This window comes from Triturus cristatus, chromosome 2_2 (genome assembly GCF_964204655.1).
Source record: "Triturus cristatus chromosome 2_2, aTriCri1.1, whole genome shotgun sequence".
NCBI lineage: Eukaryota > Metazoa > Chordata > Amphibia > Caudata > Salamandridae > Triturus > Triturus cristatus.
The window spans coordinates 78,293,425-78,437,603 of record NC_140582.1 but is presented as its reverse complement, the minus strand read 5'-3'; the positions used below and the strand labels follow the sequence as shown (position 1 = coordinate 78,437,603).

The 144,179-nt window shown below is 44.2% G+C and overlaps 1 protein-coding gene across 1 annotated transcript; it reads right to left on the bottom strand.

The window, feature by feature from the left end:
• Positions 1-44,014: 44,014 nt before the first annotated feature.
• On the bottom strand, positions 44,015-114,591 carry DCTN6 (dynactin subunit 6). The gene is made up of 7 exons (XM_085641071.1): positions 114,437-114,591; positions 109,420-109,484; positions 103,788-103,893; positions 89,212-89,300; positions 75,222-75,269; positions 56,613-56,755; positions 44,015-44,467 (listed from the first exon to the last, which is right to left on the bottom strand). Exons 1-7 carry the CDS (start codon positions 114,469-114,471, stop codon positions 44,369-44,371), a joined length of 585 nt encoding a protein of 194 aa, XP_085497197.1. The 5' UTR covers positions 114,472-114,591; the 3' UTR covers positions 44,015-44,368.
• Between the last annotated feature and the right edge of the window lie 29,588 nt (positions 114,592-144,179).

The following is a 144,179-nucleotide window of genomic DNA, read 5'->3' as shown; positions in this document are numbered from 1 at the left end:
AAGGTGCACTTTGCCCATGGTTGCAACAGTAAAGATCCAAGATATCTAAAGTAGGGTTCACAAGTCATTTATTGAGAGCACCTCATAAACACAAACATGTTTCTCTAGGTCCTGGTTCAACTGACACAGGCTAGAACTCCCAGTCAGACCAACATGGAGTGAAATGGCACTCTACATTCTACAGATCAGTGTTCTGGTTACCACAATGGTGTAATTTCAGAAATACAGTAACAAACGTAACATGAAATGACAAAATTGCAAGAGATTACACCAGGTCTACTACCTACAACGTACGTCCAGCCTCCCTATTAACTTCAAGGATGAATTATACTTCAACCAAATATCCTTAGATTTGAAAGGGAACCCAGTGGGTTTTTAAGCTGAAACTCCAAAGACCTGTTTTGTACTGTGCAGCTCATTTCATTCAAACCTGCGAAGGTGATGACAACATTGTGCAAGACACAACCCTCTGATATGCGACTTCCACAGCATATGTGGCTTCCAAGGTCACCACCCTCTGTGCAGCTGCTCCAAAAGACATGTATGATTATTAGCCAATTATTCTAACTGCCTGCAGACAAATGACAAAGAACAGGATCTCTGCTTCCTTTTTGATGCGCTACATTGTGGTGGTGGTGTTAACAACACTATTTTGCAGTATAGTAGTACATAAATGTTTCTTTGGGTGCCATCCACAGCCCTACCGAACACCAAGGTTACCGAGACTTGATTCCACCTCTTGCCTTTTTTCTTCTACAACCTTAAGATTCCTCTCTTGATCTCATTCTTGCAGGTACCTTTTCATCCCTGCTTTCCCCCTTTATAACTTTTTCCTCTTTCTTTCTTTGTTCTCTCTTTCTCTCTTGCTTTGGGTCAAAGTTTGATGATGGAATATATGTCTGGTCCTCACACATGACTGCCAGTTCCAGCCACCAGCCCACACTAAGCATTGCAGAAGCATTAAAACTGCATCAATACATAAAATCACATGCAATGATGGAACCAGCTTCAACTCTCATTTCTGTATGAGCAGAGTGCAAATTCTACTTAGGCCACCCATCCTGACCTTGGAGGGAATGACACTGTTGTAATTGTGCCTTAAATAAATCTGTCTGCTTGTGGTTTGACATTATGGCAAAATTGGTGTACAAAAAAGTGTGGATTGCGGTATAAGAGTTATCCTAGTTGATCACTGCAGATTTTTACTTTTTCTAACTTATTCTCTCCCTGTCAAACTTTACAGATATAACCTGACAAAATGTGTAAATTATTGCACTTCTTACAATACCGGGATCGGATGCTGTATGTGCACCCAGTAGAGGTATTTCCTCACATTCCAGAATTAGAGCCTTACAATTCAGCTCTGTTTTTAGTCTTACACTTTCAATACTTCCCCATACATGCCCCTGCCTTTCTGAATATGGTTACAGGTATGCCTCTCCCATGTCACTCAATCCTTTTGAAAGGTACTTCTAAGCATTTACTACCCTTCGAAGAACAATTTTGCTCTTAAAATCCTGACGTATTCCTCCCAAATCCATTGCATCATGACATGCTTCTTCATTGTAGAGGAAGAACCTGACCGAATCCCCACCCCTTCCACTTCATTTATAACAAGAAATGTATTAAATATGTCTAAGCTGTCCGTTTTTAGGTTTAACCCTATAATAACTGATAAAACCCCAATGGAAGGGAAATAGCCCTCACCAGTGTAAACATATAAACACTGAACGAACCCCTGCACAACCACAAACTAAATGCCATTCAAAGAAAGTATAAGGAGAGTGAAAGAGTAATTTTTAGTTCTTCCCGAAGGGGCCAATACAATGTAACTTTGTTATATATGGTATCAGTAAGAAAGACTGGGCTAACATTATTATGCTTGAGTTTTGTTGTTTAGGGATGTCACTAAAATATAGTTTCTTCTTCCTTTTTTCAGTTATGTGGTATTTGGTCTAAAGATACAGGGGTTAGAAGCATGTTTTAGGTGTTTATTTTATAAACTGTAGAGAATCAGGAAATATCGAAATCATATTTGATTTTTTGGCCATGTTTGAGTCTTTCACTGAAAAATGTAGGATTCATAAGAATCTTTCCCAATATTTACCATCAAATTTACCCACAGAGAATGGGTAAAAACCCTTGATACATCAGCCCCCTTTTCTAGTGAGTCAGTATTGATAGTAGGTGAATTGCCAAACACCCGAGGCTTTAAACATTCAATGCAAGGTATAGTGACAGTTATATGTGAAAAGAGTGCAGTCACAAAGCATCGGGATACTGGTGAAAACATGACACCAGACTTTTGGAAAACATGGAATGTAGTGTCACTTGGAATGCTGCTGCAAAAATTATTACCAAGTTCAACAAAGATTGGAGTGATATTGTTTGTATTTGCAGTGATTCAGCTACGTATATAAAAAAGTTTGAAGACCTGTCAAAATTGATTCCTGAGCTGAAGTGCTTTCCTGTAAGAAATCCTTGCCACTTGTTAGATGGTATGCTGAAATCATCTTTACAATCTTCAGAGTTAATGAAGAATACTATTGACATTTTAGTCCATTCTGGTGCAGTATCTTGTTATGCGCGACTACTAAAACGCAAATATTTCTCATTTTGTGCTTTGTGTGGCATCAAAGAAAGAGTCATCCCAACTGTGTCACTTAGCTGGTGGTTCTCAGTCCTAGAGGCCATGAATGCTATATTATCCATGTGGCAACCGTTTACAGAACTTTTACTGAGCGATGATGACAAAGGCAAGAAATGTGAGGATCTTTCATCACATATTGATAGTGATTTGAAAAAAGTACACTCTACTGCATTCTTAGATTTTTACAGGAAAGCATGACTGCTGTAGTGGACATAATTAAAAAACTAGAGTCTGAAAACACCCTTGTCTACCAAGTGTTCAGCATAATTGGTGTAGATGTGAAACCTCTCCTCGAGAGTAGGCTGGGCAACACTTTTAGTGACTTTGGCAAAGCAACATGTTCCATGTAAGTGGTTGCCATTTGGTAAGCAAAGAAATGTTAAGGAGCAATTCAGGAACTTTTATTTTACAATGTATGAGAAATAGCCCTTCACCAACCATGGCATTTGAAGTCAATGAAGCCTCACTGTGGTACTCTGCACAAGTTATAGATCACTACCGTAAAGGGAAATTTTCTCCAGAGTTTCAAAGATGCTGCCTCATTTTTGACCACTTCAATAACTCTGAGGGCAAATACGCCCAGTTCAACACATATGTTGCAGAACCTGTCACAGAGAATCCCGATCTTCAGGTGCACCAGTATTGGCATGGAAAGCTATGTCAGTGGCCAGAGTTAGCAAATTGTGTACTGGCTATTTTGGCGTTGCCTGTCTCAAGTGCTAATGTTGAGAGGGCCTTTTCACAGATAAAAGTTTACATGGGAAGGAAACAGCGAGCATGCATGACCAAAGACTCACTGAAGAAGTGTTGTATGGTGAACTAAGATAAGTTTGATTTGTAAAAATGTATTTGGACTTCATATACACTGTACGTACACTGTCTATATACCATGCACTAATCAGTGCAGAAGGCAAGTAATGATAAAAGCAAAAAGTTCCATAAACACTGGAAAAACACTGTTTCTGTTGTTTTTAATGGTGTGAACATGTGTAACCACTGATAACCACTGCTTTTTTAAGGTATTGAAATTACGTGAAAACACGGGGAAAAAACACCAGAGTTTACCAAAAACAGACACTGAAAACAGGAAAGCCTAAATATATCCTTAATATATCTTCTCTTCTTCCTTCCATCGAGCCAGATTAAGTTTTAAGCCACTACTTTCGTCTTTGTAAGATTTCTGGGGCACACTTCACATCTCCTTGATAGTACTCCACTAGAAGATCTTCATTAACCTTTAACATTTTAAACAATTGTTTTTTTCAGAAATGAAACCAGTACAGGCAATGCCTTTCACAATACAAGCATAATGCTCTTATTTTCTGCAGTTCATGCCTCTACACAGGCACCCCAAACATAACCTAACTTTTCACATTGCATTGTCGTAATATTTGGAACCTTTGGGGTCTTTTGATAAAGTAATTCTAAGATTCCTCTGATGCCATTGCCTCAGTGCTGGATATGAGAAACATTTGCTCCAGGAATCCCTAAAGCGGGATGGCAGCAGCACCAAAAAGAATGTGGAATTGATAGGTGGAAATCAAGAGTGGGAGCACTATGAGGAGCAGAGTCTATTATAGTCAACTTATACATCATTCTTTACAAACTCTGCCCCCAGAGAAACTGGCAAGGAGTTAAAACGGTATATTAAAGCTGATTTTGCCAACTTAATGGGTCACAAACAGACAAATGTTTTATCTAGCTTATGAGGTAAAGGTACATGTTATGTTATGTTACGTTATGTTATGTTGATTTATATTACACACTAATCACCCGAGAGGGTATCCAAGCGCTTAGGTAAGGTGTTTAGGGGTATGGTCCCTAGGTGCCTACATGAAGAGTCAGGTATCCTGTGTCTTGCAGAACTCAAGAAGTGAGAACGAGGCACTGATGTGTTGAGAGTAGTCGTTCCAGTGTAGATTCCGGCATAAAGAGTGTTGCCGTAGTCCAGCCTGCTGGTGATGAAAGCTTGTATGATGGTCATTCTGGTGTTCTGAGGCCCCCATATGAAGATCTTTTGCAGCATGAGTAGGAGGTAGAAGCAGGAGGTGCACACTGCATTGACTTGAGCCGTCATGTTGAGCTTGTCATCTAAGATGATCTCTAGTTTTGGTGCGTGGTCTGTGGATGTTGGTCCTACCTCTGAAGGTCACCAGGTGGAATCCGATGGGGAGGTCTTGTTGCCAAAGCCCAGTACTTCGGTCTGGTTGGAGTTGAGCTTCAGACAGTTGGTTCACATCCAGTCTGCTTCCATGGTCATGCAGTTGGTGAAGTTAGTTCTGGTGATGTTGGTCTTGCCCATCAGAGAGGATGAGTTGGGTCTCATCGCCTTAGGGAATGACGGTGATGTCTTGTGATCGGATGATGTTGGCGAGCAGTGTCATGTATATGTTGAAAAGAGTGGGGCTGAGGGACGATCCCTGTGGTACACCATATATCAGTTTCTTGGTTTCAGGTGTGAAGGGTGGCGGCCTAACCCTTTGGGTTCTTCCACATGCTGTTGATATCTGTGTATATCTAGAAGGTTTCAGGACATAAAACTGGTAAGATAACTGCTAGTTAATGCATTTGCAGGAGAAATCTGTGCATAATTCTCTAGTCTAGTCACGTCACATTTGAATCATCAAAAACTAGTTTAAAGTGGGCCTGCTGTAGCCCCTAATGTGTAAGGTGTAGGTCACATATTTGTATTTGATGCAAGATAGCTCAGTGTAGTGATTCACATCCAACCGGATATGCATGAAAGGAAAGTAAGAGTCCTCAAAAGCTCATCACAGCTAAAACCACTGAATGAGTGTCTGTGTCACTGCATGTGCCTCGGTGATGAAACACTGCACCAGGGCATAGTGGGGATAATTTGCTGGGCCTGGCCCGGAATCCAGTTAGACTCCAATATAAAGACACTGGCTTCTGCTCTGTATCAACACTGCATGGCTCCCATTGCCCTTAACTCCATCTTGCAGTGCTTACTAAGGTTGCTATGAATGTTCTCAAATATTGTGCGAAGGGTTCTGATCCATCACTTCTTTCACTCAAAGGTAAAGAGGACGCTTGGAGGATCACACCGTGCTTTTTTAAATCTCTCTTCATATTTTCATCTTCTTCTGGCATGCCAACATTGCTAGATATGTTAGGCCTGAATTTGAATTTGGAAGGTGGAGCTTCTATCCATAAAGTAGATGGATGTACCACCTCCTATCAGGAAAGGGAAACAAAGGCTTTTCTGCCAAAATGGCTGTGTTCCCATCAAAATTCCAGCAGAAAATCAGTCAATGCCCATCTGTGCTTGCAGATTTTCCACTAGCAAATGTGGGCACTTTAATATGTATGCCCAAAGTGGGATTATATGTTGCCAATGTCCAGGTATCTAGTCTCGGTAATGCACTGTGAGGTGCTTCCGGGAATGTTCAGTACACCATGCTAAACTTTCTGTGAAAGTATGTCATCATTCCCTTAGATGTCTTCATTAAGGTAACTTAGCCAGACATGGGGCCAGACCCGTCACTACAACATAAATAAATAAATAAATTGTGGACCCTGAAGTCCTGAACTTTTTTAGAGTTGCTCTGATCAACAGGATTTCAGGAAAGGCCTATATAACAAGGTCTTGGACAGATCTATTGACACTGCACTATCCAGAGACAATGGGCCTGTTGCTGGGGCACATATAGTTGTTTTGTTTTGTTTCCTCATATGACAAACTGATTTATTTGTTTTAATAGTGCTACTAGACCCGATAAGGGTGACAGAGCGCTAAACAGTAGGGTTAACTTGTCAAAGACAATCATTGTACAACAGTACCATTTGTTCTCAGTTTCCACCTTCCAGCTGAGTGACTGAACAGCATGGGCAGAAACTGTCATACCGTCATCCTGATTTCCTGAAATTGGATACCACTCAAGCTGAACACGCTACTGTAACAGTCTCTCATATTCAGAGGATTGTGCGGCACCAAGAGGGATGCAGGAGAACATCATGCCGAATAGAGAAGTAATTTTCTAGATCAGAAGAGATCTGATCTTATGGATCTTCTTCAAGACGCCATAGGTCTCTCACCATTGATGGAAACGGTATAATTCTGTGTAATCCAGACTCATGTCCAGGAACTGTGCTTAGTTCTAAGGAATCATGGACGATTTCTCTAATTTCACTGAGAAGCCCAGCGTGTGTGGTGACATTTAAAGCTAATTTGGAAAGTGCTGATAGGGATTTTAGCAGCTAGCCGTTCATGAATGGAAAGATGTGTCAGTCTGGCACCGAAGATGTGCTACCACCACCACAAGGTATTTTGCAAAGTCCTTGAAGCAGATTTCACACCAAAGGGTAGAACTTTGAATTGGTGTGGGAATTCCCACCATAAAACGTAGATACCTGGAATGACTTGTCCAGAGGTCTTACATTTCCTAGGTTAATGTGTGAGTAGCTCAGCCCTTCCAGGATTTTTTTGCATTCTGGAAATTGCAGTCCTCTATATCGATTTATAAAATCAAGACTTTACGTTCCATATTGCAAACAAAAAACCTGGACTGATACGCTTCCAACATAGAGACCTTGGAAAAATGTGAGAACTGCTTGTCCTGACTGGGTAGTGGAAGTAATCCTCCAGATAACTGTTATGTGAACTCCTTTTAAGAAGTAGACTCTTGTAAATACACGTTTTGACATTTTCATGGGCATAAGTAAACGGAGTGCAGTGAGTCAGGATGCAAATGTTAGAGGAGACCAGGGTGGATTTTACATGGAGACTTGTCAAGCCAGAGTGCACACCGATTTATTGAATAAATATTCTTGGATGCGGGAAGTCAGTTATTCTGATGTTTCATCTCCCCTACACTGGATGTCAATTGTTATTAGAGAGGGAAGACACTGGAAAAGGAAAATAACACAGCTGGGCTTATTCTGCTGTTTAATGTGGGAATTGTTACAATTACAGCCTCAAGCTCTGAAAGAATTATTACTAGAATTGGCAAACTTCCCATGTAATTAAAAACATGTCATAAATTGTAATATGACCCAGCCAGTGTGCAATAGAATAAGTGTAGTAAAAGTAGAAGTACTCAAAATAAAACCTAAAATGAGGGAATTTTGTTTACTATAGAACAAATACGAGCTGGGGGATATTTGGGGACAGCTACACCACATGGAGTCTGTTCTAAAAGACAAGGGAACCCAATAGGCAATTGGTCAGGGACCTTGGGTATGTATATGGTTGCAAAAGACAGTGGTCCCTAGACAAAATTGAATTATAAGAGAAATAAATATAGGCTAAATAGGAGCTATATTCTTTGTCCAGCCGGACAGGGTTTAATCTTAAATAAGTATATAACATAAAATACACACAAAGAATTCAAGTGGGACACATCCAGCATCCTCCTAACAAAAGGAAACAGAAAAACAATAAGGGAAAGGTTCAGGCAAAGAGAACGTGTCTGCGTGACATGAATTATAGTAGACTCATGGTCCACCATGAGCATTGTCTCAGGTTGCCTGGCGCTGGGATTTCACCGACCGGATTGAAACCGAGGAAATCCGCGCTATTCATCGAAGGTATTAGCAGCTGCTGCTCCGTTACAGCCGTGACCCGACAGACTGGATCCCCATTGAGGAATCCTAATATTCTCAACAATCCCAGCGCCCTCCACCATCACCAATTTTTGGTTCTCTCGGCATCTGTAACCCCGAAGCACAATTACTGAATGTGTCTAACTCGACAACAACGGATCGTCGTTTGTTATCCATCCACCGGCTCTCAACCATATTAACAAGTCTTAAGCCAAATGTAATTAGGCATGTATAAGTAAAATGTCCTGAAGATGATCCTGATCATTTTTGCAAGGGATCGAAACGCCCTCGACAGTCTTTACACCATATGCAATTAATATATTGTAAAGCTCATTTTGCAATGGTGTTCTCACGTTACATGAGTCTGCTATAATTTATGTCACGCAGACACGTTCTCTTTGCCTGAAGCTTTCCCTTATTGTTTTCTTGTTTCCTTTTGTTAGTAGGACGCTGGATGTGTCCCACTTGAATTCTTTGTGTGTATTTTATGTTATATACTTATTTGAGATTAAACCCTGTCCGGCTGGACAAAGAATATAGCTCCTATTTAGCCTATATTTAGTTCTCTTATAATTAAATTTTTTCTAGGGACCACTGTCTTTTGCAAAAACCACAAGGAGTCAGCCTTTATTTTTTTAGTGGTAAATATAAAAGACAGGAACTTGTAGATTACTTTTCATTCTCTATCTGGTCATGTTGGCGTTATCCCTCTGGTGTGAACTGACCTTGCCATGCTTTTCATTAATTGTGATCTTGTGAGGTTTCCATCTGCCAGAAACATTTTATATGGCGTGTAGATGTGGCTTTACTACAGTAGAAGGTTGTACTAGAAAAATATTGGAAGTTAATTCTGCAGTTCTTTGAGATTAGTCGTCATAACCTTGGTACTGCCACAATTAGAATAGTACAAGAAGTGTTTGAGTATTTTTCCAGGGACCTCTGTTTTTTTCAAAGTGTCAGAACCAGAAAGAATGAAATGAAAGAAATGTTAAATATAAAAACAGATTGCAAGAAGCTTAGCCCAAGGTAATGCAGCCCCCCAAATCAAAAAATAGGGAGATTAATTTGTTAAGGGCAAAATCAAAGAGATTAAAGGTAAGAGGGAAAGTGTAAATCAACAGACAATGTATCAAACTGGTTTTTAAAAGATAATATTTTAGATAGGTAGATTCTTGGCTTGGGTGAGGTAAAACCAGTGTGATTTTTAATCAAAGATCTGGTAACAGGTACATTGATGCAGAGACGGAGCACGAAAGCAAAAGCTTTCTTAAAATTCCATCTGTATCTCTTAACCAAACGATATCCCCTTTTGTGGAAGATATCAAGGAATTTTTGAACAAGGCCAATTTGGGCAGATTTTTTCTTGCGGAATGGCTTGGCTAAATCTTTCTCACTAAAAGAAATATGTTATGCAACATATTCTTTCCGATCAGTTAAACCTGTAGGGAATGGGCTACCGAGGAATTATTTAAAAAAATGCTTTCATTAAAAGCGGTTCTGCTATTCTCCAAGGAGAAGAACCTCATTCAGGAAAGAACAACTAATGACCTTCCCTAAACTGAGCAAAGGCCCTTAGTGTTTTAAGTTGTACCTTGCCATTTCACTTTTAAATGCGGATTATAACACTTTTATGAAGATACTGACGTTTGCATTTCCCCAAAAAATCAAACATTGGTGAGTACCAATCAGGCAATCTTCATTCCTGGCAGCCTTCTTGCTTGGAATAGCCATTAGTTTTGAGAAGTGGTAAGCTATGAAGAAGTCATGAAAGAGCCTTTGGAAGTTTGATTCCCAGATCCAGAGAAAGTCTTTGACCTAGTCAATTGCGCTTCCTTGAAGGAGTTCGAAATTATGAATTTGACTCCCTACTTCACCGGGGCTCAACTGCTACATTATTTTTAGAGTATTCAGTAGTGGGAAAGATTAATATTCAGCATAGGACTTGACTAGGATGTCCGTCATCTTTTCTGTTGTTTGCGCTCTTCATTGAACCGCTTTCCAGCGACATTATGAAGGATGAAGCCATTGAATCCAGCCCTAATATTCGAACCACTCAGAAGAGTCCATTGCATGCAGATGATGTTGCCTCATTTTTGTCCCCAGATAACCAAAATGTCACCAGTTTTCCTTATGATTGGTAAAGTTTCTGCAATCTTGGGCTATAGAATCAACAAAACTCAAACAAAACATATTTGAATAAATGCTGCAAAATCCGATCTTGCCCCAGCATTACAGGATATGGTGACCCCAAACCCTGTGAGAGATTTAGGAATACTAATGAATGGTCGGGTTTCAAATATGTACAAACTGAACTGTGTCTGTCTGATGGTGAAGATTGAAAAACATTTTAGGAAATGATGACATTCACATCTATCAAAGGTCAGGCGAATAAACTAGATGAAAATGTTAACTTTAACACAGTGCTTAACCTTAGCCTGAAGAACTTTTCTTATTCTTATGGGGGATTAAGCCAACAGTCTCCAGGAAAAAATATGTGTCTAAATAGAATAAGATGGTTTGTGCTGCCAGATTTCGAACAGAATTATTTAGCAGTATTTGCGTCGAATACACAGTGTGTGACTTTTCTTTACATAGAGAACTTCTTTTGTGGCTGCTCCTGGCTAAGATGAGGTGAAAAGGCACACGCTGCAAAATTCCATGGCAAAAAATCATTTAAGAAAATCAAGTATAAAATGATTATTAGGGCCCTTTGTCAACGTTATACTTTGTGGGTGAAAGAATTAAAGGTTCCTGGAGAGCTTGGGTGTTTCCCATCTTGGAATAATCAATCGCGTTTGGAGGATTTGACTAGGGTCGTCCACGTAAGGAAGGAAAATGGGATTTGGGAACTAGAACTCGTAGGTCACGAAAGTGTTAACCCCTATTGCGCACGACATGAAAAGAATGGAATGAGACACGAGCTATATTTTTTAATTGCCTTCAACTTAGGAACCATTAAATTTAAGGGACAAAAAGGATGGAATTGGCCTGTTTAAGTAAGCTTTTCGTTCGCGTTCTGGTAAAGGTTTCACCTGCCAAGTGTATATAATCCACCTCCCATATCAAGCTAAAGTTAGATTAATGTGGGCCGAAGAATTGTAACTTGATAGGACTGCTGGAGTATCAGTTCAGATGTACAAACCTCCCTGAAGCAGGTTCAATAATGGGCCATGCAGAGACTGTATGTGGTTTAACGGCCAGAGCTTCCGATCTCGAAGCTGGGGAACCAGGTTCGAGCCTCGCGTCAGCTCAACATCCTGTGATTCTGGGCAAATCACTTAATCTCCCAGAAAATGTATGTGTCCTTAACTGGTGCTCATGTAAAGCGCTCCAGGACGTTAGGGTCGAGTTCGGCTATATAAAACTGCAAATATATATGGCTGAGTGCTTGAATAAGTCTGCAGCTGATTGTAGAAGCAGCTGTTTCCAGTGCCGAAAATCGGTGGCACTTGGCTGCATACACCGGTGGATACCCAAATCTCAGATACTTTAAGACGGTTGATGCACTGTACTGCTGTAGAGGGCAGAGAGGCAAATGCTGCTTGGCATGTTTATATTTTTGTGCCCATTAGTGGCATGATCATTATTTACGCAGCAGTGTAAGGCTGTGAGGTTGCCGAGAGTACAAGAATGGGAAGGCAAACTAGAAATAATCTACTGTCATGATAAAAGGCACTTTGCTATTTGGGAAAATGTGGAGGCTGACAGGAATTTATAAAAAAAAATATATAAAACTATTAGCATGTGCTGCGGTTACTGTTTATATTCGTCAACATTCTTCTAGCAGAATTGAGTATTGTTTTTCTTTTTGTTTTCCTTTCTGGGTGTTCGGTATCCTCCTTATTGCTTCAAAAATGTAATAAAGAAATGTGCAGTGAGTCGCCTTGAAACAAATAAAATTGTTTTTTTGAGAAATCATTTAGTGAAATCCTTTAGTGCCCTCTTGTGGCAGCATGTAAAACATACTGCAATAGCCTTGGGTACACAGAGCAAGAAATGTGATTCGAAATGCACCCAAGTGTCAGTAAAGTTGATCTGGTAGCTGTGTACTTAAAACATGCTGATCCCTTCTGACCCGTGCTAGTATTTAAGATAAGAAAGCATATGTGGGGCACACTGTTTTTCAGTGCCTTGCTAGGGAGATGGAGATAACGCATGTTTTACTCTATAGGAAAAAGGATCTGGTCCCTGCCTACACAAATAGAAGTATGCGACTCCATGATTGAAGAGTGAAAAATTTGAAACCCTGCCAGAGTGACTTGCTTTTTGGACGGGGCTGCAGTCGTTGCCCTCCTTCCCTTACCGCTGGCTTTGTTGGTGCTCCCTCGCTGGGTTCAGGCTTGCCGCTGCCGCCATTCCACCCCGCGGCCCGGAAGCGGTGAAAACCACACCTCCCAGGTGCCCCGGCGCCCCCTGACGACACCTACGCGCCCGGAGGCGCATAAAAGATCGTTGCTCCCTCCGCGTCGCGGGACGCGCGCGGGTGGGCGCCGGGCTAAGCCCGGGAAAAGGGCGGGCCGTCTGAGGCCGTCAGAGGACGAAGGAGGTCGGGTCGGGACAATCCCCTTACATCTTGTCATAACCGTCATTGTCATCTGTTCTGGGGTGAGTTCCTCAAAGTACTCTTTGCGACATCATTTAACATTCATATGAGACATGACGAAGGGGCATTCTAAATCAAGCACTAGGGCTGTGGGCATGGGGACATTGGACAATTATTTAAAACAGGCTGAAACTGCCGTAGTGAATGAAATTGCCCTGGTTGAACGCCGACTGTCTCTTGATCCCACTGGACATTCAAGTATCCCGCTACCCTCAGATGATATTTCCTTCCCTAATGCCATTCCGGGTGTATTGTATCCCCGTGTAATTCCCAATGAGTCAATTGTGGAAGACTGTCAACCTACTGCTATTACACCTTTATGCATAGATAGCATAGCCCCCTCACCTGTGGCTATTCATACTAGACAGTCCAGGATCAAAAGCGATATCATGATCAATGGGGGGAAAATTGTCACGGGTAAAAGAAAGGCTAATAAAAACCCAGTGGGAAATCGAAAACAGGCGAAGCAACCAAGGACCAACACCACTGTTTCTGGGTCGGAGCGGATTAATTCTAGCTCTCTTCACTTAGATAGTGTGGATCCAGGTGAGAGCAGGCGTGTTTGCTCCAATTTAGGCACGGACCTGAGTAGGGAGACACTTATGTCAAGCATTGTTACAACTATGGAAGCTCATCTTACGTCACTTATTCAGCCCCTAATAGTTACCCTGAAGCGTATTGAGGACCGCATTAGTATCATGGAATCTCACCTTAGTAGTAAGGTGCTTAAAACAGGTTCAAACACTGCGGTAGGGGATACACTGAGTACAATAACGGCTTCTGTGGATAACCTGTTGAATTCCATGATCACCCCACTACAACAACCAGTCCCTCCTGTAGTGTCCAACAGCTTAGGATCTAATAAACCCCCATTAGCCAAAGACAATTTAGGTAACATATATGGAAAGGAAGGGCAAATGCAGATAAAGGAGGGGGGCCCATATTTCCCTGCATCACAACAAAGAGGGGATTTTCCCTTACATTTACCGGCTGAGGCATGCCCCTACACTATAATTTTAGCTAATGTGCCCAAACTGGAGTGTGATAAAAAGGAACATTGGACCTCCCTGAAAAATAAGGCTCTTCACCACTTGTCAAATAAAACGGTTCTGGGTCATCATCTTCATAAGCATTTTATGATGATCAGAAGGGTACCATGGGTGGGAAAGACTGTTAAACACTTAGAGGGAGACTGTATCGTTGTAAGTTTTAGATCTCCGGGGCTGGTGAATGACATACTAAGACAGGCAGGGTCATTGAGAATCCATAAAGAGTTCGTGAGTATTCTCCCTTTGGGTTTCTTTTATCCCCCACCTCACATTAGACCAACGTTTTTTGACCAACCTAATAGACCCGGTCCTATTAATAACTTTGTTGTCCCAGTCTCTAATAGATTTGATGTCTTTTCCAATTTGGAAGAAAACGAGCGACTAAGGACTCGAGAACAAACTATTACCCGTGACATACAAGCTCCTGTCCCTGAAGCCGTGACACCATTAAATTATGTTTCTACCTCAGTAAGATCAAATCATGAATTACCGGGTCTTTTATCTAAACTGATCTCCTGGAATATAGCAGGTCTAAAAAGTAAACTAGATGACCCTGCTTGGAGAGAACTAATCGGCTCGGGTGATATTATTGGCTTGCAAGAGACATGGGACACAGAGGACACGTTGTATATCGATGGGTATGTGAGCTTTTTTTCATCTGCCACCCCGACTAGTTCAGGGAGGGCGAAGGGCGGGCTGGTTACTTTAATTTCAGCAACCATACCCGGGTCTTTTTTTCAATTAGAAACTGGTTCGTCAAATTGTTTGGCAATTTATATTTCGATGAACGAGGGTTCTGACCTTTTAGTAGTTAATTTTTACAATTCATATGATAGAGTTGCCACGACCGATCACCTGGCCGCGTTAAACAGCTTTTTAGCTGATCACAAGGAGACCAATAAACGTAACAGTAAGAATTGCCTCACCATAATGATGGGTGATTTTAACATTCATGGCTGTCCACTTCAATGCTTCTTCTCGGATCCTCTGGGACCAATTGAATCAGGGGTCGCACATTTTGAACACACAGTGGCGGGAGATCTTCTCGAATCCATTTTGGCAGACTATGGTTTGTTTCTCCCGTCTACGGCGGGCGAAATTATCCCCACCTTTAAAGGAACTGGGAAAAACTCAGTCATTGATTATATTTTTGTTAGTTCTGCTCTTGGGGTTAGTATTAAAAGTTACATGACGACCTGGACCCATTTTAGTGACCACAATCCCGTGATCCTTTTTTTTTTTTAAACCGTTTATTGCAATTTCAAGAATATACAAGTATGGGCCTACAACCTTCCGGCCGGCCGCTAGAATGACAGGAGCATATGACATACATACAAAAACACTGGGCGGTGCAGAGAAGCAAAATCAGGAGGTATCAGCGTCGTGGGCCACATCACTCTGACCCCACAATACGGTTTCATTTTATACACACAACACAAAAACCACACCCGCAAGGCATCCCGCAATCGAAAGTAACAGCACGTGCTCCCCGGATGGGGAACCCCAGCCAGCAACAGGAGTCTAAAGAGGGGAAAGGGAACAGATCGAGGACTGGGGGAACTCCGTGCTCGGGGCTATGGAAAGGAGTCAACTAAGGGGACGGGGCTGGTGAGGCCGCAGGCAGCAATGGTGGCGCGCAGAATCCCCCGCGGTAGGCGTTCCAGGGGCCCCATACTTTCACCCATGCCCCAGGCTTACCCCTCGCCACATACACCACCTTTTCCCGGAACATGCACCAATCCATATGTTCTTTCCAGGCCGACACCGTCGGGGGCCTCTGGGATCCCCACAATTGAGCAATGTCACGCTTAGCTATCATATATCCCAGAGTCACCCATCGCGTCTGCGGAACCGAGTAGTCAGTTGGTTCCCACACATTCAGCAGGCATCTCCTCGCTTCAGGCAGCAGCGCGACATGCGTAACCACTCGCAGAACCTCATGCACACCACGCCAGAATCGCTCCACCTTCGGGCATTCCCACAAAATATGCAAAAAAGTCGCCAAGGCACCACACCCACGCTTACACAACCCATCCTCAGCATAGCCCATACGCAGAAGCCTTGGCCCCGTAATGTAAACCCGATGGAGTATCTTAAGCTGGACGAAGCGAAGGCGAGCCGGTATGGCCACCTCCTTCGGAGAGGCCACCGCGGAAGTCCAGTCTTCGTCGTCCAACTCCAGCCCGTCGGCAATCCAAGCCTCGCGGAGGCCGGTCAGCAAGCCCGAGCGATCATTAATCAATTTTTTGTAAATGAGGGAGATCGTGCTGTCCGGAACGTGGCCATCCAGCACTCTATCCTCCAGGGGGGAAGACTCCGGGATGGAGGCGACGTCTGGGAAGACTGAGCCCAGCGCGTGACGGACCTGCAAGTACCGAAAGTATTCACTGCCCTGCAGCTGAAACTCCGTCTGCAGCGTCTCGAATGTTTTAAATCCCCCCCTCGTCCAGAGGTCCCCCACTTTACTGATGCCGATCGTGTCCCACTTCTCGAAGCCCTTCGAGGTCCACAGGGAGCCCAATCTCTCAGACGCGTACAACGGTGATGCCCGGGTCAAACGGTCCTTCCACCCCATAGCTGCGTTAGCCGCGTGCCATACTCGTACCATGACACGCGTAGGTCCCGTCAGGCGGGGTCCGGGCGCGCCAGAGTAGAGCGCTCGATTATAGTCGCCACCAGGCAGGAGCATCTTGTCCATTTCAAATGCCGGGTTTAAGGCGGGCCCGTAAAGGCCATGATTAATTGCAGCTAGCTGGGAGGCCCAGTAATACCGTTTAATATCCGGGAGGGCAATCCCCCCGTCGTACCATGGGAGCGTCAACTTCGTCAGGGCAATACGCGGCCTCCCGTCCCAGAACAGGCGGCGCTGTAGACTCTCCACCTCACGGAAGTAGCGCGCCGGGACTAAATCCATAGTATTCTGGAGAGCGTACAGGAAGCGTGGCAACGACATCATCTTAAACAATGCCGCCCGGCCGAGCGGCGAAAGCGGCAGGCGCCGCCAGCGCGCGACGTCCTCCTTCAAGCGCTAGAGGGGGGGAAGCAAATTCCGCTCGTAGCGGGCCTCCGGGTCCAGAGTAATGTAAACCCCCAGGTACCGAAACCCCTGCGAGGCAATCTGGATCGGACAGCCCCGCGGGAGGACGGGAGCCTCCCCGGAAAGCACATACACACATGATTTAGCCCAGTTGATGACAAGGCCTGAGTTGCGGCCGAATGAGCGCAAGACATCAACCAGGACAATCAGTGATTTACGCGGGGAGGCTAGGTACAAAAGGATATCGTCAGCGTATAGGGACACGTGGTCCTCATACTCGGGGGTCCAACGGAGACCACGGATGGAAGGGTGCCACCGCAGCCACTCCGCCAGGGGTTCCAAGGCCAGCGCGAACAGGAGCGGCGACAAGGGACAGCCCTGTCGCGTGCCCCGTCCCAGCTCGAATGGGACCGATACTCTTCCATTCACCACCACCTGCGCCAATGGGCCCGAATACAACAATTTGACCCAGCTGATGAACCCCGGGCCAAATCCAAACTTCGCCAGCATAGCCCAGATGTATGGCCACTCGAGCGTGTCAAACGCCATGGTGGCGTCTAAGGACGCCAATATGGCCGGCTCCCGCACAAACGGGACACGCGCGAGCACCCCGTGCAAGCGCCGCAGATTAAGGGCCGTGTTGCGATGGGGAATAAAGCCGGACTGGTCTTGGTGGACCAAATCGCCCACCACGCCGACCAGCCGGTTGGCTAGCACCTTGGCGAGGATTTTGGGCTCCGCATTCAAGAGCGAGATAGGCCGGTAGGATGTAACCCGGTCTCGAGGTCTCCCTTCCTTGTGGATCACCACGATTGTAGCCAAACGTTGGTCCGGCGGGAGGGAGCCCAGCGAGTGGGCCGCCAGGAACATCGCACGGAGGTGGGGTGCCAGTACATCCGGTCGCAGCTTATACAACTCGATAGGGATGCCGTTCGGGCCCGTGGCCTTGCCGGATGCGACCGAGCGTATAGCGAGGGCAATTTCGTCGGAGGTAGGAGCGGCATCTAACGACACCCTGTCCTCCACCGAAAGGGAAGGCAGCGCGATATCCCTAAGCAGGGCATGGGAATCCTCCTCCGAGCAGGGAGACACAGGGGAATACACCTCGCGGAAATAATCCGCGAAACAAGAGACAATGTCTTCTGGCTCGGTGACACGCACACCATCCATCCTCTCAATCAGCGGGACCACACGACTCGCTCTCTCCTTTTTGTCCAACCATGCAAGCAGTTTACCAGCCTTATCACCCACATCATACAGTCGCCCCTGTTGCTCTCTATAGAGGCCCCTGGCCGCCTCCGTGACGAGGGCCCTGTAGGCCGCCTGCTTAAGTTGTAGGACATGTAGTGCAGCATCCGTCACCCCACCCTCTAGATCACCCTCCAATTCAGCGATTTCGGCCTCCACCCGGGTCACCTCCTCCTGCTCGCGCCTCCGGGCATGGGAAATAAAGGAGAGGGCCTCCCCTCTAAGAACTGTTTTGAAGGCTTCCCACAGGGAGATAGCCGAAGGGACGGACCCCACATTCTCATCGAAATACCGCTGCAAGGATTTAATCAAATCAGCGCGAATAGTGGGGTCGCGCAGATACCAGGCATTGATTGGAGCTACCCTGCCCTCCCCCCTCGGGAAGACATCAACGTGCAACAGGAGCGGGGAGTGATCTGAAATACCCCGCGCCAAATGGCGCACCTCTCCTACCCTCCCAACATAGGCCGCGGGGACAAGGACATAATCAAGCCGTGAGAGGCTACCATGGGCGCCCGAGTGGAAAGTGTACTGCAGCTGCGTGGGATGTTTTAAGCGCCAGCAGTCCACCAATCCCAGTGTATCTAAGAAGCCGGACAGCCACGCCTGCGCCCGGGGGAGGTCCCTAGGGGGGTGACGATCCACGGTCCCAGAAACCACCGCATTGAAGTCCCCCCCAACCACCAGAAGCCCCCCCGGAAGGTCAAGGAGGAGGCGCCCTAAGTCTGCAAAAGTCGTAGACTGTAACCCCGGTGGGACATACACTGATACAAAGACAACTACTTTACCCTCCATTCTCCCCACTAAGACAGTGTAGCGTCCCCTCTCATCATGGCGCACCTCGTCTATTTCCAACGGGAGCAAGTTCTTCACCATGATGCCCACCCCCCGTGAGCCCGACGTGAAGCCCGAGTGGGCCACCAAGCGATAGCCACGTCGATTCATGGCACAAAAGGAATTACCAATAAGGTGTGTCTCCTGCAGAAAGACCACATCTGGCGAAAGTCGTTTCAAATACTGCAGGACCACACCTCGCTTAATCCTATCCCCCAGTCCGTTAACGTTCCAGGACAATAAAGTCAGGTCCCTACCCCCCATCACATACAGAAGCCATCATTCGTCCCCCGGAGAGCACCTTGAAAACACCAATACAATAAAGGGTTTGCCTTGCGGTAAAAACGAACAACACCCCACCCCAACCCACCCATCCCAACAGAACTCCCCCCTCCCTGCACCCCTGCATGAGCCCAAACAGCCCCCCCAAAGTGCAGTGTGCCTGTCGCCCCATGAATGATTAAACTAACTAGTCCCCCAGAGGAGGAGGGAGAGCCCCCAAGAGACCCCGTACCACCTCCACAGGAGGGAGACTTAAGGAACAGTCAAAAATGACGACAATGTTGTCCAGAGCGAGGCCTACTATTAATCCCTCAGTCCTGATCCGGCGAGCCCTCCCCTCCAACCGCGCCCCCCCCACCCCCCCGGCCCCGATCCCCGGGCAAGGAGTCCAACCAGTCCCCGGCCGCCTCGGGACGATCAAAAATGTGCGTGCGGCCATCCACCTCCACCCGCAACTTAGCTGGAAAAAGCATCGCATACTTGAGGTTCAAGTCCCGTAGACGACGTTTGACTCCGAGAAAGCTCAGTCTCTGCTTTTGGACCGCTGGGGTGAAATCAGGATAGAAGTTTACGTCCATATTGTCCAGTCTGACCGGTCCTTGTTGCCTAGAAGTCTGAAGGATAGCGTCTCTGTCCCGAAAGTTGAAAATCCGGGCAATGAGAGGCCTCGGAGGGGCTCCGGCCTTAGGTCTTCCTCCGGGAACCCTGTGGGCACGTTCCACCGCAAAGAATTTACTCAGCCCCCGGGGCTGGAGATGGGTGAGAATCAGGTCCTCCACAAACAGGTCCGCCGCCGCCTCCTCACGTCCCTCCGGCACCCCGACAATGCGGACATTGTTCCTCCGGGCCCGACCCTCGGAATCCTCCAGTCGACGATCCATCAGGGCGCTCGCCTGGCCAAGCCGGCGCACCTCCTTTTGGAGGGCCGCCACGTCCGCTGTAAGGCCCGAGGTGGTGTGGGCCAAGGAATCGACCCGGTCATTGGTCTTGGATAAATCAGCCCTCACCAGGCCAACATCCACGTGGACCGAGTCGATCTTTTGCGCCAGTGTGTCAAAGCGCTGGTCCACCGAGGCCTTCATCTCGGCGATAGCGCCCATGACATCTCGCAGGGTCAGATCCGCGGGCAGCGCAGGAGCATCAGTCGGGTCCTCAGGGGACCTACGCGGCACCTCGGGAGATCCCTTCTGGAGGGTGTAACGGTCCATGCTGTTGGACTGATGGGCTGCGCCACGGCGGGTCGATTTCACCTTTGCCCGGTCGCCATCTTGCTTTGTGGACATGGTTTCAGTCCCCAAATCGTGCCAAGCACCTCGGAAAAGGCCGATAAATCAGTTCACGGGCTCCGGGGGGGGGCAGTCACAAGTCCGCAGGACGGATCACAGCCGGCGGGCCAGCCGGGCACCCCAACGAGGCCACACCACCGCACACCGCCCCGCAACCCAACCTCGCCTATACAGCAAGGAGGGTGCAAAAGCGAAAGTGAAAGTGCGGGGTACGCGAGTCGCCCAGCCCTGCCCGCCGCCGTTGATCACTTTGTCTCCGGATCGCCCCGTAACTCCAATCCGGGGGGCCGGCGTGGAGAAGGCCGCAAACCTCAATCGGTGCTCCCGCCGGTGTCCGAGGTCCAATTTGGAAGCAGAAAACGGGTGACACCTCAGCTCGGGCTCACCAACACAGTCCCCTCATTTAGGACAGGATGTTTTCAGGATTTATGTAGGAGGTCACGGAGGTCCTCGGGAGCCTCGCACCTACGCGGCCATCTTGGTTGCGCGCTAGGCTCCTCCTCCAATCCCGTGATCCTTAGTCTTTGGCACCTTCTTAAAAAACCTGTTAAACCTCAGGCAACCATGGATAAATCTGATATTCGTCCCTCAGATCAGGATCGTAGAATCAGATGGAGCAAAGTAATTCCAGGCGACTTTTACAACAATCTAAAAAGTAAGGTAGGACCTGAGTTAAATACGTGCCTGGACCTCGAAGCAGGGGATGAAGAGGTTTTAGTAGCATATTCTGCTATCTGTACTCAGATTTTTGCAGATTTGAGCTGCCCAGGTAAACACAAGGATAAGGCTGAGATAGGGTGGTTTGATAAAAGCTGCTCTATTGTAAATAGAAAGCTGAAGGCCGCCTTAAAATCTAAGCCAGTGAATAGGACTATGGTTGCCGGGCTGAGGAAAGAATATAAGGAAACCCTGGATGCCAGGAAAAAGAAGATCAGGGAGGAAGCATGGGAAGAACTTTCTTGTGTGGATGTTATAAGAAATAGCGCAAAGTTTTGGTCAGTGGTAAATAAACCCTTCTTCTGTGATACATGTAACGATCAATTAGACTGCGGCATTGGGAAACAATCTTGGCACTCTCATTTTAAATCAGTCTATGAAATGGGCACCTGTGGTGAATCGAGTATTTCCTCCACTATTGTGAACCCATATACTTTATTAGTCTCTAAGACAGAGGTGGTTGAGGCCATCGGTAAAATGACAAGTAATAAGGCTCCAGGCCCCGATGGCGTCCCAGCGGACCTCTTTAAATCTGATCCTGAGACTTGGTCCATAGTATTAACCAATGTTTTTAACCGGGTATGTGTCGCTGGTATTCCGGACACTTGGTCCGAATCAGTGATCATACCCATTTTTAAGAAAGGTAACAGGGGGGACCCCAGCTGTTATCGGCCTATCTCCCTCATTGATTCAGCTGTGAAGGTTCTGGGGCGAGTGGTCCTGGGCAGACTAACTGATTGGCTTGAAGACACAGCCACTCTTTCGTGTCTTCAATATGGGTTTCGCAAGGGCCGCGGGACCATAGACCAGAGCCTGAACCTCCAACTTTTAATAGGCAAGTATACCATAGCCAAAAAAGGACGTTGTATCTGGCCTTTATGGACTTGTCCTCGGCGTTCGATCGAGTAAATCGTTCGAAACTCTGGGGGTTACTCCTTAAATGTGGCATAGATACTAATATCGTACATTTCCTTGCGGATCTGCATAGAGATCTCACTGCCACGGTCAGATATGATCGCCTTGGCAATTGCACGGATAAGATCGGAATCACTAACGGCATTAGGCAAGGATGCATTTTAGCCCCCCTGCTTTTTACACTTTATATTAACGATTTGGGTTCTACATTAACTGAGTCATGCAAGGATATTCCTAGGGCGGGCAAATATGCCATTCCAGCATTATTATATGCTGATGATGCCGCGCTCCTAGCACGCACGGCAGTAGGGCTCCAAAATCTTTTAGATTCTTTTGCAAAATTCATGATTGCACTTGATCTCGGAGTGAATTTCTCCAAATCCCATGTGATGATTGTGGGCACTAAATCAAAGAGAGTAAAGACTATGTTTTGTGAAGGCCATGTTTTATCACGGGTTACGAGATTCCCTTATTTGGGGGTCATTTTTGACGACAAGTCCACCTGGGCCCCACAATTAGCTGCCAAACGTAATGCTTTTGCTAGGGCTACACTTGCCGTCTTGGAGTTTGGACGCAAATTGGGGGTGAAGCCCATGCAAGCTATGTTGAACATTTACGTAGCCAAATGCACCTCCATTGCATTGTATGGTGCTGATTTGCGGGGAATTAAAAATATCTCCGAATTACAGGTTGTAGAAGATAGATTTTTAAAATCTTTACTATCCCTCCCCTGCTCAACATCGGGCTATATCGTCCACCAAGAATGTGGGATAGACTACCTAACGGACCGCATAGCTATTGCCCCACTCTTGAAATGGATTTCAATTTGACTAAACCCTGAACTAGAACTGAATCACGCGATCTTAAAAGATTGCTTATCTTTAGAGCATGGTAAAACTATCCCGTGGTTGAATTATATCAAGTATCTAGCCAGGTATTTGGGCCGACCTGAATTATTTGAAAATCCAAGTAATATAGTAAAGGGGGATCTAAAATGGGCTAAAGTTACCCACAAACAGAGGGCAATGCTAATAAGGGAAGAAAAGGAGTTACTTAAACCCACAGTAAGGGCTCATCAGTTGATCATTACATCTAACAGTTTAGAGCCCTACCTGGGTATTGTTAACAATATGAACCATCGTTTTTTGTTAACTAGGTTTAGAATGAACAAATTCCATCTCCTACTAACTGACTCCCCTAGCTGGACGAAGGAGAGGGATCTGGGGATCTGTTCATGTGACAGATTTTCCATTAAAGACACCACGCACTTTATCTTCTTTTGTAGTCACCTGTCTTCAATCCGCAAAAAATACATTATTCCTCTTGTAAAAAACAAAGGATTTAGACAGGTAAAACCAGCACTCATGTATCTTCAGATGTTGGGTTCTCCTTGGGAGATATTTAACATAGCTACTTTTTTAGTAATCTCAATGAGGTTGAGGAAAAAAAATCACATGGTCATAGTGTATATTACCTCTGAATTTTGACTAATTTTTATTTTTCCTTATTAATATGTCTGTAATTTTATGTCAAATGTTTTTATAATGTTTGTATTGTTTTATGTACATCGTACTTTTATGGTTTTTGCTATGAACCGAATAAAGTAACTTTGACTGACTGACTGACTGACTCCATGATTGTGGGAAGGGGCCGTGGATTTCAATGTGACCATTTCGAAGAAGCTTTTTGAATTAACTTGGTAAGTCACCTGTGATCCGGAATGGGTCTTGTCTCAAGCAAGCTTAGTCTCAACCTCACTTCCCACAGCACATTCTTCACCAGAAGGGTTGCTACACTCTCTTGAAGAGCAATAACTGATGAACTGGGCTAAGCCAAAGATAAGGGGCATTTCTGAGGGAGGGGTGTGGACTGATTGAATACATTGCGGCCGGTGACTACGGGCACTCACATGTCTGCTGTAAAGCTCTCCAGCTGGGAAGAACATCCTGAGCCTTGCCTCCAGCAGAGGGCATGGAGAGAGGTCACTGGAGCCATGGATGCTGTGCTTCAGGATGACTGGCATGAGATTGCCCACGGGTAGGTATTGCATGAAGCTTGCTCTCCCATTCTACCCACCTGCTAGGACCCATGTGGCACTGGTGGTTCACAAAAATACACCTCAAGAACACTCGCCCAGTCATCTCCTTTCTGTATCCTGGGAAACGTTTGTACATGGCTTGGACTCTTAAAGAATTGTCCACTGCGCAGCTTTTGAGAAACTTGGTGTTAATAATGCGGTGCTTTATATGTTAGCTCTAAGCTAGCGGAAACTGCTTTAGGAAAGGCTGAGGTCAAAAACACTGTGTTAACGTCTCATCGGAAAACTCTTGGCCAGTGAGACCACATGCTTTAGGAGCCGCTGGCATACCCAAAGTTTCAAACAAAAAACACTCTTGTGGCGGGATTCATGCACAGGCTCATCAAACTCTACGGCTGCCGTATTCGTGAGGTCAGTTTATGACTGAGTGTGTCTTTTGTAGTAAAATGTATCCAAATCTTGACACATCCCTTGTGCTCCTGGATCGCTAGTTGGTTTCACATGAGAATTCGCCAATATCGTCATAACAAAAGTGGTGTGGTTCCACTTCAAGAGAATCCCCGGTCAGTTTATTGATCTGGGCTAGACTACATAGACATCCTTGACCACATACACACACGTGTCTCCCCCGCCTGTTCTCTTAGCCTATCGCCTCCCACACCCCTGTTATGTTATATAGAGTGCACTCGTGAGGGTATCCGGGCGCTAGAGCAGATGTGTAGGCCGATCGGGACCTCAGCGTGGTACCGCAGGGAAGAAGGAGATCTAGTTGAAGAGCCAGGTCTTCAGTTTCTTGCAGAGGTTCAGTAGGGAAGGAGAGGTCCGGATGTGTTCGGGAAGGTTGTTCCAGGTTTTGGTGGCAATATTGGAGAGCGAGAGGCCTCCTGCCTTCCATCTGTAGGTGTGAGGGATCTGTGTGAGTGTGAGTATGGCTGAGCTCAGTTGTCTTGCTGGATGGTAGAAGTGTAGGCGGTGGTTGAGATAGGCAGGTTGAGGAGAGCTTTGTGAGGATGAGCAGCTTGAATTGGCAGTGTTTCTGGATGGGGACCCAGTGTAGATTTCGGAGTTGAAGCGTGATGTGGACGCTGCATGGGATGTTGAGGATGATGCTGGTGGCAGCGTGGTCCGGAGTCTCTGTGTGAGGTGTGTCAGGATACCAGCATAGAGTGTGTTGCCTTAGTTCAGTCTGTTGGTGATGAGGGCTTGGGGGACAGCGCGTCTAGTGTTTTGGGGAAGGCATTTGAAGACCTTGTGGAGCACACGTGAGATGTGGAAGCAGGAAGAGGTTACAGAGTTCACCTGCTGGGTCATCGTAAGATTGGTCTTTAGTAGGAAGCCGAGGTTTCTGGTGTGATCTGCAGGGTTGGGTGTGGGCCCTAGTTTAGCTGCCCATCAGGAGAGCTATTGTTCCTAAAGATCAGGACTTCCATTTTGTCGGTTTTGAGCTTTAGACAATTGTTTCATCCAGTTCGCCACGCTGGACATACATGTGGTGAAGTTGGTCATGTTGGTGTCGGTGTTGTACGTGATGGAGACAATGAGCTGTGTGTCGTCTGTGTATGAGACAATATTGACTCAGTGGGAATTTATGTCCTGAATGAGCAGTGCCATGTATATGTTGAAAAGGGTAGGGCTGAGTGATGATCCTAGTGGGACTCCGCAGATGAGGTTCTTGGGTTTGGAGGTGTACTGTGGAAGTCTAAATTGTTGAGTTCTGTCGGAGAGGAATGAGGCAATCCATCTCAGGGCAGGTCTGTGTATTTCAGTGTGATGCAGTCTTGAGATGAAGGTGCTGTGGGAGATGGTGTCGAAAGCTTCAGAGAGGTCGAGTAGGATGAGTGTTGTGGTCTCCCCCTGACCATGATGGTCCGGATGTTGTCTCTGGCTGCGATGAGGGTGGTTTTGGTGCTATGGTTGATGCAGAATTCTGACAAGTGCTGTACAGGAGATGGTGATGCTCTAGCTGGTAGGTAAGTTGTCTATTGATGGCTTTCTCCATGACTAGCTAGGAATGCTAGAAGTGAGATGGGTCAGTAATTGCCGAGTTCTTCAGGGTCTGTGGAAGGTTTTTTCAGGAGAGCTTTGGCCTCTGCGTGTTTCCAGTTGTCTGAGAAGATTGCACTTTGGATTGAGGTATTGATGGTGGTGAGTTTAGAGCTGATCAGGGTTCCTCCAAGGTCGGGCCTACGATTAGGACAGTGTTTGGTGGGGGCCCCTTAGTGGACTGATTTCATGATTTTGGCAGTGTCCTTTTTGGTGAGGGGGTTCCACTTCGCCCGGTGATGTTCCTCTTTAGTGGTGTAGGTAGCTGACCGATAATATCTTCAGTAGTGTGCTGGGGTAGAAGTTGTTGTATATCTTCAAACTTTTATAATGAAAAAAGTTGAAGAGGTTTCTGCAGAGATGAAGGTGCAGTGGGAGATGGTGTCGAAAGCTTCAGAGAGGTCGAGTAGGATGAGTGTTGTGGTCTCCCCCTGACCATGATGGTCCGGATGTTGTCTCTGGCTGCGATGAGGGTGGTTTTGGTGCTATGGTTGATGCAGAATTCTGACAAGTGCTGTACAGGAGATGGTGATGCTCTAGCTGGTAGGTAAGTTGTCTATTGATGGCTTTCTCCATGACTAGCTAGGAATGCTAGAAGTGAGATGGGTCAGTAATTGCCGAGTTCTTCAGGGTCTGTGGAAGGTTTTTTCAGGAGAGCTTTGGCCTCTGCGTGTTTCCAGTTGTCTGAGAAGATTGCACTTTGGATTGAGGTATTGATGGTGGTGAGTTTAGAGCTGATCAGGGTTCCTCCAAGGTCGGGCCTACGATTAGGACAGTGTTTGGTGGGGGCCCCTTAGTGGACTGATTTCATGATTTTGGCAGTGTCCTTTTTGGTGAGGGGGTTCCACTTCGCCCGGTGATGTTCCTCTTTAGTGGTGTAGGTAGCTGACCGATAATATCTTCAGTAGTGTGCTGGGGTAGAAGTTGTTGTATATCTTCAAACTTTTATAATGAAAAAAGTTGAAGAGGTTTCTGCAGAGTTCCTGTGATGGAGTGATGGGGGCGGCATAGGGGTTGGAGAATTTTTTGATAATAGTGAAGAGTGATTTACAGTTGTTGGAGCTAGTTTCTAATTTCTGTGCTAGAGCTTCTTTAATTTAGGCGTGGTGTCTTCTGAGCACCTCTTTATAGGTGTTTCTTGCATTGGCATTCCAGTTGGATCTCCATTTTCTTTCCAGCTGTTTGCTGTAGCATTTGAAGTCTGTTAGATCTTTAGTTTACTAGCTGGCTTGCGTGTTGGTTCTTCTCCGTTTTACCTCCTTCACAGGGCTAAGGTGTTAGCCCAGCTTGTGATTCCATCGTTGAAGGCCCTTCTGCCACTCTGTAGGTCTTCAGTGAGGTCTGGTGGGTTGGATCCGAGGGTGTTATTCCAGCCTGCCTCGGATATTTTGTTCCAGCTGTGTCTGGAGTTGCTAGCTGGCTTCGATGTGGTGGGTTGGGGGTGTGTTGATGTAGAAGCGAACGATGAAGTGGTCTGTCCATGTGAGCGGTGTGAGGTAGCTGAATTTGATCTTGTAGCAAGCAGTAAATATGGGGTAGAGGGTGTATCCTGTAGTGTGAGTAGGGCCTTCGACGAGCTGTGTGATTCCTATTTTAGCGAAGCTTTAAAGTAAGGTAGTGGAGTTGGGGGTTTGTGGGGTCACCGAGATGAAAGTTGAGGTCGCAGAGTAGAATTAAGTTTTGTCTGCAGGTTCAAAAATCTAATCTGCAGGCTGTTTTTTGCGTGGTCCATGGGGGTTGGTGTTATGATTGCCAAGAGTTTCCACAGGAGCGTCAGGAATCTGGAGAGAATACCTCAGCCTTCCCCTATGGCCTTCCGACTCTATCTGACTCTAGAGTAACGGATGGCACACCAGGGGAAAACAGGGAAACAAAACAGGGAAAGGCGGGAAAACTTCTAGTAGGGATGAGGGCTCCACGTCTGGGATAGTTGAGGCTGGATGCAGCTGTAGGAAAAGAAGGGTTAAATCGAGCCTTCACATTCGTAATGCCTCCCTGATATTTAAGTGAAACCCCTTGTCACATATACCATCATTAGGTTAGTTCTATGCGGGTAGTGGATAAATGGAATAGTGTCAATGTCAGATGTCCTGTACAACAGAAGAACACAAGATTAGAAAGGGGTTTTCATTACACTTGTATGTATACCACTTACCCCCACTATGCTACGGTAGAACTGAGAGCGTATTTGGTATAAATCCACCTTGGGTAACAGTGTTTGTTCTGTACCTATGCGTGGAATAATCAGCCAAATGAGTATGAGAATTAAGTAGCCCCCTTAATCACACAAAATCATGGCAAACATAGATATATATAAACAGGGGCAGCGCAAAGCGCTGTTACCGTAATTCTGACGTGAAGAGCCTATAATGCCAAGTGGTTCACGCAAGTATCCCAGTGGAATATCCGGACAAAGACTCTTGTAGGACTGCGGGGCACCCCGGCTATGCCAGGCAAGGAGCACACAGGTGGGGCACCGCCAACAGAGAGGATAGGACTGAGCACGAGACGATAATACAAGGGAAGAAACGAACTGGGGAAAAATAAAGAAACAATATAGATGGGGAAGAAGCACGAGGCTAGGTTTCACACGCCTCCTATCTCCCAAGTCCAGAGCGTATGGCCAGAGCTCTGCCCGGCTGGATGAAATAGCCGAAACCCAGGTGAGACACCCGGTGGAAGGAGCCTTTAAAGGAACACCGAAATCTGCTTCGGTAACAATCTCCCGATGGAGCGGGGAGATTCAAAGAATGTATCCAGCACACTAAGTGGACTAAAAAGCCCTGCGGGATCATGCACCAACGTTGGAATCGCTAGCGAGTCAAACTCTTCGTCCGGTACTGAGAACGCTCAGAGAAACCGGAAGAAGATCAAACGGAAGTCAGGCACAAGCGGAACGGACGGAAATGGGGCCAAACGCTAGAACGCTAAGCGCGTTTGTGAGCGTTTACGCTCCTTTTATGCTCGCAATGTCACGGGGGCAGGACTACGGGGCATGACAGCTGGTATGCAAGAGTTCCTTTGATGGTGGTTTTGGCACCTGATTATAGTCTAAAGTGCATGTGCTCCTTGAACGGCGTGTCTCCGTCCGTGGAGTTGGTGCAGGTGATGGTGTCGTTGTGGATGATGGCCAGGCCTTCTAATGGTTTGTTGGACCTGTCCTATCATGTGATCTTGTCACCCAATGGGATGGATGTGGTGATGGCGTGTGCACCAACTTACTACAAAGTAAGTTTGGAATAGACAGACAGTTTTATCTCCTATTTTGGTGCCTTCTAAGTCAAGCAGCATTGGCTTTCCTCCTTATGTTTATTTGAATCTGATTTTCATGTTTTAACAACAGAACAACAAATGAACTTTTTACTTTATATCTTTTAGTCTCACCTAAATGAAGTATCTGCAAGATTGTAACTGTTTTGCCTTAGGTTGTCCCTAGTTGGCTTTTTTCAGTTGTTCTCAGCATCAGAGTTATTTTTCGCTGTAGACCTAGAAATAAATATATCCTTTGCTGACAATGCTGCAGTGTAAAAGTCCCACTCGGTTTCTCTTTGCCCAAACCAGTTTTTGACATTTTAAGCCTACAAAGTTTGACTGATAAATCGGAATTGCTTACGAAATGTTGTTATCCTTTTGACTTTATATTTTAGGGCTATGCCATACCTCAAGATGTTTCTACCTGCTCATTCTTCTTCGAGTTCCAATACAAAACAGGTTTCTTTTCTGCTTTCTCTTCAATAAATAATACATATTTCATTCAGAAAAGCACAACAGAACTTCAGTAACTGCATTTATAAAGCACTTACTACCCCTGACGAGACATCAAAATGCTTTATGCTGGGCAGCACACTGCTCAGGTACCCAAGGTTAGTGGTTAGTTCAGACATTTGAAAGTGAGAAGAAAAAAAGCAGAGCTGAGAAACAGAAGATTTAATTAAAGGACAGTTTTTAATGCCGGATTTAAGGAATGTAGAGAATATTTTTTTAGCAAACACAAGGAGATGATGGACGGAGCGCTTAAACGTTTCAGAACCCTTTCAATCTCCTGAGGCGGAAGCCGGGAGACCGCCGATTATTTTAAAAATTGTCACTTTGTTTACTCTGTGTCACCACGTAAAACTGCATTTTTAAAGCGCACTCACCCGGCAAGCATCCCAGCAGCGGGCTAGAGTCACGCACAAACAGCGACCCCTTCGCTGCAACGAAGATAGCCAGGAAACCACTCTTCGCCTCCATTCACGGCGAGGAAGCGAGGACACGCCCACCTGAGGCCACACCCACCCGCCCCTTTTTTTACCTATAAGGATGTGCAATCACCGGATGCGCAGCGGACGGGCGCAGCGGGCGCGCCGTCAGCGCGCCGAAGGCGCGCCAAAGGCAAGCCCGTCCGGCCCCGGCCGGCCCTAGGCCCCGTTACCCTGCCGGGTGGCCCTCAGGACCGAGTGACGTATACAGCAGATACATTGCGCTCCCTTCGACCTAAGAACATCCTTACCTGCCACCACACGCTCACCGCAGGTAATGCTTTCTCGTTCTGTCCTCGATGCAATCCGACTCCCCCCCTGATATCTACCACACTCCCTTTGAAGTTGGGACTTCTTAACTGCCGTTCCCTCCCCAAACATGCTACCGAAGTAAACCTTTTGATTCAGAATCAGGATCTTGACCTACTGTTCTTAACGGAAACGTGGCTATCAGATAACACCGACCCTGACGTCGTCGCGGCCCTACCCACTGGATACTTCTGCCAAGCTTTAAATAGACCTAAAGGGAGAGGAGGCGGGGTAGCTATAATTCACAGGGAACAATTCACCTGTAGGATGGCTAACGCTGGTATCGACGACTGCGAGAGCGGCCAATTCTCCATCCAAATCTCCTCATCCCTTTCCCTGGCAGGGCTATTGATCTATCGCCCCCCAGGAGCCCCAGGCAATTTTATCAATTCCATATTCGAATCTGTATCACAATTAGCTTCCTCCACCTCCAACTTCCTTATACTAGGTGACCTGAATTTCCACTTCCTAGACCCCATGGATCGAGTAGCCTCGGATATTAGACACGACTTAACATCTTTAAAGATACATCTAGTGAATAACGAGCCTACCCATGAGAAGGGCCATCTATTGGACCCTATCCTCACCAATATAACAGCGGTGACCACCAACCTACCTGTGACCCTACCATGGACGGACCATTTTCTGGTCCCTTTTTCCTGGGAAATCCCCAAACCTACTCTCCTAACCCCTAAAACCCAGGTTACCGACCGACAATGGCGCAAATTGTCACCGGAGAAATGGGCTGCTTCTCTTGCAGACTCCATTCCCGAGCTCTCCTTTGACCCCAACACGGCTGACAAACAATTTTGTGATTGGATCACTTCGTCCCTTGATACGATGCTTCCGAAAACCACCACCCTTAAACAGCCCAAGAGAATTTCCCCCGCTCTATGGTATACTCCAGAGCTTAAAGCTCTGCGCCAAGAGTGCAAAAAAACCGAACGCGCTTGGAGACGTGAAAAATCAGGAACCAATAAAAACACCTACTCTACCTCTCTTCTAAGCTACAAAATCGCTATTCGCAAAACCAAAAGCGCGTTTTATCAGGAGAGAATAGAAAAAGCGGGATGCTCCAGTAAGGAAGCATACGCCATCCTTAAAGAGCTCTCAAAACCCCCAGAACAAGGACTGGGACCTCCTTCCGACCCTAAAGCAGACCAGGAGAAATGCCAAAAATTGGCTAATTTCTTCCATGACAAAATCCGACTTATTCTGGACTCAATTCCTCCCTCGAGCCCAGGGGAAGAAATTGTTTCCCAATACACGACATCGTCCACTTGTCTGTCCACATGGGGCCAGGTCACAATAGACGAAGTGAGAAATACGTTCAACTCCATGAAGAGCGGCTCCCCTAGGGACCCTGCTCCTCTTCGGATCCTTAAGGAGGTAGCCCCCACTATCATCCCCTCCCTTACTCATTTGATTAATACCTCACTCCAACAAGGAGCCGTACCCTCGAGCTGGAAGAAAGCTGTGGTAAAAGCCCTACTGAAGAAACCTTCTCTCGATCCCGAGAACCTGGCGAACTACAGGCCCATTTCCCTACTCCCAGGAGTCAGCAAGATCGCGGAAAAATTAGTCAACAGGAAACTCTCGCAGTTTCTAGAGGCCAATAACAAACTAAAAAGTTCCCAGACGGGCTTCCGACCAGGGCAGGGCACGGACATCGCCCTCCTGGCAGCGGTAGAGGAGGCCAGAGCGCTATTGGATGGGGGAGGATCAGTGGCAGTGATCCTCCTCGACCTTAGCACGGCGTTCGATACCGTCGACCATCAACTCCTTATCGAAAGATTGGCAAGAGTTGGAGTGGAAGGTACAGCCCTATCCTGGCTGTCATCTTTCCTGGCCCAACGGTCCTATCAGATTTGAGAGAAGAACGCCCGCTCCTCCGAAATGCCCCTCCAATGTGGTGTGCCTCAGGGCTCTTCCCTGAGCCCCACATTATTTAATATCTATATGTCCACATTGGAGGAGGTCATCACCCCATTCGGAGTGAGCGTCGTCAGCTATGCTGACGACACACAATTAGTGGTGTCTTTGTCCCATCCCAAACAACAGAAAGCTGATCTCTTCAACTGCCTTACGCAGGTTCATCGTTGGATGAATAGATCAGCCTTAAAACTAAACGGGACAAAAACGGAGGTCCTTATACTTGGCCCGAAAGGAACCTCACTCCCCCTGGATAGTTGGCCAGCCTGTCTAGGTCCTATCCCTGACCCAAAAACAGAGGTGAAAAGCTTGGGAGTATGGATCGACTCCGATCTCTCATTTATTCCGCAAGCAAAGAAGGTAGCAGGGACCTGCTTCGGTCTTCTAAAATCTTTGAGGAAAGTCCTGCCCCTTCTTCCCCCTAAATCCCAAAAACTGCTAATCCAAGGTCTCATAATATCGAGACTAGACTACAGTAACGTGATTTATCTGGGCGCTCCCGAAGCGACCCTTAATAAATTGCAGAGAATTCAGAACACTGCTGCCCGGATCATCACAAACACCCCGGCCAGATCATCTGATAAACCCGCTCTCAAACTCCTCCATTGGCTCCCCATAAGGGAGAGGGTCAAATTTAAGGCCCTGTGCCTGGTCCACAAAACGTTACATAACCAAGGCCCCCCTATCCTCAGCAATTTTGTCACCCCTTACATTACCACTAGATCCCTCCGCTCTAACGCAGAAAACCTCATCAATACCCCGAGATTCAGGAAAGTCCGATCAGGAGGAAGACGCTTCTCGGTACAAGCTGCCCGTCTTTGGAATTCACTCCCCCATGACTTACGTCTTGAACCACAATATCTGCGCTTCAGGAAGCTGCTAAAAACACATCTCTTTCCCTAGCTTCCATGCCCCCCCCCCTGTTTTGATTTCCCACCCTTCCTCTCTTTTGCTCTTAGCTCCCGGGCCTCAGATTTGTTGAATTAGGGTTTTTAGCGCTGGGATACCTCCGGGTGACTATGCGCTTTATAAAAATAAATAATAATAATAATAATAATAATAATAATAACACTCTCCCCGAGTCACAGATCTGAGTTGAATCCATCATCGTTCTTTAGCTCACTTCACCACCCCAGTTGAGGCCCAGCTATATGCAAATCAGTCTTGACCCTGTTCCTCATGGGAACAGTCCACCCGAACTGCCAAGCCAGGTCTACCCTGGACCGGAAACAAGCATCCTGGGACCGGCTTTGGAGTAACACCCCCTCAACAGCCAGGCTAGCCTGAATCCAGTGGCAAAGTGAGCAAGGGACCCACGTCTGGGCATACCCATCCCATTTAAGGTGAAAAGTGCTACACAAGCAAATAATGGTCGGAATGCTGAATAAATCATGTGACTGGGAATGAGTGGTTGAATAGTTATTATTTTTTAGACAGCATGCAGTTTGATGATGCAGAATATAGAAAGAAACACCATTATTTACTTGTGAAGATTGTGCTATATTAGGATTTTTTGGTAAGGCTTGGAATCAGGGAAAGCATATCTCTATTGCCAGGCTACTGCTAGACACCAATTCAGCCAGTTCATTTGATCAGCACAAGGGTTGAAAGTGAAAAATAATGGCTGGATGTATATGTCGAGTAAATGCATGAGAAATAATTTACACATTGAAAAAGCTATTCTGTTGTTCATCCTCAGGTTTGACTCGGTGTTTTAATTATACAGCAGAGTAAGATGCATTTGAATGCATTGTCACCACATGGAAGAGGACAGCCTCCCAAACAGTGGATGTGTTCTACCTGCATTCCAGTAGCTGGAGAGCAGGAGATGCAAACACTGGTCTGAGTGTGGGGATGATGAAAGGGCTCCCTTTGCAAATTCAAGGAACACTTTTGTTAGCAAATAGCTGCTGATTAGACTTCCTGAAGCACTGCCCTTTTTGTAGATGCTATGGGTGAGTAGGGGTGGAGCTGGAGGTTGAAGGGGACCCTTCAGCTGAGGCCAAACCGTAGGTTACCTTGATCACACTTCATTGCAGAGCCCTCATACCTCTTTCTGCATCTGGTGTGGGTGCTCCAGGCTGGAGACAACCCTGCTGTGAGGGACATGACTACACAAAGGCTGTGTCTGGGGAGCAGCCTGGAAATACATTTGAAATGTAAATGTATTGCAATTTACCTTTCCTTACCAACAAATATATGCCTGCCTGTGCGCAACTGTGGGGGCTGTGCTGGGAAAGCACCTTGACAGGCGGTATCTTGGAGCAGCTCGCTCTGGCATGTAGCTGTCTTGCTCTTCTCGTCTAATGCAAATGAAGCCAAACATTGGTTAACTTCCAGGGCTTTAATCGAAAGGTTGATGTGAGGCATTTGCCTCAGATCTCCGGCATAATGGGGTAACTGAGCAAACACACCTCAGCAGGGGCCGGCCCTGATTACTTGCTTCCCAGAATTCCTTACCTTGAAGAGGAACCAGCCACTAACACTTAATGTGTCCTTTTCTTTCGAATGAATCTGGTTTACGGTGAGCAGGAGGCTGGAGAGGGTGGTCACCTTCGATGCCTTTAGGTTTTCTATGGTGCTTTGTAAGGCGTGCCACTTCAGGGCACTACACTATTATTGGGTTGTGCAAAGGGTTAGTGTCTGTACTAATGTGATGGAAAGGATACCGAAGCAGTAGTGGCGTGAGGTAAGCATGTGTTCCTGAACTTCAAGTGCAACTGGAAACCTGGAGGTTCGGGCCCTGGCCATTCGATAACACACAACATGTGGTTAATTACTGGACAAGGCAGCAGTAACCCTGGGTCTCTCTCCCTGCGATAATAGACCCCTAAAGGCTCCCTCCTCTGCAGTGTGCCACCCTCTGCCCCATGGGTGGTTTTAATGGGCATTTCACAATGGTGCTATCCGGTCATAACACGGCCATGTAATTAGCTCAGCACCTATGCTAAGGAAAGGCTAGGCCCAAAAATGAGTATCAGTATTGGGAGTGGTAGTTAGGCTAACATTATGCTTATTCAGAGCCGTTTTCTGGATGTCTATGCCATTTTTAAGAGGAATGTTCCAAAACTTAATTAAGTATCTACTTCTTTAAATATAGTTTTTGCATACGGAGGGGGGGGGGGGGGGGGGGTGAATCCTCAGGCATACACTGTACTTCAATTCTCTTTTTACCCCCTCATCAGAGCAGAACCATTGAACACTTTTCTTGTGTTTTGCCCATTTAAACAATATATATATTCCAGAGGTGTCCTTTGCCTCACAATACTCTGGAACTCAACCCCTTCTGCCTAATCCATAGATTTTAGGGCTGACAGGGCAGGCTCAAACAAAGATTCTCCACTCAGAAGGGGATCAAGCAGTATCGTTATTCTGGTCTGTACCTCGTCTGGAGCAGCCGGTATACCTCTCAGCAAGTTGCCTATTGTGATTTCCACCATTCTTTGCTCTCTTGTCCCATTCGGCTGTCCCTTTGGCACTGAGGCCCCTATCTGCTCTGATCTTGGAGCCTTGCGTTTCGATTTCATAGGGCTCCTCAAAGAAAAATGATCGATCGTGCAGGTACAGGAGTCTGTGCATTCAGCACAAGCATTTTCAGTGCCTAGTAGTTTCACCCCAGGACAAATTCAACATAAGCGGCAGTTTTATGTCGGAGGCCCTAGCTCTCCTCTGCACTTACCTGGAATGGTCCACCGACCAGTCTAAGGCCATCTCTGACGTGGCTTAGCACCTCGAGCTGGACTGAAGCCATACCTAGATCTCATGGGATGAATGCCAAAGTGGGCTGCCTCAGCTGCCTATTGTTCAATACCCTCCATAGATTCTAATCGGAAATGAAAAAGATTCTCAACCGGTAGTGAAAGGACAAAACACAAAGAGACATAACTAGGCTGTACAAGTTAGTACCTTGTAAATCCAGAGTGGCAATGAAACTCTCCTCAATAAGAAAGGAAGCATTGTCAGCAAGTTCATGTTCAACTTTTCCTTTCTAATGTGTTTACATTTTTTAGATCTAGAATAGGGCTAATGATTGGTCTAACGAAGGTCTTGTTTCGGTCTTACTTTTCTACCTGAAAGTATTTGGTATAGAATCCCTGTCAATGATTAGGTCTCGCCTGACCCAGCGCATGCGCTGGTCTGGCGAGACTTATTGAGAGGGCTCCAAAAAGTGCTGCCAGGCCAGCCTAGACCTACAGTGCATGTGCGCGGGCGCCACGTTTTACCACAATTACTTTCACTTTCGCGGCCGCAAGGCCGCTTTGATGTTGATCGCAATCGCGATCACTTTCACTTTTGCGGCCGCAATGCCGCTTGGCATAGCCAATAGGTCTCGCTTATGGGACCTTATAAGTATTTAGTTACGCAACTGTTGCATGGCTAAACACTTATAAGGTCCCAAAGGCGAGACCTATTGGCTATGCCAATGCTTGTTTTTATTGCAACACTGTACAACAGCTACAAGGAATCTCTATTTATTTCCTCCTATGTAGAAAGAATATCCTGAACCCCATACCACACTGGAGATCACTGGAGAAAGGGTCACAAGAGTGAGCCATGTTCAGCGTTGAGTAACTTTGCAGAAGAGGAAGTGGATACCCAAGTTCTATCTACCCCTTCTGCTAAGTCAACCTTTATTGAAATAGTTTGGGGACAAATCATCAGCCTTTGGTTTTGTCAGTGTAGATCTTCCTACTCCTGAGCCATGAAAATGTTGGTGGCAATTTCTACTCCAGCCCTAATGATCGTAAAGTCTCTATTTAATATTTGCATCCTCTTGATCTAAATTAGCGGTTTAGAGCTGTGCCTTTGTTCTGAGTCAAAAAAAAACTCACACAGGAATGCCAGCATTAAATTACTAATGATAACTCAGGTGAGCTGCAGATGTTTCAACCCAATAAGCTGATTAAATATCGCCTGTCACTCAATAAGCAATACCTTGTCTTCCATCAGCTTCTCCTCCAGTGTAAATTCAACAATCTTACCTGTAGAGATGAAGCAATGAAAAATACATGATGCATGCACTTTTCTTAGGGTGACAGCCTCTGCAGTTCAGATATTTTATTCCAAAACAGAAAGCATGCACCTTTTCCGCTATGGGGAGAGCAGTTGCACCCTAGATTGCACAGGAATTTCAACCACCAAAGCCAGAGTGTCAGCAGATGAACAGCTCTGTATTAACAGTTCTTTCACTATGTTAAACACCTGTTGTATTGGGTTAGTACAAGCTGATACCCAAAAATAAGATTTACTTGATTTAGTAAAACCTGAATTCTGAGGACAAAACCCTTCATTGCTGAAAAAAATGCACTCTGTTGGCTTCAATTGTAGCATAAGTAATGAAATTCCCTTAAGGCTGTAGTCATAGAGTCAACAAATGTTAAGTCACCAACTGGAGGTGACTCCTTCGTAAAAAAAAAAAAGGGTACATTGCGTGGAGCTCCCTTACCATCTTACTAATCATTTGCCGGATCGGCTGAGGTGTCAATTGGATTTGAGTCAAAAATGTTTTATGGGGAAAAAAGCACAGTCTTGACCCCCTTATAATCTTAGTCAATATATTCTTTCTGCATCAGCCTGGCAGGAATGGCACATTCATGTCCTTGAGGTAATAGCTACAGAGGTGCTGAATCTTTTGGCATCAAACCACTTGGTGCCTTAAACTTCAGCATTAAAAGCTCAAGTCCTTCAGCCATAACTGATGGGCTAAATCCCCTTGGTGCACTAGGGGCCAGCACTGAAGTCACTCTTAGCGCATATGGACCCACTGCATCAACAAAGACTGCATAAACGGACGAGAGGAAAGTAAAACATTATTCTTGCAAGGAGGAGTGAAAGTTGGACCTGACACAGCAAAGACTGTGATTAAGTCCATCCAGGATAATCCTTTGTGGGGAAGGCCTTGTTTCGGGCCTGTTTTGGGCACAGGAGGGATTTTTCCCCTTTAGGGCAGCAAAGACTTTCATCTGCCACTCTGGTTCCAATTACACAAATCCAGGTCCATTGTGTAGCACCTAAACCAGGTGTATTAACGAGATGGGCCTATTAGGCGCACAATTAACCGTCACCTCAAGATCTGTAGTTAATCTCCAACCAAATGGCAGATCTTTCCATCACATGGAACCAATGGACTTAAATGACGCCCATACCTGCAACAGTGATATCTTCTTAAAAGAGTGGCGATAAACTGAATACATATTGACAGCCCTCAGAGTACAATTAGGTTTGTAACAGCTGGCAGGGAAATTTGAAGGACTCGCTAAACAAAAGCCCTCATAGGAATACAAGTCTCCTATATTAAGTTGGACTTCATAGAAAGCCAATGTAGGCAGATGTAAAATTGGAGTAAAATGATGGAATTCACTTACGCCTGCAACAACTCATGTGGCACTAGTTTGCTTTTCTTGCACCTACCCACTTTGTCAGCAGTAGCCCTCCATAACTAAGGAGCAGATATAATCTGATCGAGATGGAATTATGATTCTGGCTAACTCCCAACAAAAAGGCATGGCCTTGAGCAGAATATAATAACTACAATTAGTCATTAAAATGTTTAATTGCTCTACTACATTTAGATGGGATTTACATATAAACCTCACTTCAGACATTAGGGAGACAGGACAATCTCAGATGAACTGTTGGTAATGGACTATGCTAAACATCAGCAGTAAGTGCCTGGAGCTCAGTCGCTTGAGCTCAGTGTATTGACTATTAAAAGCGCTAATTGTCACTCGACCCACGCTTCTCTGTTATCAAGTCTGTAGTCATCAAGGTTGAGAGTCTTGAAATCCTTGCCCAAAATGCCCGAGTCATTGGATTAGGTGTTTCCTAATCCAAAATCCTAATCTCTGTATGTGGAGTATATTCGTTACAACTTCATCAATTCCATCTGTATCCTTGATTTAGTTTGTAACTTTTCATCAATCTTTAGTAAAAGGGTACTCGCCCGAGTCGCCTCTTTGTGTTAGAAAGCACTTTAAATATACCAAAAACTCAAACTTGCATCACCACATCAATACCTAAGCATAACCTAAGTATCATGATGCAACAAAGAGCTAGAACAAATGCATGTCTCTTTACGCATTGTCACCGTAACTGGTATAAAATGGGGTCTGCCTAAATGCAAAGCAAGCATGATAAACCAGGAAACGAAGAAGAATCACCCAGACATCAGCCCACGCCTCAAATTTATAAAGAAATTAATGCTTCTGCCTTGTTATTTCACTACTGCCATGCATGCTCATGCACACACAGAATATTCTCCCATCCTTTAGGGGCATTGAAGCCTCGCACTATAGTATTGATCAGTCCAGTATTACATATCTGAATAGCCAGAAAGTGAAGTGCAGCTTCTTGCTCTGTCTGCTCCTTCCTCTTCTTAATTAGTATATAGTTTGACTCAGCCTTCACCTTCCCTTGCCAGACTTTAGCCAAATCTGATATGCGCTATACAAACGTAGCTCCAATGCGTCCATTTTTCCGCTGCAAAATCTCCAATTGCTTTCTGCTTATGTAGCTGCTTAGCACTGAAACATGCTCCGATTCAAACGTGAAAAGTCCATGATGGAAATGTCTATTGGCATGCTCCTGGCGAGATTGTCATTTAAACAAAAGATGCATAACTGAATGGGGGTATGTTTCAATACTTAGGAAAAGAAGTCCTCTTGTTTAGCTGAAATGATGCTTGGATGAAAGACCAATGTAGGTCAAAACTTGACAATCCAGTCAATCATATTGGTGTAACACTTGTTCGAGTTTCATTGTTCATAATGTCTTGTTAGCATCCAGCATACTCAAAGTTCTGGGTTGTACAAACTGAACTTGAACTTTGCAGCTTTAAATACCTTTTAACAAGCAAGCTGTGAATAGAACAATTTCTTTTTTCTCAATCTTTCTGCCATCCCCAAGATGTAGTTCTTTGACAAATTCTGAATCTGGATTATCCTAAGGGCCGCTAAGTGCTACAACACCAATATTACTTACCTAGTTAATGAAAAGTCTCATTTGAAATGTTCAGTATCACTCATTGCTATCTGGATAAGTGACAGCATACACCCGACATGTGTTCAGCTAACTAGCCAACTAGAGCACTATGCTCGTCTGACATTATGTATTGCCTATATTCAGCTTTTTCTCATACACCCGACATGTGTTCAGCTAACTAGCCAACTAGAGCACTATGCTCGTCTGACATTATGTATTGCTTATATTCAGCTTTTTCCCTGTCAGCCCTTGAACAGGACTGTATAAAAAAATACTTTCTTGTGGAGCACTCAAAAGATCGTAATGGCCTTCAGGAAAGTACATAGATGTGGCTTTCCATTAATATTTTCCAAACAGATCGCTGTCCTTCTGATGAAAATCGGAGTTGTTGACAATGCTGGCGAAAGGATTTTTACTAAAAACCAAAATTGGTAATGTACAGTTTAATAAAGTTAAGTGCATAAAAAGTAATTGATGAACGAAACCACAAGAACTCAGCATCAAATCCAGGGTAATGAATCCAGAATGGGAGCATAGTGAAGAAGTAAGCCCTCTTCCAGGGGTATCTTCATGAAAGTAATTTGCACTGATCTGCCCCACCCAAAGCAATATCCCATAGTACAAAGCAATACATATATGTAATATAAATATGTACACATGCACAAAACGTTTCAGTAGAAAAGTATGCTTAAGTCGTAAAAGAACCTGTGGGCTATTAATGGATTGCAAATGGGCAAATTTAATTCCTAAAAAAAACGATCAAATTAAACAGTCAATACAGCAGCAAAAAAGCCCATATTTCACAAACCCTTTTTAAAGGAGAAAAGAAATGAAGAAAAATGTTAGCAGATAGACAGTCATACACATGAAAGTGAATTCTGGCACTCTGCCGTTTTTACAGAACAAAAGGAAAAACTCCTGTAGTGTTTCTTGTCTTAGGTGGTGGGAGGGATGCTTATGACTTTGATGGGAATTACCCTGGAAGTTTACAGGTATTATTCCTTCTCTTCCAGAAAATTCTCATCAACAGTCAAATACTGAAAAGAATACCAAGCCATTCCACAAGAAAAGGCAGCTAAGAAAGAAAACAGCATCAGCCATCATTCAAATATATCCCTCAAAGAGGCCTGACCTAGTTGGACATTCCCACTCTGAAGTCCAAATCCAAACATTTTCTGGTAAATGCGTATGGTTTTCCGGGTAGCAGATTTACATATTTCTGAAATAGGGAGTTTTCTTAAAAAGGAAGAAGTAGAAGCCTTTCCCCTGGCTAAATGTGTCTTAGGTTTACCAGGAGGAGGTTTATATACTAACTGGTAAGAAAGTGAAATGCAAGAAACTATCCATCTTGAAATGGACTGCTTTGAAGTATTCAAGCTAGTTCTTACAGGCCCATGGTTTAAAAATAAGTGATCCAAATGCCGTAAAGATTTTGTTCTGTGAAGATAGAACTTTCATACTCTTTTCATGACTAACGTGTCAGGAACCCACTCTGCTGGAGTAAAAGGGTTCGGAAGGAAGGGTGCTAAAGAAAATCAAAATCTGATATCACTTTAGGGAGAAACCTCTTTTGAGTTCTCATCACCACTCTATTTTTATGGAAAAACAAATAAGATTCCTGGGTTCACTAAGTTTGCTTTACATTAATTGTACCAAGACAACAGTCTTCAAAGTTACTTTTTGTAGAGTAGCCTTTTGTATAGCCTCAAACGATGCAACCATTAACTTGAAGAGAACAATATTCAATTCCCATGGAGGGGATGGGGATCTAGGAGGAGGGAATACCTTTTTAATGTCATCCAAGAAATCTTTTACCGCAAGCATCTTTAAGATGTTGGTTTGAGAAGATTTCCTGTATACAGCTATTCCGGCAAGGTGTACCTTTTTGATGGAAATCGTCCCCCGGATCTTGCTTGTTGAAGAAGGTGAGGCATCATTACTTTGTGGCATTTGAAGGGATTGCAGCTGTTTTGATTACAGCAGAAGCAGAATCTCTTCTTCTGAAAGCATTTGATGTTCTGGTTAAAGGATGCTTCGCCTCACGTAAACCTGCTATTCTGTTTTATGGGAAGTTTAGGTACCCATATTCTAGGAATTCAGAGCCGTGACTGCTCAGGTCAATGATTGACAAGTGGGGAACAAGTTCTGTCCCGAACTTACACATGAGCTCTGTTCTGCACAGCAGATCATTGTTTGGTATCTTAGAAAGATGTAGGAGAACCATGGACCACCACTGGCTTGGCAGTTCTCTAAGGCTTTATTCCTGGCATTGCAGTGGTACAGTTTTATCAGTACATTATCAGCGGATTGGGGAGGGAAGCATAATGAAATTTCTCTGACCGGTCTATTAAAATTACATTTCCCTTTGTCCATGGTTTGCAGTATCTTGAGGCAAAGTCTGGGCATTTCTTGTTTTTCAGTCTCCTTAAACAAGTCTATTTGTGGATAATCCCAATGCTTAAAGATGCAATGAAGCAGAAAAAAGAACTAACCTGTCACCTGCTGGTCATGATGGAACATAGGAGGAAGTGTGAGGCCCTCCAAGCGGCTGTGCCAGCTTTGACTTTCGAGTTTATGAAAGCCTATCTGCTAACAGTGCACTTTATTTATGTTCCCTTATAAAAGTTTGTTAAAGAAGCTTCTAGTAAATGTATTCTAATGTAGTTACTGCACTGTAATGTAGTTATTTTTTAGTTATTGATGAGGATAAATGAGGAGAAAGAAAAATAATTACATTTTCTAAAACATTAGGGATCGCACAAATACTAAAGTAACAGAAAATTGCAGTACAGGAAAGCAGCACTGAAGTAGAATGCTTACGTACTTATATGAAAGTTTGCAGTATTTTGTGTTTTTCGTAACCCTTACAGAAACAGAACAAGCAGGTATAGGAGGAAGAATCAAGGCAATAGATAGATCTGAGTGAGAAAAAAGTTAATGTGTTTTAGGCAGAGGTACATGGAAAAGAGAAAGAAGTGAATGAGTGTGGTAACATGGGATAGAAAGAGTCAAGACAGCAACAAAAAAATAAGGGAAAATACGAGCGAGTACAATGAAAAGCTCGTCTGAAAGGCAGACAAAGAGATGAAGTGTGTAAACATCACACTGAACAATTCTTCAGGCTATGCATCTCCGGTCAAATAGCTGCCGAATTTCCACCACAAAGTACCTTTAGGCACAAGAAATTAGAGCTCAACACAAATTAAACGTATTCTATTTTGGATTTCTGGAATCTGATTAAATCAAACCAAGCGAAAAGGGAAACATCACCATAGAAATATCAAAATACATTTCTGCACAGAACCATAATTTATTGTTTTGCAATTTGGGTCGCTGGTTTTTGTTGACAAGCACAATAGAGCAATTATTTGAGCAAAGATGTATTTACACCATTACGCAAAATGTAATTGTGGTAGTAGCAATACGTAAAATATGTTTTCAAATATAAATAAGTTAAGAAATCAACAAATAATAACACTGTTCCCACAAATTATACTACTAATGTACGGCCAGATATGAGACTCAATGCAGGCACAGTATGTGCCATAAAGCAACCAAAGTAAGAAACAAAAATGTAAGTGGCAGCCAAAGCTACTTTATGGACATTTATTTCTTATTTTTTAGAATGCACGGATGGAAGTCTCAATTCTTAATTGGTGTAGAGGTACCCTTCGTAGTCTTTTTTAAATGGTGGTAATTGGGCAGGATTTTCATTAGGAAGTCCAGTTGTAGGGTTTGCGGCTGGGAAAAAAAAGAAAACAAAAATCATTAAAAAAGTAGATCTGAGAAAGGTCAGTAAAGCACAGATTAGATTGCACAAATCTAAACCACCACATTTTACAGTGGCAGAAAATTTGCCATTGTACAACTACATTCAAGGCGCTAGCACCTTAACTTTTTTTCTTAACCTGGAAGCACGCTGACCCTATCAAAAACATGGGTATTCAGGCCGTTTCTACGTCCGCTTCATACACTTAAAGGAGCCTCTTTTTGCTACTAATTGTTTGTGTTCAAATTGGGTGTTGAAACAGCATTGGGAATGGTTGTGAATACCCAAAAAGTTACTTTATTATGGCTGTTCAACAAGTTTATGATGTCTAGCTCTTTGTCCCTACTGTAGAATCATCCATGTTCCCCACCACTACCACTAAACTTGTGGTAGGAGCATATCGGCCACATCAGAAGATGCTCTGCAGAAGGAAGTTAAATTTGTAGTCCTAGAAATCCAGATTCTTTTGAGTTGGGACTTAAAAATCTAAGCCTGTAAATTCTGTCAATAGGCTGAGAGACCAAATGTAATTTGGAATCCTGGCACTGTGATCTCTAGCATACCTTAGGGACAGGTCTTTTTCATTTTTAAAATCTCTATTGAAATGTAGTACAGAAAAAAGATACACCGGTACGTACTGTAGCATGAATATAGCCATTAAAATATGACATGGAAATAGGCAATAATTAGTATACACTGTAACCAGAATGGTGAGGAATAGAGGTAACAGATGTAGTTTTGTTGTAGCTAATTGAGTACATTAAACTGTACAGAGATATATTTCGAAAATGTCAGTGTATCACACTATAGATAATATTATTCTATTGTAGCAGATATAATTGTACCGTAAGCCTAACAGAGTACAAACATTTTAATAGTGAAACCAAAGGTAAAGGAGGGTAGAAAAAGGGAAAGAGGAGGAGCAAGATCTCAGGTGGACAAATGGTTGACAACCCTCGAGCTCTAACCGCAAGGGTATTTACAGGTGGGGCGAGGAAGAAAAAACAAGTTACTTACCTATACACTGTGGTTCTCCAGTATTGATGTCTTTTGTATACTCGCATGCTTGAATCTTCCCGCTGTCATTGTGGGAGTCCCACGGTAACAGTAATAATAGTAGTGTTAAAGCATTAGTAGTGACCTCATTGAAAGTCAATAGAATTTTGTAACCCATTCACATTTTTTTAAAACATCAGAACTTCAGCCAATCAGTGCTGATTCCCTTAAGCACTCATCCCCTGCAGAGCCAGAGCCACCATACCTCAGATTCCGAGCATGAGTGTAAACTAACTAAAATAGAGGTAGCAAAAGGTGAGCATGACCGGGGAGGAGGGAGGGTTGCATGTGAATCTATAAAAGATATTAATACTGGAGAACCACAGTGTACAGGTAAGTAACTTGTTTTTTTCTCCAATATTGTATCTTTTATAGATTCACATGCTTGAATAAGACTAGCAAGCAGTATCCAACACTAATGAGAGGGAGAAGGCGAACCACCCCACCATGACATACCACTGAATACCAGTAATTAGTAGAATTTCTGCGAAATTGCATAAAAAAATCATAAGAGACTTATGTTCAGCATAATCACATTTCTATGTCAGGATTGGAGGCGAGGGTTATGCTTTATTTCGAATAGCAGCTCATTTAAAAGATAACAAAAAACTAAATTTCCCATGAACCCTTGGGAAAAGGTAGTTTAGAAAAACACATGGTAACAGCCAATCAGGGCATAACAACAATGTCCAATCAGGAGGCTCATGGCTCCAACATAGTCCTCTCTCACTTGCCCTTCGCCATCTTTCTTCGCTGCTATGCAGCGGAGATAACTACCCTTCAGTTGTTTTCGCTGTGTGGTGCTTAATTTATGCTTATATTCTGCTGTATTGAGCTTGTTTTTGATTAAGATTGCCAATTGGTTTAATTGTGGGTTTTACTTGTGATTTGGAGGGTGCGCGTGTCACTGCATCTTTCTCGTGTTGCTGCCACTCTGCGTTATGCCCTTTGTCTACTGAGCGCTCGGTGCGTTGGTGCAGCATTATTTTTTTCCTTTTCTGTTGTGTTTTTCCATCACTGGAGCGTTTCTCGCTCCTACGCGGCTGGTGCTGGTGATTTTAGTCGTAGCGTCGACCTCCCACCGTCAGGGGGCATGGGAGGCGACGCGGAGTGCGCTAGATGTTTCAATTCCTCAGATTCTCTGGAATTCTGTCATTGCGCGCATTTCCCCTTGAGCGGCTGGTCTGAGGCTAGACGCCCTGCTGGGTCAGGATGCGATCGTGCAGCTTTCAAAAAGAGCAGCTGATCGACTGAATTAATAAATTAATAATCTGCTGCCCAGTGGAATTGGGAGCAGAGTCTGTATCATTACACTACTCACGCCCTGAAGTGGGTCTCTACTTTAAGGCCTAAAGGCCGATGGGGAGACTGCCTGGACTGGCTCCCTTGTGACAGGGTTAATATTCCTATTTAAAAAGAATTACTTACACCAGCGTGAGTGTCCCAGGGGCTAGAAACCCCAGCTAAATTGCGAAACGCTCGCACCTAAGGAAAGGCTGATACCCAGCCCTTATAAATATAGAGCCTACCTTAGGGCCTGGTGTACTGTTACCCAGACACCTCTAATTGGTTCGTGACCCAATAGTTCACCTGATAAGCCATGGAGTATCAAGAGGACTACCAGGACATGGAGGACCCTCTTGCTGACCTCCCTTGGGGTGATGAGTTTTATGAGGCAGTTGACACCTCAATTTATCGCGCAGTGGCAGAGGCCATGACTCCGTTACAGTAGAGACTCTCCCGCCAGATCACCCAAGCCTTTGAGCGGCTCAATCCCCAACCCACCGCACCCTCACCCCCCCCTCGGCCCCAGAGGGACCACAACAAGGGGAACAAGCCCCAACACCACCCAAACGGTCCCGCAACTCGGGTGGATTTAGATGCATTGGCCAGGCTTAACAAGCCTTTCTAGACAGTCAATCTATCCTGCCTACAGAGAAATCCCCTAGTCCACCGCCAGTTGAACCCAACACTGATCTAAACGCGGCAGGAGACGCTTTTGTTTTGGCCAAATTAAATTGTAAACATTACTTGGTGCTAGTGTACAAATTGCATTTCTGCTGCACTCATGGCAAAAGAATTAGAAAAATAAACACTAAGAGTAGATTAAATGGTGCAGGTAAATTTGAATGGAAGTGAGGATTCATTCAGAGGATAAGCTGGTCATTGCAGTATCTGCAGTACAGTTCTTTAATTGTAAGGGCTTGAAGATGTCCTACTCACCACACTGACATACTGCCAGAGAGAATGCGGTCTTACATGAAATAAACTACAAAGAAGTTCTGTGAATGGGCTCAAAAAGAGGTCTCATTAATACCTCTAGAAACATATTTATTTCCTTGGAAGGTTAAAGTTTAGCAACCATGAGAACAGTTCTAAACAAACCCTGTCATGATCTCCTACATAATTCTTTGTATTAAATAGAATCTTGTAATTGGTTGTCCCTGGTATCAGGAAGTAGCTGCTATATGGTCCCTAATCGAGGAATATTTCAGTTTTGTATCTGCCAATTGTAGCACACTGGGTAACATTGTGTGGCCTCGTTGAGAGAGGACCAAAACATTTTGTGTGTGCCCATGTACAGAATAAGTTCCACTACAGTATTTATTCCAATCTGGCTCATTAAAACGGTCTACAGTTCTCCAGTAAACGTAGAGGCCCATTTTCTAAGTAGACACCAGTTGTGCTGCAAACTGGTGTAAAGTCTGTTCTAATTTTACAATACGTAAATGTGCACCTGAGGTGGGCCAAGTGTGAAAGAATGATATTGACATGTCTGCAGACATCCTCCGGGATCCATTAATAAGTATTGCCAGGCTTGCACCGGTGCCTTTAGGATGATAGTGCATTATTCTGGCTTCATCTTCTGGACGAGGTAACATGTAACAGCAAACTAAAAATGCTTCTCCCTGGGTCCCAGTTGCCACCACCTACCTACAAACTGTAGGTATTTTATGTCAAAAGCATGAGGTGATTGGGTGGGGATGTGAGGGGGAGGCTGCTTGGAGAGGAGACAGTAAGAAAATACAAGTTTGCTCAAGAAGGGTTGAAAACTAAAGGAAAAAGCCATTTATCTGGTGTGGAGCAGTGGAAGGAAACAAGTCATCTAATCAACAGCATGGTGAAGAAGCTATACTCCATGGAACGGAAAAAACACAAGCGTAAGGAAAGTCATAAAATAACATTCAAGCAAATTAGACCGAGAAGAAAATCAACCAAAGGTAAATAATGGGCTGAGCCAAAGCCCACTTTAAATTTTTATTATTATTCACAATTGGCCTTTGTCAACGGGTAGCTAGGCAAGACTTAACAAGAAAAAGGTTGGGGGGGGGGGGGAACAGGATATTGCTGCTAAATAGCGTAGGCAAAATGTATTGAAGTTCTTGAGTGGTCATCTCGAAGAGGTGTTCAACAGGAAGGGGCATTGTGATAACCAAGCAGGCTTTCAGAGCACTATGGGTACCATGGCGCAATGCTGCCAACTAGCCCTCAAAACTTAAAAATAACTGCAATAAATATAATGGGATTTATGTAAGGTGTGCCTTAATTTAGAGGGTTCCTTTGACAAGGGGGAGATTTCTGCACATGATGATCCCAGGACACCATGAACTCATTATTCTCTCTGCATGCCTATAATATGGCCAGTTTGAGTTTCGGGTGGGTGCACACTACATTTTCTCATAAATAAAGGTTTTAGAAGATGGGGCTAAATCGTGAATCCAAACCTAGTTAATAATTTTATTAATTATTTTCAATTTTATACAACGGGGAAATTGCAATGTTTAAAATGAAATTGATATATCTGATATATGTTGTTTTATGGACTTTAGTTGTCTAATGAACACATTTGCATACCGTGTAGCGTTCTGCTTGAATTTTGGCATTTGCTCTTGGATGTTAGTGGGACTGGAGGAAAGCATACACAAATAAGTTGTATAAAGGATCGAAAACAATATCCACTGGCTGACAAGGTGCCACACCACGCTTGCGAAATACTGTCTCATGGAATTCTGAGACTGGGCAAACAGGTCAAAAACTGAATTCTCCATTTGAAAAACAGTTAACTGCAATTACTTGTACTTCAGTTTCCATTTGTGGTTTCCTCACCGCATACAGCTGCACCGGACTACCAGTGTTCGGCAAATTGACCGCCCAACACTTTAAACCCTAGCTCCTGGGCTTTTGAGGATAAAAGGTTTGCGCTCGTGAGACTTTGGCGATGTAAAAAAAAAAAAAGAAAAACCAAAAAAAAAAAAAAACACACCATCTCTCGTCAGTCTCTAGTTTTGTTGAGGAGGACATATACACATTCTTCGTCGTACCACTGATCGTCTATTTCCATTATTTTTACAATTCTTCTTCAGTCAGAATCATCCTCAGAAAAAAAAGGGAACTAAGAGAATGTATTAAGACATCGTTCTGGGGGAGCGCTGTATAATCTAACTGCACAAATGTTGTTTCTCCCGAAAGTTACTGTCATGGTTAAGTTGCCTACTTGTTCCACTGAGGAGTAAACATTGCCTTCAACATCGCTAATCTTGCTCTTAAGAAAGACTGGGACTTGCACTGGTATTTGTTCTTGATTCAAACACTCTGGCTGTAAAGCAGAGTATTGCTGCCCTTGCAGTAGGTTGAGTGGGCGTGGCATTCACTAGCCAATTGCTCAGGTAAGAAAAACCTAGTGGCCTTTTCATCATCAATACGCTGTAGCTGTAGCCATGCAATCTGCAAGCATACTCAGTAGACTTGAGGCTAAATTGGAGAACTTTGAACTAGTAATGATATGCTACCTATTGATATCCAATTGGACAATGCTTGGGTTTCTGACTCACTAGGATCCTGAAGTATGCACATTTTAGATCCATAGATGATATGACATCCTTCTCTGACAGATATGAGATTATATCTCAAAGGGCTACCATTTTGAAGGACTGTTTTCAAAGATTATTGTTGACATTCTGCAGGCCTAAGATTGGCCTTGAACCTCTTGATTTTTTCAGGCAGCGGAACTCCGTCTGAGCACTTGGTACCTTTCTCTGGTCCTTTAAGAAACATTTCCATCCCCAGTCTTTCAAATGCAAAGTATTCTCCTCTTTTATTGAAATTGTGCAAAACATTGTAGGATCTGGCATTATTTGACAACGTTGAGAACTCATCCGTACAACGTAAAAGCCTTCCATCTTCAAGTTCAAGTGCAATCCACCCACCCCCTTTGCGCCTTAAACTGGAGTGAACTAATTGGGAGCCCGAACAGATATTGTTCTAAAGTATCCTGTGGTCTGTTTTGGAGATCTGCTTTATATGGAAGTTGACCGGGACTGCATCAGTCTTCTTGTCAATCTCAAGGTTCTTTAACCGAATAGCTGTCATTTTGATTGCTGCTGCCAGTATGGACTGCTGGTTTGAGTAGATTGAAGTCTGATCCTTGAGGAACAAAAGAAATACCACCTTCAAAATTGTGAGGGGATTAGTAGTTGCACAGTTTGACTCTGTTTTTTATATTTGCATGTTATCATCCACATTTCCCAAATACAATGTGGGCATCACAAGGCTTGTCAAGGTCCACAAAAGTCTGCACCTCAGGATGGAAATTGGTGTTACTGAAACACACTTAGTAGCATGCAAAGGCCACTTTTGCTAATCAAATGAAACAAGAATTGGAAAGGTTTCCTGCAGTACTGATTCCTTGACTGAATTGTCTAGGCCTTCTGGGATAAGATCTCTGAAGGGAACTATGTCTTTCATATTTGTTGCATGATCCAACAATCGCTAATATGTTGGGTACCTTAATACTTTTCCCTAGTTCATCCAAATGTGTACTTCTCCATCAGGGCAAATGGAAAACGGAGATGCCGGACATGTGGAATTCCTTAGTCCTGCAGTATTACAAGTAAGTCTGACTTAAGATGACCTATTAAACTTCCCAATGCTAAGTCATACAATTTATCTTTTTTTTGGGAGTCTAGGGGCAAGTGCAGTGAAAGATGTTGAGTAGTTCACCAGAAGACAAGCCCCGTACCACAGATGATGTAACAAACTACTTTCACATCTGTTTCCGGAAAATCAAAGAAAACATTTTTTTGACAGGGAGAAATTGATATTTGTAACAGCTCTTTCAATATGGGGATCTAGCAGAGATACAACTGGATGATCCCGTGTTAGGAGTAACAATCTTCACAGTCATAATCACTGGAAGTTGTCCCTCCTCCACGTTCTCTTCATCGGGTTGTAGATAAATGCATGCAAAGATAGTGTAAGAGCATTAGACAGTTTAGATGGCGCTCTAGGTATAGGAGCAGATCGAGGTTAAGGAAATCTAGTATCAGGTGAAGGCAGAGGAAGACTTCTACTTCTGCAAAGTGTTCTGTAGACAGTCCAAAACAATCTGACAGAACTTGCACAGTAAGCAAGCAGGGTGGACAAACCTTAGAAATGTATTTATGGTACTTGTGAATGGTAATAATGGGGCTCATCATCATAATAAAAATGTATGTGGTAATAAGTCTCTTAATAACGATGCATGTGTTGCCCTCAATTCTCATCATAATTATCTTTTTCAGAAGAGGAGTATGAGTTTATATAAGGGTGAGACCGATCAAGTATATGAACAAGAAATACTTCTGTTTTCAATAGCGAAACCTGCAATGTAAGACCTAATATTTTACAAACTCAAGGTGGCTTTAATGTGAGCATCAACAACCTTTTTGTTAAATATGAAGGTCCCGCGGAAGTGCCTTGGGTGCCGAAGGGGATGGGGATTAAATGCCTTAACGCTTGGCCATAGACAATGGAGCGGGGGGGGGGGGGGGGGGGGGCGTACCGTGAATTGCCCAAAGTCTTGAACTGTAACCACCGAAATGCATGATTACATGATCTTTTCTTGCAGGTATTGAAACACACACCTCCGTTATGTTATTTGTAAAATCTTAAATAAAGTTTTGAATATGAAGGTCGCTGGCATGACTCTCCTACGAAGGGTACAATTTTTTACCATGATGATGCTGTCTTAGACACCACTTTTGTCGAAGCTGACTTCGTTAATGAAGGCTTTGGTAGTTTAAGCGGCGCAAAGCCAAGAGGTCTCTGCTCTAAAAGGCTAAGCAATTGGGTTTTCTTGCCTGGTACATGTGGGATTTTAGGTATCAGGATGTGTTCTGGTAGTAGTAGGGTGTTCATAATGGGGCATCATAGTGAGCTCTGGAGTTCAGGCTAAAGGCAGTGAAAGTCAGCGAGCCATAACAGTTTCCGGTTACATGCTCATCCAATTCTTGTGCTCTCTCCAGTGCACACACAATGATTGTCACATATGTACCATTTGAAATTACGAACTCTAATTATTTACAAAAAACATTGCTATTTATTCTGATCAAACTGCTAACCAGAACTCACAAATCCAATAGCTCTGGCTTGTTTTAGGCATATGTTTGCTGTTGTGTGAAATGTCTGGATGAAATAGCAAAAATATCACAAAGAGGCACCATGCAGTGTACAGCACGCCCTTCATTACCTAGGCCACACCTCTTTTAAAGAAATCACCCAAATCACCACCTTTTCTATTCCATTTAAAATACTGTGGCCCCCAAAAGGTTTTTGCCTACAGGCAGTGTGATGTTGTAAAACTGGTGCTAAATCAAAAACTTCTGGAATAGCAAACACGATCGACTGTTTTGCTCTACTGTGGCAATCACTCTGCAGCATTCCTGAGAGGGTATGAGTACAACTGGTGTTATGTCTCAGGGGGTAGGAGGAGTGGTGGGGAAGAGAGCTGTGCACTTCAGTCAAAGAAAGTAGAGATCCGGTCATCCACTGTGCTATCCCTGGCTGCGACTGTAAGTGATATGCGGCTCTTGGTGGCCCTATGTCCCCTCAGAAGAGGAGCTACAGTATTTGTTCCCCAGTGAAGTTGATCCAAAGGTCATGCAGCTTATTTACTCCCTGGTGAAGCAGATCCAAATAAAATCAGCTTCTCTAGGAGTCAAGATTTTAAAGGAGCGCTGCAACACATATACTCAACTACAAAATGAAGAAAGCATCTTTTATCTTTTTAGTTACCAATCTGAGATGAATTGGTAAATAAGAAATAGCACCAAAATTACTAATATTATTTTGCACTAAAGCACTTAAAAAAACAAGCATTGGCATAGCCAATAGGTCTCGCCTTTGGGACCTTATAAGTATTTAATTATGCAGCAGAATATCCTTGGTACAACAACATCAACTGTTGCATGGCTAAACATTTATAAGGTCCCAAAGGCGAGACCTATTGGCTATGCCAATGCTTTTGTTTTGTTAGGCACGGGGAGATGAAGTGATTTGGCCAGAATCACAGGATGTTCAGTGCCGTTGCCGAGACTCGAACTCAGTTACCCAGATTCGAGGCCGACCGTCCTAGCCGTTAGGCCAACTCCTCTCCCTTTCAGCTATGAGGTGAGGCTGCTTAGACCCTGCTAAACTGTGACTTAGACTCAGGCCCCTAATGATGATGGGTAGGTTACCAAGCTTTATACTAATTAGGACGGGAATCCTAAATTACCCCGGAGCAAAAGATTGTACAGTAGATAGTGAAATGTTAATTGGGGGGGGGGGACAAAAGGAAAGAGTGAGGGAGAGGCAGAGACGGTGAACAGGGATTGTGGCAGAGTGCAGGCTACAGGGCTTAGGACAGGACAAGGGCAGGATAAGGGCAGTGTAGTGGTAGAGGGAAGGGGCAGGGGCAGGGAGCATGGCCAATGTGTAGTAACAGAGAGTGGGGCAGGGAGCAAGGACCGAGAGCAGTGGCAGAAAGGCTGACATGTTGGGCAGAGCAAGGGATAGGGGGAGAGTGCAGCGATAGAGGATAGTAGCTATGGTGGGGAGTAGGGGCAGGGACCCTAGCCATGGGAATGCAGTAGGTGGTGGGACAGAGACAGGGTGCTGTGGCATAGAGCCGGATAGGCAGAGGGCACCGAAGCACGGGGAGGAAGGAGGGAAGGACAGACAGTAGAGAGGGCCGATAGCATGGGTATGCAGCAGGGATTTGGACCAGAGACAAGAAGCAGGGTGCTGTGGCGGAGGGTGCTGTGGCAGAATGGTGTTTCATCTTTTCCAACACCTACATGATTGCCCATTCATGGACCAATAAGATGCTTTACTAAATTGACCCGGGTTCCCCTCTCAGTGTATGGGTCGTCCTTGTGCTGCTTATATACTACGAGTCTAGGGGCAGCAGCTGTGCACTAATGTGGGACTTCACATCCCTCGGTAAAGGATTGTTCTGATGACGTCCGGAGGTCACCTGACTTTGGGAACCAATCAAGGTTGGCTTGCCAGCCTCCTTTTCCTGTATACGGTTCATGTGATTACGTTTTAGCCTGGATCTGCCTTCGAGATAAAAAGCCTCAAGCAGCTGGTCAGCCATGCAGGGAGCTACCCTGTAAAGTGCCCGAGTCCTGTCCAGCTGAGACTGTGAACGGAGCCAACGTCTGTACTGCAGTGGCACCCGTGCTTCTCACTTTTATTGACGCCCCCGAGTCTTGGGTTACTGTGCCTCAGAGTGCCAGCCGCTCATGTCTGGGCTGGTGATGCAGGAACGCTCCTGCGTTCCTGCAGCTTGGCATCTGGCACTTTTCAAAAATGCGAGCATAGGGGTCTCTAGAGAAAGCACAGAGGTGGAGGTGAACTCCATTCCACCCTCACAGGCACCCAGAGTGTTATTACCGACCCTTCCTTGGTGTGTTCTGGTCTCAGAGTTGACATGTGTAGTATTTATCATGCAGCTTGTGGGCTGCAGCCCTTCCAAGGGGTATGTATGCCTTTATAGCTGCAGCTGCAGAGCTGTGCCAAGCTGCATGAAAGGCAGCGGAGGGAGAGAGAGCGCCACACCTGGGCCTTCACAGCTCATGAGACGAAGAGTGTTGTTTGCACGGGCCAGCCCTAGCTGTCACGCCGGGAGCCAAGTTACGAGCCCGGCACGTTCTCATCTGCTCACGCGCTTGACACATCTGCCGAAGAGATGGAGCAGACTCGGGCTGTGAAAGAACAGACCAGCATGATTGGCCGCCTCACTTTGGCACTAGCAACAAGGGACAGAGGCTGGACCTGGTGGCAATCTTTCTTTAAAACAAGTGGGAGAGGAGGGGGAAGTGCTGGGAACAGGCGCCCTTGGAATGCCTGTGCGCCGCGTGTGCCAATAGACTTTACTTATCTGCTTCTTAAATAAACAAGCAGATAAGAAAAGTCTATTGGCACAAGATGGCATCCGTCTGTCCACAGTCCGTGCGGACACGCGCATGCTGTCTGCTATGGACAAATGGCAAGAGCAGCCACGTTTGTCCATGCAGATGCGTGCACGAAAGCCCTCGGCAGAATCGATTCCAAAAGGTACTCGCTATAGCAAGAGCAGTGGATGCGCAGCTTTCGCTAGGCGAGACCTAAAAAAAAAATATATTAAACTGGGGAGGGGGGGAGTGAGTGGTTTGGGGAGAAGGTGCGCAACACAGCAACACGGAGAAAGGGTAGGCTTTTGGAGAAGGACACGTGCAGGAGAAAGTGTGGCTTGGACGGAGAAGGATACTTTAAGAACGTAGTTGCAAGGAGCGGGCTGTGTGTGCAAAAAGCACGATGGTAATGGCAATTGGGGGAAAGCAAATGACAACGGATACCGGGAGAAGAGGGGGGAGAAAAGGGCAATGGATGGTGGCTGGGCAGGACAGCAGCACACCCGAAGACATGCCCTCTCATGGAGTCCTTTACGAAAAGAAAGGTCCCGCACTCATTAGAAGGAGCCAATCAGAGAAGTGGTAAACAGGCTGCGCTCCTTGGAAGGAACAAAGATAAGATGGCCAGGCTTAAACAAATAAATCCAAGGAATAGAAAGCAAGCAATTTGAGTGACAAAACACAAAGTCAATGGTAAGAAATGGACAGAATGCATTCCTAGGTAAGCTTTTGACATATCCCCAGTAAGTACTTCTTTGAAACCAGACCAGCTGGATTGTTTGGTAGACTTCGAACTAAGAAGAAGAACAATATAAAATAAAGGTATAAGTAACAACAGAAAAAAATAAATTTAAGGTATATCCACCTGTGGTCGCTCAGTCTGCACTCTTCGGAGACAGTTAGCCCCATAGATAACCGTGTTGTCTGGGATTACTTCACATGTGTTCACATTACAACATGCTCCAATAATGCAGCCACTTGTCAAAATAACATTTCGACCAACGAACGCTGTAAAAAACATACAACTGTTATCTGCTGAGAAAAAAATTACAATCCTCGTAATTCCCTCCAAAAATAAATAAATGTAAAAACAGCATATGCAGTTAAGGGAATGAACAGAAAGCCTAAATATATACTTGCAAAACTAACAATCGGGAGAGGAGTAGCAAGTGATACTCATTCTTTTTTCTTAAATGAGAGTCGGGAGGCAGTGTTCAAAGAAAGCCTACTCACAGCGCAACGACTTTAGCAATGTGTTCTCACTGTGCACAAGTCCTAAACAAGCATTTGCATAGCCAATAGGTCTCGCCTTTCGGACCTTATGAGTGTTTACCCATGCAACAGTTGATGTTGTTGCAGCAAGGATATTGTGCTGCATAACTAAATACTTATAAGGTCCCAAAGGCGAGACCTATTGGCTATGCCAATGCTTGTTTAAAGGGGCTCTCGAAACGGGTCTCTATCGGGCTCTGTTTTGAGCCCTGGCACAGGAGGTACTGGAATGACATTGATGTGCGCGTGCTCACACTGCGCACTTCTCACTAGTGGAGAAGTTACGGCATGACGTCATGCCAGGTGAGTGTTGTAGGGGAAGGGAAATCCTTTAAATAGAGTGATTTCCCTTCACCTTTTAAAACCCAGAAGTAGCAACATTGTCGTGGGGTCACCAGGGCTTTAAGTGGAAGCTTTTTAAATATTATGTACAAGCCATAGTTGCTGTTTATTTATCACATGCAGCTAACAGCCATTGACAAAGCCTATAGTACTGACTTGTTGTAGGTATGATGTTAGTTTTAGTATCATATATCTGGATGCAATGATAGAAACAGCAAAATACAAGTCGGGCGATACACTATCCTAAGCACAGATTTTTAGCTTAAGTGTTTTAAAGCCACGCCCTTAATTACATTGGCCACGCCCCTTTGAGAGACCACCCCGTTTTTTCATCCCACTTAAAGCCCTGCACAAACGTCAATGTCAAGTGCATATCTGAAACTAAATCCTAGAAGAAAGAAATACAACCTTATTGCCAAAATCAGCTCCCACATCTAGGTGACAGGATTGACTCAAACAGCCTGCAACTAGATGGAATTACCCCACAACTCAGACAGAACACAAAGGTCTCTGCTTCATCATTGACCTAGACTTATCCGTGAAACGCACTTTGCAACAAACAAAAATACAAACACACACATCGGCCCACTATCCTAAGTAAAGTAAACCCAGAGTAAATGGAAGCAAACCAGATCTACCAGGCAGGTCCTGATTCTCTCGTGTTAGTGTAGTGTCAACGACCTGCTTGCAGGCGTCCCTAACCCACTCTTTCCATGAATGAAAATCATCTCCCAATCGGCTGCTCATTGTGAGAAATCACCGAAATTCGGACACACGTCACCAACTCCATAAGGCTCCTGATCCCAGCCCACTTCATCTTCAAGATCTGCCTACAATCCATTAATGGTTTTTGTCATCCCTCTGAGCTGAAAAACTGAGCATCAGCAAAAAACAAGACACAGCAAGAGGAATGTCTCAAGATTTCGGGACAAACCTTTTCCATGTATGTGCTCTTCACCAGCCACACTTGTCGTCACATAGGACATAAAAACTAAAATCTTCAAGAAGCATTCAAACTACTAGTTAAGGGGTGCAATATGCCTCGAGGCGCTTCAGTTTCTGCATCCTTTTCACTCCTGATAAAAATGTACACAATCGTATTTCTTTTTTTTACCTATATCTGCACGCGATGCATCTGCTTGTAAAGACTTCTGTTGCAGCTCTGCTCGATTTGTGCCACATAAATAACCATACACAAGCAGCGGCTTATTTTTCTGTTCCCCAAAATATGTGTATTGAATCTTTTAAACGTGTATAATTTTTTGTGTTTTATCAAAATATGAAGTTTCTAATGGCTGATTAGTTCAAAAATAAAGAATGCCTACGTGCCATACACAAAACGTGCATTATTAGCCCTCTGGCATTCTATGTTGGTCAATGGGCATCCTGTCTTTCCCGAGTTCCAATCTGTGTTAGACCAACAGTGGGGTGGAGTTTTTAAGGGGTAACAACCCCAACTCCAGTGTATGGGGGTGGTGACGTCTCCTCTCGCGCCCCACCTGTTAGTATCCCTCTAGCCGGGCGGCTAGGTCTCTTTTATTGATGGCCACCCACCGCCAGGGCTATGCTTGTTGTGTAAGTGTTCACTATGAGTTCAGTCCCTTACAGGACGTCCGCCTTCTCCAGCCGTGTCTTGCTGATGCCCGGGCACCCCTCAAGCTGCCCCCCTGGTTCAGCCTAGCCTTGAACCGCTTCAGCTCGTGCTCCAGCAGCTTGTCCAGGATGGACTGCAGGACCTCCCGGGGAGATTGCGCAGTCATTGCTGAACTCGACAGCGGGCAGCTGCGGGTCAACTCAATATGTCAGGTCTGGGGGAGAGACGAACCCTCTACCTTTCAGACTCGCTCTCTTTGGACTGTGCACGCTACTCGTTGGTGAACTTGGTAAAATAAGCACCAGGGGAATTTCCCCCACAATTGTCAGCGACGTGGTTGGAGCCAGCCCTATTTCTGGAAAGGCCGTCTTTGCGCCACGCCCCGCAGTCTCAAGGCGAACTTTCGCTCACAACACGAAGATGTGCTTGCTCTGAGCACGTCCTTGCATGAAAGCGAAACTAGATTTTGCACAAGAGAGAAACTTTCTTCTCTGATGACTCATTTTTTCTGAGTGTTACTTCACCGCCAAGTTTCTTGGTACAGCTTCCCGTAAAAGTCTTGTATATATTATTTGACGAAAAGGGCAGCGAGGGAACGCATACAGTAAACACCCCTAGGCTCGCAGAAGTGCAGAACACAAAAACAAGCAATTCCATGTACATGGACCACTCAAAGGGGTCCATGTACAGCGTTTACCTCGCGGGAGCAAGCAGCGGCAGGCTAGATAATTGCAAACAGATGGCGCCCCTGCTTGCTCCTGCAAGGTAAACGCCGTACATGCACGAGTTCTCATTGGAAACCGTGTAGAACATGCACGAGTTTCCAAAGAACTCTGGAGTGATTCCAAAAGGTCACTCCAAAGTAGGGCTTGTTCACTGCGTCGGCGAGACCTAAAAAAAAGAAGTGGGGGGACTAACCAAGTTAGGAAGTATGCAAATGACATCACGCCCCGTGACATCACACGTAGCATCACAGGAAGTAGCATCACAACCCATAATCTCACAGGAAGTGACATTACAAGAAGTGAAATCAGAGCTTAAGACTTTGCACATATGTTTAGCAGGTTTATTATGAGTATATCAGAGAACATTACAATATTTAACTAATGATATTTTGCATCTGGTTGTGCCAAAAAAGTAACGCAACCCCTACACAAAATCTTGGCCTCAACTTACACATTTGTTTTTTTTAAACTCTGCCACAAAGAAATTGGCAACAATGAGTAACTTGACAGTAAATCTGTTCTGCTTAATTGGTTGTCAATTCTGAATTTTAAAATATCTTATGGGGTTAAGGCACCTGCTGCAGAAATCTTTGTTTACCCAGTAAATCTCAGGGAATAATAATAATGGTACGATAACTCTGGAGGTTAACATTTTAACTCGAGAGGTCTGTGTTCTGTCTAGTCCCAGTTTTAATCAAAGTAGCATAGAGGCTTAATATGTCTCCTGCAAAGCACATTATGTAGCACACAGATGACAGATTTTTTCTGTAGATGGGTAAGTGGGTTACTGCTTTTAACTTTCAGTTCATAAATTGTAATCCTTCTAACATACCACAATGAGCTATGAAGGACATGCGACTCCCACCCCTTGTAACCCTCACTGTCTTATGTAACACATCCTGTACATTGATTTACACATATACGACTTATTGTCAATGCATAATGTGTGCTTGTGATGTAAAGCGCTCTGACAACCTGCACTGGTATGAGCATTGATATTTAAAAAAATAAACAAAATAGTGGTTAAATTGTTATTTGTGTAGATACTGGGACAGACCAACACATCTGGCATTCTTACAGTGCATGCATATAGCTTATATACAGGGACTGAAAAAGTCAAACCATGCCTCTAAAATACCTGTGAAGTGATAACAAGTTGTGTGCCCCTTTGTTTCCCCTCTATTGCATTTGCATATTGGTGTGAAGCTCCAAATAGCTCCCTGCCAGAATGCTCTCACAAAAGGAGGCCTGACGGCCCCTTAAATTCAGCCTTTGTTTTGGGCCCAGCTTGAATTTAAAATAACAAAGCCACCTCGCCTACACGTTGCTGCTCAGAACGAAAGCAGACAATGTGCAGGCGCTGCTGATCGTGTCCCAGTGTCTGAAAAGTACACCGAAATGAGTTAAGCACTTCTCTGTAGGGCCCAATGTCTTGTCAGGGTAGACAGCGTCTACCCAGTGAAGAGAGTGGATAGACGCCGTCTATCCGCATGTACCCGCGACTTATGCCCTGTTTTCTCACCACTCAGCCAATTACCCTATCAGCCTGCTCAAAACCGAGAAATACCAACTGCTGTGTGTAAATCTTTTCCCTTCGATACAGTGTCCACAGATTCTTTCCCTACGAAGATGCCTTTGGGTGATTTTAAGAGTTTGTGTCTAACTGTTTAATGAATGCAGCGTCTCAATATAGACTTAGCATCAGTCAGAAATCATAAATGTAAAAATAGATGGAGAAATGAACATTAAATGTTGATACATGCATGAAAACTATTCTATGCAAGGGAGCTTTTTCAGTAGACATGAGAACTGGACTACCATCCACGGTTAAAAGATCAGGCGTCTGGAAACAACATGCCTTGAACACATTGTTCTAAGACATATCACCTCAGCAACACTGTACCAACCAAATGTTTACTGCTTCAAAAATATAATTTAGAATGTCTATCCTTCATCAGCACTCAGAAGGGAGTGCTAACAAGGTTATATATATGGCAAACCAACTTTTCTCCAATAAGGGGTAGAGGAACGAGGTGCCCCCCTATTAATATGAGCAATTAGAATCATGCAAAACAATCAACAATTAATCAACCAACATCTCTACAAAAGGAACAAGCATTGGCAAAGCCAATAGGTCTAACCTATGCAAGAACTATTTGCCAACGTGTTTAGCCATATTGGACACCAATGTGGCTACTGTTCAGCATGGCTAAAGGTTAGTGGCACACAGGAAAGTGGAGTGGAGTGTCGTAGAGTGTTGTAGAATGGAGTGGCATAGAATGGAGTGTCGTGAAGCGAGTGTTGCGAAGTGGAGTGTCAGAGTGAAGTTATGTAGAATAGAGAGTGTGTTGTGGAGTGTTGTAGAGTAAAGAGGCATATAGTGTAGTAGACTGGAGTAGAGTGGAGTGGTGTAGAGTGGAGTGTCGTTGAGTAGAGTGGCATAGAGTGAAGTAGCTGAGTGGAGTGTCGTGAAGTAGAGTGACGTAGAGTAGAGTGGCGTGGAGGGTGTACAAAGGAGTCTCGTAGAGTGGGGAGGCCTAGAGGGTAGTGGCTTAGAGTCTCATGGCGTGGCATAAAGTGGAGTAGTGTAGAGTGGAGTAGGGTCATAGAATAGAGTGGATTGGTGAAGGGTGGCTTGAGGTAGCGTAAAGTGGCGTGTTGTGGAGTGCAGTATCGGGTTGAAGAGTAACGTGTTGTATAGTAGAGTGGGGTAGTGTGTTGTAGCGTGTTAGAGAGTGTTGTGGTGTCGCATAGGCCAAAGTGGTGTGGAGTGTCGCAGAGTGGAGTTGTGTCAAGTGGGATAAAGGGGAGTACAGTGCTGTGGAGTGGAGTAAAGTAGCAAAGAGGAGCAGAGTGGAGTACTATGGAGTGGAGTGTTGTGGCATGGAGTCGTAGAGTGGAGTAGATAGGCGTAGAGTAGAGCAGGGAAGAGTGGAGCACCGTAGCGTGCAGTAGAGTTGTGAAGTGGCGTAACGTACAGTGGTGTAGAGTGACATGTCGTATAGTGGCGTGCCGTTGAGTAGAGGGGTGTGGAGTAAAGCGTAGTAGAGTGGAGTGGTGTAAAGAGTTGTAGAGTGGAGTGGTGTAGAGGGGAGTGGCATACAGTGGAGAATAGACTGGAGTTGAGCGCTGTTGAGTTGCGTCGAGTGGCGCATGTATGACGTGGTAGCATGAAGCCATTACAACAAACACATTTTCAATTGAAATGACAATTACATTTTCAATGACATACAGTTTTAGCACAAATGCTACTGTGTGGAAATCGACATCCCATTGTGTATTGATTTGTTTTGATCCTAGTAAAATATTTGTTTCCACCTCACTTCAGAATTACTTTTAAAATGTGCTTCATTTGTGCTTTCCCAAATCTGATATATATATATTGAAATATTTCTACAGTTCATTTACAGGCATTTACATTTTGTAGCGTGCTAGAAATAAATAACATCCTAGCGCCTTCTGACATTCAATACCCAACAAGATTGTTATATAAATCCTCTCACTTTGTAGTGGAGAAAGCAAAGTAAACAGCAGGCTCCCTTGAACTCAGAGCATTTCAAATTGGTCTTTGCATGCACAGCAAATGTGACAAGATAAAACCAAATTTAAAGGCCTGTTTATTGCTCACTCACTTCTGAACTCCAGCAATGTTATTTGACTCCCCTACTTCCAGTGCCTATGACATGGGCACGAAATCGAGGAAGACGATTGTATGCTGTTAATAAAGAGCACTGACCAAAAATAAGTTAACTGACAGACAAATAGGGGAAATGAAACCTTTGCAAACGCATACCGCGGTTTACTGCTGTGAACGAGCATTCAGGAAACAACTGAAAACACACGTACTCTCCTGGAGTGCCTTTGAGGCTTCGTGCTAGGAGCTGCAAAGCCGGGGAATAATCTCCCTTGGCACATTAAATTACAGCCCCAGGGCCGGACTGGGCACCAAAACCGGCCCTGGCAAAGTGCTCGGCCGGCCCCCCAGGGCTTGGGGGTGCCCCAGTCTCTTGGCCTTAAGGAAGGACCTCAAAATGTGGCTTTTAGTTTCCACTTTTAATGCCCTTTTGGCCATTCGAGCGCTTACAAAATCAACTAACATAACATATGATGGATTTTAGTCCTGCGGCTCTTTTCATAGTGATATGTTGAACACACCTAAGGGCAATATGACATGAGGCAGTTCATGCATTAAAGTCTTCATATTAAAATCTGCAGTTGTCAAGATCAGCGAAGACACTGAAGGAGATTTTTGAACAGACTTTAATGTCCCTGTCACTGCCTTTGTGAGATCTGGAGGAGGACATAGGTAGGGGTCAGCACACCACCTGGCAAATGGGTCACAAGGGACACTGCACAGGCAATTAAGTATGGAAAATGCAAGGAGCATTCCCATACGTTCCTTCCCACAGTATACAGCGGTGCTAGGTGGAGATGGCTATTCGGATAGCCAAAATGCAATGGGTATACAACAGTCTTTTCAAATCTCACTGCTGGCTCAGCCAATGTCAGGTACAATGATTCAGTCAAGTCCTAGAGTCTAAAGTGAGCCACGCAAGGGTCCTAAAGTACACCAGGAGTGTCAACATATACAGACATTCATCTGCATTGGGGAATAGAGACAATATTCTCTAGGAGTAGCCCCTGTCGATAAGCCAAAACTCCTCATGGATCACATCATACAATGTAGGTTAACATTGGGTCCCCTTTTTAAGAGCCATATACACTCTCATGTGGTACAGTGTTGGAAATCAGTCATCAGTTGCAACAACAACACGTTGATCACCTCAGGCCACAGTAATCCCTGCAAGTGTAGCCCTATGCATTACTCCTATAAAAAGGTACATACAACCGCTATTCATCAACAATAGAGTTTCTGCTACCTTTCTACAAATACCAGTTACTGTAGATAACGTCCAAGCATGTGGGTCTCGTCACATAAGTCAAGATCAGGGAAAGGTATTTCTTTAGAAGATTAGTGAAGTAAACAATATGTAGAAAGTATGCGGTTTGTATGAGTTTATTGCTCAAAACCACCTGTGAAGCGGAGCGCTCTGCTGTCCGATAACCGTTCAATCTTCCTAGAACTCCGTCACCTCACATCTGATGGTCATTAGGGAAACCAGAATGCTGAACGAACTCTGACGCACAATAAAGAGGCGCACACCGAAACACATTATAACCCTTAGGCATGCAGAGGCAGAAGAACCGAAACAGTCACTTTAGAAAAGGGTGCCTAACCCCCATTAAAGCCCACCGTGAATATTGAGATCTCAGTGTGGACTTCATTCAAGTTGAGCGGGAATGAGACTTTTCAGTGGCCTTGCAGCAAAAACTGCTGGGTATGAAGGATTCTGTACCTCGACCTGACACCTCTCTTCAAAACCCCACCTTAAAGGTACACCAGGAAGATCTCCTGGCTTCAAAGTTGGCCCTCCAGTCAAACCGCAAATTCAAATTGTAGCACTTAACATCCACTTCGTCAGCAGGACTAGTGCGGTTCCACTACACAACAACTTCGGCTCGCCAGCAGCTGGTAGACCTCACTCTTTACTGTGAAGTGTTCTATTTTGGTCTATGTAGGTTTGTTTCTCAGAAATCCCTTGTATGATTCTGCCTTTCTGCAGTTGTAACTCGAGTTATTTGCGAGCTGTAAATATTTTTCAGGCTATAGCTGAGACAATTAACCAATGAGCTCAAATCAGAAAGTGGCCCTCACTGAAGGGAGCTTGCTCCCCCTCCTGTGCATCCCATTCTAAAGAACCACTAAATACCACGTCACAAGATACTTAATTACATAAACAGATGAAGAAACTTCACTTTCTAGTAGAAAGCCTAATATTCCAATCACACATTCAAATACTTTCTGGTTCAATTTATGCTCATTTCCAGTGGTATCACGTGCCAACTAAACATATCTCACAATAACCAATTAAATGAAAGCAAGAAAATCGCAGAGTAGCATCCAAAATACAACAAAAAACAGCATTGCCTAAAGCCATTCACTTTATAAAGCCTCGCTTCAACAACTTACTATCCAGAGCAACATAATACCAATCAGTCTTTCTGACGACAGAAAAATAGACTAACTTTTGACAAAAAACCTTGATTTATTCCTCTTGCTACTTCAGCCATGGTCAGCTGTACAGTGCACATCTCTGTCCTGGCTGTGTTCGAGTTTTGATTCATCTTGTTTACTGCACACTTCGACTATTAGCTGATCCAAGTTCACATCATAACCACCTCAACCAAGAAAGAGCCATTTCTTGGTATTGTCACACAATACTACAACATGCATCAATCTAATGGGCACAAATGGTGTCAACCACACCAGACTTTACCAGATCCTGCCAGTCTATGGGCGACTTTGATGCCTTTTTTAAGTCGATTCACAGACTCCATTAGACAACTCACTATCTAAAAAATGTAAGTGATCATCTCAAGACAGACTTGTGTAACAATATAGATCAGTGAATTATGATTTCTAGCTAATGGTGCCACTGGAAAGAGACCAATACAGTTAAGACTGATGACAATGGGTTTGGGGAATGGGGAAAATAGAACACTTTGTTTTCAACAAGTTAGGTATGCAAGATCTCAGATACTGAGTTTTGGGGGTGCACAGAAGAAGCTTGGCAGATGATGATAGGGCTAAGCAGAGAAGGAACAGAAGGTTGTGCCAACAATTCCAAAACATGTAAGGGTTTAAAGATGGATCCAAAGTGTTCAACTGTATCTAAGGTGTTTTATTATTATAGGAGGGGTGCAGCTGAATGAAAGGTGTTATGTACAGAAGTGATGCAATTAGAGACATGAGAGCACCCTTGATGTAATGAAAAACACGGAAAAAGGTTGAAAAGGATCAAATGGAGTGTGATAAGTTAGATAGAGAGTATACCTTAAGAATAACATGCATATCAGGTACGTAAATGGAAGGGGTAAGGTCGGCTTTGGGTTCTCCAGGAAGGTAGTATTAAATTGGACATTAAATATTTTATGTTAAGACCGGAGGCTCCTATTATGCTATTTTAACTTGCTTTTCTTTCTATAGCAGCAGTCCAGAAAGATAAACTACAAATCCCAAGAGGTTTAGCAACAGGCTAGCCAATGGGAATTTAAAACCTAATGGCCACAACAACCAATTGTATAATAGCACTATGTATAATGTCCTGCTTGACTGCGAACAGCCCTCTTTTCTTGCTGCTCGCAAGCACGATAAGTATATTTAGTTATTATTATGGTCTTTATTGTAATATTATGGTGGTATTAAGAATGTTATGCTCCTTGGATTGTTGTTCGGTTGAATCCGTTTCCCTACCTTTGAGCCCCTTGCGCTCGCTGTTTCTCGTTCATTCTCACTCCATTGTGCGTTCAGTGTTGCGTTCTTTCCCCTCATCAACATCATACGGTGTTGCGTACTTTCCCCTCATCGACATTCATGTCTGCCATTTTAGGACGCTGTTTTTATTCCTGTGACTGGGTTACTACCTCTATTAGCACACCTGGTTCCAAGCGGTCGTTTTATAGATCGCATTTCTTGTGCTGCCCTTTTGCTGTGGTTCCTGCTTCAGCCAGCCAACGCAACTTCACTGGAGGGGCGCAGCTATTTTTCCGCCTCCCCTTGGCTCACCGGCAAGCTCTGGAATAAGTACTTGCACCAACTGGAAGAGGGGGGGGGGGGATTAATCAGGCCCAAGTTCTGCGGCCCTCTTCAAGTTTAACCCTATTTTTAAAAGTTTAGGTTAATACCTTATTTTAAAATAAAGATGGCTAGCTCCCCTTTAACAAATCATGACAATAGGGAAGCTTTTAAAACAATTATTTGAATTTTATGTATTTTTCAGTTGAGCAAGCCCTTGAGGCTTCTATGAGAAAAATGTTAAAAGATATAAAAAATTCTATGATGAGCATGATGTCAAAGATTTTACTGGCCCATTCTACAGGGGAAAGCAGAAATCTTTACCTTTACCTGTTAAAAAGAAACAAGAAATGATCCCGAATATTGATTTTGCATGTCCTAGCAGTGAGGTTTCCTCACACCAGACCGAGAGCGTTGCTGCTCCCAGCCCTCCTTTTAAGGAGGGGAATATCAAGTTATAGGCTATGTGCAAGTCTAAGAAGAAGAATATTCAAGAAGCTCCCCAACAAATAATTATTTCTAATATTTGGACACCCATGATGCTGCTATGGGGATGCAGCTGAAATTACTGATATGTCTGGGGTCAATGAGCCTTCTTCGTCCCCTCCTCCTTCGAAAAAAAAACTAAAATGGATTCTTTTTTTTCCAGCCAAAACAGTCCTGGACACTGTGGGATCTCCTATGTTTGATCCTATGTTTGATCCAACACTGATTCAACATCCGGGCTCTACAAAGTGGTTTCATCTAGCCTTAGACAAACAAACCAGAAGTGATTTGAGATCCGAATGTCCAGGGCCATCTCTTTCATCTAACATTACTTCCACTCCATCGACTGACCCGTCTTTGCTCACCTTCTTTTCTAAATTTGGCAAAGACCCACGCAAAGGCATTGAGAAGGCATGATCTACTTATCAAGATAAATGACTGGCTGTAGTGGGTCATCTAGGTCTCATTTTTTATATAGCAGAGGCCGCTAGATTGGGTAATCTGGATATTGATCCCCAAGATCTCTCTATATGGACTCAGAGAGCCTTTTGCTTGCTTCGCAACGCTATCTCCGTAATAACTTACAGACAGAGAAAAGGTCTCCTTTTAAAGTTGGACCCCAAATTGGCTGATCTGGCTGCTCTCGATCCAGGCATTAAAGCTGATGGTCTACTGTTTGAAGATTTCTTTACCAAGGACTTAGTAGATATGTGACCACATTTTCTTCAATTGACAAAGCCCAGCAATCCTTAAAAAATGAGTTCACTCAATGGGTTTTTGCATAGGCCAGTAAAGGTAAGAGTCGTTTTACCATCCATCCCTATTGTAACCAGGGATCCAGAGGTTCTGTTAATTCAAGCTACTCCTATCACAACTACAAGTTGCAGTTCTTCCCTCAAAGAGGTAGAGGTTACTGAGGTCGCGGACAAACAAATTTCAGAAATAATCAACAATGTGAGACTTCCTTCTGGCCATCCTCCTGTTGTTGGCCGTCTTCAGTTTTTTCTTCCTAAATGGCAAACTATAACTGTGGATCCTTGGGTTCTCAACACAATTCAAGGTTATATTATAGAGTTTTACGCTCCTCCTTTCCAATGTGTCTTTCCTCCTCCTCCAAGTTTTTCATCAGACAAGATCTATATCATCTCTCTAGAAATCCAATCTCTATTACAAAAAAAAGCCATTCAGATCTTTCTTCCAGATCCCTCTGGGTTTCTCAGTTTCCGGTTTTGGTTCGGAGGAAAAACAAAAAGATGGGTCCGATTATCAACCTCAGATTTCAATCAGTTTGTGATGCACCGACATTTCAAAATGGAGACTATAATTCATCTCAGAGACTCTTTACGGCAGCACGATTGGATGGTAAGGCTAGACTTGAGATGTTTACCTGACAATTCCTATTCATCGTTCTCATAGAAAATGTCTTTAATCCCAGTGGCAGGGCCTAACATACCAATTTTCCTCTCTTCCCTTCGGTCTTTCTTCAGCACCTTGGTGCTTTACAAAAGTAATGAAATCTGTGGTAGCTTGTCTGAGATCTCTGGGCATCTGACGGATAATTTACCTAAACAATATTTTGCTCATGAGTCAAGACATTCAGACCCTTTGCGTCCATCTTCATCTTCATCTCACCTGTTCTCTTCTTTCAGAGCTGGATTTCCTTTTAAGCACAGAAAAATCAGTTCTCATTCCTACTCATCAAATCGAATTTCTAGTCTTGTTGGTAAATTCGTCAAGCGCTATTTTGCATCTCCCTCAGTCAAACGTAAAAGCATCAAATCAACGATTCTTCCTACTCTTGGCAGCTCCCAAATATACCTCAGATCTTTGGCAAGACTAGTTTGTCTTCTTCCATCCAGGTGATTTTTCAGGGTCATCTCCATTACGGGCCCTTCAACGCCTAAAGATTCGCCATCCACGCAAGGGTCTGGTTCATTCCAGAGTCTTGTTTACAATTTCAATGGTGGATAGACCATTTGGAAGCCTGGGACAGCAGGACTATCTTCGCGTCAGTTCCCGATCCTGTATTAGGATCAGATGCAAGAAGAATGGGATGGGGTGCCCGCTGTGGTACAATCTAGACTAAATGATTGTTGTCCTTCAAGGAGTCCAAATTGCATATCAACTGTTTAGAGATGCTGGCAGGCTTCTTTGCAATCAAAAGCCTGGCAAAAGACAGAATACAAATGTTCCATTCTTCTTCCCATGGACAACGTGTCAGCGGTCCGGTATATAAAACATTTGGACTGCACTGAATCCAAACCTTTAGCAGAACTCACAAAAGGCTTTTAGGAATTCTGTCTTCTCAACAAGATCTCTGTCCGAGCAGAACACCTTCTGAGAAACCTCAATTCTATCGCAGACAGGCACCCTCGTCATCTATGAGACTTAAGTGAATGGAAACATCATCCTTCTATTTTCCAGGCTATGGCCCAAAAGTGGAGTCCTTTCAACATCGATCTTTTCGCTTCATGCCTTAATACCCATCTGCAGCGTTTCTTCAGCTGGTGGCCAGATACTCTACCTTTAGCTACAGATGCTTTCTTGCAGTACTGGTCTCAGTTAGTCAATTACGTTTTTCCTTCTTTTCTGAGTGCTGGCTCAGGTCAGACGCCAACAAGCTTCTCTGATACTGGTGATCACATTCTGGCAATCGCAGGTGTGGTTTACTCCTTTTCTGGAACTACCGACTTTCCAGTCGTTCTTACGTCCATCCGCTATCTTCAACTGAATGTACTAGGCCATCCTCACAATCTGGTTCTCAACAACTCTCCCTCTTTCCGCTTGGAGAATAGCGGGTCATCCCAATCTTCCCATTTTATTTCGCAGGAGGCTTCAGAATTCATTAGCAAAGCCTGAGCTCCAGGAACAACTAAAGCTTACAGGTCTGCATGGGTTTATGGGCAAGCTGTTTTTTGGGAAAACATCACGATCCCTTTGCAGCCGATATAGTCTATATTGTTAATTATCTGGCAGCTGAAGCTACTGGAGAAAAGTCTTACAGGACCCTAAACTTGTACAGATCGGCTACTTCATTAACCATCCGTACATCAACGGCAAACGATTCTAAGAACACCCGCCCATCTGTAATCTTTTAAAGGTAGTAACATTTTCTAAACCTCCTTGTCCAAAATATAAGAAACTGTGGGATGTGAATGTGGTTTTGAATTTGTTTCTTTAATGGCCCACAATACAGCTCTTCTTTTAAATATGCTTTCTGCAAAGCTTACTATGTTACTGTGTTTGATTTCTATTAAACGTCTATCAGATGTCAAAGCTTTAGACATGCCTTCTAGCCAATACCCCCCGACGAGGTTAAGTTTACAATCAATAAACGGACAAAAACTACCTTAAATTCAGTGTTTTACCCTTATTTTCCAGATCAACCTAAACTTTGTTAGCCAATGTGTACGAGCAAAAGACTTTTGATCTCAGAACATCCTCCCGCTCTCAACTTCTCATTTTCTTTTGTAAGCCCCATAATCCTGTCTCCTATGCCACACTGGCTCGCTGGGTCAGATGGGTTATGTCCTTTGCACGTACCAATTTTTCTGCTTTTGGGGCTCATTCCGCCAGGGGTGCCATGGCCTATAAAGCCCTTTGGGTAGGTTCCAGACTAGAGGATATTCTGAGATCAGCTGACTGGTCTAATGATAAAGTATTTAGAAAGTTAATTGTAAACCTGTTCTCACTGCAGCTTCTGTTGTAATTGACATGCTTTAAACACGCAGAATAGGAGCCTCCAGTCTGGATATGAAATATATATTTTCCTAGTAATTTATAAAGGAAAGTCTTACATTTATTAAAGACAAGAAGGCATGTATTATCCCCCTCAACACTTGGAAAATCTATGTATCGTTCCCTCCCTGACAGCGGCTCCAGCATTGCCACCTACTTCCTCTTAAGGATGTAATGGGTCAAGCAGAATCTTCAGCTGCTCCTTACTCTTCGGTGTAAGTATATTCCTCTGCATGACTTTTGTGTGCCATCATCACCGACACAAAAATCTCTTGGAGGTGCATGTCATCCTCTGCATCAAATGTACTTTTTAGACTTCCTATTAGTTACAAACTGTCTTCTGTCTCTGTCACTGGAGTGGTTATTGTCCATTGTCGGCTGGTAGTATGTCAGAGAGACTTTTTCCGGAGTATTTTAAAATTGCTTTCAGTGAACTTGGTTAAAGGGTCCAGAGAATGAGGGGAGTGAGTAGCCTCTAGGTGCTCTAAAGGTCAAAATGAAGGGTACCTTTAGTAAGGTTACAGTTCGATTTCATTTTAGTCTCTTCCTGCACTGAGCAAGCACCAGGGAAAACAAATTATCTGGGGAACAAAAATAAAATCCAGCCTTCCAACCTAACCTTTATCAGACCGCTGTCTCGTTGTCAATAGACCAGGGAGAAGAAAAAGTACTTTACGCGCCAAATAAAGCAACTAGCAGAGAGGATAGGTGCCATTGCTATGCCCAAATAACAGTTGGTTAGAGAATGTCCTTCTAGGTGACATCAGCAGTAAAATTGAGGGTAAGGAATAATGTTTCTTTAGTACTTATTCTTCGTGGCACTTCGAGGGAATTAAGCCAAATAACTCCCAAAAAGTATGGTGGATTAGAAAATTCTCTTTATATTTTTGCAAATTACACTTAAACTGCAAACAGCGAGATCTCACATAACTCATTCACTTCCATAATTAATAACCCATGAAAATTAAAGTAGAACTAAAAATACTGAAAGGTCACCCAACGTTGTTAATATAAAACACACACACAGACTACAGAAAGCCCACATGTCGATAATAAAACACACAGGATCAATTGCTCAAAGTGTGATTAGCAGAAGTAAACCAAAGTCACTTGGAAAATATTAGTTAAAGGGTAACCCATATACCCCGTCAATTTGCAGATTGCGCAAACTTGAAGAAAATCAAACATTGTTATTTCTTTATCATGCTTAAGAAAGAGGTGGGTACATAGAGCATTCTGCTGAATACAGGACTTCCTTATGATTGTGTCACTAGGGACGGGTTTCGTAGCATGGGAACAGGCAAAAGAAATCTCAAATTCAGTTAACAAAAAGAAAATGTATGTTTTCCACGAGTAACCGTGGAAAATAGTTACTGGAAAGAGAAAATACACAGTCCTGTCAACTCACAAAGGTAACTTGTAACTTCTGTTCTTATGAAGACCTTTTTTGAACCATTGTTTAGGGATGGAAAGGTCTACATTAACTTTGCTCTGGACGGTCTCATCATTTGATGAATATCAAGAAAGAAAATGTAGATTACTATTCTGCACTAATGTCAGCACCAGGATACACTCCAGAGTGATAGTGCTATCCACAAATCTGTAGAACAGAACATTCTAATTTTATGACAGTTGAAACACATTTTCAGTTGTGGTGTCTTCTCTTACTTGTTCAACTCACATAAGAATTGCACCAATACCAATTCACACAGCATATTTTGAATTTGAAGGTAGAGTATAAGAAAGAATATACACACCACACGGCCTCTCTGCAAGGTAACTAGGCATCCCAGAATTTTTGGGGCAGTCCCTGTTTTTTACTATCAGTTCTGGTTAATTTCAGCAAATCGAGCACATGTCCTGGTTTTCAGAGTCGACAGAACACAGAGGGATGCAATTTTTCATGTGTTCTGTGTGTGTTATAACGGAGCAAGTGTTAGCAGCCTCTATCAGAAAGCAATATAGTGAACACAGATGATAGTGCGTGTAGAAGTTAGTTCCCTTTGGTGTTTCATGATCTGTGTTTTCTATGTTGGTGAGGCCTGTCAATTAAGAAATTCTGGTCGATGCAGAATTATAGTCTTACTTTTAGATTTGTAGAATGTCCTGAATTTTGTTTTTCAAAGTCTGGTCACCAAAAATCAAGGAACATGCCCATATTGTGGCTACGGAAGAGTCCACTGATGTGTATACACACACAGTTACGCTACAGTAGTGCCAAGCCAACATTCAGAATGTCATAATTAAAAAGAAAAAGTAAGTGCCACTTTAAATGTGGCTGTCCCCTATAGGCGAGTCACTTGAAGATGCTCGACTAGACACCTCAAGCTATTGTGGCTGGTCAGTGTGCTATAGTTTAAATACTTTGAGACCAACAGAACTGGTAGACTGGCTAATACTGTAAAACGTTAATGAATAATGTAAATGCAGAACAGCCAACAGGAGCTTTGAACAGATGAGCATTTCCACATAATCAGAATATTGCACATCTAAATCTACCTTTCGCCAATCGAAAACTACTAACTCTTTGTGAGCAATAAAGGCATCAGTTTATACACTTAAAAATAATCAAAAAGGGAAGGCCCAAAATTATAACATGGAAACTTTAACTCTGAATGATCAAAGCATTCCTATTGTCAATATGCACCAAATATTGACAACTACTATTGAATTAAACAGTATAAGTACTTTTAAGGGTATATGAATTGACATATTTGTCTTTAATCCGTTCCTTCTATGAATGGGAATCGTGTCTGGTCAGATTCCAGGTGCAGATGAATTTCACATTCCTACAAACTCTGAGATTATAGGATTAAGCCTGCTGTTTATTTCTCCTAGCCAGGCATCCTGTTTTAAGTTAAACAGTTGTTGCAGCTGTGATCCTTGCAAGATGAAAAACATTGTCTTGTGCCAGCGAGTCAAATGTGCAATGCATAAAACATTCTTCCACAGCAACATGCAAATGCTGCTAAAGCATATAGATGAAAACTGCAAATGGCATGTTGACCAACAGGATCATTTTAAGTGGCCTTCATTTTAGCATAAGAAAATAAGTTACTTACCAGTAACTACAGTTATTCAGTATTGGTATCTTTCATTGATTCAAGCATGTGAATCTATGAAAGATCCAATACTGGATAATTAGAGAATCGGATAAGTAGCTGATGCAAACCCTGTCTCAACATTATGGGGAGGTGAAGCAAAATCTATCAGAAAAATTAACAAAAGTAGCACAGTTTTGATCTAGGTGTCGGATACCGTGGTAAACCCTAAAATGAATTCATATGCTTATACTAATTAAGGACTCTGAAGCAGATAGTATAAATTACAAATATTGAGCACCATTGTGCATTGAAACAAAACTAAGAAGTTACAGAAAGAAATATGCAAGGCAACAAACTGGTGACATGGAGCGACAGAAGCAAAAACAGAAGTATAAGATTTTTCCCCAAGCATCTTACTAACAAGCCATGTTTGGCTAACTGGAAATATTATCTGCTTAAATTAGTCCCAGAATTTTTGGTTTACTTCCAATTTAAAAAAAGATTTTATCTGGTACAAGCATTAAACTTTATCAAACATCTAGCCAATTAGTCCTCAATGACTTAACCGCAATGCCCAGCTGAGAAAAAACATTCCAAAAAGAAGTTACATAACTTAAAAGCCCATGTTCATGTTTACCTTTTGACTCGATTACATTGTTATCTCCGATTTTCATCGCTTGTGACACTGTAGGGAATTAGTTAAGTACATCATATTCCAACCGTTAAAGCACTGAACCCATTTAAACACAGAACCCCAGGCAAGACCAAACCTCCACAAGTCAATATTGTCACAACAACTTATAGATTCAAGACCAAATTCACAAGAGTATGATACATGAATATGACACGAGAAATAAAACAATCTGTACCATTTTGTGATTTGTTTTGTGGTACAACTGAAAACACTGCAAAAGTAAGAAAGTTTGGAAGATTGGCAATACTATGTGGAACCAAATGGGACTAGCGGTGGCAGGCTAGAGGTAATTGGTTAAGCGAGAATGGAAGCACAGTGCGGTCCCCGATTACACTGGTAAATCATACACTGGGCAATGTCAACAAGTCTGCACCAGCTTCAATATTCTCTTGTTTTTGTAGATAAAAAAAGTGATTTCTCTTTGCTGCTGTGTGCAACTGATAAAAAAAAGTGTGAGCGGTGTGTATTGTAACAAAACTCAAGAATCATTAGTCTTTCACTGACCACTCTTGTTTGACTTTGCTACAATCATCATGCAGAGCCCTATACATTCATTGTGTTATGACAGATAAACTTCTAACATAGAAAGCAAATGGTTTAATGATTTAATGCAACCTTATCAGAACAATTTTCCCTGGCTCATAAACCAGTGGTAGTGGAGACAGTACATGTGCAGTCCTTGGACAGTCTCTCTGCAAGATCCCACCAACCCAAAGTACGTTTATTTACCATGTTTCCTTAGTTTGGCATAATCAGGTTTCTTATTCTATAGCTATGGCACTATAATGGACAAAACTTTTATGTTAATCACAATACGGACCAGGAGATGCCTAGCTATCCAACTCTAAAATAACGATGATGATCGGCTGAAAAACATGCAAAATGATGCTCTTTTGTGGACACTGTGTAAAAGGTAGATGTGTTTAATAGTGTCATAAGTTTTTCAACTGCACACAAAGCTACATTGTCCTAATTCTATTTTCTATTTTTATGTGTGGACTATATACAATTCCTATGACCTACAATCATTGACCTCATTATTTTGTGATTCAACAAAGAAACTGGCTAAAGTATCTGGGTTACAGTAGAAGCTTACATGTGCACATTTCTTTCCAACTGCTGTTACTCTTAAACATGTTCCTTGTGAGTCTTCAGTTCCCTTGACTTTCTGTATAGTTGCCCGTTTGGCCGGTAAGATGACTCGATGGGTTATTTCAGCTACAGAAACATGTGTATAACCTAATGGTCTTAGGCACAGACCTAAACATGCTCAAGACATCCTTTCAATAAAATGAAGTGTAAACCTCCAAGTTGAGCTATAGTAACAGTGGTTATTGGCATCAGAAGTTTTAGTTTAATAAATGGTTGCGAGTATTACAGTATAAATTGGTACAAGATATGTCTCAATCATCCATCCTAAATCTCAATCTTAATCAAATTTAGTTTAACTTTTGCTTGCTCAATTATGTTAACAGCATTCTTCTTTTGGGGAGCTGGAGGGGACAGGTGGACATATGTTAACACTAAAAGAGATGTGAGCATCTCAAATTATTATTAACACTTGTATATCACGTAGGAGTACCTGCCCTGTCTAGTCTATGTTCAAACCGGTCCAAATATGGTGTGGTATATGGTAAATACAGTGTTTTTGTGCACCCATGCCTTGTCTACTGGCCTGCCTTTCAGGGAAGAACTAGGACTTAACAATAGGACTTAACAACTTTCTTGAAATGCTGGTGATTCATTCCTTTACGTATAGACTATGAAAACATTAACAAGTGATGCAGCTGCATGACAATAGTATTCCAACACCATTGAGGTGGAGTGCAGGATTTTGCACAACTCATAATAAGCCCATTTATAAATTTCTTTAAAAGGGCTTGGTGTGGAAAGTTTAATATTTAAAGAGAAACAGCTTAAGTTTGGCTCGGAAGCACTCATGAGGCGAAAGGAATTACACAACGTGGGCATACACTGGCCACACTGCGTCACGTGTAGCGGCCATAAATTAACTTCTGAGCAATCTAAAACAGAGAAAGTAAGCCTGATGCAATATTTGTACAGCATCAAACTATTCGGAAAATATGTCAGTAACTGAGACACTTTTAAATCGTCTTGGTCTTTCTAGATATGGTTTGGTAAAATACTTACATACTCTAAGCCAAACATATTATGCATAAATCTTCATGCCTATTCAGTGCATAGATTATTGAAAGAGACAATCCATTCAGCATGCAGAGGTCAACATCTTAGTATAGTTAGAACATGTCCAATTTCTTTCCGAGCAGTCACTTCACACAAAATTCCTTTTATGTAGTGATTCTTGGGACAAGTACTCTTGTTGGGAATTCGGTCCAATAGCACAAGCAGATCAAAATGCATATCTGCAGACGCAGTGAGGAGATCTGCTATTTATGATGCTTGGGCGTTGCAGAGAACGAAAATGCTATAGCATTCAGAGCTGAAGCCAACGCCCAAGGGTGGAGCAGTACCACTGCAGCATCACTCACAATGGGCTGACTCTTTGTGAAAGTCATGCTTGTGGCGGAAACCCTTCAAAGGCCAAGGTTCATCCATTCCACCAGCTGGGGCTTGGGTTCAGTCTTCCATGCTTTCTGGCTGATTAAAGGAGTAGTGACAGAAGTACCACAGTGTGGTAGTATTCCCCTGCATGTTATTCTCGGCTCCACTGCTTAACTCGTGGTTAAGGCCAGCTGCAGAGGATCCGCTGGCATCCCTTTACCCCCCCACTTCCACTTCCAACCTATTGCAATGCTTGTAATCATTAGTTTACTGTATCAGAAGTAAAGAGGCTGGAAAAAAGTATGTTAAGACACAAATAGATGTTTTTGGGTTGGAGGAGGACAAAAAAGAAAATCACTGTCAGGCGGGATGGGAATGGAGGAGCAGAGGATACCATTGGTATTTGGCAAAAGGCCAGGGTGAATCTGTTTGGGATGGAAGAGAAATCTCGCAAAATTCACATATTTTTCGTGATTTTCGACCACAGGAGGTAGTTCAAACAGAAAACGTCTAGCAAAGTCAGTGCAGAGAGGGATTTTCTCTTTAACCTAGTCCAATGCCAGTATTGCCTGTGGGCTCCGAATGTAAGATATGCCCTCGTGATCAATTTCACATAAAATATCCACAAATCACATGCTGCAAAATTGTGTGTATTTTTGAGACAAAACATTGTAATTTCGCCAATTAAAATTTTCATGTGCCTTTCTCTGATGCTTCAGAGGCTTGTTTTAAGCAACTGCACACACATTTGCGATTGTCTATAGTAAGACGTATAGACACCTGCAGAGGCCATCTTTACACCAAAGCTACGAGCAGTACTTGATACCGTTCCCCCTATAGAAAGAAACAAACTTTAAGCTTATAGTCAGACAAACTTTTGCACATAGCTTCATACCACTACAACATGGTTATAAGAAGGGTCAAAAACGCCTCTGGATGAAAAAAAAGTGTAAAAACGAGAGGGTGGGCTTAGGTTCCTCTCTGACACAGCAGCAAAAAGAACAGTGAAATTGCTTCTGTGGCTCAGCTCGGAGACAAAGTAAGCTCCGCTCACCTTTTAAACAATACGATACTTAAAGAAGCAGTCTCAGTTTTCAGTGTGGGCTCGGGGGTGTTTCCGAGATCCAGCTTTGGAAGAGAATAGGACTCTGAAATTATTGAATCTACAGAGGATTAATTGTGGAAGAAAGCATTTTTAAAATCATTCAAACTTAAATTTGTGGTGTAACCTCTTGAAATTACGATCTATGTATAACCCTATTCTAATGTTAATTGCACAAAGGTATGATGCAGTCAAGACAAGAAAATATTGTTAACCTTGTGTTCCAGTGCCCTAAGTGTGTACGCTATATAACATGTTAGTGAAAACCATTTCTTCAAGCACATGGAATTTGGTTGGTTACTGAGGCATGAATATATTGCTTAGCAGGAAAATGTAATATAGTTTGTGCACTGTCCATCAAATTTGTACAACTGGCAGAAAAATATTTTGATGAAAGGAAGTCGAGCTGCAGTCAGTATGAATTCAAGCAGAACAATACAGTGTATAGGATTTATTAAATCGGTTACCTTTAGGCTAGAATTAGAGGTAAGTATATTTTCCTTCTCTACATGGGATTATCTATGATGTTCGTAAACAGTGGACAAGAGTAGGAACCAGAAAACAACGCCTGCCTTGGAGGTGGGCATCAAAAAAAAGAGAATGGAAAAACAACCAAACCTGTGAAAAAATATTTCTAAAGGAAACTTGAACCACACCAGGGTATTTGTTCTTAAGAGTCAGAAGCACTGTAATAGCACGTAGCAACGGTATGGTCTTACCTCCAAGTTAATGCCCTACAAATGCTCAGGATAGGAACATTGCTTATAAGACAAGCTGTGGCACTTTGCCCCTGGTAGAAGGAGGCTTTGTTTGCCTGGCACAGGTCGGTTCACTTTTTCGTAGTACATTAGGATATCTACTTAGCTATGGTACGCTTTGTAGAAGTCATCCCCATATTAATAGTCTCAAAGTTGTTTGGATTGTCATAAATCTTATGTCAGTTCAAAATTATTTCTCTGTGCCTTCACATTTTTATGCATAAGGTCCTCATTGCCGTGGATGGAATCTAGAGATAAAGTTGGAACTAAAATCAGAAGATCGACGAAGAAATCAGAGCTATATTTAGGAAGGGAAAAGCGCAAGTTCTTACGAATACCTGGCTTTGATGATAAATCCTATAAAGCCCTTCAGTGCAGACAGCATGGTACTTAGGAACCCTTCTTGCTGAGGAAATAACCACCGGGAAAACCACTTTCCGGCATCTGTATAGACAAGAAGATTTATACAAGGTTTCAAAAGCCACTTTCCAGCATGGAAATGGAAGACCTAATTTACACAAGGTTTCAAGGATGGATCAATAATTTTGAAAGGATAATTTTGAGGAAAGAGGCTTTGGTAGGGTAACCAGGTGGATGGTGGTGGGAGTCCCAAGGCAGTTTAGAAAACGTTTCATTACAGAAACAGCAAATAAAGAGGTCTGAAAACACCACTTCCTTTAACAGAAGAAAACTGAAGGCCAGATTTTGGCAAATGAAGTTTAAGCCATACACTCCCTCCTTGGAAAGGTCTCAGGTCCACCTCTTATTTTAGTCACCAAACAAAGAACGTCTTCCACTTGAAGGCATATGAAGATCTAGCGCAAGGATGTTTAGGCTCATGATTTCCAAACCTTAAACTGGAAGATTTAGGTGGGCATTTATGTAGGTATTTTAGACCTACACCAAGCACTGCAATGAAAGCCACATATCCTGCTGAAAAACTCCTACCTGCATGGCAGCCTCCAGTGTGGCTGCAGAGAAACCTGAAGCAGGTCTAAATAACACCAAAGGTCTTGCTTAGTTGAGATTGAACTGAATCATTTTAATTTCAGATGGTCCCAGCTTGTCAATCACTCTTGGAGGAAAAAGGAAACATGTTGAAAAACATCATGAACAGCATATCAAGAGAGACTAAATTGGTTCTCAAGAAACCTGGATGCAAAGTGTCAAAATCCTTGGTTGGTTAAAAAGTTGATGTGTGAATTTTCTACAGGCTTTGAAGAGGTCACTCAGAATGTGGACGGTCAGCGCCTAATCATGTCCTTTAAGGAGATGCCTGCCATATTAATTTGCCTCTGAAAGCATCAGAGATGCTTCCCCATTAGGGTTATGCTCTGTTGCTTCCAGGTGTCGACTGAGCTGAACAGACTGGAGGAATGCCTTTATTGAACCTGATCGTTCATTAAAATCTTTATTCTTTCATTATGCATCAATGCACTCTCTCCGCTTCAATAATATTCTGCTGCTGAAAATTCTAAAAATCAATTAGAACATGCAGGAGATCCGAGATGCCTGGTGCCCAGGACCTGTATTGACTGCCTTTGCACCTTTAAGCTATTAGCTTCCACTTCTTATTTAAAACACTGAAAACATTTTAATTTTGTTAACTTTATACAATCTGTTTCAATCCTTCATGTCCTTCCTTTAATTTTGTTCTCCAGCACCAAGAAGCTCTGACCATCAGTCACTTTAGAAAAAAACAAAATCAAATTAATGACAAGTTGATCTGGCAGCCCAAAACCAGTAGATGGTTGATCTGTTTTTATTAGTCTTGTTGAGGTTTGTACAGAGTGGGCATTTATTAGCGGTCAGTGAGGAAAAGCTTTGACAGCAGACATTTTAGACAGAGCAGGAAAACTCTGTATCAGTAGTGGAAGCTCCCAATTCAGAACACAGGAATCTTTTGTGCATCATGCATACAGGAATAAAAAAGTGTCTTGTAGATTTATGGAGTTCCATACGGGATGTAGATGTTAAATGGTCTGATGAAGGTTAGTATCCTAAAATTTACTAACAAATTTTAGATCTAGAATGGAATGATATTCCAATATTGGGACCCGTATTTTTCCGTACGACATCCTCATTTCATTCATGCTCTGAGATAAACTTCACCACATTCTTTTGAAGAGATTATTCTCCTTTACCAGCAGGATTCAGAAGAGAGCTCAATGTAGAGGGTGGGGCGGAACCATATTTGTGATCCAATCTTTTCAATTTTGAGCACTAAATTGCCTGTGGTTATCCTCAGCTACTAGATGAGATGGTTAGAGACTACCGGAGTACTCTTTGTTGTTTTGGAGAGGGATCATTTTTGTAGCTAAAAGAGGCAAATGCTAGCCTGAGCCAAGAGGCGAGTCTAACCAAATGACCAGAGAGAACGCAGCTTAATGTTTTGTGGCACCGATGGATCATAAGTGAGTATCCCTCCATTGTCTCCTTAAACATATCTGTTCTCCCTCAAAAGAAACACCACTCAATTTTTCCAGGGACTCCTACAGGTATCTGTTGTATGTTTCCAACATTGTTGGGGAGTTGACAGTCCTTGAAGTTGCTCTACTTTTTGCAGATTCAGGAGCTTTCTATTTTTTATCCTAACCTTATTTACATCGATTTGTCTGAGAATAGAGTCAGGAAAATATGCATGGTGAGCTTCTTCCAGCCCGAACTAAAGCCACCACTGGTCTTGCCTTTCTGGAGGACAATGAACTTCTGGTCTCCAGAATGAGAGTCCTTTCTAAATCTTCAACAAGCCTCTTCTCCTCAAGTGAAGGCATGTATGGCATTCCTTTCTTTGCTTGTTCCAGTAAAGATATTTTGTAATGGCCCCAATATGCCTCTTTCACCTATACTCTGACCTGCGTTGTCTTGTACGAGAACAAGGTGGAGTGGAGCTATGCCACGTAGGAATAGATATCATTAGGAACCTTCACTACTTCTGTGATGGATGGACCCCACTCCCCCCGCCCCCGACTACTGAATATGTGGGACGCCATCTGGCATTGCTTCATCTGAAGGTCTCAAGAGATGTAGGGATATGTTTGATCCTTTTTCAAGAACAGACAAGCGACGTCAGGGAATTACCACTCAAAAATAAGGATGTCAAGGGCAAGTCCCTATAGAACAAGACCGACCTCAATTATTTCAAATACTTAATTACTGAATTGGTTAACCACCTGCACCCTTGACATTGAATGTCTTGATGACCACAACCCTGGTGAAAGGACGGAAGATTTGGGGACCCATGAGGTTAAAGTCTGAGTCAGACCTGGGCACATCCAGAGCATGAGGGCGACCACTGCCTCTTCTTGCTCGAAATGATGGACCCCGGGGCACTTTTACCTGTTTTCACAATAAGGAGCACTCACACCCTATGCCTCAGACGTCAGTACTGCATCTCCAGACAAATCTTTCACTTCTGATGGAGTAAGAATGCTAGGCCCTTCTTTCCAGGACTTCTTTACGCCACAAAAAGGGTACTTCAAAGTAAGCTGCACTAGTAACAGGAAATATAGACTGAGGGGGATCACGAAGGAAAGAGGTAAAAAGACACTTACCTCATATTTGTATCTCTACCAAACTGAGGTCTAAATCCAATGAGTGATAACACACAACAATACAAAAAATTGAGTTTCAGTCAAACATAGCCTTTGAAGAAAGCTGCTATGTTCAGGGTTCCTGCTCAGTGAAGTGAAAAAATACTAAGCCCATCCCTTATTCTGCATGAGATGATGCAGCATTAGAAATTCCTAAAGAGAAAGTGTCAGTTTTACGCTATCTTTACAACCTATTTTAAAATCTACATTTCATAAATTTTAAAAATAGATGGGTAAAAACAGCTGCTTTTTTTAGGATCATTACCATCATGACTGATTTGGCTGCTTCAATAGATTTTTTAAAACAAGAAAGGATTGAAAACGCTGCTCTTTTTGTAGACACGTTTCCTTTATTTATTTAATCAACAATATTTTAACAAGTGTCTCTGGGATTCTGTATGTGTGCAGAAAAGGTCCACTGTTTATGGGTATCACAGAGAATCACATGTTGGACAATTATGAAAGAGGTGACACCTAGCAGACTGATTTGGCTTCTTGGCTGCATTTATAGTAAATATTTTGTAACCAGTTTTGCAACCTTTTGGCATAAAGAGTTGGCAGCTTGGCAAAGGGCGTCAAGATGGAAGCTGCTTACACTATTGGTGCTAACCATATTAGATTTCTCCTCCTACTCACCTATCCTCACCAGAAAAAAAGGAGAACAACCTCTCCCCTCTCCTCACATATTTGGTGACTGGGGGCATCTAACAACTTTGGAGACCACTGGCACCTTTGCAGCTCCAAAAGAGGCATATGCACCTCTTTTCTGACTCTTGAGTAAGCACATGGCCAAATACAACTGCCAGCCACGGCTGCATCAGTAGGGCTGAGATGCTACAAATCGATTTGTCATGTACCTTCATACTCTGTATCTAGTCCACTCCTGCGAGCAAGGCAAACTCTATGTCCTGAAGCCCAGCATCACTCTCATCTTTTGGTCAAGCATGTTCTGGGAACAAGTGAAAGAACACCTGATGGAGCAGGGTGTAGACATAGTAAGTCTAACATGCACCCACATAAACACAGGGGGATTGCTTTGTGCGTGCTTTAAAACTAACCCGTAATCACATTATATTGTAATAATTGATGTGTTCTTGAAAAAACGAGTAATTGCATGAGAAGGCCGCAAGTGCTTCAGTGTTGCATGTCGCAATTTGCTTCTGAAAGTAAGGATTAATGCTGCTTGTTCGCATTTTGCTAATGCTAGGTAACATTAACGGGAAATAGTAGATGGTGGGAGGTAAACAGTGATGGTTAAATCACCACATAATTAATAAATGTTCATTTTTATCCACTTTAGTGTTCTGAATGAAGATTACATTTTATTTTGACTTGGCACTGGTGGGAGGAGGGATTGCTAGGAGGGAGTTTGTTCTGCCATGAGGATAGAAGGCTGTGCATCGCCTGACAACTACTGTACATAAGCGTGGGACCGGAGGTGTCCTCAGCAAAAGAACTGTATTTTACTAATAAAGAAATATACATTTGTAACTAATTTGTGATCATTTGAATACAATTGAAATCCAAACCCTGGGAACACTTGTGAACAAAGAAGTGATGAAGAAAATGTAAAGTCATGGTGGTGTGACAGTACCATCTCTCCTGCCCACCAATCACAGTGCGAGATAGAGCATAAATGCAACATTTTAAGGGATGAACTTGTCGATTTAGACTATATATATTTGTCACTTTTGGGGCGGGGTTGTAAGAGAGAGAAGATAGAGTAGCAGGGGACTGCTGCTAGGAGAGAGAAGAGGGGGGAAACGCCGCTGTTAGTCGGGTTTCCTGAGAGGCCTAGCTGTCCCATCTTGTCCCCTACCTGTCCTGAATCTCTGCGTTACCCTGATTATCCTTGGGGAACCTTGGTCATCTCTTGGGACCAGGGGTGGTCTTCCCAATTTCCCTACTGACCGATAGGTCCGTTTGTAGCTAAGGTGTCCTTTAAAATTCTTAGTATTAATGTATCCGTTTGAAACTTTGTCCACCTATCCACTCCATCAACAATGAATGGTTATGTATATTTCTAGATGAATCTATCCTTCCGTTAGGTATTATATATATTGTTTGGCTTATTCATTTATGCTGAACCCTTATGTCTCTTACTCTATCCACTCCTTCATTGCATATTGTCATTAAATATGAAGTCTTCAATCAATAGATAAGAATTTCTTTCATGAGATTTGGTGTTTATGTAATTGTGACCTGAAAATTATGAGCATTCTTCCTATGAATTTGAGATAAAACTTATATATTAATCTTACCAAGTGTCAGAAGTTTATTAAATAAATGTTTAGTAAAATGATTCTTTATCATTACCATCAACTATTCAGCTAATTGATCCATCGATCAAGTAGAAGAAAAGTTGATAAATCATATAGATAAGAAATGATTGAACTAATACTACGAACTTTCGAAACAAATTGACCCCCGGCGCAATCAGGGATTTCTGGGTTGAATATGTATAGGCTATTGAAGTGATTTGTTGTGTATTGATCCCTGATCAATCGGTAGTATTGGTGCCGGCTCACACCTAAACCCTCATAACAATCATTTGTAAACGAAAATAAATTCTCTGTACTTGTAAACACAATAAATTAGGATAAGATAGTATCCCTATAAGTCTTTTTAAGTGCATTGCAGCTCTTGTCTATGCCTGTCAGGCACTCCAGGTATTACTAATTGTGTTTATGCAAATGAAAATCAGGCATTTGGATTACTAATCCTTTGGTGAGCACATACAGAAAACATTGTAGGCATACTGCTACAATTCTCTTGATTGTGCAAAAGGATGCAGATTCGCTGTGCCTCAAGGGTAATGCAGTCTTGATAACTGCCTGGTGTTTTTGGACATGAATCATTCACTTTAATGCCGCTCATGGATAAGATATCAATTTGATATTTCATTCAGTTTTAGGTCTGCACTGTGGCCAATTTCGCAATACTTCACAGGTTGCAGTCACGGAGGCAGTCTGGATCCTCTTTAAAGCATGTCATGCAAGTTAGCAGCTATAATTTAAATACTAGAAAAATCATAATCTCTAAATAATATAAACATTTCTCCCCTAATACCAATTCATTGTCTTGTTTTCTCTACATGCTATGAACAACCCTCTGGATCTTGGGACACATGAACAACTTTCTGCCAGCTAACATTATTCTGTGTGCTGTAGTTCAATTAGATGTTCTATATTTTTTTAATTTCTTCAGGCCTTTTTCTGTCATCTTCAATATCAAGATAATTTCAACTTTTCTATGTACTAAAGGTCATTATAGGTTTCCTTTCTAGCATACGGCGTTATTATTTGAATGATTGCTCACTTGAGACCATTCTCTGTGTGCTCAAATTCCATGAAGTGATTTACCAAGAGAGGTAACGTTGCAATTCATTTTTTGACTTGCTCAGATATCTGGTGTTTGCTTCTGGGTCACTTAAACCTAGACAGGAAAAATGTATAGTATCACATACATTACATTTTTCACTGCAGTTAGTAAACCGTTTATCTATATTGAAGTATGAAACTCCTTCAGAAATTCAGTATTGTCTTTCTGTTTCATTCCAAGTGCTTTGAGGGCTAGATATTCAGGTAAGTTCATACACAATGCTTTCAGAAACATCTTGGTTAAAACAATGGATTTTGGGATAGCATGGCAAGCCTTCAGTTTTATTAGTGATGCAAGACCTTTTGAATATTCAGTCACCAGCCAACAAAATCAATTTTTATGTATCTTGGGGAGCACGTGCATGTCTATGGTTCTTGGCACTTCTTCAAATTGCTGATGCTTAGTTACATTTTCTGTAATATAGTTTAAATGTGTCTTCAATTCTCTGCTTGAGATGGAATTTAGTTTCTAGTAATGTGTGTTTTTACTTAATTGTCTCAAAATATCAGCACTGTATGCGAGTATATTGTGAATTAAAATTGTTCCTCTTTGTCAGCAAGCTTTGTGATGACTGCGTCATTTTGTCTATGTCTTCTTGCTTGGAATTGTTCCTTTGTCAGATCAGATTATACATCTCTCTTTGGTTTCTAATACGTCTGTCTCCATTAGGAACACTTTCCTGAAAGTAACCATTTCTAGGAGACCAGATTCCGAAGAGAAATAAACTCTTTCTTCCTAAACGCTGTAAAATTAGCAATCCGGAAATTATCTAGCTCATCAAATTAGATCTTTAATCTTATTTCCAAAAACAACTTTATGATTTGGGATCTCAAGTTTATAAAATCCATTGACTTAGTCAGGATTAAGGATAGTTATATGAATAAAAAAACTGGATTTCTGAAAGAGAAAATTCTCGCTTAGACAAGCTGTTGTAGAAATAAAGTCTCCTCCCAACAACAGATTTTTCTATGGGGGCTAAATGTCTTGAGATTCGAAATTCTGTTTGCATCGTCCACAACCTATTCTGGCCCTCACCCTCAAAAAGTAGATGATCTGTTGATTCACTGGTCTAAAAAGTTAATAAATCTTGTTTGAAATCTTCTCTGATATTGGTGAGGTACTGATGTATTTTCTGGTTTTGTATACATTTTTGAGAGATAGGGGTAAGTATTCTCAAGCCTGGCGACATCTTTCCTCAACATATACTTTTTTGTAGTTAGTCTGTTCATTGTAAACTTGTCAGGACCATCAGGAAAATACTTTACTTTCTCCCTGCACAGTAAGCTGCAGTAACTATAGAGCCCCCCTGCCGACTTGAATATTGTTCTCAACCACCACAGCAGGATCTTGCATCACCTTAAATCTCTCCACCAGTTATCCGTACATAAAAGATGCACTTATAAAGCACTAATACTCTGCCACAAAGCTTTGTTGGCACCCTCCTCTAACTTTATGTCCACACTCTTTACCAGGCGTATCACCTCCAGAATGCCTCACTCTACTGCTAACTTGCCCAGCGTCCCCCAATTCCACAAATCCTGCATCTATTCTCAGCTCAAAAGACTAAAAGGAACTTCCTCCAAATCTGAATTCCCTATACTGTCTGACCACTTTCAGAAAGCACCTTAAAATTTTCCTTTTCGTTACTTAATCCCTCTTGGTGCTTTCTCTCCTAGTCAGCACCACAACACCATTTTCCTGGATATTTGTGAGCTTTATAAGAAATCATATCATCATTAACAGGTGCTTCTATCCTTTATGTGCGCAGTGTGAACTATTGATGTATTCTTCTTATCACTTCCTCTAAGGAGAAGCGGAAGAGGTGTGCAACCAGGGAACATAGCTAGGGTTCAGGAACCTCTGAACTTCAAAGAGGACAGATAAAGATGACCTAAAACTTAAATATAAAGGCATCTGTCACTGCAAGACATTTCTAAATTATCCACAGGGTCCATTGCCCATAAAGCCTCAAGCGGCTTCCAGAACGGTTTCCCCAAGGGTGGCATAACATACAGATAGCATCCAGAGAAATCTGCATCGAAGTCTTTAGGTACTTCATGCCCCTTGTGTGGGGCTTTGATGACAAACCTGTCATGGTATTGAGCAGCCAACACAGTTTGAAGAGGTTTGCAAGACCTGGTCACCCTTGAGGTAATCTATCTACTACATTTTATTTTCCGTTCTGCATTATCTCAGGGGAAATTCGACAGCCAACACCCAATAATTGAGCGGCTATAAAAGCGGTCAGTCTCCTGAGCAAAAAATAAATAAAAATACTCATTTTGGCTGGATAAGGGTTCCAGCCAAATCTCCCCCTGCTGCCGACGTAATAGGGGGGTAGGTAATATTTCAGAAAAGGTGAGCCACGGTAAGGCTAATGTGGAACTGGAATTTTCATCAAAGCAGTTAATTTGATGTCACGAATTTTGTATACCATCAGCTGTATCAACTACAATTCATTTGGAACAGATCACCTGAAATTTCAAATCAGTGAAGGGAGGAAATTTAGAGAGTGTTTATGTAAAACTAAACATGAAAAACCACGCTCTGATTCAAACACTGATTACAAAGGATACGGCAGCCAACTTCAAAAACATTATTGGTACCAATTATCATTGGCTTTGGTTCCACATCTTCTGCATCAGGTGCAACATTTTCAGGAAAGCTGCAGATAAGGAAAACAGTGACAATTAAGAAAGCCGGAAATAGACTTAGCTTGTAAAAAAATGCTTTGAAATGTACTCCTGGCGAACAGAACTTAAATTCAACCAAAGTAAAATAACTGCTTCACAGATTAATAAATAAATGTTGTGCATGAATCTGAAGCTCACTGACCATAGCTTTGAAAATGCATGAAAAAGGCGACATATTATATAATTGATCCATTAAAAAAAATCTACTAAAATTATATTTCATTCTGCATGATCAAAATAAAAACTACAAAATATTGCACTTGTGTGATCATCTTAATGAACATCACTGTTAAAGCGAAGCTGCGAGAACACTATTTACCTGCAACCAAACCCATACACAGGAAACCTATTGCAAACAACTGATGTGTTCAGTTAAGTTGACAGGGACACATTTCTGGAGGGGACACACTACTCGATTTCATGCTAACTTGCTTTCACTAAGCGAGGAGCTGGTGGGATCTACTGTCAAATTTAGTGGCCATAACCACAAGGACAAGAAGAGGGAAAATTGGGCAGAGTTCGTATTTAAGAGTTTAAAACGTGTAGAATTCTGACATTGTCCCCTATGGTGCCATTCTGGAGTTCCCTCCACCCACTCATATTTTGAAAACGTACATGACGACATGATCAGCAGCTGAGCTCCCCCAGATGTACACCTAGTGCGTTTCTTGAGGCTAGGACATAAGATAAGAATAGTAGATATTCTTAATACTTGAGATTGTACGTGCACAGAGCACCCCAAGAAAAGAGAGACTGTATATGGTTTCAAACGTGAAGATATGCAATTGGGAATTTATTTTCATTAGGAACTTATCAGATTAATGATCAGAAACTAATCAGGAATTTATTTTTTCTGTCCCAGATGAGCCTTCTCCACCATTCAATGAACAGGATCCTAGACCCACGTGCTCAAGTGGAATGAGTGAATATTTCCAACTTAGAAGGAGTGGACAGCAAACACTCACAGAAAATCTTTGTATCTATAGTATAAACCCACTAGAACAGATTATTGGGAAAGGCGAGCATCTTTCCCTTCCATTGAGACGTTCCAGTCATTGAGATACTGTTGATTCGGTGACAGAAAAAACATGATCCACCTGGGACCATTAGCATAAATTCCTACTCCACTTTATGTTAGGTCAGGTTCCCCCCTTCAACCAAGAGATTCAGTCACTTTTTGTGCAATAGGGAATAGGATTTCTCCAGTTATGATGGCATGAAATGAATACTTGGGCACCACAAGAATATTCTGAAGGCTCAGTAGATAAGCTTTCAATCAACAAGAGAAGGCGGCAAGGAAATAAGTCCATCAATAAAGCCATAATCCTGCTAAACACAGTTGAGAGTATCAGATTCTAATGCAAGGACTTTCTGCTTTATGCTGCTAGTATTTTCCAATCTACAACCTGTAATGCTCGTTCTCCAAAGTTCCATATATTTTCCAGTGGCAATTCCAATGGAGTCTTTTGGCACAGAGTATTAGCAATGAGTAGCACCGGGAATGGCCACTAGACACACCATTTTAGGAGTTGTCCACAGAAGGAGTAAGCACAAAAGCACCATTAATTGCCTACCTATAAAATTAAAGACAAAAAGTGAATCCTTTCTAGTATGCAACTACCTCAACTGAAGAGTACTGTCTAGGGTGAGCCTTTTAGGCTACATCATCATCCTGAAAAAAGATGATATTCGTGAACTCCTAACGCTTACATGGTTGAGAAAACAAATGTTGTGAGATCAAAATTTTAGAAATGGCAAACCTGTAAATTAATTGCTGTGGAAAAGCAGTGCAAGCATTTCTGAAACACAGATAGGAAACTTATGTTACCACGGGAAAGATGTGGGTGGGCTCTTCTTAACCTTAGACTGTATTACTGGGCCACAACTCTACAACATAGTCTTATTTTGCTGCAGGAGAGGATGGGGCCGGACTCAGGGGACCGAATCCCTACCCCATTTGAAATTTTAATAGGAGCCCACGCATGAGGGTGTTTATGGCAGCAACTTGAGTTTAGTTACTACAAGAGAGTATGGTTTAAGACTCTTCAGTGCAGCTTTAAGGTTTGGGTGGCAGTGTAGAATGTTGGGGATTGGCCGACTGAATTGCTATTATCCCATCTGGAATAAAAGCAATTTACTTGTCATTTTCTGGGACCATATTGTTTCACGTTGGAAGGGGCCCGGGTTAAGCAGGCTTGGGCATTTTCCCTACCTCACTGAGATGGTTTCTTTTGAAGAACTTAGAAATTAATTCAACATCGGATAGAGAGACAAAGTTTCTTCAGGTATGGGACTTTTTGAGCAGGAAGGGAGGTGGCCGGGTGAGCTTTTCTTAGAGTCGACTTGATTGACCTGCTTATTAATAATCAAAGGTGCCCAAATGGGTATTTAAAGATTCTTGAACTCATCAAAGAAGGATGACTTGGACAGACATACTGGGAGATGGCAGGGGAAGTTGGTTAGATCGAATTACATTTTTAGAAAAACCTGTTCCCTTGTGCAATCGGCCTTTCTGTCGGCATGCTTGAAAGAGCCATATTATGAGAGCTGTTTTAATGTGCATTTCCCACCGAGCAGGATCTCGAAATAAGGAGGTGGCAAAGGTTGCACTGCCCACGATGTCAACTGTTTGGGGCCGATATTGTACATATGTTTTACACGTGCAGAGAATTGGAGACTATAAAGGAGGAGATCATGAACTTTTTTGATTACAATCTTAAGTTAAAGGTATCTCTAACCCCGGTGCTAATTCTATTAGGTGTCCAGGAAAGGGAGGTTTGTGGAAATGGAAGATCCCTGCTATTTATATCAATGACCATCCTCCGGTTGTATATTGCCTCCGCCTGGTTGGACCCGAAACCGCCTGCGTTTCATTATAGTTAACCCGGCTATTGGCAGAGCATAATTTGGAAAGGGCAGTATATTGAAAGAGAGGCATAGGGTCCCGGAAAAAAGGGCTGAATATCTTTACCCAGCTGGGTTGATATGATGGCAGGAGAAACTGACTCTTGTAACTTGTAAACAATGAACTGATGTTTGAGGCACAGCTAAGATACTTCATTTGCACGCTGCACTTTAGAACGTTTGTATTACTATAATGACGTTTTTTGATCTATTCCCGTTGGCGGTACTCGTAGTAGTATTTATTGTCTAGTGGATATAAGATGTAATTGTTTAGCATTCTCACCTCTTGTGTGTGGGAGGCCTGTTGGTACTGCTGTCTTTTAAAATAGAAAACTGTAATAAAAATATATTTTTTAAAAGAAACACCTAAGAAGGTATTTAACATGGAGATCATAGATCTTTGCAACAAATCCTTTCAAATGACATTAGTTCAAATAAACAAAGCGAGTCAGGTGGAAGACTATAAGTGATCTGTAAATTGCCAACATATCTACTCCCACAAACCAGTCAATGAAATGCACCAGATGTACTTGAGATCTGCCATCATTATCACTTTAAACTCAAAGTGAGGGTATATGAGGATTCTCTTAATTGTGGCAACCCTTCTACAGCTAGAAAAAAACTTCTTCCCTTTCATGGACAACTGGTAGGTAAAAGTGCCATCTCAAGAGACATCCTTTGCCTTGTTTATAACACTATCTACAAACTGATATTTTTAACCAGTGATTAGACATTCCTTAGTGTCTTTTCTGAATCATGCATTAAAGGAGCAGGAATAGATGTATCTTGGCATAGCTCTTCTAACACCAGACAAGAATTGCCTTGGAAGAAACCATGCAAAAATGTTCCCCTCAACTTGCAAAACTGGCATGATGGTTCAGAGAATCTAGGTCATTAAGGCATCCTGTAACCATATTATTCCTGTAACAAAGTGATGAAAGAAAATTTTAAAGGTCCTTGGTAACAATGTATACACACAAACTGCAATAGCAAAACTATCTTACATCTCATCCCCTGCCCATGTCATCTAAAATATATAGGGATGACAACCTGGAAAAGAAACATAAAGGAGTGGAAACACCGTAGCAATAGTCAATCCAAACACAGTACAATGAAGACATCAAATTATATAACACAAAATCATAGAATGATGTAGACTACACCATCATTGACAAGATCTATCAAACACCAAAGGCAAAAAGAAACCTCTGTCAAAAAGAGCAATGAGGAGCTATGAACTACAGACATGCGTGAACTGACTAAACCATGAAATCCTTTGGCATCAAATCTTATCTGGCCAGCACCTGTACTACTTCCATCTGCACAGGATTTTGAGACCCCAAACACCCAGAGGGCATTTGAGGACTTTCAGATATGACAGAGACCTCATTTTTTAATCTGATAAATTACAAACTTTCTACTGTTACCACGATAGGACCTTTCAATTAAACCAACTAAAACGAATCATTAGGAGCCACACAGAACAATTGTACCTTAGAAAAAAACTGGTCACAGTATTATAAGAATCTGTCTTGCATACGGAGTAGTCATCTTAACCCTTAGTTTGACACAAATCCCAACCATACCAAGATACCACCAACAGGGTTAGTGCTCCCTTTCTATACACAATATGCGTAAGATGCCTCCTAGCATGCAGCTACCAAGATCAAGCAAAGCAAGGTTGTTGTTTGATGTACCGCATAGCCCATGTGTGAAAGACACAAATTTGTCTTTAATGCTCTGTAATTTATGTTTGTAAATCGTGGACATAAATATAGTACTCCTTAGCAGCCTCCTTGATATCCTGAGCAAAATGTATTGGACAAAGAATACCCTTTCCAAGATGGGGCCAAGTATGGATATCCATTATTGTATAGAAATGATCTTTTACAAGACTTTTCGGCAAGAAGCACATACTCTGCTCCATATCCTCTGCATCAGGTGAGTGAATTCACAAAATGTTACGGACAGCCTGCCCTACAACCATCTTTCTTTCATTTCAATAGGAAACTAATTAAAGAGGTCTCATTATTCTGAAGAAGGTAGAGAGGAAGAATGTGAGACTATACCAGACAATGAAAATGGAGAAGCACTGTAAGTTAAAGCTACTTTCTTTAGCATCAGATCTTACAGAGGGACGGATGCGGTAACATAATATCATGGAAAGACAATAATAATGGAAGGATGGTAACAATAAGTGTTGTCACCGATCAAGGTACCAGCTTAAAAGTACAGTAACCCGTAACTGCCAATGGGTGAGCACTTAGAAACCTATAAGGACTTTGCAATGCACAGAAGAGAGAAAGAATAGATTTACATATATGCCCTTCCAATACAAACCAGTATGTTTTTCCAATTGAGGTGGCAAAATGTTCTTGGAAATGATCTAGTCACATTCTTTAAACCCGACATGGCTTAAATGCTAGCATCAACAAGCATTAAAAATACAATAGGTCTCGCCTTTTATTAAGTTAAAGCCATTTGCTTGAGGAGGAGCCTAGCGCGCATCCAAGATGGTCGCGTGAGCACAGGGCTCCCCGGACCCTTTCTGCTCCTCGGACTATATCCTGAGACTATCCTGATTTGGTGTATGGAATCTGGGAGATGAAGACCAGCTGATCATATATCTCTTTTCAAAACTCTAATCGGACCTGGGAATCCTGAGTTGTCGTCGTCGGAACTTTTGGGACCCACCCGACGGAGGTGGCCGGGGTGAAGGTGACCCGTGGGGCCGGGCTGCAATTGAACAACAGCGGCCTCAGCGCGGTGCCAGTTACCGATTCAGCACTTTCGGTTTCGGTTTTGGCCTTCAGGAGATCATCTGGCGTGCGTGCTCAAGGTGGCGAGGTGCCTCCTGGGCCTCTGCCCGAGGCTTGCTTCCATCTGCTACTGGCGGGCCTAACGCCTCCTACACCGACAGTTTGTGGTCCTTTCCCCTTGATCGGAGGTCCCATTGAGAGACTGCGCTCACATGGCGGGCAAAGGGGGTCCGGAGGGGCGCAAGACCAAGGCTTCACTGCGCGGGGGAGCGGTCCAGAGCAACAACATGGACCGCTATACCCAGGGCAGGGGGTCCCCTGGCGCTGCTGGCCTCTCCCCGGATGCTGCAGGGGGAGGCACGACCGTCTCTGCGGAACCTTCCCTACAGGACATTATGGGCGCCATCGAGGGCATCAGGGAAACTATCGCGACGCAATATGAGGCCCTGGCCCGTAAGATCGACACTGTCGCGATCGACGTCACCCTGATCCGGGCCGACCTCTCTAAAACCAACGAGAAGGTCCAGGCCCTTGATACACGGACCTCCACCCTGGGTGCGGAGGTGTCGGATCTGTGGGCCGCGCTTGGGGACATTAGATTGGTCAACGACCATATGGCCCGGCGGCTTGAGGACTTCGAGGGACGGGCCCGACGCAACAATATCCGCATCATTGGGGTACCGGAGTCCTCCGACAGCCGCCCGGTGGACCTCGTGGTCGAGGAACTTATCCTGCAACAGCTGTCCCCGGTTGGCCTAAGCAAATTCTTCGCTGTGGAGCGGGCCCATCGAGTTCCGGGCGGCCGGCCGCGGCCGGGGGCCCCCCCGAGGCCTATCGTGGCTAAACTGTTCCACTACAGGGACCGCGATGCTATTCTGCAGGCTTCACGGACCCGTGGCCCGGTCCGCTACGAGAACTCGACCATCAACTTTTACCCGGACTTCACGCAACTGGTCCAGAAACAGCGGATGGGATTCCAAGGAGTGAAGCGCCGTCTCCGCGAGCTAGGCCTGAAGTATTCGATGATCTACCCGGCGAAACTTCGAGTGGAGCATGGAGAGCGGACAGTCTTTTTTGACTCTCCTGTGGCCGCAAGTGACTGGCTGGACTCGCTGCCGGACGTGGGTGGCCGGCCCGGGCCCTCTGGGGGCACCGCAGGTGACGGGTCCCCTTAGACTGACCTTTGGTCCTTGCTTTTGCGGTTTTGCACTGTACAGTTGGGTCTTACTTCTTTTGCATACTGTGTTTTACCAGGACCCGTGAGGGGTGCGGGCGGGTTCGGGTCCCTTTCCTCCTCCGGGGTCTTTTTGTAGAATGGGGTTAGTGGGGCGACAGGCACACTGCAAGTTGGGGGGGGTCTTCGGCCCGCAGGGGTGCAGGGTGGGGGGCGTTGGACTTGGGGTGGGGTTGGGGGGGAAGAGGGGTTGTTTAGTTGTGTGTTTTTTGTTTACAGGGCGAGGTATTGATTTTTATCCATATTTGGGAGCGGTGCTGCGGGCTGGGGGCCTCTTGATCTATTGGAGGGGATGGGGGGAGACAGGTTGAGGCTTATGTCATGGAACGTCAATGGGTTGGGGGACCGTATTAAGCGGGGTGTTGTACTGCAATATTTGCGTCGTTTGACTCCTGATGTGGTGTTTCTCCAGGAGACGCATTTGGTCGGCAATGTCTGCCATGCGATGAACAGGGGGGGATACCGCCTCGTAGCCCATTCTGGTTTCACAACTGGCTCCAGGGGGGTGGGCATTCTCCTGCGAACCTCCCTTCCGGTGGAGATCACGAGGATAGTCTCGGATGACAGAGGGCGCTATGTGTGTTTGATTGGGAGGTGGGAGGGGCAGCCCCTTACCCTGGTTTCAGTCTACGTCCCCCCGGGCCTCCAGAACTCCACCTTTACTGATTTGGGTCGAATGCTGCTTGACCTCCCGGACGGCCTCCTGCTCATGGGCGGGGACTTTAATTCTGTGGTCTCGGGTGAACTGGATCGTCACCCACCGAGGACCCTCCCCGCTGCCCAGTCATGGCTGGGTGGGATGTTGGAGACCTTCGGCTTGGTGGATAGTTGGAGACTAATGCATCCGACCCAGTGCCAGTTCACCTTTCATTCGGGGGCGCATGGGAGTCTCTCCAGGTTAGACTACTTCCTTATGCCCGCGGCGCAGACTGGTCGGATTCGAGAGGTCAGACACCTGGCGCGTGGTATCTCCGACCATTCTCCGCTGTGGCTTCTCTTTGACACCGGGTCGCGGTCCGCAGGGCGGATAGCTCCCATTAACCCCTGGTACCTGCGGGACCCTGTGACTCGTGACAGCCTGGTTAAGGCCATGGACCAATACTTCAGTGAAAACGAGGGGTCGGTGTCGTCTGCGCTGTCCCTTTGGGAAGCCTTTAAAACTGTTATACGCGGACACGCCCTCGCCCAGATAGTGGTGGCCAAGAAGGTTAGGAGCGAGGCGGTGGTGAAGCTGGAGACTGACATCTCGGGGCTGGAGTCGGCCTTGGAGGCGAATGTTACTCCGGACGGGCTACATGCCCTTAGCCTGAAACAGTTCGAATATAGGTCCCTGGTCACTGACGCGGCCAAAACTATGTATAGGGAGCAGCAGGGCCGATTATATGACGCGGGGGACAAAGCGGGAAAGTTGATTGCGTGGCTGGACAAAAAGGAGAGAGTGAATCGTGTGGTCCCCGAGTTGCGTGCTGCGGATGGTGTGTGTGTGACTGAGCCGGATGAGATTGTGGAATGCTTCGCTGACCACCTCCGGGCGGTGTACTCCCCGGTGACTGACAGGGACGAGGATGACTCTCGCCTCCTACTGAGAGATATTGCTCTGCCCGGCCTGTCCGTTGAGGACCGGGAGCGGCTGGACGCCCCCTTATCGTCGGATGAAATAGCGACCGCGATTCGTTCCCTTCGCTCGGGCAAGGCTATGGGTCCTAACGGTCTGCCCATTGAACTATACAAATTGCGTCCTGATAAGCTTGCGCCCTTCCTCAGCCGCATGTTCCGCGACTCTCTTGCGGCGGGTTCCCTTCCGGCCGACCAGCGCTTGGCCACTATAGTCGTTATCCCCAAGGAGGGCAAGCCGCGTGACCGCTGTACCTCTTACCGGCCTATTTCACTGCTCAATGCGGAGCCTAAAATCCTGGCGAAAGTCCTGGCCAATCGATTGTTGAGTGTCGTGTGCGACCTTATTCATCCGGACCAATGCGGCTTTATCCCGCACCGCAACACCGCTCTTAACTTGCGTCGTCTGCACGGGGTCCTCGCCAGGGCGGAGTTCCTCACCGAACCGGCCGTGCTGGTTTCTTTGGATGCCACGATGGCATTTGACACTATTGAGTGGCCATTCCTCTGGGCCGTCTTGGATAAATTCGGCTTTGGAGAGGGATTTATTGGCTGGGTAAGGCTCCTTTACACGGGACCCATGGCTCAAGTGGTGGTGAATGGGCGGGTCTCTCGGCCCTTTGCCCTCGGCAGGGGCACGAGGCAGGGGTGCCCGTTGTCCCCGTTGCTTTTTGCTCTCGCCCTGGAGCCACTCGCTGCCTGGCTCCGTTGGGAGCCCTCGCTTGGAGGGATCCGGTGGGGCCCGGGCTTCGAAGATCGGGTCTCGCTGTATGCGGACGACATTCTCCTGTATCTCACCTCACCGCGGCAGTCACTCAACGTCCTCTTTGACGTTCTGACCTCCTTTGGGAACAATTCGGGTCTCACGATCAATTGGTCTAAATCCTGCGTTTATCCCATCTCTGGTGGTCCTCCTCTCCTGCCGCCTCGGCTCCCGATTCAAATATCTCTGAGCGGCTTTAAGTACCTGGGGATATACGTTTCGCTGGACCCGGTGGCTCGCTATGAGCAGAATCTCCTGCGTCCACTTCGGCGACTGCGTGAGGACACGGCCCGGTGGTGCAGGCTGCCCCTGTCCCCGCTGGGTCGGGCCGCGCTGTTTAAAATGATGTCCCTTCCCAGGTTCCTCTATGCACTCCAGAACTCCTTCGACGTTATCCCAGTGGCCTACTTTCGGGAGGTGGAGAGCCTGCAGAGGAGACTGGTGTGGAACGGCCGGGCGCGTATTGCTCTTGCCAAGCTCACTCTCCCCTGGTATGACGGGGGCATCGCGCTTCCTGACATTCGCAGGTACTATTGGGCCTCGCAGCTATCTGCCATTAACCACGCCACGTATGCGCCCGGCTTGAATCCGGCGTATGAGATGGACAAGTTCCTTCTTCCCGGCGGGAACTACAACAGGGCACTTTATTCCCACCTGGCTGACCGGACCCTTACGGGTCCTACTAAGATTGCTGTGCGGACCTGGAGGGCTGCCACTGCGGCCATGGGCTGGAGTGAGCGAATGACATGTGCTACTCCCTTGTTTGCCTCCGACCGCCTGGGCAGCTTGTGGACCACCAAGGGGTTTGACCAGTGGGACACGATTGGTATCAGCAAAGTGGGAGACCTGTGGCACAAGGGCGCGGTCAAGACTTTCGCGGTGCTCCAGGCCGAATACGAGCTGACCGACAGGGAGTTCTTCCGCTACGCCCAGGTTCGACACGCCCTGCTCTCGGTCTTCGGGGAGGGGACCAAGATCCCTGTCTCCTCGCCCCTCGAGGACCGCATACTTGACGGACATGTCCCTGATAGTACTATTTCTTTAATTTATAAAAAATTGATTAATCACCGGGCGGATCTCCTGGTGCGCCTTCGGGAGGCTTGGACTGGGGATGGGGTCGAATTGGACGATGAAGACTGGCAGTCTGCACTGTCGTCCCCCAAGGAGGTTGCCATTCCGGCTCGTCTCCGGTTGGTACAGCTCAAGATTCTCCACCGGGTGTATGTGACGGGTCCGCGCTTGGTCACGATGGGATTTTCCGACGACGGGCTCTGTAAGCGAGGCTGTGGGCTCAGCGCCACCTTTCTTCATATCCTTTGGGAGTGCCGCGAGGTGGCGGACTACTGGCGCCGGGTCCACACGGTTATGGGACAGGTCACCGGGGTTGTGCTGCTGCCGGAGGTGCGTCGCTGTGTCCTGAATGTGTGGGAGCCCAATGACTACAACGCGGCTCAGACTCGGTGGGCGGCCCTAGGGAACATGATTGCCAAGAGGGATATAGCGCAACTTTGGGGCGCTCAACGGCCGCCCACCGTGTCAGTATGGAAGGAGAATATGGACTGGTGTATGTTTCGGGAGAAGACAGTGTATGTGGCCCGTGGCAAGCCGGGGGCATGGGGTAGAATTTGGGGTCAATGGAATGCGTATCGCGGAGGCATCTGTACGCCCCCCCTGGTAGACACTGATATCGCCATGTCCCCCTGACCCTTGGCGGCTCCTGGCGCTTTTTGTAACAACTACATATGGACGTTCATCTCCCTTGACCCCCTTCCCCCCCCCCCCTCCGTCCCCGGCCTCCCGGTACTCCTCTCTTTAGCGGATTGCTCAAATGTTCTGACTGGGGTTTCCCGGGGGGAGCCTGAGCCGCACTGGTATCCCTCATAACTCGCCTTTTGTTTTTATTGTTTTTCATTTTGTTTCTGTTATTGTTGGACTGACGCTTGCTGTTCTTCGAGAACTATCTTGAGCCACTGCGGGGCAGTGCCCTGGGAACTGACTGTAGCCTTGATATGTGTATATTTCCTTATGTACCTAGCGGCCGGCCCGGGTGGTTGTAGGCCCATACTTGTAACCGAATTACTGTTCAATAAAAACTTTTTCAAAAAAAAAAAAAAAAAAAAAAAAAAAAAACTCTGCTGTATTGGAACTCTTAAAAAAAAAAAAAAAAAAAAAAAAATAAAGCCATTTGCTTTGCTACACAATACCATTAGCAAAGCAAATGGCTTTAACTTAATCAAAGGCGAGACCTATTGCATTTTCAATGCTTGGTTTTCCAAGCATTGGCCGCGCGCGCACACAACTCCCGCTTCTCCCCCTCCCCCACCACATATCGCGTCTCGCGGCCACATCAATAAGATGGGGCCTAACGGCTAGAGCGTATGACCTCGAAGCTTGGTAACCAGGTTCGAGTCTCTGCGGCTCAACCTCTTGTGATTCTGGGCAAATCACTTCATCTCTCCACGCCTAACAAAACATGGATGTGCCCGTCTGGAACAGCTGGTGCTCGTGTAGAGCGCCGTGATACCTCCAGGTTGAGTTCGAGCTATATAAACCTACAAGACAAAAAACACGGCTCTGCAGATCTAACACGCCCTCACACGTGCACTCACTGTCCCTGGCCTCAGAGATGCTCTTGTGCTTGTGGGGGATGCACTCTCCTCCTCCATATGTAGCCCTCGCTCCGAGAAAATTGACGCACTTCCTGCTGGTTGGCGAAGAGTGAGACACAAGCTCTCACGTGACAAAGTCGGGGTATAGCGCCCACCAAGCGCATCTCGGGTTTAAACAAGCATCGTCATACAAATAGAACACGGTGACCAGTATGGGGTTGTTTGCTCTACCCCACGCCCCAGTGACACACTAAGGATTGACACCCTCAGTAATGACACCCTCAGTAATGACACCCCCAGTAATGACATGACACACCCAGTAATGACACCCCCAGTAATGACATGGCACACCCAGTAATGACACACCCAGTAGTGATAACCTCAGGAGAGACACACAGGACTGACAAACTTAAGAGTGACACGCCCAGGAGTGACACACTCTGGAGTGAAAGTACATGGGCCCCTGTCCCTGCAGGCTGGACTCATTAAGATGCGGCTTAACTGTTAGAGCGAATGACATCGAAGCTGGGTTACCAGGTTCGAGTCTCTGCGGCTCAACCTCTTGTGATTCTGGGCAAATCACTTCATCTCCCCACACCTAACAAAACATGGATGTGCCCGTCTGCAACAGCTGGTGCTCGTGTATAGCGCCATGATACCTCCGGGTTGAGTTCAATCTATATAAAATTGAACGACAAAAAACACGGCTCTGCGGATCTCACATGCCCTCACACGTGCCTCAGAGGTACTCTTGTGCTCGTGGGGGATACACTCTCTCGCCTCCATAAGTGCCCCTCGCTCCCAGAAGATTCACGCACTTCCTGCTGGTTGGCGAGGAGTGAGACACAAGCTCTCACGTGATAATGTCGGGGTTTAGCGCCCACCAAGCGCCTCTCGGGTTTAAACAAGCATCGGCATACAAATAGAACATGGTGACCAGTAAGGGGTTGTTTGCTCTCCCCCACGCCCCAGTAACACACTCAGGAGTGACACCCTCAGTAATGACACACCCAGTAGTGATACATCCAGGAGAGATAACCTCAGGAGAGACACACAGGACTGACAAACTTAAGAGTGACACACCCAGGAGTGACACACTCTGGAATGTAAGTACAGGGGCCCCTGTCCCTGCAGGCTGGACTCATTAAGATGTGGCCTAACAGTTAGAGCATATGACCTCGAAGCTGGGTAACCAGGTTCGAGTCTCTGCGGCTCAACCTCTTGTGATTCTGGGCAAATCACTTCAACTCCCCACGCCTAACAAAACATGGATGTGCCAGTATGGAAAAGCTGGTGCTCCTGTAAAGCGCCCTGATACTTCCAGGTTGAATTTGAGCTATATAAAACTGCGAGACAAAAAACACGGCTCTGCGGATCCTACACGCCCGGAAATTGCTTGTACTGTCTCCACGCAAGGAAGCTAGAGATGTTTAGGAACGACTGCTGTGGCACAAAATGCCATGAAGGCGCTTGTGTGTGGCATAGAAGGACTCCCTGAAGATAAATCACGGATTACAGTGACATAGCGCGTGACAGTAAGAAAATAACAAGCGCTCGCCATGATGTTTTCATCGCCTTTTTCTGCCGTCCTACTTGGACGGCCTCGCCTGCTAAAAGGTTTCTGGTCTTTATGGGGCCATGTGTTTGGCCCCATAAAGAAGATAAGAAACCTTTTACGCCAGCTGGAAGTCAGACGAGCCAGTCCAACTGGGACGGCTCTAAAAGAGAAAAGTTTACGTCACTGGAAGCTCTTTTCCAATGGCTGGCCACCGTTTAGCATAAACGGTGACGCCAGCCAATGGAAAAGAGGGGTGGGGCTTAAACCCCGCTAGTGAAAGCTATCCAAAAACATAAAATCTCACCAGCGAGACTGCGCATCTCTGTGCAGTTTACGCTAGCCGAGACCTAAAAACACAGAGTACAAAGTACGTCTATGAGTACCACAACTGTAAGAGCATCCCTTTTATTTGACACACTACAATACAGCTCTATGGGTATGGTCTCACCATGGTTACATCAATAGGTATAAAGATCTTGTATAACCTAGTGCATAAAGAACATTTTTGGGAAAAGAGTTTATCAAAAAGCATTTTGTAGGAATTTCCTGACAAGGGATCTGGATATAATGAATTTTAATAGCAAAACTTTTAAATTGTGCCCAAGAAAAGGATGTCGTGGGCTTCAGAAATAAAGTGATCATGTAATTTTAGAGCGATGATGAACACTTTTTTCATGTTCATCAACTTCCATTAAGAGTGGCCTTCAGCTACTTCTAAACACTTGCATAGAGTGCTCGGAGAAAATGTAGAAGAAAAGTCAAAAGAAACAAGACCAGCAGAATAAAACACAGACTCCTAGAGGATAGATTCCTCTATGATGGTAAAAGAAAGGAAATTAAGATTGCCTTCTATAGGCATTTTCAATTCTTACAGACTTGATTCAGTCAAGTATCTCAAGCTCTAAAGTGTCTCAAGAAGAGGGACAAATTTAGCAGTGCATGACCCTAGAACGTCTTAGCCAACATATTTAACCTACAGAATGGCATTAGACGCAAAGGTATGGCGAGTACAATTCACCTGTTTATTATAAGGGCTTGCTCCTCTATTAAATTGCCTTCACCAATCACAATTGGCCCCGCTTCTGCAATGATTCGTGCTTTGGGATGAATCACTGTCCGAGGACCTGTGGAAACAAGAGAAACAGCACAACTTAACAAGGACTTCCATCAAATAAAAATAAGTACTTACACTCAAAACCTCTACTGATTCAGGTCCAAATGGTATTCATGTTCTCTGACAAACCTTTCAGACTGTTTAGGTGGAACATAAGTCTAGAGATAAAACTAAAAACTATTTGAAGTGAACCTAATAGGGAGGAAAAAGAGTGAAAAGTGGAACCTGAGCACAGATGTTGCTTTAAAAACGTTATCTAAGTATCTGTAGTTAGGACAAGAAGGGAATATGTGGAATAACAAGCCTGGTTTCAAAACAGAAGCCTGCCCATTAGGTATGGAAAAATTCCACGAACTCTGCTCCTTCCCTGATCAACTAAACTGCCCTTGCCACAGAGATCTACTTCTGTGGTAGCTTTGGACTTTTTCTTTGAAGAAACAAATAACATAGAGGGGACTGGAAATTTGGAATTTAGCCACGTCCGTGGGAAGGAGGGTATATGTTATGTTTGGCTCTCACTAAGGGCCACTAGCAAGAACACCAGATTGTAAATTTCTTTATGCACTGCCATAACACAGCAACAGTGGGTAACAAAACGTGTTACTCACTGTTGCTGCATCATAAAGGAATACCAGGATGTTCTGTCAGAGCTCTGTGAGAGCTTGTAAGAAAGCGCTGGAAAGCAGACTTCTAAAAGGGTGGGAGGGAAGGTATAGAGTGGTGGGTGAGGGAGGCCAAGCATTTTTTGTACATTTGGGACCGGTAGAAAGGGGTATGTTGTGTATGGCTCCCTCATTACTTCTCTGCCCCTGTTTAGCAGATGAAAGCAGGGAAGATGATTTTGGGAGCACTATAAAACGTATAAATATAGATGTTTATTTGCCGCTGGGGTCACATTGCCAATTTCATGTCAGTCAACCCCGTGGTGATAAACATCCTGTTATTCACTGTTACCATCCATAATTATATAGGTTATGCATGGCTCCTAGCGTGAATGTCCGATTTGAATTCTGTGGTGGGTTACAAATCTCATTCACCATTGCTATGCCATAAAGGAATTTGAGCCTGCTCTGGCAGGGCTCAGTGAGAGCCTGTCAGATCAGCGCTGAAATGCAGGGAGCACAGCTTCTGAAGGAGAGGGAAGGGAAGGCACAGAGAGTGGAGGGGTGGGTGATAAGAGGTCAGGAGGTTTTTTTAGTTTTTTTATTTGTGACAGGAAGAAAATGACATGTTATACATGGCTCCCCCATTACTTCTCTGGCCCTGCGTAGCAATTGAAGGCAGTGGCAGATGATTTTGGTGGTGGGGGCTGGGGAACATACACAAAATAACAAATGGGTAAAAAGCGAATTATGGGGATCATTTTCACCTCAGGATTCTGAGTGACATCACAGATAACTCGGCTTTGTTCTTGTTGTGTATTTCACGTCAATCAGAACCCCTCGGTGAAAAACATCTGCATAATTTATTTTCAATGTTACTTATCTATAATTCTATATGTTATACATGGCTCTCATCGAAAGCTATCAGTGTAACCAACTGGACTCAAAATCCAGTCATTCACCGCTGTACAATTGCAGCAGTGTGTACAGAGCTTGTCAACCACTATTGCAATGTCATCAAGGATTTCCTGGCTGCCCTGGCTGGGCACTGAGAGAGTATGGCAGTGCAGTGCCTGCGTTGCCCTCTGCTCCACAGTTTCAGGGGGAAAGGGAAGGGAATACATAGAGGGTGGTGGGTGCGGTTGGCTGGAGCCTGGTGCATTATTAAAAAACTATTTGGGTAGATGGGAGAAGGTATGAAGAGAAGGTGGTGTGTTGGCAGGACAAAAGGTGTTTCTTTTTTATTTGAGCTGGAGTTGGGTGGTAAATGAAGAGGGTGGTGTGAGTGGGCGGCAGGAAACCAGATAATATTGTTTATATTTGGCCACAGGTGGTATAGGTGTATGGCAGGTCTTCACATGTTATGTGGATGGGAGGGGGATGCTAAATGCAGGTGGCAGCGCCTGGGTATTTTTTCTTAATATATGTGCGAGAAAGTGAGTGTAATGCAGTGGGTGGTATGGAGGCTGGAAAGTACATTTTTTAAATGAGGGTGGGGGGCCGATGGCCAGAGGGTGGCTGGGATGGGTGGCTGGAAAACAGATTAAATGTCAGAGGGCAGATGCAGGTGAATGGCTTGTGCCTAGTTCCTCTACTCCTAAACAGCTGATGTCAGCAGGGGGAGAATAAATGGAAAGGCCACACAAAAGACATACATTAAATATTGCTAACTGTGAATAACAGGGTTGTTCTGAGTGACAACATAGAAAAATCAAGCTTTGCTCCCAATGTCTCCTTGATGTCCCTCAGAACTTTTTAATTTAAAAAATCCATTATTCCCACGTACCAATCTATAACTCCATACATTACTTGGAGGGTGACGCTATTAATTATTATAGGTACATTTTATGGTGCTTACGCAAGAATTTGCTTCTAAGTGCAAATCATCAATTACACCATTCGAGAGTGGTGCCTTGAAGTGGTAATTGTTTTTTCAAATGTTGTTATGTTTGTGTCCTATAGTATAGTGTCTGGAAGGACGAATTACCAACCGACCCAAAGTAGCTCAGTTTTAGACCTCGCACCATAGCCAAATTACACTTAAATTGGTCTATAAGATTTCTTCCTCCCTACCGGAGCATGTGGTAAGCTGATGAAGCCTAATTTATGTATTTTTTTGGTGATACATTGGCTGGAAAGGCATTCCTTGATTGTAAATACCTGCAAAGGCATTAGAATTCCATCCTTGCCGCCAGCGGAAGTCAGTGAATGGCTTTTCCTGCTGGCAAAACATGGTAAGCTAGCACTTCTTTTTTGGCCTGCTACTAGAGGGGCTACCATATTCTGAGTTCCAGAGTGAAGGACCACATTATCTTTGTTAGTTTTTCTAAAAACAAGATATTCACATAGTGCATTATGGGACTGACCACACGAGAATCCATTGAAACTTAGGTGAAATTAGCGGTGTGACTTTTTTCAGGCATCTTGGGTAAAATATGTGTTTTTACTGTGATTTCTGCCTGGGATTCCATGAAAAGGTTTTCTTCTAACCAGTGGTCCGGGTATTTTGCATTCCTGTATGGCTGGTTGTTTCTCAATAGAGTTGGGGGACAGGTAAACCTACCAATGTTTTGTATTAGGGACTTGGTTCCAGCTAGCAAGATCTCAGTATTGCTCATATTCAGATGCAGACAATTCAGTTTCATCCATGAGCTGACACTGAAGTAGCGAGCATTTATTCAGTGTCTTGTCATTTCTGTATTCATGACATATAGTAACACTTGTGTACCTATTCCCGTAGCTAGGCTACTGCGCCCTATTATCCCAGGATAGAGAGCTTTGAGCTTCTAGGACGTAGGGGTGCCCCAATGCAAAAATGGTAAGGCTTGTTCTGCTAGGACAAAGCAAACCTGTAATCATGGAGGGTAAAGACTACCTCTGCTAACTATGACAACTGAACAATCCCACTCAGACTGAAAATAATCAAGGGCCTCTTTTCATCACACACAACTTGCAGCTTGTTTTCAACTATAGTTTTATTATAATTTTACTGCATTTATTAACTGAAATGTAAGTAGAACAAATAAAAAATAGTAAAGCAAAATATTTTTTTAAGTAGTAAATAGTAATATAGGCACAAAATGAATCAGGGTGCAGTTCCCATCAATCACAAATATTCTCATCTATAATGGTAATAGTGTCTATTCACATTTCAATCAGGTCTTCTCTAGGTAAATGGGTGGTTCTAGTGCTTCCTAATTCAGGACAATTGAACAAGCTTTCATCAACAGGTGGACATTTAAACATGTATACTCAATGAGTTAATTGCTCTCCTTTTTGCATAATGACTACCTAGAGTTGCATAAACATTTTTTTAGACGTCACTAACTGTTGTATTCTCACCTGCAATATTCCTAGGTCTGATCTCCAGAGCTGTTGTCTTTTACTAATCAAATCCAACTGTGTTTTACAACATCAGAAAAAAAGTTAAATGACTTTGGTCTACAGCTAAATAGTCACATGATCCTTCAAGCCGATTAGATGTTATTGCATGACTGTTTTATCCCTAAGAAAATATATATTCACTCTGGCAGTATTATGAAATTCTTTGCCATTTGAGAACAAAGGTTTGTCCCATTCAGTCCCTGGGTCCATTTGTGAAATTTGCTCGAATGTGTTTGAATGACCGGACTGATCCACCAGATAATATAAAATGGGCACTTTTACCCACATCATACTCAACATCTAACTGAAGCTTGTGGCAAACTCTTTACTAGCCAGAGTGATGTATATACAATCATTTATGGAATGAAGGATGCTCAGCACAAACTATACCAGCAATATATGCTCCAGACTGGTTGATGAGTAAAAGATTTCAAAATATGTGACATTTTATAACTAGCTTGTCTTTGGGTTGTTAAAAGATTGGGTTTTATAGATACATGATGCTTCAAACGCCGTTCTCATAGGACCCTTTTCTGAGGGGTTAACTCACTCCCTGAAAGAACCCTTGAGCCCTACATGTTCTGGCCACTTTTCACCTTTTATTACATACAGATAAATCAGAGCAGAATAGCGCAAACTAGCACAGTGAAAAAACGTGCATCATGTGAAAGCTCATCCATGATAACTGCCGGAATATCCTAATGCTTGTTTTTCTCAGTCTTTAACATTACCGTAGTACTTTATTTTAACAGAAAGAGAATGGACAGAACAGAATTCGCAAAAAGAAGAGGAACAAGGGGGAGGACACCTGAGCTTCCATAGTTTCTCTAAAATTATGCATTTCCACATGGATTGAGACATTTGAAACTGAAGAGAACTAGAAAATCTGAATTATCCTAGGTGAGATCATAGAAATGTATCACCATTAGTAAACATGCCCCACTAATAGATTAAACAGGTCACTCAATCATCATTTTAGGCAGTCTGAGAACAGACAGAATTCTTGATCTTTGGAGACATTCTTTTGAGAACTTCTATCACTGCCTGAGGATGAATAGTAAGTTTGGAGTAATTTATGAATCTCATATCTTGTTGCGAACACCAGCACACGGTACCCAAAGAACTACTGAATTACCTATATACCATCATTTATGGTCTTTGTGGCATAGGCCACACCCTCTCCACCTGTACCACTATGGCTGTTTCTGCCTTTACATACTCCCTTAAAAGTTACTCCCTATGCACTGATCTAACACTTACACCACTCAATGCTTTTTCCTACTTTGCTGATGAACTGAGCATGCTTCAGCTCAAGGAACACCACTAAGGGAGCCATGCTAAATTTGGGCACAGAAATAGAAGCCACATCCAAAACATACAAATTCTTCAATCATTTCTTTGTCGAGAATGGCCTTTATACTGCAGGGGGAAATTTATCTAGCTCATCTACAATACCAATTCAACAAATAATCCAATAAAATACTATCGAACTGCAAGCTGGTACAAGTGTGAAATGTGAAAGCATGTGCATGAAATACATTTATACCGACCTATTGTAACATCTCCCTTGATTTCACTTTCCACACAGACAACTGCCCCAGGAGCAATTTTCACACTGCAGAAGAAAGGAACAACATCAAGCATTAGAACACAAGGATCGAAGTTAGAAGTGATCTACCATGCTAATCAGCAACTGCATCAAAGTGAGTCTAAAACATTTCACTTTCAGTCTATTAGATGTAAAAAAAATGCTAAAGGCTGACAATGTCATTTTATTTCTTAAAAACAGTTTTATGCTATTTTTGAACCTGGCACACTGTGTTTTGAAAACAGCTTGAAGCCAAGCCCTGGGATCACTCGTGCTCCTCCAATTTCAATTATGTCAGTGGAAGAAAGGACATTCCCCCAGTCTTTGCAAGGACTCTAAAAAACATAACACAGCATGTAAGGCATGTTTTAGCTGTGTAGTTTAAAAAACAAATTAGCAAAATCAGGATCTGTCCCAGAAGTTCCTATCAGTAAAAATATTAGTGTTATTTTGCTTTGATATCCTGTAATAGAATATCAAATGTATGAACCTTGCACACGGATGGCTGAGTTGTTTATTCTGGACGGGGTAATGTTAATATCTCAAGGAAAACCTATTGTAATACTTAAATGGTACGGTATCTGAGTTTTAGCCCATTATAGTATATCTGTGATGCAGTTTTTGAAGTGTTAGAAAACAATAACTATTGAGGTAAAATCAAGATTAGCCAGATAATTAATGATTACTTTTGGTAGAGATTTTTATTGGTTTGTATTTTCATGCATCATTAACAGCGTGAAGTATGAATTTAAACACACAAATTCACATGAACAAACTGATATAATGTGATTGGTTTTTAAACTAATGTCATATGATTAGTAGAGGTGCGTCTTTTTAGCAATTGTTGATAAGGCCATATTTCTGTGTAAAACCCCATCTTGTCCAAGATGGAAGTCAATACTATCACTCAGTGTTTTCCCCCCTGCGCACATCCTCTCTACACAAGCTCCGCAGAGCCCATTCAAGTTGTAATGCAGGTATTTTTCAATGTTATTGTTTTGTTCCTGATGCACTTTACCCAGGTAAGCTGTAATTTGTAACCCTTACTTGTCTTTACTCTGGTACACTGTGACCTATTAATTCACCTCCTAGACTTTATTGTTGATGTATCATATTCTATTAGAACATCTCCAGATGACAGAGGGCACGGAATAACTAGGTTAGTGCTTAGGTGTTAAGGCATTGTGACTTTATTTTTCATGGGCTCTGATTTGCTGAAGAAATCATACACTTGCTCACACCACAAAGAACCTGCAGAAATATTGATGTAATATGCAAGAATAATGTATAAAAAAAACTTGACTTTAGGGATGAGCCAGAAGATTTCCTTGAGACTTAGATCCTGCTAGGGATCCTATCTGTTTTTCTACTGATTTCACTGCCCATTTGGGCTCAGAATAATTTCTGATTTTCACACACTCTGTATGACTGCATTTCAGAGCCTTCCTGGCAATGACTCTGTACAGCTTTATTTTGAATTTTGTAATAAAATTCTTTAACTTTTTATTGATCGAGAACTCACTTATTGAGCGGCCCAAATTAATCTTAAATTAAATGTATTTAATTAAATGTATTTCTCCTGATCTTGATGTTTTGGGAGGTGCTTTAATGCGGGGACACATTACCTTATGAAATTGGGGTTTAACACCGTCTCCGATCCAAATGTATGTGGGAACAATGTAAGGTAAATTTTGGAGAGTCTTGATTTTGGGGTACAGTGTTTAGCTCCAACACTATCAGGAAGACTTCTCAAACTGGGCCAGGGTGGATCATGGCACAAGCAAGGCTAAACACCCTTAGATACGGAGCCCATTGAGCTAGGCCAGCTGCCAACTTAAAAGCCTACATTTTGAGCTCTAGTTAACAGGGCATCCTTAGATCTGATGATTGCTAAACGCACTTTACTTTATTTTTCATCAGTATTTGAAATGACATTGTTACTGTTCAGCTTTAGAAAAGCTTAATACCTTTCTCATGAGACAAAAGAGAATATGAATTTTCAAAATGTCCAAGCTTTTATGAAGGCAAGTTTCAATTCCATACCACCCAATGAAAATGTCTCAAGATTTAATGATGGATTTATTTTACATGTACAGATGGTTCTTTATTGTACCAATATGGTTTTCCTAAACTGGAAACCTTATATTTGAGGGTTGAGAGTTTAGATGAGTGGGTGAGTAGTTTATCAATGTGGTTTTGAGCTTTTGAGACAAAACAGGCATAGAAGATACTTGTGTGACAGGATGGTGATATGGAGACCGGTTGGTGCTAGTAATGGGTTAGTTACAGGATGCCACATGTAGTTTATCTCCCAGGATTTCTGAATGTGTTTTTTATTAGATTTGTAATTTATGGCTGCTGTCAGTGAAACCTTAACACAATATTATTGCAGACTTCTCTTGAATACCCACTTCAAAACAAGATAATACCCGTGAATAATCCAAACTTCATTTTAAATCAATTTCATATGAAAGCTGTATGTTCTTTTTCAATCAGATGTCCAATATCAAAAGCCATAAACTTGTGCAAAAGAGGCATCCCTGCAAGTTTCGCCCTTTACTCTCATGGCTTGCATAACATATGGTTAATTACAACCCAGTGTTGCTGCTGATTATATACAGACTGCATTAGTATCAAATAAAAGGTAAATGAACCAAATCAAAATGCTTATCAGCGTCCACACTATTATCACAAGGAAAAAAGCCATATTCCTTGTCGGATAAAATTCCTGTAATTAGCATGTGTGTTACACAACATTTGGCCAAATTTTAGACAGTGTTGGATCAGGTTGCAGAAAAGGTCTTAAACTGTCATTTAATACACCTGTACTGAGAGCGATTTTGGTTTTTTGTGTGCCTTCTTTAAAGAACTGCATATTGTTCTATTGTTCCAATTTAATTTGTTTTCCATCATGCTTTAAATAACCTTAAAAAGCAGCTAAAACGGTGCAACACGAGAAATTGCTTTTGATGAGTTCATGTCACTCCATTTTGAGCTGCCTTGGTGTCTTCTTCGGTGCACTGTAATGCACTAGTGGGGGATATGGCCTCCCCCTACAATAAATGCATGGTAAAAAAGCATGGATAACCCATGGAAAATCCAATCCTTAAGGTACTTTTTGGGCAGTGCTGGTAACAACACAAACGTTCAGCGCTCAAAGTGAGAATTGCCACTGTTCAAACGCAAAATTAGTGGTATTTTGAAAGTACATTTGGACATTTCCACTTGATTCTTAAAAAGTGACTATGTGACTTCGATATGAAGCAGTAAATTATGGACAGAGGGGGCAATCTGACAAAAAGTACCTTGTTATAGCATTGCACAAAACACTTGCTCAACAAGGCAAGCGCTTGCTGGATTCGTCCACATTTGTTTCTCAAGTAAGGTTTTAGAAATAAGTTGGAGAATGCGCTAATGTAGCAGTGGGCCTCACACTTCCTGGATGCCCTCTAGAATTACCCTCACCGTGTGCTCCGATGTGCCTGAATTCTGGGACTTCTAGTCTTTGTTTATGTCATTATAAAACAGGACTACAAGTCCCAGAAATCAAAGGGAAAAATATGGACTTGAGTAGACCATCACGCACGGACCTGGGAAACTGGCAGCTATGCAATCCGCATCTTAAAACTCACTTGAGCAGTAAAACTAAACTAAGCCGTCTTACAAGACCGAGGTCACGTTTACTGCGGGGTTGTTTGTTAGAGAAAAAGAACTTCAGAATGTAATTTCCTTTGTAAATAACGGCACCCCCTGGACAAGTGACTAATACTGACCTCTCGCCCCCGCCTTTAGAGTCTGACAACAGTCCTCCTGTGAAAAGTCTTAACGCCATGAGGTCAAATTCGCCCTCAAGGCACGAGCTACCTGTCGATTCCGTACTGTACAGGCGTCAGGAAAATCGCGATTTCGGGTAAAAAGGGGCAAGTACACAATCTGAGAATTAAAAACAAATTCGGCGGTCTTCGCAGGTGGTCAACCTCAAAAGCATCTGGGCCAAAACCACCACTAGGGCATGCGACTTCCAGTGGCAGTTGTCTGATCGTCCTTAAATCTGATTGGCTGAGATGGATGTTCAACATTCTAAAAACTGTCTTCTAGAATGAAGCCTGGATTCCGCTCACAGGATTTCCATGTGTGGGATGTTCTTTCGTTTATCCAAAATTAGGGTTGTGGAGGAACGAACCCAGAGTTACTTCTTCACGCAGGTGAATAAAACAATTGTAATGCATGTAAGAATTAAAGCTGTTTTGTTTCTAAACCAAGGCTTAACAATTCACTTAAAACAATTTAGAGGTCACTATCGGTCTCGGAGGGATGAAACAATGAGCTATTGGCATTCAGTCTTGTTGAGGCGGTGGGAATGTTCTTGGTGACAGTTACACGCGAGCTATATACACTTTTGAAATGGGAATCCTCCTGGGCAGTAGCATAAGATTGACTGACGTCACACAAGATTGATTGACGTCACACAAATATATCGGTTTAAAGCACTATGTTTTGCGGTTATGACTGACATCCGGTGTTCATTTCAAAATGCATCGCTGAACGTGAAGATATTTTTAATGCTCCCTCCTATCCGAAATCCATTTATAAAATAAAATGAGTTACTGTCATGAACACCACTTTTGGACAAAAGAATGGTTGACATCCAAAAACAAAATACAGTTTTTCATATAGGCTGTGTGGAGTAGACCTATAGTTCCTTGCATAGTCCACTGGGTGTGCCAGGTGGGATTAGGGGACAGGCAATCTGAGAAGGTCAAGGGGCACTCTTATACAGGAAGTCAAGGGTGCTATAGGTTGCGGTTTTATTTATGATGTGCCGATCTGGTCTAGGTAGCAGCACCCCGATGAAAGGGCAGGGTTCGGAATCAGATTTTGCTCATACCAGTGCTCGGTATGCCCTCACCAGCTGCTGTCACACTAGCAGGGTGAATATGGTAAAAAGCTAGGTGCAGGACATATAGCGCAGCACTCACTTCCTTTGCAGGAGGGGTCTCAGCGGGTCTGCCATCGTGCACTCTCTCGCTCTCCCCCGGACGAGTACAAGGGGCTGGGCTGCTCGCAGTCACAGCGGGGTGGGCGTTTGAGCTACACAGTCGCTGCTCCACCCGGCTCAGGGAAGTTTTGCCACCATTGTGCAGCGCTTCCACTTCTCAAACGAAGTCGACTGACTCGGAAGATGTTTGCTTTACTTTTTAAAGCAGAAGGCAATAAGTGCAGGAATATTGAAACATTATCGGGCAATAAAATTGAACTGCTTATGTTGCACTGCCATACGAACGCATGACGTACTGAAGCTTGTTTATGCCTGTCCTTGAGGAAACTGAGAAATAAAATATTTGCTCGTTTTGTTTTAGGAATTCTAACTGCTTCAAAATAACTATTGATTAGCTGGGTTTCCGTTTAAAATGCATCTTAAAAGATGGTGGCCTCTGTTACTTTCTTGGAAGGGGCGGACCAAAAGACTGACTGAGTATTCTAGACCGCTTTGGGAAAAACGCCCCTGCAGTCACCAAATGCGGACGCCATCTTGAAATGGAAATTTGTACATTCAGGTTACAATAGGAGTTTTTTTTCTTTAAACCGAAAGCGTCTTCTTTTTAAATGTATTTTGTTGTCTTACAAAGCGCAAATTACACCCAACCGGGTTTTAAAGCGCTGTAAACTGGAGAGGCGTAAGATCACTGTGGTGTGGGTGCACAGCTGGCAAGTTCTCGGACTGCTTATGTGTGGCAGTACCATAGTTTCAGTGCAGTCATGAGTGACATTGCTGGAGCGGGTAGTACAACATTTTGTATACTCCCCCCATTCTGCATGTTTACAGTAATCCGAATACTCTATTAATTACTTACACATAGGGGAATTAGTGAGGGTTTAACATTTTATTAGTCATTTCAATGTTTTAATTACGTTTTGTGTTTGTTTTACTTAAGTTGACCATTTGGACCTAAGAAAAGATGGCCGACTGAGACACACGACGTGACTGCTACCGTTTCACGAGGTTTTGGGTGAAGTGCGCCTGCGCCACAGCCAGCAACAATGGCCTCGTCCTGACCCCAGGCAAGATGCACCAATCACGGTCGTACTGGGAGAGTTGCCAGGACCACAAAACAAAGGACTGTCTTTAAAACCGGAACCAGCAAGTGCGATGACTTAATCTAACGGACTATGTGAGAACTTTACCGAATGACCCCAAACCCACCAATCAGGAACTTCTAAAATTGATTTTTGTTACATTTTGACGTTAGTTTCATTATAAAAGTAGGTAGACAAAGCGAATTAGAGAGTCCTTCTTTTGAGCGAACTTTCATTTTCCTGACGTTATGCTGACGGAGAGGACGGTGACACTGCTGGACAGTTGTTATCCTGAATCTTTGAGAGACTGAATTGCGGCCTGACTTTGATGAATTTAAAGATTTTTCCACGACTTGACTGACTTAGAGGACGACTAATAGCCAGATTAGGTAAATATGATGTTCTGCGGTTTGGTTGATGATTTTCTAAAATTTGCAGTTAATTAGATAAACGATGCTTTAATTAATAGACAAATGTGTTGAGTTGTTTATTTGAAGAAATTAGATTAAGAGAAGAGCATAAATAAAAGAATTGAATTACCAAATTACAATCCAACTAACTGATTCATCGCCAAATGAGGGGAATATCATGAGGTTTAAAGTTAATAAAGGTATTCAATGTATATTAGGGTTTAGGTGAAAAGATATTCCTTTCATGTCAGCGTATGGAAACATATCCCTCCCGGGAAAGCAGACCAAGTAAGTGTGAGTGTTGGTGTTATGGGCCCCACCAATGAATGTATTGAATTAATGTGCTATTGAGATATTTTGGTCTGTGACGAAGGGAGGATTTGACATTCCACGCTGCATCAGTTTTTCTGGTAGCAGAATGATGGTTGTTATTTTTTTGGTTTGGTGAATATAGCTTGTAAATTGCTTATTGATTATTGGTTATTGATTGATATTGGTTTATGTGTTAACACTCTATGTTGAGTCGTGTCGAGTTCTATGTTGTTTGCACGGCTTCTGGGATGTAGGAAGTCGGAAGTTTGTAACGGTTCCGTAGTAGAGCAGAGGCAAGCGCTGCTCTCGGGAAAGACGGAATTGTTGTTGTCTTTTCTGCCCTCATTCTGCCGACTAGCAACCACGGCGCAGAGGGTCAGCGAGAGTGGCAAGTGCGGCAGCGACCTGCCGCGAAGCGTTGGGGGCCAGGTGTCGCGGAGACAGCTCAATCAGACCGGGTGCGGTCTATGGCCCTCTGGTGCGCCCCCACTTGCCCTGACCGCCTCTGCCCGCTCCCGGCTACACCCCCAACACTCACCCGGGCGCGGCCCCCAGTGGGAAGCAGGAGCCAGTAGCTTTTGCTCCAGCTTCTGCCCCAGCTCTGCATTCAGGGGTCACCAAGTGCAGAGCAGCTGCCACATCTTCATCATTCCAGGGCACCTGCGGACAACCACCTCTTTTCTCGATAGTCCCGATGAGTCAACAAGGAGCCAACGTAGGCGCCACAGGATTGAGGCAGTGAGTGTACACACGAACAGTGGCATTACTATTACTATTGTCTCCCTGTAAGAGACCTCCCTTTACCTTACCCTGCAACGTTCCCATACTAGACGAAGGGGCTCATGTTATAAAAGCTCACACAGTTTAACCCTGGGGGACTTAAAACAGGACTAGGTTAGCGCTTAGCCCTCTGCTGTTAACCACCCATACTACGGAAGATACTTAAGGTGAAAGCGTAGGAGTTGGATCTGGGTCAGAGGAGGAGATTGTGATCATACCGAAGCAATTCTATCATTTTGTGCCTCGTTCCTTCATTGCCCTGCAACACCAACGTAACTGCTCCAGTGCGCTGCAGTGCTGCAAACGTGAATACGGTGGAGACTGTGGAATTAAAAAGGAAGCTAAGAAGCAGGCCAAAAGGCACCCCGTAATCGAGTCCCGCCACGAGTTACAGCAGTTGCAGCAGCGGCTTTAGAGAGTGTGCCAGGAGGACGCAGGGGTGGCATCGTTGATCTGGGCGCAGCCTGAGTTCTCCCTGAGGTCCTGCTTGCATCTGAACTATTGAAGCACAAGAAAGTAAAGATACTGTATTGATTAATTTATAAACGCTGAACCATTGTTACATGCTCTGAACTACCGGATATTGTTTGCTGCTGCTGGGGGCCTTCGACTTGGACTACATGTACCAGGAGCCCGTGTGAGGGGATTGTTGCTGCTGCACCTCCCACCACCCTATTTTATTTTAGCACCTCGCGTCACCCTGCTGCGGGCCCACTTGAGACTGTGAGACTGTGAGGGACTGGGCCATCCCCTTTAGTTTTGTGTTCCAGTGTGTTGTTGGTTTATTAACAAGCCGTCATTCCACCAGCACTGAGGTCTATTGTATATATATATTGGGGTTAGAATGTCCTCCTGTGAGGGGAAGAGAGGAGCAGGCTCTGGATCCGTTGCGGGAACACTCGATAATTTTTTGACGAGGGCTACATCGGTCCTCAACCATGAAATAGCTATTGCTGAGCGCCGTCTCTCAATCGACCCTGCCCTTGCAAAACGATCATCCTTGGGGGGTCTGGCAAATGCACGTACACCTGTGAGGCCACCTGTTTCTATGCCCAGTCCCCAGACCCACACTGCATTGAACCCCACTGGAAATTCTGCACCTACTATTCCACCATCCAATATGCCATTAAGCTCCAATGGCACGCTAATTACGTGTTTGGCCGAGGTGCATGAGGATGCATGCCACTCGCCAGAACCCGTACAAGGGCCTGCCCCAAAAAGGAAAAGAGGGGGTGCCCATTCGAGGGGTAAGAAGGCGGAGTCCTCCAAAGTTATCAATACTAGGAAAACGCCCTTTGAGGCAATTACTTCAGTTAAAGTATCAAAGGGAACATTGTCCTCCATACCTGATACGAGCACGGAAGATCTTGCTATCGTGCTCCCACAATTAGAGCAGTCCTTTTGGTCAAAAATAGAAACCCTTCTAACCTTAGCACTTGACCTTCTACTGAAAAGATTGACAGTGATTGAGAATAGGCTGGAGGGTTTCGAAGGGCAGGTGAACTTAAAACTGGGAGATATTGAGGGGAAAACAGTAAGTGGTTGTTGCAATGCGGACATGGAGAAGGAAAAAGGGTTAATCATAGAGGCCCCGAATAATCCAAATGGGGTTGCACTAGTAAAGGACCCAAGCGAGTCGAGGGGCGAAACAGGGATCAGAGCTGATGAGGTGATCTTAAGCACCCAGGGCAATCAGTATATTACCCCCAGTGGTCAAGAGGGCGCCCCCAATAAAGATGGAAGAACCACTAGGGGTTTCCCCAATGGGAAGGACGTAAATATTCAGCCCTATCATTTAGATCTACCCCCTGATTGTTCCCCCTATGTTGTGGTTTTAACTGGAGTTCCCGAATTGAAATCTGGCACTGTCGAGCTGTATGACCAATTGAAAAACAAGACAATTCATTGGTTAAACACCAATAGACCCCTCCCCAGAGAAATACACTCTCAGATATTATCAGTTAGAAGACTGAATTGGGTAGGATGTAGAGCTAAAAATTCCCCGGGTGATTGTATTGTCATCAATTTTCGAAACCCGAAGGTAGTGGAGTACGTTTGTACAGGCCCTCAGACCTTTCAAAGATCCGATATAAAAGCCCGGGACTTGAGTTATTTCTATAACCTGCCTGATCATATGCCTAACTATGGGTACCACAAACAGTATAGGGGAGTCCCTGGTAAGCCGATCCGGTCTACCAGGTGGACAACAGGGGAAAGTAACGACCCCTTACAAGGAATCCAACTTGGCAATAGGTTCAGTGTTCTGGACCTGGTAGACTGACTACCTCCCACTCATCCTGATCAGGATGAAACCCCTGTAGAACAAACCAAGCTATGTCAAACAGCAGGAGGGGGACTCCACCAGTCTCTTGGCCTAAGAGGGGAACTAGAGAGTGATAATGGGCCAAAGCTCCCCCTAGTTAAACTTGTGGGGGAATTAGAAAGGAATGCAGTTGCATCAATAACACCCTTAATAGACTATCCTGCAGTAGGGCGAGTGACAGAATCTGTTCCACCAACGTCTGAAACTCTAACTGTAGCTGTGGGTGAGGGAAATGCTAGCCGGAGCATCCAACCAGTCCCAGGTGGCCCAAAACTTCTATCCTGGAATATTGCAGGCCTTGTGTCTTAGCTAGATGAACCAGATTGGGGGGATTATATTGATTCACACAAAATCTGTTTATTCCAGGAGACATGGGCCGTAAATCCCCAATATAGGGTAGGGTTTGTGGCGTATTGAGAGGCGGACGCAAAGGGACCAAAAGGGAGACCATCAGGGGGACTATGTATATGGGTAGCTTCCCATCTAGGCTATCAGATCAAATGTGTGGATACATACTCTCCCGATATAACATGCATAATCCTGACACATTGCAAATTACCCCATTTAACGATTATAAATGTCTACTCCCGCCCTGTGAGTTATGGTGGGACTTCACGTACCCTAGACCTCCTCTCTAATCTTTTGAATTTATTAGCAGGAACCACAAACTTTTTAATTGGTGGAGATTTTAACTGCCATTTTGAACCCCTCGAGGACAATATCCAATCTATAACTAGCGAGGAAGACGACACCTGGTCGATACCGACTCCTAGCATGTATTCGAAAAAGCGTTGGACCCCTCTGGCTCTCCAGTTGACTTCTCTAACCCTGACTTTTTCATTAAGGGCCTGTAATGGATGGTTTCCGCGAGATAATCCCGCCCGATCAACTTTCAAGAGGCCAGATCGGGTAATAGTGATTGATTATATCTTGATCAGCGTAGAACTCTGGCATAGTGTGCTGAATTTTGGTATTGAAATTCGCAATGAGAGTGACCATGACCCCCTTGTTCTAACATTAACATTTCAGATGGGGTTCCATGATCAAAATCCCGTAATGTCTATCTCAAATAAATTTGCGGTGGTCAATGGAGGGAGGCGAATCAGATGGACAAAAATTATCCACTCGAGGGATGCACTGCCCAAATTGTATGCAACTATTATACCCCTTCTAGATCAGGGCAGCCTTGAAGCGCAACACTTTCCTATTCCAAATAGTGCCAGCAATGCCGGGAGAATCCATCAAGAGATGGTACAGGCTCTCTCTGGTTTTATTTCTAGTAATGTTTTTATTAATAATAAAGCTAAACTTCTAAGGGATAGAAAATCATGGTTTAATAAGAGTTGTAGAGAGGCAAAACAACTTTTGTTGAACTCTCTAAAAGAGGCCGATAGCAAGAATATTCGGGATGTCAGGTTTCTTTTTAAAAAAATGACAGCAAGTGCAAAGGCAGAGTGGGAAACCGAGAGATGGTCAAACATTAAGATGGCTTTGGAGCTAAAAGACAGTAGAAGTTTTTGGAATTTGGTCCATCATGGCCAAGCCGAATGTAGGACTGTCATTGATCCTAACATCGATGAGGATATATGGCACCAGCACTTTAAGGAACTTTACTCCAGTCCCCTTAACGATGGAAGTGCGGTGAAGCTGTTGCCCTGCCCCTCCACTCCTGAGTCCGTCTGTGATATTCCCCTATGCACTATGAGCGAGGTTACCTCTGCCCTCGCGAAACTCCAGCCAAATAAAGCCCCCGAACTGGATAGAATTCCCGGGATTAATATAAAAGTGAACAAGTAGTTTGGGCCCCATACTTATTAGCACTATTTAATGCAATTTTGTATGGCCTACCTGCACCAGCATCCTGGTCTGGCACTGAGATCGTTCCAATTTTTAAAAAGGGGTTGCCGATCGAACCAGCGAACTATAGGCCTATTAGCCTTATAGATGTGTCCCAAAAAATCTTTGGGAGGGTTTTGCTGGCGAGATTGCAGGATTGGATTGAAGATTTGGATGTCCTGACACCGCTGCAAGCAGGCTTTAGAGCCAAGATCTCAACAATTGACCAGTTATTTAGACTGCAGCTAATATACTGGAAACATGTGGTCTTGGAAAAAGGGAATTTATACCTTACCTTCGTGGACTTAAAATCTGCGTTTGACCTGGTTGACCGTGACCAGCTGTGGAAGATCCTGCTGGACATGGGAGTTCCACCCTACTTATGTCTCCAATTCAAACGCCTCCACGAGGGCACATATGCCAGAGTCAGATTTGGCAAGAATGGTCAATTGACAGCCCCCTTCCCTGTTGGTAAGGGGGTGAGGCAAGGCTGCGTTCTTGCTCCTACTCTTTTCTCCCTCTTCCCAAACGGCCTAGTTAATGACCGCTTGGCCGCAAAGGATCTGGATTCGCCCAAATTGTCGTCCTGCAAGTTTCCTGCACTAATGTTTGCGGACGATACCCTGCTCCTCTCGAAGTCCCCGATGGGGATGCAACGACTATTAAATGAATTTAGTGAGTTCTGCAAAAAAAGGAATCTTGTGGTTAATATAAATAAAACGAAATATATGGCTTTTAATTCAGCACATACTAACTTCCCTGTTCCCAATTTTAATAATATACCGCTAGAGCGGGTCCAGACCTTTGAATACCTGGGTGTCTCCCTAAACGACAAAATGGGTTGGGGTACCCAAATCGACAGGGCGAACCTGAAACTAAACCAAGCAATAGGTGGTATATTGAAAGTTCAGAATAGTTGTACCCAAAAGATCATAAGTCCCCCGCTTGAAATATATAGAGTGCAAGCGCGGTCGGCTTCACTATACGGGGCAGAACTCTGGGGACATTGCCCCAAGCATGCATTGACCCTAACTGAAAATAAGTTCATTAGGCAAATCATGGCGCTTCCAGTAAGTATCCTGCTAGTTCCTTTCAGAATGGACTTGGGAATCCGCCCAGTGGTGGATCTGATTTCGAGTCGCCCATTGCTTTACTGGCGTCGACTATGGAGCACGCCTGAGCGGAGACACTACAGGGAGGAACTCAAAGTGGTAATGCTTATACCGGGCGCTGTTAGAGGTATACCCTGGTTGTCTTTTGTGAGGGACTCTTTGCGCGACATGGGAAGGGGGCATCTATGGGATGCACAGGAAGAATCGTGTCTAACTACTTCCAAAAACTGTTTGGCAAGATCATTGAAAGAGTACCAGCTGAATAAACTAATTGGGGCCACCAGAGCAAATAGTCTAACCTATGCATTCCTGGATTTGAAGCTAGATTACCAGTTTGAGCAGCTGTTAGACATAATACAGCCAGTGCTAGCCAAGAAGTAGTTCCTCCAATTTAGGTATGGAACCCTTCCACTTCTGGTAAAAACAAATAAGTGGGTAGGGGACCTGCCTAGCCTTTGTCCTGGATGTCGCAGGGAGGAGGAATCAGAGATTCATGTATTATTTTTTTGTCCGGCATATAAACAGCCTAGGTCTAAATGGATCCTACAACTCTGCAAAAATTTGAGAATAAGGGAATTTCGCCAATTGTATAGAATTCTCAAATCTGATATGAATCCACTTTTTGTTTTTGCAATTTCGAAATTCCTTTTGGCCATGTGGATTGAAAGAAAGTATCTGTTAAAAGTACAAAATAGTTAACATCGATATTCTATTTTGCCGCAGTTATAGAGCGCAATGCTACTGTTGTAACTATTACATGTGAAATAGATCAAGCTCTTCCCACTGGCCACACTGGCAATCGAAGATACTTCCAACGAGGAATGGCTTAATGATATTTTAAAGTTTTTATATTAATTTATAGTATTAAATTCCTATTTGTAACTATTAGTAACAACGAGAAAGTATCTTTTATTCTGCCCTCCTGAAGCCCTGGCATCTATAACTATGTATATACAACCCTGTTGATACTATCCCTTTTTTACTTGATCGGAGTATGTTTTTTGAATGCTGTAAAAAAACAATTCTGTACTTTTATGGCTGGAATAGCCGCAATAAAGTAATATTGATTGATTGAATTGTTGTTGCCCTGTAGGTACACAGGGAGAAACGTGTAACGATTGAGGTTGCACGACGCATTGTCTGGGTTCGATTTGGTGACATCGCCGTGTGTTGCCATTAGAGACATTTTCTGTGTGAGAGAAGTGTGTATGATAGTGAAGGTCACCTGTGAAATTTTGGTCTTAGGTACCAGGAGTCCAAATGGCATTCCGATAACGCTTATCACTGGAAAGGTAACAGGTGTTCTCTGAGTTTGCTAGAAGGATAAAGTAGAGGGAAGTGCTACTTTGTTAACGTATGTCATAATTCTGTAGTAGGACAGACTGTTCGCTGTTCTCGAGAAAGACAGGATTCTGCGTGAATGTACTACATTTTCTAGTGTGAAAGTGCGTGAATGTGAAGGCATTCGGGTTAATTGTGAAACTCTAGTTTTATTTCTCAGGAGCATTGGGTCTCCAACCATGGGTCTTAATTCTGGAGAAACGGTTAGCTAATGCTTGTTAGAAGGGTAAGGTAGAGGGATGTGCTACTTTATCAATGGAAGTAACGATTCCGTAGTCGGGCAGAGGTAAGCGCTGCTCTCAGGAAAGACGGAATTCTCGTGAGAAAGGTCTATTGCTATTCCTTGGCTAGCGAAGCAGACAATGGTGGTGTTTTTGTGTTGTTACTAACTGAATTATAAATTTGAAACAAAACTTACTGAGTGGAGTTTGTAAAGGAGGGGTAGACAGGAGCAGGAGCTGCGGCAGCGGCTGCTGACGTCAGAACGACTGCGCTAGGATTGGCCAGTAAGTCAGAAACGTAGAACGCTCCGGATTGGTGCGTTAGTGTACGCCGCGCTAGGAGTGGAGAAGCACAGGGTGACGTAGACGCATCTGAGTGGTGCGTTAGTGTGAGTCGCGCTGGGATTGGGGACTTGCAAAAGTGACGTAGACGCTCCGGATTGGTGTGTTAGTGTGAGTCGCGCTACGATTGGATAGAATAGCGGTACAGTTGTAAGGAGAGACTAGTGATACACGGAAGACAGGAAAATGTATTACGATCCACCAGAAAAGGAGAAAAAGTCCTGGTTTGGGAAAATTAAGAAGTGGTTTAAAAAGGACAAACCGATTGTGACAAGGGAAGGACAGTTACTTCCTCCACCGAAAACCCCTGCATCCTTTATGGTTGCAAAATATGGATCTCACACCTGTATTTGGTTAGACAATTGGGTCAAGTATACTGAGAAAGACGGAGTGTTGGCATTTCCAGAACATGGTTCATTTAATATGGCAGTTTTGAGAAATTTAAGAGAGAAAATGATGAATTTAGAACTGAGACCTAGACGACACAATTTGAAGCATTGACAGAATGGGAAGATGAGATGCATGACTGAGAAAGACAGAGGAGTGGCGGAAGGTATAGGTACATGTTTGGAAGGTCGTACGGACATGAGAATCATGATGATCGAATGAGAAGATGGCGGAATGCGAGTATGACTGAGGGTTTTTTCCCCGTAAGAGCTGCAGGAGAAAATGAAGGAAGAAAATGCGTAGAAAAGAGATATAATGTGGAATCAAGAGGGTATGGAGTGAATGAATCAGCAGATGATGTTCTTGATGACATGTTCTATAAAAATCCACCCCCATATCGGCCAGAACCAGAAATATTAAACCCAAGTGCCCCAATGAAAGAAACTGTACGAATCATAAAATCGGAACCAGAGTTCCAAGATTTGGGAAAAAGCAATTCTATTAGAGAGGTAGAAAAGAAGACCGGAGAAAATTGACCAAAAATCTGGAAGCTGTAACAGTTCCGGTAACGATAGGTCCAGTAATGCCTATTTTTGATAAACAGAAAGATAGCGAACATTGTTTAACGGTCCCTTATAAAAGCAATAAACAGGTTGAACAACCAAAATTGAGTCAAAATGATAATCCATGGCGACAGACAATAAGTATGATTGAACCAAATGTTTCAAATAATCAGTTTGTAGGCCAGAATTGTGCAGAAAGACGTATAAAAACAGTGGAGTCAATATTAAAAACACAAAAGGATTCTGGACAAGGAAATGTAGAGAAGTCAGTAGGACCATCTACAGAGGAATTAAGTGAATGGTTGAGAAGCTTGCAGAAGAAAGACAAAGAATCTCAGTCAATAGATGTGGCCAAACTACGAATGGTACTGGAAGAGTTAATAGTAGGAACTATCCCTACGGAGAAGTTAAAAACCTACCAAGATGAGGAGTTGTAATTCCTGTTTAAAAGCATGACGTGGAGAGCAAAAAGTCTCCATGAAAGATTAGAAGAAGTGGCAAATGAAATGGGTATAGATATTGAAAACGTAAAAGCCCTACAGAAACCATATCGAGTAGATTTCACTGAAAAGGACATTGAACATACCACAGGACAAATGAGTCAGAATAAGGAAATAATTATTTTGTTGAGAAAATGGGGAGATGTGGACAAATGGGAAAGTAGATGGTATCGAAAACGAGATGATGTTTCAGATAACACCTTTTCAGCTTTCCCTGTTAGAGAAAAGGAGAAGGTAGTAACAGAATGCCCTATGAGAGAAATTCCAGGAGGAGGATATGTACACGTCCCATGGACTAGGCAAGATATTTTGTCATTTACAAATGACTTCCCTCGACTACATGAAAAACCCGTCGAGTGGTATAGACAGGTGGACAGATTTGTAAAATTGTCCAAAGTATTGTGGATTGATCTAAACAGCCTGTTTGACATGATAGTACCAGCAGATCTATGGACAGAGTGCAAAATCATGATAGATTGGCCAACACAAGAATACCCAAGGGATCCAAAAACAGGGGCTCCAGACCCCGAGGTTATCAAGAAATACGAACAGGTTATTGCGTTTCTGAAAAACAAAGTACCTCCTAAAGAGACAGATTGGGTAAAAATTGACAGAACACATCAGGAAAGCAAAGAGTCGGTGCATGCGTATTATGAGAGGCTGATCTTGGCCTTTAAACAGTTTAGTGGAGATGAAAATCTGAGTGAAAAGGATTTGAGTCATTTTGTATACAGATTTATATATGGTCTACGTACAGAAATTAGTGAGATGATAAAACAGCATACTGTAGATTAGCAAAATAAGAAAATAGATGAAGTATTGAGACATGCTAAATATTTCAGTGATGAGATTGAAGCAAAACAGCGAAAATTGAAAGAAAAGGCTATGTGGGCACAAGTAAAGGTAGCGGAGAGACAGGAAGCTCAATTAGCAGAACAAGCGACTAATGCGGGTTCAAGACCAAAATTTTATCCTGGGAAAGGTAAAGGAAATATAGAGGAAGCTAAGAAGAAATTTCCGTGTCATAATTGCGGTAGGATAGGGCATTGGAAATCCGAGTGTAAATTTCCCCCAAGTACTAACGATGAAAATGCATCATTGAATCCACAGGTGCAGAATGAGGTGAGTGGTCAACCGCAGCGGCAGCAGCAGGTTGTAACACAACAGAATCAGGTGCCAAAACCACCTTTTCCACAGAGCAAATATTCCCAGAAGTATAGTAATGAAACGGGATTCTACAACGGAGAACAGGTAAATAAGCCGCCACGCGCTAGCGCTGCTTCGCAGTATTGGCTGCAACGCGATGAGAGTGATTCAGAAGAGGGTTATTGACGGTGCCGAAGGGAGGAAGAAGAGTGCGTACTTGGCGCCACTCTGGAAGTAGACCAGACAGGCCCAATTGTAGATGGAAAAGTTAATAATGAAAATCTTACTTTCCTAGTTGATACTGGTGCTACTCGATCAACTGTTAGATCCGCTGATGTTAAGAATCTTCCTCTCTTGGATAAAACGATCCAAGTAGTTGGTGTATCCAACAGGCAGATTAAAACTTACCTAACAGAACCGGTGAAAGTTAGCATAGGGAAATTTTCTGAAATGCACCGCTTTGTCATGTGCGACACCAGTCCTGTGAATTTGTTAGGTAGAGATCTGTTGTGCAAGATGAACTGCACTATATTTTGTACCCCGGATGGAATAGCATTTGAAACCCCAGATGATGATGTGTTGTATAAAATGACAATGGCAAACAGGGAGAAGGAGGTTACTGAAACCTATGCTGTATTTAACCCTGACGAATTATCTAAAGAATTAAAACAATCTGTTAAGGCAGAAGTTTGGGATTTCACAGGAGAAGACGTAGGATTAATGAGAAATGTAGATCCAGTAAAAATAACAGTAAAAGAATGAGTAAGTTATCCAAATGTCCCTCAATATAAATTGACACCTGGAATAATCGAAGGAGTGACTCCTGTGATTGAGCAAATGATAAAACAAGGACGTTTGAGAGAAATAATGAGTAGTCCATGTAATTCACCAATAATGGGACTGAAAAAGCCTAGTGGGAAGTTCAGGATAGTACAAGATCTGAGAAAGATAAACAAAATTGTTGTGTCATGTGGTCCCATTGTACCAAATCCATCTGTGATTTTATATCAGATCCCCCATGACGCAGAATGGTATACAGTGATTGATCTATGCCATGCTTTCTTTTCCATCCCATTGCACCTTTACAGTCAGCAAAGTTTTGCATTTTGTTTCGGTGACCGTATTTTGGCTTGCTGCCGAATTCCACAGGGGTATACAGAAAGCCCCTCAATATTTAATCAGCTATTGAAGAAGTCCTTGGAAAGTCTAGAAATGCCCGAGAATTCAGTGTTAGTTCAATACATCGATGACCTTCTTGTGGCATCGAAAACCCGTGAAGCTTGTGAGGTAGACACGATAGCCTTGCTAAATCATTTGGCAGATGGAGGACTAAAGGTATCGCCATCAAAATTACAATTTAGCAAGAAGGAAGTACGCTATTTAGGACATAACATTGAAAAAGGACTGAGAAAAATAACAATAGACAGAATCAGGATCATAAAAGGAATGAGAGCACCCATGACCCAAATAGAAGTGAGAATGTTTTAGGGAATGGTTGGATATTGTCGTCAATGGATCAGCAATTTTTCGTTGATCGCAAAACCTTTGGTATGACTGACAAGAAGTGATGTGAAATATCCCATTGATTTGAACAAAGAGGAATTGGCAGCATTCAAAAGGCTGAGAGATGGGTTGTGTGAAGCACCTGCATTAGGTATGCCTGATTATGAGAAAGTGTTTGAGTTGTATTGCAGTGAGAGAAATGGATGTGCACTCTCCGTTCTAATACAGAAGCATGGAAAACTGAGGAGACCAATTGCATATTTTTCATCAATGCTGGACCCAGTAGCTGTAGCCCTACCTGGGTGTTTGAAAGCAGTAGCTGCTACATGTCGAAGTTTGGAACAGAGTGAGGGGATTGTGATGGGATATCCTGTGAAAGTGTTTGTACCTCATGATGTGGCGATCCTTTTAACAAGGAGTCGTACTCAGTATATGACACATAGTCAGCTGACTAAGTATGAAAAGGTCATATTAGGTGAAACAAATGTAAGTCTTGTGAGATGCTTGAATGTGAATCCTTCAACATTGCTGCCTGATGCAGAGAATGTGGAAGTAAGAGATGAAGCAGATCATGACTGTTTGGATGTACTTGATATCTGTACAAAACCTCGACCTGACATAAAAGATGTACCCTTACCAGAAAGTGATTTTGTTCTGTTTGTAGATGGGTCATGTTTGAGAACAGATGATGGAGTGTTAAGTGCAGCATATGCGGTATGCACAGTTGCAGCAGTGATGGAAGCATCATATCTGAAGGGAGTAAAATCGGCACAAGTAGCTGAACTTGTCGCTTTGACTAGAGCATGTAAGATTGGAAAGAGTGTGAGAGTGACTGTGATGACAGACAGCCAGTATGGCTTTGGAGTGGTCCATGACTTCGGCCAGATATGGCTGCAGAGAGGATTCTTAACATCAAGTGGAACTCCCATTAAGAATGCTGAAGTGGTTGGAAAGTTGCTTGAGGCGATACAGCAGTTGTAAAGTGTGCTATATCGCCACTGGAAATAAATTTGCGAATGACATGGCACAATATTGTGCACAAAATCAGAATTCCATTAATCGGGCTAAGGAAAGAGAAGTGGTTTCTTGCTCTTTGATGTGTACTAACATTGTGGGAACATGGGAAGAAGTAAGACAATTGCAGGAAGAAGCAGGAGATGAGGAAATGAAGCAGTGGGTAAAAGCAGGATGTGCACCAAGACAGAAAGATCAGGTGTGGGTTTATCGAGATGGAAGACCAGTCATGCCTGATAGCATGATGTCTGCATGGCACGGATGTATCATGGACAGGGACACATAGGGAGAGATGCTTTGGTCAGGTCCTTTAAACAAACCTGGTATAATGCAAAATTCAGACTTGTAGCAGAAAGTCTTTGTCAGAGATGCCTAATATGTCAGCAATACAATCCAGGAAGGAAGACAGTAGTGAGTCTAGGAACAATAGGTCGAGAAGGAGGGCCTTTTACCAGAATGCAAGTAGATTTCATTGAGATGCCTCCCTGTAACAGACTGGGGTATGTTTTGGTAATGGTCTGTCTGTTTTCCAGATGGGTAGAAGCATTCCCAACAAGAAGAAATGATGGGATGAAAGTGGCAAAATTACTTTTGAGGGAATTCATCCCTAGATTTGGGTTCCCAGTGACAATTGAATCAGACCGAGGAGGACATTTCCATAATGAGATCATAAAACTGATTTGTGAAGCATTGAATGTACAACAAAAACTACATTGTGCCTACCGACCAGAAGCTTCTGGTGTGGTGGAACAGATGAATGGTACTATCAAAAATAGGATAGGGAAAATGTGTTTAGCCACAGGTATGAAATGGCCTGATGTCTTGCCTCTAGTACTCATGACTATTAGATCAATTCCAGACAGAACTACAGGGTTAAGCCCCCATGAAATCATCATGGGACGAGCCATGCGCCATGTGTTTATACCAGTCAACAAGCTGATGACTATAACTGATGACATGGTGTTGGAATACTATAAAAGCCTGGCTGACGCAGTTCATTCTGTGTTTCATCAGGTTGGAGCGTATGCCACCACCCTTGAAAAGAAGCCAGCCCATGATTTAAGCCCAGGGGACTGGGTAAGGATAAAAGTCCACAGAAGAAGAAACTGTTTGGTTCCAAGGTGGGGAAAACCAAGACAAGTCATCTTGACCACAACAACAGCTGTGAAGTGTGCTGGATTGAAGAACTGGATCCATGCAAGCCATACTTTGAGAATTCCAAATCCAGTGGACAGCACAGAAAAAGAGTATTTTGATGAATCAGAATCTAGTACTGAGTCAGATGACGGAGAGCCAACAGCCAAAGAAAACCCTGAAAGGGGGGAAGCACAACCAAGTTTAACTTTTGTCCCCAGAAGTAGTTCCCTGAGGAGAAGGTTGCAGATTTCTGATACCAGTTCAGACTCAGAAACCGAACAAGGAGCACAATGTTCCAGGAAAGAACAAAGAAAAAGACAGTGAAGAGACAATAAAAGAGATTCATGAGAAAGAAGTACCAGATGAAAGATTGAGAGAAATTCCACCTGAAACAACACATTTAGATGGACAGGTGCCAGATACAGAGAGAGAGGGAAAGATTATTGCGGAAGACCCCTGAGGAGGTGTAGGGAACTCCAACATCCAGTTAGAAACAGGGACAAGTAGTCAGCAGGAAGATTGCGTGACGGAGATTCGAGGAGGGACAGAATTAGGGAAAACGAAACAAGTGGTGGAAAAAGAAACTATTGAGAGCAAAAAGCAAGTTGAAGGGGAGGAGCTTAGCGCGTGATCAAGATGGCCGCGTGAGCCTAGAGCTCCCGAGACCCTCGCTCCCTCCGGCATCTATCCTGTCTATTATCCTGTACTTGATGCCCGGACTATTGGAGAGGATCTGCTGCTGAGGCGGGACCCGTTGTCCGGGTCGAAATCGCCCACCGGAGACCGAAGTTATACTGCCTGGAAGTTTGGGGCCTAATCCCCGCACGGTGCCCGGGACTTGCGTTGGCACAGCGCCCGTGCCCTAATTGAACAACAGCGGCCTGGTCGGGGAGGAGTCGTCGGAGGTGGAGGGGATTTCACTTTCGCTTTCGGTTTCGCCTTCCAGTCTCCAGGGCGCCCGGGACGGGGCGTGCGCGGCGCCAGCCACTGGTTGCATGCCCATTTACCCTGTACGGGCCAGGAGATTGTCTACATGGCAGAGTGCGATGTCGACCAGGTCGGACGCCGAAAAACAGAACCCCAAGAACACCAGGCGGGGCACCTCCACCCAGACTAATACCATGGACCGCTATGCCCATCAGAGGGGGTCCCCGGGCGAATCAGGCCCGACGTCGGAAGCCTCGAAGGACGCGGCGTCCCCCTCCACAGAATTAACCCTGCAGGACATCATGGGGGCCATCGAAGGGATGAAGGCCTCGATTGGGCAGCAATTTGAGACCCTGGCACAAAAAGTAGATGCCATATCGATAGATGTCAACCTGGTTCGGGCCGACCTCGGCAAAACTAATGAGCGGGTTCAGTCCTTGGACCTCAAGACTGCCGGCCTCCTGGGCGATGTCTCCGGCCTCCAGCAGGAAGTCCGTACTCTCCGGGCAGCAAATGATCACTTCGCCCGCCGGTTGGAAGACTTCGAAGGCCGTGCTAGGCGCAATAACGTGCGCATCATTGGGGTCCCGGAAAATTCGGAGGAGCAGTCGGTGGACCTGTTCGTGGAGGACCTGGTGGTGAACCATCTGGCACCCAAAGGCCTTAGCAAGTTCTTTACCGTCGAACGGGCCCATAGAGTTCCTGGCGGGAGGCCCAAGGTGGGGGCCCCACCAAGGCCGATTGTCGCCCGGATCTTCAATTTCAGGGATCGAGATGCCATACTACAAGCATCGCGGATGGCCGGCCCGCTGCCATTCCAGAACACTACTGTAAGCTTTTATCCGGACTTCACTCAGATGGTGCAAAAGCAGCGGCAAGGCTTCATGGCGGTAAAGAGAAGACTGCGTGAGATGGGACTAAAATATGCCATGCTCTTTCCTGCACGGTTGCGGGTGGTGTTCGAAGAGCGAACTTTCTTTTTTGAGGCACCCGACATGGTCGGAGACTGGTTGGACACTCTGCCCCAAGGGCGGCCTGGCGTGGAACACTCTGATGGCGCAGATGGTGCCGGTGACGAACATTGAACCAGGACTTAAGTACCCTCCGGGAGGTTGATAGTCCGGGGGGTGGCGGGGGCAGTAGGGGAGCTTTTCCTCCTCTGGGGTTCTTTCCGTAGACTAGTTTTATAAGGGGCGACAGGCACACTGCAAGTTGGGGGGCACTTTAGAGCTTACGCAGGGGTGCAGGGTGGGGGGTGGGTGGGGTTTGTTGTTGGGGTTGTTGTTTTTGGTTCTGCAAGGCGTCATGATGCAAGCTCCTGTGGTTCGGGTCGGGTTCCACGTGGGTGGTGGTGGTCTCCTTACATGCTGGGATGGGGGGTAGGGGCCTCAAAATACTCAGTTGGAATGTGAATGGCCTGGGGGATCGTATTAAGCGTGGGATTGTACTGCAATTTCTGAAGAGATGTGCCCCTGATATTGTCCTCTTGCAAGAGACGCACTTGATTGGCAACACGTGCCATGCACTCAATCGTAAAGGCTATAAGTTTGTTGCGCATTCCGGGTTCACCTCGGGTTCCAGAGGGGCGGGAATACTAGTCAGGTCCTCTCTCCCATTTGAGGTTGACTCTACTACTGTGGACGATAGGGGGCGCTTCGCGGCAGTAGCGGGACGGTGGGAGGGCAGGACGCTGGTCCTGGTGTCGGTTTATGTCCCCCCCGCTTTGCAGCCCACTACCCTAGCGGACTTAGAGAGGACACTACTGGATCTCCCAGAGGGCGTGTTGGTGGTGGGTGGTGACTTTAATGCGGTCGGCTCAGGCCTGCTTGACAGACACCCGCAGAGGACTTCGGGGGGGGCTCAGAAGTGGCTTCCTGATTTCATAGATACCCTAGGGCTGGTTGATTGTTGGAGAATGTTGCATCCCACACAACGGCAGTACACTTTCCACTCAGGTGCGCATGGCAGTCTCTCCAGAATTGATTATGTCCTTACTCTGGCTGCACACGCTTCCAGTGTCTCTGAGGCCAGGCACATGGCACGAGGTATTTCTGACCATTCTCCGGTGTGGATCTGTATGGATGTTGCCAGAGGAGTGGGTGGTAGGGTGGCCCCAATTAACCCGTGGCATCTTAGAGACCCTGTGACTCGTAGTGAGGTACTTAAGGCGATCGACCGTTATTTTCAAGAAAACCTCGGTTCGGTCACGTCGGCGGTGTCCTTGTGGGAAGCATTCAAAACCGTGATTAGGGGTGAGGCCCTCTCCTTGATTACAGCGGCCAAGCGTCGGAGGGACGCGGAGGTCGCCCAGCTTGAGGCGGAGATCGCAGACCTAGGGCTGGCCCTAGAGGGTGAGGTCACGGAGGAGGCGCTGCACGAATTGAGCCTTAAGCAATCGGAGTACAGGGCCCTCGTGACTGACGCAGCCAAGGCTCTGAGTAGGGAACAGCGGGGCCGTCTGTACGACGTCGGGGACAAGGCCGGGAAATTGATCGCGTGGCTGGACAAGAAGGAGAGGGTCAATCGAGTGGTGCCGGACCTAGTGACGGAGGCTGGCGTCGTGGTCACGGAGCCGGAGGACATAGTCCAGTGCTTTGCGGATTACTTCCGCACGGTCTATACATCAGTGTCGGACAGGCCTGTGGAGGACTCATGTGCACTCCTGCGAGATCTCGCCCTGCCTTGCCTCTCCGACGTGGACAGGGACGACCTTGATGGCGACATCACGGTCGATGAGATTGCGGGGGCGATCCGTTCTTTGCGTCCGGGCAAGGCCTCGGGTCCGAATGGTCTGCCCATTGAGCTCTACAAACTCCAGCCGGACAAGATCGCTCCGCATCTACGAGCCATGTTTGTGGAGGCGCGGGCGACGGGTTCCCTCCCGCTCGACCAGCGCCTGGCAACGATCGTGGTCATCCATAAAGATGGCAAGCCTAGAGACAGGTGCAGTTCATACCGGCCGATCTCGCTCCTTAACGCTGAGCCGAAGATCCTTGCTAAAATCCTCGCAAACCGGCTAGTCAGGGTGGTCGGTGACCTGATCCACCCCGACCAATCTGGATTCATCCCACATCGAAATACTGCGTTGAATCTTAGGCGCATTCATGGTGTGATCGCAAGGGTCGGGACGATGCGGGAACCGGCCGTGGTGGCGGCGCTCGACGCAACGATGGCATTCGACACGGTTGAGTGGGCATATTTGTGGGCCGCGCTCGCGAAGTTCGGCTTCGGGCCCGGATTTGTGGGCTGGGTGAGGCTCTTATACGAAGGACCTCTCGCCAAAGTTGCGGTTAACGGGAGGGCCTCCAACTCCTTCGACTTGGGGAGGGGTACCAGGCAGGGTTGTCCCCTCTCGCCGCTGTTGTTCGCTCTCGCCCTTGAGCCGCTAGCGGCATGGATACGGTGGCACCCAGACGTGAGGGGGATTCGCTGGTCCCCCGACCACGAGGACCGCATTTCCCTCTATGCCGACGACATTCTGCTCTATCTTACCTCACCCCGGAAGTCCCTTATAGTTGTCTGCGACATCTTGACTTCCTTCGGGAGGAACTCGGGGCTCACCATCAACTGGGGTAAGTCATATCTGTATGCCCTGTGTGGAGACGCTCCGGTTCCCCCGCGGAATTGCCCGATCCAGATCGCCCGGGAGGGCTTTCAGTATCTTGGGATCTATATTTCAGCCGACCCCACGGTACGGTATGAGCGAAACCTGCTCCCTCCGTTGGCGCGCCTGCGGCGGGACGTGGCAGGCTGGAGGCGGCTGCCGCTTTCCCTCCTTGGTCGTGCGGCGCTATTTAAAATGATGTCGCTTCCCCGCTTTCTCTATGCCCTGCAGAACACCCAGGAGCTGGTCCCGGCCAGTTACTTTCGGGAGGTTGAGAGTCTACAGCGTTCGCTGTTGTGGGACGGCCGCCCGCGTATAGCGATCGCAAAACTAACTCTCCCTTGGTATGACGGGGGTATCGCGCTTCCCGACATCCGGAGATACTATTGGGCCTCCCAACTGAGCGCAGTCAACCACGGAGTCTACGGTCCTGCGCTTAGCCCCGGCTTCGCTATGGACCGGTGGTTGTTGCGGGGTGGTGGCTACTATAGAGCACTTTATTCGAGGGCCCCGGCTGGATCCCTCACGGGGCCGACCGGGGTGGCGGTGCACGTGTGGAAGGCAGTCACGAACTCCCTGGGGTGGAAGGATAGACTCACACTGGCCACTCCGCTGTTTGACTCGGACATGCTGGGGAACCTCTGGAACTCTAAGGGTTTCGACAAATGGGACCTGATTGGTATCTCCAGGGTGGGGGACATGCTGGCCAAGGGGCGGATTAAGTCGTTTACAGAGCTGCAGACGGAATATGCGCTAGAGGGCACGGAATACTTCCGGTACGCGCAGGTACGTCATGCGCTGCGATCGGTCCTCGTTGAGGGGGAGAAGGTGCCTGAATCCTCTCCGTTGGAGGACCGGATCTTGGACGGCCATGTGCCGGAGAGCACAATCTCTCTCATTTACATGAAGCTGGTGAACGTCCGTACCGATCTCCTCCTGGGGGTGCGGGGCCAGTGGACTAGAGACGGTCTTGAGCTGGACGATGAGGACTGGCAGTGCGCTGTCTCCTCCCCGAAAGAGGTTGCCATCCCCGCCAGGCTGCGGCTGGTCCAGCTTAAGATACTCCACAGAGTCTATGTCACTGGCCCCCGGTTGGTCCACATGGGTTTCTCCGAGGACGGGCTGTGTAAGAGGGGCTGCGGGATGGTGGGCACCTTTCTGCACATTATATGGGAGTGTGGTGTGATTGCGGAACTGTGGAAGCAGATTCATGTTGTGATGCAGGAGGTCACGGGTATTGTGTTGCACTCAGAGGCGCGGCGCTGTCTCTTGAACGTGTGGGGCCCTACAGACTACGATGCTGCACAGACTCAATGGGTGACCCTTGGTAATATGGTGGCCAAGCGGGATATTGCACGATTGTGGGGATCCCCTAGCCCGCCCACCCTGGATGCATGGAAGGATAACATGGACTGGTGCATGTTTCGGGAGAAAACAGTGTATTGTGCACGGGGGAGGCCCAAGAAATGGCACAAGGTGTGGGGGGGGTGGAACCAGTATAGGGGGTACATCTGCCTGCCTCCTGCCACTGACCCACCAGAGGAGCACCTCTCCCCCTAGCCCCACTTCCGACTTGAGTTTTGCGGATGAAATCTGATAGAAAGTTAGTGCCTCTGCCTCTTCCTCCCCTCCACACTTGAGGGCTGATCTGATGGTGGATATGGGGCCGCCTCATCGGTGGGATCGGACGCGAACGCATGATGTGTATTGCCTTGCTTGTTATGTTTTTTTTTTTTCTATTTAAAAATTGAAACCTTTTTTCTCCCCTGCATGACAGCTATAGCAGACTACATATGTTGTTTGACGAGCTGCCGAACCTCCGGGTTGTCGGCTGAATAGCTGTGTATCTGAAATATCCGAATAAAGGTTTTAAAAAAAAAAAAAAAAAAAAAAAAAAAAAAAAAAAAGCAAGTTGAAACAGAGTCAGAGGAAAGCGAAGATGAAATACCTGAAGGTCGAGTTCTAAGAAAACGAGCTTGGAGAACTGAAAAGAACGATAAAGGGAGTAAATTGAAAAGAACTGCAAAAGACGACGTTTGGCCGAAAGAAATAAAAAGATTGAGATATCGACTGACAGGAGTAAATTCACCAAAGGCTGAACAGGTGAGTGAAGTGACGAGTCAGGAGAAATCAACAGAAGAAGAAACAATTGTAATTAAAGAAAGCAAAAGAACAAGGAAACCTAACCAGAAGTATAAATCACCAGAATGGACGTATGTGGCCCTGCCTGAAGTAAAAAAAGAGGCGGATAGCCAAGGAAATCCAGAGGTAGTTGTACCAGAAGTGGTTGAGGAAGACGAAGAATCGGAAACCCTGAGAGTTATCTTGTCCGACATTGGAGAAGAATCGGATGTTCAGGACATTCTGTATACAGATCACGAAGGAAAAGTGAAAGATGATGAAATGCCAAACTGAATGAGATAAGAAAACTATTGATGGAAAGACAATAAAATACAGAAAAAGACAAAAACTGGTAGAACCAAGAAGGTGCTTAGAGCCTAGGGTTAGAAAACTAGTTGTGAAGTAGAAGAGGCTAAGTCAAAAGACACAGTCCATTTTAGCAAAGATGGCAAACATAGATAGTAGAAAAGATAGGTGTAAATTTTTGAAGAGATGGTGTAAAATGTGTTGTTGTTGTACAGGATTATTAATGCTTCTATGCAGTATACTTGCTCTACTGATTTCATTTAAAGTTACTATAGATACATTAGAAGGAAATAGTGAAAACATAACTAATATAGGGAAGATTCAAAAGGTAGTTCCGACTAGAATAGATAAAACCTATTTACATAAAGACAGGTCTATAACTGATTTTTCTAACAATGTGTTTTCGAAATTGTTGTATGAATATGTAAAGACAATGGATGTAAGGGACTGCTACGTTTGTATGCAGTTACCTGCCTCTGTATCGGAGGGAGTGACCTATCACCACCTTCCAGCAACTTATGGAATAACATGTAGTGTAATAGCTAGTCTATTTTATCAAACAGGGAAATTAGAGTATTATTTTTCAGATGTGGATACTATATTTTCACAAGTACCGGCAATTAACAAGTTAAATAAGGTAAAACCTCTAAAGGTATTAGGTGAATTTTTCTTAGAGACTAAAGAACTAACATTAGAATACATATTTAGAAATAATTTGACTTGCACTTTAAAGAAAGAGGAAAAGACATTTTTAGATATGGTTGAAGAAAGGAGACTGAAAATGCAAAGAAAAGCATCTGAAGGAAAAGTGGAGAAGACAGTCTGGGATGTAGAAATGGAAAAACACTTGAAAGGGGAAACGAGTCCAACTATGGCTTTAGATTGGCCTCAGAAAGGGAAATTGTGTATTAGAAGGAATCAAACTGCATATGATAATTATTTTGTAGGGATTAGCGAGTGCCATGATACATACTGAATCATGGGTGGATGGGGATTTAAAGGTGGAAAAGATCCAGTTTTTCCTGGGTTATATTTCAATTGTGGGAACAGGGCATATTATCGTTTGCCAGACCATTGGTATGGCACATGTTATATAGGCCTGGTTTTTCCAAATATGTTTCATATGGATAGAGGAAAAGATGGTGTACATAGTTTAGGTAGTTATTTAGCACGTAGTAAGAGAGAATCTTGGACAGAAATTGTGGGTGACATTTTTGGTGCATTGATACCAGCAGTGGGAATATCTCTGGATGCAAACAAAATTAGAAGACTTTCAACAGTAGTGGATCACTTGTCAACAAGCACCGCTGGAGGATTTTTATTAGTAAATACTGAAATGGTTGCCATGCGTGCTATGGTAATGCAAAATCGACTTGCCCTTGATATATTATTGGCAAAAGAGGGTGGAGTCTGTGGAATGCTGAAAGTTCAACACTGTTGTACTTACATTCCTGACGAAAGTAAAGATTTGAAAATTTATATTAAAAATATTGCAGAATTGCATGATGAAATTGCACCACTGGAGGTTGAAGGTGTTTGGGAAAAGATTGGAAAGAAATTATCAGCTATTAAAGATTTCATAGTAAAATTAGGTAGTACATTTTTAGGTAAGATATTATTTCCATTAACATGTGTGATTTTCATAGTATTAATAATTAGATTAGGGTCTATCTGTCGCAAAAAGGATAAAAATCAGAAAAAGTTAAGAAGAGAAAATTTAAGGAGAAGAGATAAACAAGAAAGAGAATTTGAAGAGATAGAACTGGAGGAGTTTAAGGAAAGCATGTATAAATCAGCAAACATAGAAGAAACAGGGGATACTGAAATATGAATAAAAACAAGAAATCACTTTGAAATTCTGTAAAGGGGATACAAAATTTTGTTGGTGTGGTGATAAAATCACCAAAGGGAGGATTGCTGGAGCGGGTAGTACAAAATGTTGTATACCCCCCTCCCCATTCTGCATGTTTATATTAATCCGAATAATCTATTAATTGTAATATTATTAATCTGTTTGAAGTGATAACTCACCAATTATATTAACAAAAGAATTACACGTGGGATTTGCATTTTGCATGGCTAAACTAATTGTATACTAATATATGTACGCATACTAATGGTATGCTTTTGTGACGTAATTGTAAGTTGCACCAGATGACATCACTGGGTGAATATAAACGCTTTAAATGTTGCTATTATGCTAGATAATTGCTTACACATAGGGGAATTAGTGAGTGTTTAACATTTTATTAGTCATTTCAATGTTTTAATTACGTTTTGTGTTTGTTTTACTTAAGTTGACCATTTGGGCCTAAGAAAAGATGGCCGACTGAGACGCACGACGTGACTGCTACCGTTTCACGAGGTTTTGGGTGAAGTGCGCCTGCGCCACCGCCAGCAACAATGGCCTCGTCCTGACCAAGGTCGTACTGGGAGAGTTGCCAGGACCACAAAACAAAGGACTGTCTTTAAAACCGGAACCAGCAAGTGCGATGACTTAATCTAACGGACTATGTGAGAACTTTACCGAATGACCCCAAACCCACCAATCAGGACCTTCTAAAACTGATTTTTGTTACATTTTGACGTTAGTTTCATTATAAAAGTAGGTAGACAAAGCGAATTAGAGAGTCCTTCTTTTGAGCGAACTTTCATTTTCCTGACGTTATGCTGACGGAGAGGACGGTGACACTGCTGGACAGGTGTTATCCTGAATCTTTGAGAGACTGAATTGCGGCCTGACTTTGATGAATTTAAAGATTTTTCCACGACTTGACTGACTTAGAGGACTACTAATAGCCAGATTAGGTAAATATGATGTTCTGCGGTTTGGTTGATGATTTTCTAAAATTTGCAATTAATTAGATAAACGATGCTTTGATTAATATACAAATGTGTTGAGTTGTTTATTTGAAGAAATGAGATTAAGAGAAGAGCATAATTAAAAGAATTGAATTACCAAATTACAATCCAACTAACTGATTTCATCGCCAAATGAGGGGAATATCATGAGGTTTAAAGTTAATAAAGGTATTCAATGTATATTAGGGTTTAGGTGAAAAGATATTCCTTTCATGTCAGCGTATGGAAACATATCCCTCCCGGGAAAGCAGATCAAGTAAGTGTGAGTGTTGGTGTTATGGGCCCCACCAATGAATGTATTGAATTAATGTGCTATTGAGATATTTTGGTCTGTGACGAAGGGAGGATTTGACATTCCACGCTGCATCAACATCCAGCTGCCAAATGTGTGACACTTTGAGAGAAACTTTTTCGTGAGTAAAACCTAGCAATTAAATGCATAGAAAGCGATAAATATCAGAAATGAGCACAAAGAAGCTCTACAAATATGCTAAAACTGCAGCAAAACCCCTGAAATGGAAAGTCATTTGTAATTTTTAATGTCTGAAAAATAGGAAATAAAGAAAAATATGCCTCTTGTCAGCCTAACTTAATCTAACTGGAAGGGCAGCCTAGTACTGTTTATGCACATGCTGCAGAGCAATCAGATGAGTGACTGCACTACTAATATAAAAACTAAAAATCATAAAGAAGAGTGTTTCGATTCGTCTGCACAGCAAAATTTACCATCCTTTGTATTAGGCAAATAAGATTTATTTTTGGGTTTTTCACTAGTTTAGTGATATCTCCACTAAAATAATTATTAATTTGTATAATTGAGTCAGGGTTATGATAAAACAAATGAACCGTTTTGTGATCAATTAGGATATATTGTTATTAGTATGAAGTTCAAACATATAGGCAAGTTACATGATGTAGACAAAAAAGCAAGTAATGGTGAACATATCACGAATGCTATAGAACCATGAACATTTTCAATGTTGCTCAGCGGGGTGGCTGCTACATTTATGTCAATAAAGGATGCTATTGGAGTTTGTGTATTAGGAGAGCATCGTCAAACGACTTCTATCTTTGACTACTACTAACAATATTATAACTCTATGATAGAAGAAACTATCTGGCACATGCATCAACCAAAAATCAAGTTGCAAAAATACCGAATCGCTAAAATCACCCGTTAGCGAATGGCAAAAACCGATTCCCAATGCATCAACACAAATCGGGAAAAAATAAAGAATCGCTAAATAATTCCCCGCTAAAATAAAGAATCGCTAAAAGAAGCCCCGTCAAAATAAAGAATCGCTAAACCCAAAAATCGCAAATACCGAAATCACTAATTTCGCCCGGCAAGTGCCAATCGCAAATGACGAATCGCTAATGAATGCATCAAAAATCGCAAATACCGAAAATCCCAAAAATCGCTATTTAGCATGAGCAGATTAAGGGGAATCAGAACCTGGAGGTAAAGTGTCATTTAAAAAAAAAATGTTCACAAAAAATACTACATGTGCCACAGATGCTACCAATCAGTAAGCCATTCAAATAGGGCCAGGAGACCCTGTTTCCTTGCACAAAATGGCAGCCCTCTACGTGCTTGCAAGGAGGATGCGAATGAATGCAGCAGGACAGCGCAGGAGAAGGGTCCAGGAGAGAGTCTTCAGAGTGCGCATCACATTGCTAGGACAAAATGAGGATGAGGTGTACGACAAGTATCATCTCAATCGTGCCATGATCATGCGCCTAATTGCAGACCTTGAACCACTACTGCAGCACTAGACACATCGGACCAATGCAATTCCTGCGCACGTCCAGGTCCTATGCAGCCTGCACCTAATGGCCTCTGGAAGTTTGCAGGGGGTCATCGCCGTAGCGGGAGGCGTATCACAAAGCGCACTTTCACGCTTCTTCCACAAATTCATTGATGCCATGCTGACAATGATACATACCCACATCAGCTTCCCCACAACCCCACAGCAGTTGGACCTCACCAAACAGGCATTCTACCAGGTGGCCCAATTCCCCCATGTCATAGGATGCATCGACTGCACGCATGTCCCCATCTGTCCACCCTCAGCCTATTAGTACATTTTCCGTAACCGGAAGTCCTACCACTCCATCAACGTGCAGGTCGTGTGCGATGCCAAGCACATCATCACGGACCTAGTGGCACAATTTCCAGGGAGCACACACGACTCCTACATATTCAGACACAGTGGCATCCACAGGCGCCTACTCAATGGAGAATTTGGAGAGGGACTCCTGCTTGGTACGTACACATACCTCTTCAAAACATGAGCATCACACATGTATATTCATCACTGTCGCTAAGCCTTTGCTTCCATCTTGTAGGTGACAGTGCATGCGCCCTGCGTGAATATATCCTCACCCCCTACATCAATCCAGCAACACCACAGGAGCAACGCTACAACGCTGGCCACATAAGCACCAGAAATGTGATTGAGAGGACCTTTGGGATTCTGAAGAGTCGCTTCCGTATCTTACATAAGCCTGGTGGTGCCTTGCAATACAAACCAGGCACCTGCTGCAGGATTGTAGCAGTATGTGCCATGCTGCACAACATCGCAACCAGAAGGGGGATACCCATTGAGGTGGACAGGAATGACGACTACCGGGATGACCAACCACCCGCACAACATCGACAGGCACACGTTCCTAACACAGCTGAGGGCCAAAGGAGGCAGACATACATCACGCAACATAATTTCTGATCCAGGTAAGAATGAGCCATGACGAAATCATTTGTGGGGCTACTGTTTAATGCACAGGAGCACTGATGTATGTGCGGGCACACATAAATGCGATTTAGAGCTCCCCCACACAATGAGGAACTAAACATGCCGTTGTAGTCATGGGTGTGCAATTGTACAATTGGAGAGGACCATGGTTACCCCACCATGGTCAGGGATGGCGTACTGTATGTCTAGTGGCGCTTGCCACTAACGCCCAGCCTCCTATCACCTGTCTCCTCCACCTCACCACGGCCTGTCCCTGTGGAGCTGCGCGAACTGCGCCTCCTGGTGCTGGTCTCCACCATGGATACGCTGCTGACACTTGAGGCAGCCTCACTGCTGTCCTCCCCTCCAAAGGTGGTGCCACTGAAAGTTCCGCTCTGCAAGTGTTCCACTGCAGTGGTCACCTGGCCTAGGGCCTTTGCGACGTCACCACAATAATGGCCGAGGTCCACCTGCAGTGACACGGAGCGTCGGGACAATACAGCAGTGCTGTTGCACAGCCTAGTGATGGCCTTGGTTGATGCAGTGGAACGGAGCAAGTTCTGTCTGTGCCTCCGTCGCTCACTGTGATGCCCTGCTGTGGGAGCCGGCCTCGTGGCGTGGTCCTGTTTCCCCGCGCTAAGCCGCACGAGGTCCCATGCACATCGGGACTCCTCCATCTTGGATTGCACGTCACTCCACGTGACCACCTGTATGACCCTGCTCTACCCGCACCGGTCCCAGCGAGGCCCGACATCGAGACGCCAACCCCTGGCCCGGGGGATACCACGTGAGCCCTTCCCACTCCCGGCGGAGGGCAGTATCGATGGGACCCCCTACCGTCTCTCCACACCTAGGTGTGATCACCCCACAGCTCTCTGGGGCCTGGCGCCTCTCCTGCTGGGCGTCTGGCCGCTCCCTACCCGGCCTCTCCGCCCCCTCCGGGCGCACGGGTCCGGACATCAAAGGGCTCCCGTCCTATATCTGGGGCGACCCGACAACAGGGCAGTAGTTGTATCCTGGAGTCAAGAGCCCTGCTGATCGGATCGCGGCTGACCCTACGGAAGAAGACTCACCCTGAACCACCACTTGAGCCCTGCTGACGACGTCGCGGCTCCACCGTGCTTAAAGACCTTCACGAACCTTTGGGGCCCTGCTGACGCTG

What these genes read in the sequence shown, in the direction of transcription:
- DCTN6 (XM_085641071.1), bottom strand. Translation starts at nt 114,471, where the DNA reads ATGGCAGACCCGCTGAGACCCCTCCTGCAAAGGAA. An exon ending in TGTTTTTGAAGTTGGCTGCC is followed by an intron (nt 75,270 to 89,211) that starts GTATCCTTTGTA and finishes AATTCCCTACAG; the next exon opens with TGTCACAAGCGATGAAAATC. An exon ending in CAATGTAATCGAGTCAAAAG is followed by an intron (nt 56,756 to 75,221) that starts GTAAACATGAAC and finishes TGTTTTTTACAG; the next exon opens with CGTTCGTTGGTCGAAATGTT.